Genomic DNA, 144,179 nt, shown 5'->3' on the forward strand with positions numbered 1-144,179 from the left:
GAAATTGACCATCTTGGCATTTTCAGTACCATAACCACAGTCCCAGGACTGGTGAGACACCACTTGGGGGGTTCAGGATTCCCTCAGGCCGGGTCCAGGTGAGGGGTCAAGATGGTGGGAGCCTTTTGTGTCCTTGTGACTCTGAACAAGAGGTCAGCAAACTAGCAATTGGTGTCACTCGGGTAGTCATGGGTTCAGGTGATGATGCAGGGCTCAACAGCAGGGCACCCCTTTCTGAGTGTTCAGGAAGGCTCAAGGCAGCAAAGCAGCCCTTCCAGGTTCAGCAAAGCAAACTTGCAGAGTGCACAGAAGGGCAAAGCAGCAGGCAGTCCCCTGAGAGTCCTTCCAAAGGGCCCAAGAGTGAACTGAAGAGTTGGTGTCTAAGGTTCTATTTTTTTTTATACCTTGGGGCCCTCCTTCGGGAAGGTGGGAGAAGAATCTAGACAGCAGCTTAGAAGTGCATGGAATTTACTGACTCCACTGCACTTGCTCCAAACTGGCTTCAGTGACAATGTGGAGGTGATAGGTCCTTTGAGTAAAGGCAGAGGACACCCTATTCAGTTGCAAGTGGGGCTGTGCTCATCTCTGCCCCATCCTGCCAGTTGGCCCATTAAGTCACACCTAATCCCTCAATTGTATAATATCTGGGAGGAATCCACCAAGTCTAACTGTCAGTTACACTTAGTCATGTGACCCAAGGCAGGCTACAGGCACATACGGGCTAAGGGGAGACACATGCTAACTTTCTAAAAGTGTAATTTTCAAAATTGTATTAAAAAACCCAACTGTATCATTAAATAGGATTTTTCATTACAATTCCAAAGCCACCTGCTCCCAATTGGAAATTATAGCTTATTAAATGTAATAAGGAATCGCCAGTTTTATCCTATGGAAGGGATAGACCTCACAATAGTAAAAAACTATTATGCTTTTGCTGAACGGATTTTTCACTACAGGTACATTTGAAACCTAAACACACATGGACAACCTTTTAATTACAATGCACCCTGCACTATGGGCTACTTAGGGTATCCCTTACTGGTGACATATGTAATAAAACAGGAATTTAAGGTTTGGCCAGAGGGACTTCTTGCCAAGTCATCATGGCATTTTAAAACTACATTCAGGTAGCTGTGGCAGGCATAGAACATGTTTTAAGGTGTCACTAAAGTTGGTGGCACAGTAGGTTTTGCAGGCCCACTGGTAGCATTTAATTTACAGGCCATGGTATATGGTATAATGCTTTACAAGGGATTCATAAGAAACTTAAATATGCCAATTGGGTTAACGTCAATTTAACCATGTTTTAGGAGAGTGAGCAAAAGCACATTAGCACTGGTTAGCAGTGGTAAAGTCCACAGAGTCCAAAGGCCAACAAACATATATCCAGCAAACATGGATGAGGAGAGTAACACATATTTTGGGGAAGACCACCCTAAGTCTTACAGGTCTAACATGCCATAATGTTTGTTCGACTGAAGCTTTTAGCAGTGATGTTTTTGTGTGTTTTCTAATCGGGTAATTTGTACAGAGCAAGAGGTCCATAGGATATGGGCAAACGCCTTGCTCCATTCTCCAAACATACCAGGCCCAGATTTATCAAACTTTGACACAGCAAAATACAACAAGACAACTTGCTGCACTGGGTCAAATGGAGAGGGCTGGAAAGCACCATATCTATAAAGTTATGGTGTACTCCTGCTGTCTCCTTATGCTAGGGTGCTTGTGGCTGACTAGTGCCAATGCAGGCACTCTTACACTGTGGTGCAAGTGTGCCTGCATTTCAAGCACGAATATTTTTGTGCAGCAGGGGGCACTTTCCTCCACAAAAACAATCTTAGAGTTGTTTCCCTATTTCTATTTTTGCTGCAGAATGCAGTACACTCACAAACAGTAAATAACTTGGAAAAGTAAAAAATGTTCTTCTCATTGCACTTCTATAAGGAAGGAGTACAATTATGATGTATTCCAAGGTTTCCCAGTCTTGATAAATGTTGGAATGCACCAAAAATAAATGGATGGATGCATGCTCCACCCATGTAACACCTTCCCAGTGCAGGGTAACGCAAGACAGTGACTTGCACTTCCTTGCTTTATTCCAGATTTATCAAGACATGAAGGGCAACACAAGATGGCCGTGCATGGCTTGGTAAATATGACTTAAGGATTTGGTTGCCCTTGTGTCATCTTGTGTGATGCAAGGACATTGCAATCCTATGATATATCTGGCTCCACATATAGAACATTGCCTTTGTTTTCTAGTGCCCTGCCTACAGTAAATGTAGGTTATGTGGTTCAGCCATGTCAGAGTGTGATTCCCATATAGAATCCTACATGACATTCTTTTCATCCGTGGACTGTATACTGTACTAGTGTGCAGTCATCACCAGGCGCACAACAACATATTTAGCCTTTTGCTTACCTCAAAAGCAATGTATGCAGAGACCAAGAGAATTGCCTGATGCTATACACCTGTGGGTAAATGACATAAGGGATCAGCAATGCCCTTTGCATTTTACCCTTACTTGCAGAACCTACCCTAAATGCAGGGTGCGCTGCATTACCTTTCACCAGGACCTTTGCCAAAAACATATCACTGGAGCACAATCTACTTCAGACCCTGTGCTCAGTGGTTATGACTTCACCACCTGCAGGGCATGGCCATAGCCCATGTCTTGCAGGTACCAAACAAAAGGTAATGCACTGGTATTGGTAGTAGAACTTACAGCACAATATAACCTGGAATCAACATAGAGCTGTACAATGGGGGGGTCATTTACAGTTGATTCCATAAGCCGGGTATCTGTTGGATACAAACTATGAGACAAGAGGAGCTGTTAAGAACTTATTAATGGGGGATAAGATATTTTTTTAAACAGGAGCATCCAAATAATTTCTGAGCAGGACAAGAGTGAGTCCAATCTATGGCAAAATATTAGTCCCGACCCTAAATATATTGCTTGATAAAACATGATTTTGGATATTTGTTTTCCATCTTATTTGGTAGTTTGGGCTAAACTGTTCCAATTGGAGCAGCGGTAAGATTGATTTGCATATAGCTGGGTTTAAACAGAGGTAGCATGGTGTGCAAATTAACAATAGATTTGGATGTGGCCCTGAGTTACTACCAGTGTCAGAGATTAATTCAAGCATTTCATCCTTCACCTTTTAGTATACTTCAGTTTGTCACCCTTAGTGGGACGGGTATGCCCAGACATTGGTCCTGTGCAGACTGTATCACTGGAACCAAGCTGTATCCATCTGATGAGCCCGGAACTAGTGTGAAACTGGTCCTGGGTTGCTTGTGTCCCGGTTCAGGGATTACCTGGCTTATTATTTCAGGCTAGACTATTCCAATGGGAGTAGGGTCCAGACGGATTTTCATGTAGCTGGATCCAAACTGAGGTGGAATGCTGTTCAAAATAACAATCTATTAGGATGTGGCCCCAAGTAATTTCCAGTGGTTGAGATTAATTCAAGCATTCCAGCCATCACTTCTTTTGTATTCTTCAGTTTGTCACCCAGACGTGGGTCCCATGCACACTGTGTCACTGGAACCAAACTGTACCCAGCTGACTTTCCCATAACTTGGGCAAAATCAGTCCCGGGTTGCTTGTGTTCGAGTTTAGGGAGGAACTGGTTTGACAATTTGGGCTAGAATGTTCCAACTGGAGCACAGTCAAGACTGATTTGTATATATAGCCGGGCCCAATCTGAGATGGCATGGTCTCAAAATAATGATGGATTTGGATGCAACCCAATTAATTACCAGTGGTTGAGATTAATTCAAGCATTCCATCCATCATTTTTTTGTTTACTTCAGTGCATCAGAAATATGGCTGATATTATAACAGGTATTTCTTTGGGCATTTCTTCACCCATCTTCATTCATATTTTGGGGGTGATTTTAATATTCAATTGTCAAAACTTTGTCCTAGCATTATGTGTTGTAGCAGGAGAGCATTTTTTACATCTTGATTATTTTCCGGAATTCAAGAGCAGGGAGCGGATTTGTGTAAACTCCATTACTTCTTTTGAAGTTGCGAAGTTTTTGAAATTCACAAAGCATGACCCGCAAATTTCTTTTTTTAGAATAACTCTCTAATTGAAAATGTCATTCTTAAAGGATTTTTATTACAATTATTTTCATTCCGTTTTTTTAACTTTCTGAGCTTTATGGAGTTTTAAAAGTTGGGGGAGTTTTAAAAGCAAGAGGGCATAAGCAAAATAGGTAAACTTTACACACCCTAATGTGAAATTTTTAGTATACTTCATTGCATCAGAAATATGGATGATAGTATAACAGGTGCTTCTATGAGCATTTGTTCACCCATCTCCGTTCATATTTTGGGGTGACTTTAATATTTAATTTGACAAAACTTTGTCCTAGCATTATGTGTTGTAGCAGGAGAGCATTTTTTACATCTTGATTATTTTCCGGAATTCAAGAGCTGGGAGCAGCTTTGTGTAACTCCATTACTTCTTTCGAAGTTGCAGAGTTTGTGAAATTCACAAAACATTCCACACAATTATTTTTTTCAAATAACTCTCTAACGGCCACATGCATCAAGGTATTTAGGAATCGCAAACGGTGCAATTCGGTAAAATCGGCTGTTTGCGATTCCTAAATATCTTTTGACTATGTATCAATCATTTTTGGAAAAACCGCTATTTTTAGCGATTTCCAAAAATGCGATTGCTTCTAAGGAATCGCAAATTTGCGATTCCTTAAAAGCAATGCATGATTGTTTTTAAAATTGCGAATTCGCAATTAGGGGGGGGCAAATTACCACGAGGGTGAACCTCGTGGTAATTTGCGAATATGATTTAAAATGCTCAAATTAGCATTTAAAACACTGTCATGTTACAGACACACATGTCCTTAGGACATGTGTGTGTGAAACATGCACTTTATAATACATTTCAGGGGTGCAGGGGGGGTCCTTTGGACCCCCCCTCCTGCACCCATGGAATGCATTAACATTTTGCGAATTCTAATTTGCGAATTCGCAATTCCCATTGATTCCTATGGGCCTTTTGGCCCATAGGAATCAATGGGAATTGCGAAATCGCAAATTGGAATTCGCATAATATTTGCGATTCAGTATAAATTGCGATTTTTACCGAATCGCAAATTTTATGCATTTTTAATCATGCATCCTGTTTTGCGATTCCTTATTTGCGATTCCCTAAAAATCGCAAATAGGGAATCGCAAAAACGGACTTTGATGCATGTGGCCGTAAATGTTTTTTTTAAAGTTTCTGAGCTTTATGGAGTTTTGAAAGTTGGGGGAGTTTTAAAAGCATGAGGGCATAAGCAAAATAGGTCAACTTTACACACCCCAATGTGAAATCTCTTTGGAGGAGAGATATAATTAATTTATCCTCTGAATACTGTGAAGCAAACCTGTTTATAAACTAGCTAAAAAGTATTATTTTTTGTAGGTGTAAGGGAAAAATATGCAAAAAAGGCTTTGTATGTGTTGATAGGAATCGATGAGTGTTTTACAGGTCCTGGTCGATCTTCTGAATAATGGATAGGTCAACTCCTTTTTGTGTGGCCAACTGTGGGGAAGAAATCTGAAGTTTTTTGGTGTGAATTTATCACATGAATCAGGAGGAGATTGGTGTCATGCAGAATTTACGGCCAGATTCATCAAGCTTAATTGCGCTCGCAAAGGGCCAGATTCTGAGAATCTGGCCCTTTGCGAGTGCAATTTTTGCATTTGGGATTCATCATCCCAATTGCAAAATTTGTTAATAAAGAATTCGCACATTTGCGAGGAATTGCATTTAAGGAATCTCTATTTGAGATTCCTTAAATGCAATTCATGAACCATTTTAAAATTGCGAAATCGCAATTTTGGGCCGCTATTTACCGCGAGGTCAAACCTCGTGGTAAATAGCGAAAACTTAGAAAAAAGCGTTTAAATGCATTTTTCTAAGTTGCATGTTACACACACACATGTCCTTTGGACATGTGTGTGCGCAACACCAATGTAGATTACATTTTAGGGGTGCTACAGGGTGTCCTTTGGACACCCCTGGCACCCTTGAAATCGCATCCTTATTTGCGATTAGAAAGTTGCTAATCGCAAATAAGGAATGTGTAGGAATCGCAATTTATTTAGCGATTCCTACATGAATCCCGTTTTGCAAGTCCTTAATAGCGATTCCTTAATAATCGCTATTAAGGACTTGCAAAACGGGACTATCATGAATCTAGCTGTAAGGGCCATATGTATCATCAAAATATTTTGCATTTCCTAAATAGCGAATTTTAAGGAATCGCTATTTAGGAAATGCAAAATGGTATGTATGAACAAAATAGCATTTATTTTGCGATTCCTTAAGCTTCCTTAATTGCGAATTCGCATTTTGCGAATTCGCAATTAAGGAATGTTTTCCAATGCATTCCTATGGGCAAGGAGGCCCATAGGAATGATTTCCAAATAATTCTCAAATTGCGAATTCGCTAATTGCTAATCGCAATTTGAGAATTTTTGCAAGGGTGCAGGGGTGTCTCAAGGACACCCTGCTGCACCCCTGTAAATTACATGTGTGTGCATATGGCGCACATACATGCCCAATGGGTATGTATGTGCGTCATATGCCACCCTCACAAATGCACAATTGTGCATATTTACAAGAAATCGCAAATTACCACCAACTACAAGTTGGTGGTAATTTGCGATTCCTTAACCAAAATTCGCTAGCCAAAAATGCTACATACATAGCATTTAAGGAATCGCAAAATTGCGATTCCCTAAATACTATGGCAAAATAAGGAATTGCACAAGTTTGCAATTCCTTATTTTGGGAATGTTTCATACATCCCAAAACATGCAAAAAGGCCGTTTGCGATTCGCAAAGGCCGAAATTCTGCAAATTTCGCCCTTTGCGAATCACAAAAGGCTTCATACATATGGCCCTTAGTGCTTAAAAGTGCATCTCATTTTTTCTGTGGGCTGACATCCACTCCGTATAAGGCATGTCCAATACCAAGCATGATTCAGTGAGCATTATTGAGATGGCTTGGTCATCTTTGACTTTTTTAATTGGTATGTCATCAGTAATGGTTTGAGATGATGTTGAAATGTGTTGCGTGTATGAATCTGTTTATAGTGGAGTATGTACTAGGACTGAAATTGGACATATGGTAGGGGAGTTTAAAAAACACGGGCAAGTCCTGTTATATAATTAACAAAGGCTGATTCTGTACATTTGCATGTACTCACACATACAAAGTGGAAAAGCATTTAATTTAGTCTGAGCATAGCATTTTGTACTGAAGGGTGCCCTTCAGATCAAAACTTAAGCTAAACTGACATGCACACATTTGCACTATGGTGCATGGCACTCGGCCGCCAGAAAGTGCTCCATCACTAAGACAAAATAGCAGCGCACCATAGCTTTGGAGACATGGCACTATTCTCCTCTCCCCCTTTCACGCAATGTAAAACCGCAACTTTGGTTGCTGCACTATAGTGAGTGAATACTAGTACATTTACCCGTGGCAGTTTAATGTGGAACCTTTCTGGGAACCTTTGCTCTCAGCTCATGCACTAAACCTCCTAATTTTCAAGCTCTGTCTCCTCTAATTCTATGTATTTTCCATGATTAATGGAATTTCTATGCTACATTTCTTCTGGCATGCTTCACTTGCTCACATAGGATACTTTAATTTGCATAAGGCTTTAAACTCAAAATCTGCGTTTTATTTACAGAAAAGTAATGACAATATATATTGATTTCCTATTGAGCAACTAACTGAAGAGGGTTATAGACAGGGAAGAGCTTGGTTCCAAAGCATTGAATCCATCTGTAATGTCACCCATTTTAGAGGCTTGTGCTCAACTCCCTTGGAGTGTACTCCTGGGGAAAGCCTAAATGGGATCAGACAAAAAGGAGGCCAGACTTTGAAGGGTTAGGGACTTTTCCCAGACAGTGCTATTGGTGATTCCACAGGTATCCCTCTCCCACCCATCCACTCCAGAGGATGAATTGCCAGGTAACCAATCTAACCACGCCAGGCCGACGGTAGTCACCTATCCACGCATAAATGACCTCCTGCCATATTATTATAGCTGGGGGATCCATGGCGGACGGAAAGACCGTCCACTGCATTTCCACCCCTCGACGAGTCAACTGGGCGGAAAAGGGATCTAACATGGTGGCGATGTCTGCAAGACACCGCCATCCATATCAGAATGCAGGCGGAGATGTGCCTTTCCATGGCAGCGTTGCCACCATGGAAAAACATGCAGTCTTTGGCAACGGGGGCCCGTAGTGGGCCCCCAGGTAGTTGGGGGGATGGGGGGTACCTATGGTACACCCCAGCAATGGCATGGACAAAGTGGCAGACACCGCACTGTGCCTGTCACCTTGTGCATGCAAATGCACAGCGTACATTCCCAGCATTGTGGCGGGTGGTGCTGTGAGCACCGCCCTCCACAATGCTCGGAATAGGGGATGCCACCGCCACAGTGGCGGTGTCATCCTGATTGCAGATGTGGGACCGCTGCACCCCTTGCGGATGGTCCCACATTCCGTTATGGTGGCAGGCAAACTTTGTCCGCCCACCATCGTAATAGACCCCTTAGTTGTTTTCCAACCCCCTGAGTAAACCCTTGTTTGCGCAGCTGTCAAAAGTTTGGTTCTATTTAAGGCATCTGCTAATTATCAAATGTGTTAAATACCTCAACCATGTAAAATTTGTACTCGTTTGACCTGCAGATATTAACAGGGGAAAAGTATATGGTATATACTGTATCATGCGGATGTTGGTGCATTGACCCCTTCGCTGCGGCGCTAAGGTGGTGGGGCGGCCGCGTGGCGGCTCCATACTAGTGACGGAACCGCTCCATCACGGCTCGCGGGTGAGCTGTGCTTGTGACGGAACAGTTCCGCCACGAACCCGCCCGCCCATTAAAGCGTCAGCGCAGGCGCGAAATCAGCGCCGCGCAGGCGCGGCGAGCGGTCCGTGACGGAACCGTTCCGTCACAAGCACAGCTCACCCGTGGCTTGTGACGGAGCGGTTCCGTCACAAGCATGCAACGGGTTAAACACCAACATCTGCATGTTGTTTTCCAATTGCTCATAATAGTCTCTATGTATTGCACCTGATAGATAACGTAGCCTGAGGTATTGCTATTTATGAGGTGAAGTAAATAGTACTTTGTCAACAAACCACTTATAATCAGGGCCTCAGTAAATATTAAATATGAAATAACAGCATTTGTAAAGCGCACAGCTACCTCCGGAGAGGTGTCATGGTGCTATGGGACCTCAGGAAGATGAAGCTAGCTATTGCCCAGAGTCACACGGTGCTGGGCTAACCTGCCACCGGTGTCGGGGATCGAACCGTGAACCCGCTGGTACGAAGTCAGGCACCCTGGCTGCTGTGCCACACCTCTTCCACACGCTACCAGCACACGAGGCACAAGGTATTTATTGGGTGCAGTAAACACCCTCTTGCTCCCCATTGGAAAATGAAACTAGTATATGGAATTTGGTGTTTATCAACCAAATTCCATATGTGTCAGGATCCCAGTGCCCAGTATCAAATATATCAGTATCTTCCACGCATATTCACCCGGGGAAATTTCAGCTGTTGTGGACTGCTAAAGTTTCGTATGGTGCAAGGGTGCCTGTGTTGGCGCTATCAAGCTACATTTAGCAACACTGCTAGAGAAAACCCAGGATTTTGAAAATGTCGGGGAAGGACGCTGTCAATTTTGGCGCAGCTACGCGCTCCGACATTTTCTCGTAAATATGCCCCCTAATTAGCAATTGCTTGCTGCTGAAAGTCAGCTTCGGTTATGAAGGCAAAGCATTAATGAAAGCAATGCAGGAAATCACGATGTTGTAAGGGAAACATTTTTGCATCGATCGCCACAGACCTACTGGGTAATCATTTGACAGTCATGTTTTTTTTTTGTTTTATTAACAACAACATGCATTTCATGCTTTTCTCCTTACTATATCAACCGTTCTAAGTCACATGCCTGTGTTTTATTTTTACTATTTTATTGTTTAATACAATTGGAAACTTGCCTACAGATGTTATTCTTGCAACAGGCTCTATCACTCATATGGGTGAATACATTGATAAAAAATGAACAAAAGTTTCTTCATGTACTATATTACATCATATTATTCACTGTACATAAAACACAGCTTTCTTAACACACAGCTCTTGCAACACATTATTGCACAAATTCTAAATGCATCTTCTTTGTTTCATTCTGAGGTCTTCGTTCCTACAAAACAAATATTATATTAAAATCAGAAAGCATACAAGTAACAGAATGATCATGTTTCTTGATTTATGAATTCCCACTTATGTTGCACTGTACCATTTGACTTACTGTGTCAGCTGAAAATGACATACACCATCATTGCACACCCCACAATCCAGGCAGTTATGAGCAGAGCAGGAACAATAAACTGTTTGTATGGGACTTCCCCTACAGAGAAATAAGATTTGGTATGTAATACTGCAGCTCGTGAGGGATCAGAAAAAGTACAGAAAAACATGCAATACATATTTCAATTGGTCAAGGTCGTATTACAAAAGCATGGTACATAATGGGCACTGTGCTTCACTAATTCCCCTAAGCAATAGTGCTGACTTTAGATCACCCTACATTTCCGAGGATACACATGGGGCAGTATTAGAATGAAGCAATTCTCCCCTCTTACACAGCAGTTTCAAATCAGCTTCATTCTCATCCTAAAGAAAGTTTGTAGGCCAACAGCAACCTTTGTTTCATCATTAAAATCAATGACTCCATTCTGGAGTGATACAAAATGGAGAAGCTCCCTCGAAGAATGTGAGGGGACCACTGATGTCCCCATGTACCACAAATATGATTGGCGTTTGGCTGGATGCCCTGCCCCCTGAAGTGTTGGGGGTTCCACGCTGCAGTGGCTGCAGGGGTCTGTTTTACGCCTCCGGAACGGGGTGGATCTTGATCCTCTGTAGCTCCCTAGCTAGACTACGCATCGCTAACTATTTCAAATGAACTCCAAACCTACTTACAACTATATTGCAGTTGTTACTTCATATACCAGGGGTCTCCACCTGGAGTGTCTCTACAATCTATTTACAAGTCTCCCAACATCTATATGTCAGGCAGAATTTTCTTCTCTCAAAATACATTAGAGTTCGCTGTACGCTCACAATATGACACAATATCCACAGAGATACGAGGAACTGTCAACATAGCTCCTGGGTCTAGATGTATTTAGGGTTGTGGGGGGCTTGCTTGCTGCTGCACACTTTTGTGTTGTTCCCACGTGTCTTTTTAATGGTAAGTATATCAACACAATGCTTTGCATCACTTTGTGCTGTATTGTACCACACGGCCGCATTGGAAGACTATAGTAAATAACCTCCTTAGTGTCAGAGGTAATGTCCTGAGTGACAATAGTTTATCATACAATAGGGTGCCAGTATCCCTAATTATACACATCTGTCTTAGGTATTCTCTGTGCAGCTGTATATCACCATTATTCCATCTTGTCATCCATGCGTCACCAGTATTCTCCACATGGCCGCCAATCTCACCATGTTTACCACCAGAACAGAGTCACTTTTTTTTCTACAAAACTCTTTACATTGAAATTAGCACTCATCATACAGATTATACAGGACATGAACACTGCTTTACATTTTACGTTTAGCGAAAGAAGGTACAACATGTGATAGCTGCGTTCGAGACTACAATCAGGGTGCTGCTTGTACGGCCAGTGCACACTTCGTAAGAGAATCATTATTTTAAACACAACACATAAGAAACCTCCCTCCACCTTGAACAACAGGGCCACTGGTCAGGATCCATTGAAGGTACACCAGGCTCCCCAGATTTCGCAAAAAAAAAATTGAATTTGTACATACATACCAATTTGCGATTCAAAATAGCGATTTCTAAAAATTTGCTATTTCAGAATCGCAAATCAGATTGATCATACATATGGCCCCTGATTCCCAGTCTTGAGTGCTGAGGGAATATTCTTGCCCCATGCCTGGGCAATATTGTGCTTCGCCACCCATGTTTCCAGCACCAGCCAGACATTCTGGTGTTTCGACTAGGTTCCCTCATCCCACACCATAAGGTGGAGCCTTTTAGCGTCTAAGAGGATGGGTGAAGACAGAACCTGGGACATTACGCAGTGACACCTGTTATGATGTCTTCTTATCGGTCTCATGAGTATTGCATGTTTTGCATTCTGTATTCTGTTGCTTTATCGAATGTTAGGCTGACGGCACTCAGCAGTTGGCAGTTGCACTGGACTGTCGAGTTGGTCAGATGCCAAGTTGTGCATCAGAATTATACTTACTCAAATCGTCCTGTTTCGAGATTCATTTCTCCACGAAGTTTCACAACAATTTTGGTGACGATCTTGTGCCGTGCTGTGTTTTCCCTGGACTCATCGCACAACCTGGTAATCAGCAATCGCCTCATCTGTGTGCTTCTTGTCAGTTTCCTCCAGTGTTTCCTGGCTTCTGGATTGTGTTTTCGACGTTTCCTGGTTTGGCTGCTGTCTTTCATGGTCTTCAGGTACTGTTTCTGCATTTATCCTATTTGCGCGTCTGTGCTGGTGCGAGTCGCGATCTCTCCTGCGAACTCTTCAACATTTTAGCTGAGCCCTCGTCACTGGAACGCATACCGCGTCATTGGAACGCATAGTGAACGTTTTCACTTGCGTATGCGCAATGTACTTCGTCATTGACGTACCGCCATTTTGGATTCTCATTCAGTCGCATTTTCTCACAGTGCTGTGCTTCAGAAATCCTTCAGCAGCCAGAGGTATTTAATGTTTGGATTTCAAAGGAAAGTTTTGTCTTTTATTTGCAATTTCTACTTTGAACGCTGGTGCAAGTCCCTTCACGGTGATTTGCACACCTTATTTTTTTCGAAGTTTCTTCACGGTAATTTTTATACAACGCTCGTGCAAGTCTCTTCACAGTAATTTGCACACCTCTGTATAAACTCCTGATTTTGGTTTTATTTTCATTTACACTTATTAGCCATTAAGCAATTATTTTTTTCTTCCTACATTTTTGGGTATTTGGTATTTGTAATGTTATTTAGGTATACTATTACATTACCCTGCTACCTTAGTACTGCACACCATCACATCCGTCCTGATTTCTAATGTTGTTACACCTCCTATGTTTCTCCCTCTTCTGGACACTCCTGTCATAGATTGAGAAGATTGGGTAGAAATGCTTGGATAATCATATTGTTACTCTTGATGGTAAGAACTTTCATCCTGAAAGGAATAAAGCATTAGCACTCAGTACTCTGGGTAGTGAAGGTCAGTGAATTTTTAAATACTTACCTGTAGCAATGGGTCCTAATGGTCATCCCATGGACGATGTATATGAAGAAGCGCTCAAGAGACGTGAAACAAGGTTTGCCAAAGAAGTTAATTTAGTTATGGCCAAGTATAGATTTTATACTCAACCCCAAGCTGAGAATGAGAGCATTGATGACTTTGTTTCTAGACCACATGAACTTTCCATAAAGTGTTGGTTCGGAAACATGACTGATTAACTAATTTGGGATCAGCTTATAGTACAATTTCGTCGTCACAGGAAAATACAAGAGAGGCTTTGGGCTTCGAAAGATCCTTCTTTAAAGGATGCTATAGACATGGCTAAAGTAATAGAGGAATTCCAAAAATTCATAAAGGACTTAGAATGTTGAGATAAAAATCCATCTCAGATTGGTAACATTGAACTTGATGTCAAAGAGGATTGTTTTGATGTTAATGCAGTTGCTAAAGGATTTAACAAACATAATATTGCCTCAAATTTTCCTGCCAAGATCAAAGGGAAGGAGTGGTGGCGTTGTGGTAGTCAGTTTCATCTTGGTGATTTCAAGAAATGCTATCAACACAACAAGTGGTCCTGAGCATACGAGAATGAGGAAAACAATTGATATATATAGATCACAATGGAGTTCTATATAGTTCAGGATTCCTTGACCAGCCGGCCAGGGAATATTTATTGGGTCAATAAGTTTATGATCTCAAAAATACAACAAATAACCCAAGAAATAAGGGTTACATTGGGGCACAGTCCTGTGCCATACAAGGAGGAGAAAGGTGAGAGAGTAAAGGTAAGTGAAGAAAATTATCAGGCAAACAGAGTGAGCTTGCAGGTCACTGATATTAGTTATACATTAACAGTGTATCCTGGAGTCATTCATACAAACAATAGTATCGAGGAAATACATGTATGTATTACTCTAAGGTCGACGTTTCGACCCCTAGCTCGGGTATCACGGGATCATCATCAGGACAAGAAAAATAGTTTTGCCTGAACAAAGTTATTTACAACACCTAGTCGGTGGCTTGAAGTAGGATTAGCTTCAGTTGGGAAGGTCCTTTTTGGGTCACCCACGCGATTCGTCCTTCGTAGGTGAACCGTTCCTTAAGATGCGGTTGGATTGGGGATTCTGTATGGGCGCCGGGATTGATATATGGGTGAAGCCCAATCTTTTGGATTGCAAGGTAGTAGAGCACCGAAATAACGGGTCTTGCAATTGGTCAGTCAGGGACATCTGATCCTATGCGTTTATCTTGCATATTTTGGTGAGAGGTATCGGTGATTTACAGAAGTCCGTTTCAGTTAATGAGACTACAGTATAGCTGCTCTCAATGGAGCGTTCCATTGAGAGCAGCTCCAGTGACCGGCGCCTGCGGAGAATTGTTTGCTCCAACCGCGGACCAGTTATTCGTCTGGCCGCACCTCCTAACTCGGCGCTATCCTAAGATTCTGGAGGACGGCGATCCTGCCCTTAAGGCATCCGAGGCCAGCCAGAGAATTGTGCTCCAAGTAGATAGACTATACTGTAGTCTCATTAACTGAAACGGAACGGTTCACCTACGAAGAACAAATCGCGTGGGTGACCCAAAAAGGACCTTCCCAACTGAAGCTAATCCTACTTCAAGCCACCGACTAGGTGTTGTAAATAACTTTGTTCAGGCAAAACTATTTTTCTTGTCCTGATGATGATCCCGTGATACCCGAGCTAGGGATCGAAACGTCGACCTTAGAGTAATTCATACATGTATTTCCTCGATACTATTGTTTGTATGAATGACTCCAGGATACACTGTTAATGTATAACTAATATCAGTGACCTGCAAGCTCACTCTGTTTGCCTGATAATTTTCTTCACTTACCTTTACTCTCTCACCTTTCTCCTCCTTGTATGGCACAGGACTGTGCCCCAATGTAACCCTTATTTCTTGGGTTATTTGTTGTATTTTTGAGATCATAAACTTATTGAACCAATAAATATTCCCTGGCCGGCTGGTCAAGGAATCCTGAACTATATAGAACTCCATTGTGATCTATATATATCAATTGTTTTCCTCATTCTTGTATGCTCAGGACCACTTGTTGTTCTGATAAATACTTGCTACCCATGGTCCCGAGCGATTTAATGGGTTCCCCTTGTCCCTTCTTGATGATTCAAGAAATGCTATGCCTTAGACCAAATTTGTAGGAAATGTGGTCGTAAAGAACACTATTCTAGGATGTGCAAACAAAGTGAGAGTTTAGACAAGAACAAGTCTAAAGTTAATGTCATACAACAATTCTCGGATTCTATACTAAACATTAATACAGTGTTAGTTGTAGAAGAAGTTACTGATTGTATTGTTTGGGAAGTCAATGCTGATGCTCGTAGATTAACAAGACCTTCTGCGGAATTCATTGTGTGCAGGCAGAATGTGTCTCTTATGGTAGACTCAGGCTCCTTGTTCACGATAATTCCTGAAATGTTGTTCACTTCAGTGTGAGAAGGTGTTTCTCTATCCAAAAAAGACATTAGTCCGGTCGGTTATCAAGGTCAGACCATTGATATTCTAGGTTATATGTTTGGCACTATTACTTCTGGCACTAGGAGCGTTGAGGGGAAGGTATATGTTGTACAGTGCTTTGCTTCTTCCTTGGGCCAGCACTCTAGATCTCTCCTTGTGTTCTGGGTTCTGGAGTTCTCCTTTGCCCTGTTGGCAGTTGGAGCTCTGGTTGGACGGGGGGTTGACCTACCTATACCTGTGCTGCATTAAAGCCATTACTTCACTTACCTGCTTGTGGAGTCATCTTTCATTTACAACATTTGGCGACGAGGACTGGTGGAGCGTCCGACCATTGCCTCTCCGTGTGTTGCTGCAGCCAAGGAAACCATTACAGTGCGGTAGAGCTCAAGAGCCCCTCAAGAACCCCGTGTGGACAGCGAGGACGCAGACATCGTCTTCAGTGCTGGCGGTGACTATTTTATCAAAAATAAAAATAGTCCTTCGTGGAGTTTCCTGCCTCTATGGTCATTTTCTTCCTGGCGGTGATTGACGTCATACTCTCCAACGTCTCAGAACCCTGGTGAGTTGCTGTCTAATACGAACACATCACTACAACACAAGCAGCAGCATCATCACGCAGGCGGCAGCGTCATCACCAACTCAGGCGGCAGCGTCTCCAGCGTCACCAATCCCGCTCAACACGACTAGCGTCACGGAAACGCATAGCAACGTGAGTAGCGTTTCTCAAGCGCAGCCTCCTTGCGCGTAGACTCTCACTGTCAAGAACGTCTGACGTGTCAGTTACACGCACGACGTAATCGGCCATTTTAAAAGTATCCTTCTCTAGTGTTGACTGTTTCCAGGGATACGATCAGCGCGGAGCGCGTACAATATCGTTACTTGCCATTGGATCTTCACTACGTGTTGAAGTAAGCACACATTTAAAAACGTATCTGCTCCTTACTGTGTGGTGAACTTTATTCTGCCCTTTACTCCATTTGTGGTCGTTATAGAAGTTCCTCTATCCATGGCTCAATCAATTAATGTCGCCCTTCCTCCTCAATTTTTATCAGAGCCAGGCAATCCACCTATAGCCTGGGAGGACTGGATAGTCATGTTCAATAACTATATTGAAGCCCTAGATGGAGAGGACTATTCACCCAAACGTAAAAAAGCGCTATTAATGACCACTTTGGGTAAAGAAGGACAGCGCCTTTTCAGATATTTACCACAAGTGCTACCTGCAGGGTCACAAGCTGATCTAGATGAATTTAAAGAGGCAGTAACAAGGTTAGAAATTCGTTTTGGCAAGGAAGAGAACCTTATTCTTCAGAGATATAAATTTTATAAAAATAAGCAATTGGCTGATGAAAGCATTGATGAATTTGTAGCAAGACTGCGCGAATTATCGATTAAATGTAACTTTGGCCAGATGGCGGACGAATTAATTAGAGACCAGTTAGTTGTCCAAGCCAACAATAGAAAAGTTCAAGAACGCTTGTGGGCGGCCAAGAATCCAACATTGAAAGATGCCTAGGAACTAGCTAAGGTCGTGGAAGAAAGCGAAAAGTGTATGAAGGAACTGCAGAAAAGTGGTCTTGAGACTAAAGTGGCGGAAGTCTCCAATAAGAATATGCTTAGTGATAACAGCGATGATGAAGCTACAGCCATTGCAATTGTTAGGAAAAAAAGATATGTTCTTCAGAAAAAGAATGTGTTACAGTCATCTTTTAGCAAAAATAGTCAAAAAATGTGCTCTAGGTGTGGTAGTTTTTCTCATTCTTCTGATGGGAAATTTTGTTTTGCAAACAACAAAGAGTGTCTGCGTTGTGGTAAGGTAGGACACTTCGCAAAAATGTGTAGAAATAAGAACAATTCAAGAATTACAGTCATTAATGAATGTGATGATTTGAGACGTGATGTTAACAAAATTTTGGTTTTGTCTGACACGGTTTGTTCGTGTAGCAACCAGAGAGGTAATCCTTTTAAGGATGACTTTGTTATTGATGGGAAAATCATTTCTCTCATGGTTGACACGGGTTCAAAATGGACCATAATTCCTTCTTCTCTATTGAAGAGTGTGTGGGGTGAAAGGGTACTAGAGACGTGTGACATCTTCCCGTCTGGCTACCAAGGTGAAAAGATTGATATGCTAGGCTTCTTTGAAGCTAAGATTGACTTCAAAGGCAGATCAGCCTATGGTAAAATATATATATATCAACGGATGGACCAGCAATCTTAGGTCGTCACCATCAATATGATCTGCACATTGTCGTTGATCCTAGATCTGATAATCCCATTTCGATTGTTGAGACCTCATCCTTGGAGGACATATTGGCCAAATATAGAAACGTTTTTAGGGACCAGTTAGGTGAACTTATAGGCTACTCACATCGCATAATTCTCAAGGAGGGCAGTTTACCTGTTCAACACAAGGTAAGGAGAGTGCCCTTTGCTTTACGGAATGAGGTCAAGCTCACCCTGGAGGAAATGCTCCAAGGGGGAATCATTGAACCCATTGAAGCATCTCCTTGGGTTTCGCCTGTTGTGATCTCGCAGAAACCGGACAACAAGATCAGGTTCTGTGTGGATCTTCGTTCCCTAAATAAGTGTGTTGTAGCCGATGTCTTCCCTCTACCAAACATTGGTGAATTGGTATCAACCCTTAAAGGGGCAAGGTTCGTCAGTAAGTTGGACCTTAAACACGCCTACCATCAAATTTGTCTGGATGATAGCTCAAAGCATTTAACTGCTTTTATCACCAGTGAAGGCACATTCCAATTCACTAGGCTACCCTTTGGGCTAGTCTCAGCCGCTAGCATATTCCAGAGACTTGTCTCTGAAGTTTTTAAGGGTCTTGATAAGGTGCTGTATTTTCAAGACGACATCTTGATTTATGGTGATTCTCTACAAGAACACAATAAAATCTTACAAGATGTGTTACTTAGGGTGGATGAGGCTGGTTTAACATTAAGAAAAGAGAAGTGTGCTTTTCTGTTGAAAGAGATAGAGTATTTAGGATTTTGTTTGTCGGAAGAAGGCATTAAACCTAAGGAAAACTTACTTGAAGCCATTGAGCTAGCACCCTCCCCAGTTGATAAGGATCAACTTCGGTCCTTTATGGGCTTGATCGAGTTTTATTCGAAATTTGTAAGAGATTTCTCATCCAAGACTGCTTCCCTGAGATCCTTACTAAAAAAAGGGGTCAAGTTTTGTTGGACTGCTGAGCACGAATCCTGCTTTAAGTTGATCGAAGGGGAACTTAAATCTGCAAATGTCCACACCCCTTTTGACACTGCTCGGTCCTCCATCCTGATGGTTGACGCCAGTGCCATTGGCCTTGGTGCAGTTCTCTTACAAAGACATGGTAGTGTTGAGAAGACCATAGCATTCGCGTCTAGGCCTCTGTCCACCTCTGAGTCAAACTACTCCGTAATAGAGCGTGAGGCTCTTGCCGCAGTCTGGGGAACAAGTTACTTTCGAACCTACTTGTGGGGTTACAAGTTTGTTCTGCGTACAGACCACAAACCTCTTTTAAATGTTCTAGCTCCTGGTGGGGCTGGTAAGGGTTCTCCAAGGTTGGCGAGACTGGCCTCTCGCTTACAGGACTATCAGTGTGAGATCGAATTTGTTCATGGGTGGAAGAATATCCAAGCAGATTGTCTGTCTAGGCTCCCTATTCCTTCCACTTGTTGTTGTTCTGAGATCACGTCCGATGATCTTGCTGTTGCCGTGATGGAGGATGTTTTGTTGGTGGGCGGTGGTTCTTTTTCCCGTGATGAATGGTCCAAGGGCATGGAAGAAGATCTGACTTTGAAGGCTGTTATCAGTCTTGTTTCTAATGGAACAAGGAGGGAAAGTACTGTTAGTCCTTCAGTCAGACCCTTCTTGAAAATTTTGGATGAACTTTCTTTAGAGGGAAAAGATGTTTTGATGCGAGGTGATCGCTTTGTCCCTCCTAATCTATTAAGAAGGAGGATTCTAGACTTGGCCCATGAGGGACACTTGGGTCAAAGTCTCACTCAACGCCGTGTCAAACAGAACTTTTGGTGGCCCTCTATTGATAATGATGCAGTTGATTGTGTTTTGAAGTGTAGTTTCTGCAGGGAAGGCGAGAAGCGCCTCAAAGTTTTGGGCTCTCAGTCCACACATAAAATTGTCTTTGAGAATACTCCCTGGCATAGTGTCTGCATAGACTTCATAGGTCCCATGAGTGAGCTACCTACTGATCATCGTTTCGCAATTGTTCTAATCGATTGTTTTTCAAAATGGCTGTGTGTACAATTTGTAAAAGAGATCACTACTGATGCCACCATTAAGTTTTTGAAGAGTATTTTTATCAACGAGGGGTATCCTTCTGTCCTCATTTCAGACAATGGGACTCAACTCACGTCCTCGAGAATGACTTCTTTTGTTAATGATTGTGGCATCAGGCATCAGAAGACTAGTCTTTACAACCCACAGGGTAATAGCCTTTGTGAAAGAGTGAATCGCCTCATTAAGGGTGTGATTCAGATGTTTGTAGAGACTGGTTGTTTTTCAGATGAGCGTGTCCAGGAGCTGGTCTGGGCTTACCGCTCCACACCAAATAAGAGTGGTGAAAAGTCTCCTTTTGAACTAATGCGTGGTCGCACACCAGTAACTAAATTGACCCCTGCTTGGTTGAAGGGCTCTGGTGGCGATGTCCCCTTAATTCATGACAGTACCCCCTTGCCCATCTCCGTGGGTGACCTGGTTAAGGTTAAGCCGGGGAGACTCGCTAAGGGTCTTAGCAAGTTTAGGGGTCCCTACAGAGTCAAGAAGGTTTTTCCTCACTTCATTGTCTTGGCCAATGGTGAAAGTTGGAACTATCGGAGGGTAGCACTCTACCAGAAACGTAAAGATTCTTCTTCTGATGACCTGTTTCCTACTCAGCTTGATGGTTGTAATGGTTATTTACTGTCCTCTGGTGGTCCTTCCTCTCCCATCCCCTTGCCAACTGGACGGGGGGAGGTGGGTGGTGGCGATGCCTCCACATCTTTATGTACATATCATAGTGGTTCTGTGGTTGATTCCGCTCCTGCCTCTCTTGTTCCTGCTTCTGTACCTCGTGCTCCTGTTTCTCCTTCCTCTTCTTTGGTTGATGTCGGTTTGAGGAGCTCTCGCTCCCGTCGCCCACCCATGTACTTGAATGACTATGTGCATTAATGTTTCTTTCCTTTTCCTGTGTTTTCTTTCCTTGCAAAGGGGGGAGATATGTTGTACAGTGCTTTGCTTCTTCCTTGGGCCAGCACTCTAGATCTCTCCTTGTGTTCTGGGTTCTGGAGTTCTCCTTCGCCCTGTTGGTAGTTGGAGCTCTGGTTGGACGGGGGCTGACCTACCTATACCTGTGCTGCATTAAAGCCATTACTTCACTTACCTGCTTGTGGAGTCATCTTTCATTTACAACAGTATACATTGCCAAAGATGGTCCACCTATTTCACGTTGGATGTACCAATTTGATTTGCATATTATCATTATTCCTAGGGCACCCAATCTTATCATGGTGGTTGATGATGAAGTGCAGATTGGTGATATTCTCAATGATTCCCATGGAGTTTTTGAAGATAAATTGGGCTGTGTTAAACATTATCTCCACAAAATTATTTTAAAACCCAATGCAACTCCGGTTCGACTTAAGCTTAGGAAAGTACCTTTGTCTGTAAGACAAGGTCTCAAAGACTTGCTGCAGGACTTATTAAAATCTAAAGTTATTGAGCCAGTTGAAGCATCCCCATGGATTTCTCCAGTTGTTTTGACGCTTAAATCTGATTGTTGTTTAAGATTTTGCATTGACCTTAGGTCACTTGACCGTGACATAGTTACTGATACCTTTCCCCTCCCCAATATCAATGAATTGTTGCAATCTGTAGGTGGCGGTAGGTACTTTTCGAAAATAGATCTAAGAAGTGCGTACCATCAAATCAGATTGCACACTGAGTTCAAACCACTTACCGCCTTCATTACAAGAGAGGGCACATTTCAATTCACTCGTATGCCATTTGGCCTGGCCTCTGCTGCAAGTCTTTTCCAACGTATGATGTCTAATATGTTTGAAAGGTTATCAGGCGTAGTCTATTTCCAAGATGACATTCTGGTGTCGGGGAAGACTGTTAATGAACACAATGCTATTTTATGTCAACTATTGTGGAAATTGGAAAACACTGGTTTAACAGTCAACAAAGATAAGTGTGTATTTCTAACAGAACAGATTGAGTACCTAGGCTACACCATTTCTAGTGGTGGTATTTCCCCAAGAGGAATTTGTTAGATGCTATCAAAAAGGCCCCTCCACCTAAAGACAAAGATCAACTCAGGTCCTATTTGGGCCTGGTTGAATATTATTCAAAATTTGTTACAGGGTTTGCGGACATTTATGAGCCTTTGAGAGTTTTATTACGTAAAGGTAATATGTTTGTGTGGGAACGACTGCAGGAAGAATCTTTCCAGCGCATTAAGAATGATATTTGTAATGCTGGGAATTTGTCTCCTTTTGATCCAACGGGCAAATCTTATCTGACTGTGGATGCTAGTCTTACATGAATTGGAGTTGTATTCTCACAGTTACAACGTGGTGTTGAGCAGACCATTGCACTTGCTTCCAGGACTCTTACTCAGGCTAAAATAAACTATTCAGCAATAGAGTGTGAAGCACTTGCTGCAGTGTGGGGTGTTGAGCATTTAAGAGTGTTTTTGAGGGGAATGAAATTTGTTTTGAGAACTCAAGACAAGCCTTTAATGAAGATTTTGTCGGCTGGTGGAGCAGGGAAAGGCTCTGCATGCCTAGCCAGATTTGCAGCTAGATTGCAAGAGTATCTTTATGACATTGTATTTATCCAGGGTTGGAAAAATGTGCAAGCAGACTGTTTATCTCAGATGTCAGTGAATTAGGAGAGTGTTGATGAAACTCTTGCGGACAGCTTGGACACTGAGGAGGCTGTATCTTCAGTGAATGATGTTCGTGAATGCTCTTTGGGAGCTTTTTCTAAAGCTCAGTGGATGAGTGAAATGCAATTGGATTCCACTTTAAAAGAAGTTATATTGTTGATAAGGAAGGGTGCTTCCCAGGAGAGTATGGTGTCTTTTCCGGTTAGACCGTTTTGGAAACTGCTAGATGAATTGTCTGTGTCTGGTACTGATGTAGTAATGAGAGGAGATCGTTTTGTGCCGCCTTGTGGTTTAAGACTACACATTTTTAAACTAGCACATGAAGGACATTTAGGCCAAGGGATGACCATCAGAAGGATTAAGCAAGAGTTTTGGTGGCCGGGAATGGACCATCATATTAAAAGTTGGGTAGAATCCTGTAATTGTTGCAAAGAGAGTGAGAAAAGATTGAAAGTTGGCAGTCAAAGTAATATGGGTCAAATCACTGATCCACGGAAACCATGGTTCAACATTTGTTTGGATTTTATAGGTCCTCTCTCTGTATTACCTGGTGACATGCATTTTGCTGTTGTTGTTGATGTTCACTAACAATGGCTGTGTGTTTAACTCATGAAAGATATCAAACTAAGTCTACTATTGAAGTGTTAGGGGATCTCTTTTTGCAAGAAGGTGTTCCACATATGATTTTGACTGATAATGGCACACTGTTAACTTCTAATGAGATGAGATGTTTTTTTGAAAAGTGGGGAATTGAACATTCTTGTACTTCTCTTTATATTCCCATGCGCAACTGTATTGTAGAAAGGTTGAATAGATTAATAAAAGGCACAATTCAACTTGCCTTAGGCAAAGATTTGTCTCTCAGGCGACTTGTTGAGGAGATGATTTGGTCATATCGCACTACCATTCAAAATGTTACGCAAAGGTCACCTTTTCAACTGATGCGAGGACGCCTTCCAGGTTCCAAATTAGTATCTGCATGGTTGAAGGATTGGGTGCGTTCTGGAGGTGAAAGTTTTCCTGATGATGTTTGTGCTAAGGTGATTGGGTTAAATTGAAGTCTGGCAGAACCAAAGCTGGTTTGAACACATTTAAGGGACCTTTTTGTGTTGTCAGCGTGGTTAAGTTCTTTGTTGTTGTTGAAGGAGGTGAGAGGTGGAATTTACGGAGAGTAGCTTTGTATCAGAAAGAAAGATCTTGTGTCAGACAAGCATCTGAGGAATGGATGATGAATGTTCTGGTGCCATGTTTATTCCTGATACTTTCTCCAAAGATTGTTCTCAACTGTCCAGTGAAACGCTTTCTCATGATTCGCAGGATGGGGCATGAGTGATGTTAGCAATTCCGAGAGTGGTAGCAGTGTTAGTGTAGGGCATAGGGCTCGTAGACCGCCTATGTATCTCAAAGATTATGTTACTTTTTAAATTTTGTTTTATTCATCTTTCTCTTTGTTGTTGTTTTGTTTTGTTTAGTAAGGAAGAGGATGTGTTATGAGGTCTTCTTAGCGGTCTTGTGAGTATTTTATGTTTTGCATTCTGCATTCTGTTGTTTTATCGAATGTCAGGCTAACGGCACTCAACAGTTGGCAGTTTCACTGGACTGTCGAGGTGGTCAGATGCCAGGCTGTGCATTAGAATTAAACTTACCTCAAATCATCCTGTTTCGAGATTCATTTCTCCACGAAGGTTCACAACAACACCCCACCAAAAGGCCTGTATCAGTGTGCACTCCCATGTGAAATAAAAGAAGGTGCCCGCCTGGTTGCATCCCTGGAGGCATAGTGGTGTGTCTGCTCTACCCATTTTGTATCGGAGGGGCCTTGAATATTAAAACCTATATTAAACTGACCAAAATCTGGCTCTGGATACCCTCCACCTAATCAGCGTCATCCAATTCGCCCAGATCAGCGGTCCATGCATCCCCCAGTGTTCCCAGTAGATCAGGGGATATGTTGAGTGTTTTTTTTATATTGTGCAAATCCCTTTTTTCGAGAATGGGATTAAAGAGCAAACGGCTCTCAGTTAGCATCTCACCTCCTCTCAAATGTGGCTCAGCAGCACGTGCCCTAATCATAGATATCTACAGTACTCCGCCTCCAACATATTAAATTCCCAGCAAAGGGTCTCGAAACGTATCATGGCCTGACCCCTCCAATGTCTCCCAGGAGTTCTATCCCAATTAATGCCAGAGAGTCACTGTTGTCCTCTGCCTTTGTACTTGGCTCTCTGTTTTGTTAGAATTGTATCTCCATCTTTGAAACCCCCAGTTCCTCTTTGCAGCTACAATGTTTCCTACAAAGTTTAGCAACTTGGTTTCCTGGACATTATTGTAAGGGTGATTTCAGTTGCATGCATTAATTGGCCTGAATGCTTGGGAGGCTAGCTGCTTAATTTAGAAGTTAGTTTTGTAGCTTTTTTCTAATTGTCATAAAGTATGTGGTGTCTTTGAACATACTCTAGGGACTATTTTTACAATACGTAAGGAGTACTACTAAAGAATTTGCGCCTAGTGTGAGCTTTCTAGCACCCATGGTTTTTGTCGGGTTTATTTTTTATTCTTGTAAGTGGGATTCCAAGCAAAATGCACTGTGGAAAACAAATTGATTACAGATTATAGATTAAAATCACGTCCAGTGTCTTTGATACACTGCTGAGAATATTTGGCCTCCATTTATAGTATGTGAAAGGATTCTTGTCGATGAGTTCAGCTAGTACTCAAAACTTTAAACATGAGCTCAACCTTTGGAAGCTGTAGCACAGTGCAAACAGGCTAACTTTAGTAGAAATGTGTAAAGCATGTATCAGCACCAAAACAGCTTAAAGGCAGGAAAAAAACAACACAATAAATATCCCACTCCAATTTATAAAAAAAATAGAGAAACATTTAATCTGCAAATAGACGGCAAAACAAAAAAAATCGGATGTAGAGAACCACAGATGATTTTTTTCAAACTTTCAGGTGTTTCTTGCACCAAAAGGCGCAAATTATCAATCATGAGTATATAATCGATCTAACCAGATCAAAGTCAAAAGTTAAGGCCAATCTCAATGGAGAGCAGGTCAAACACAGAAACTAGGTTTGGCCTGATGGAAAGTTTACCTTGTGACTTAATCCTTTTCTTGGAGAAAATCTTTGTCAGGAGCTCAGGAAGTAAGCTGGATTGGAAGAAATGCTTGTCATTGTCCGCCGTCTGGAGTGCGGGACTTTGGTGGGAGCCTTGGCTTTGATGTGACATTCAAGGCTTAAGACATCAATGGGTGAAAAGTTCCAAACGGGTAAAGTCCAAAGTATGTTCCCAGGAAGGTTTGTTTGACCACAGCTGCTCCTCAACAGTGGTCTAGGAGGATTCCCTCTGGACCAATGGTCCAGGACCTTGTGGGCACCACTTGTGGGGTTATGACTGCAGGAAGCCACCAGAAGGGCCCAGGGAAAATCCAGTTGAACGGGTCAGCTGGGCTTCTGTAGTTGCAGGATTCTTGCAGCTTTGGGTTCCTGGAACTTAACAGGAGGCTAGCCAACAAGCCCTTGAAGTCCACTCTTCTGTCCTGGATTAAAGTGGGAGTAGGTCCAGGCTTTGGTAGTTCTCTACACAGGTTACGGTAAGGGCATTCCTATCCTATTTCTGAAGTCCAAAGTGTTCAGTAGGTGCAGTTATTGAATCATGGTTCTAGCTATCCCTTACCTGAAGTTATACATAATATGGGGGCATATTACCAAGCAATAGCGATAATTATCGCTATTGCTTGGTTAGAGACAAAAATTTATCGCCGACCTGCGGCGATTTTTATCGCAGATAAACCTTGGTATTACCAAGGTTTATCGCAAATGCGATAAAAATCGGCCGCAATGCATGAATATCGCTGAAAAGTCAGCAATATTCATGCATTACCGAGCTAATGCTCTTAGCCATGTTATCCACCTCCCATTGGATAACATGGCTAAGAACTGCTCAGGGCAGGTGTTAGCTTTTGGAGATATTCGCGCTTACCGCGAATATCTTCAAAAGTTTGTAATAGGAGATAGCGATGTTAGCGACTGTTTCCAGTCGCTAACATCTTGGCACGCCCACTTTGCATGTCATTAGTGATACATTTCTCTGACATGCAAAGTGGGGCCTAAGATGGTCGCTATCTCCTACTAGCTGTCGCTAACTGGTGTTAGCGACAGATAGGTAATAGGGAGATAGTTTTATCTCTGCTTTCTTGGCTTTTAAAGCCAAAAAAGCGGAGATAAACCCCCTTGATATTATGCCCCATGGTGTTTTAATGTAACCCAGGGCTTTTCTGTGGGAGAGCCAACCTTGCTACAGGGAAAAAACAACTCTGGAGAGTTTCCACTTCTGGGACACATAGAACTTAAGTACACATGCCCTACTGATCAAATACAGTGCATCTTGGCCTGGGGCATTTAGGATCTACCTTATGATTGATATATGCATTTTAAAAAGAAAGGTTTAGGCCTGACAAATATTTATTCTAGGAGGTTGAAATTGCAGTTTTAAAACTGCACACTCAGGCTGCCGGGCAGGCCTGAAGACTTACTTTGCCTTTTCACTTTAGTGGTGGTACAATAGGTGCTGCAGTCCAATTGTGGCATTTAACTTTCAGGCTCTTGATACACAGAGTACCATATTCTAGGGACGTATGAGTAAGTTAAATATGCCAATAAGGAATTATCAAATTCTTTATGTTTTAAGGGGTCAGAGCACATACATTGGGTGCTAGGTGGCAGCACCCTAGTGTTCAGAGTTCACACATAAGCAAAAAAAAGTCCAGCACAAAGTTGGGGGATAGCCACACATAAAGAGTGTTTTCTTACACTACATACCCAAGTATGCTAGCAATAGTAAGCAAGCACTATACTTGTAAACCGAAACTCCGGAGTATGTGTGAGATCGGTTAACTTCAGCTGTTGCTATTCTGCCCGAGTACCATAGTGTAGGTTCTAGGTCCAGTGGGTCTCTACCATCATTCTCAGCTGCAGTCAATAGATGGTATTTTGACAAACATAGCCTCGCCTCAACGAGCCACATGATGAGTGCGGTAGTGGGTGAAGCTGGGAAACTAACTAGTGTATTGGAGTCGGCTGAAAGTTGCCTCCGGGATGAGTGGAGAAGTGGCAGGCCTAGGAGTAGCTGCAGCATTAATAGTAAAGAAGACCTGAGCACTGGAAGCAGTAGACAGCAGGTGGTGAACGTCTGGGGGCTGCAGTGATATGGGTTTGCTGTGCACTTGAAATGACATTGAAACCCCCAAGTAACTGAGCAGCTGTAGGCGGTGGCAGGTTTGTAGCCATGGACACTGTAAATGTACAACAAGCAAACCCTTTGGGAGGGGTGCCCAGGCTGTTCTATTCTAGGAGGACTCAGAAGCAGGTTTCTCTTCTTCATTATCTTCATTTCTCAACATTGACCTTTTTTCATCTGTTGGGGAATTACTGTTGGAATTGGACCTGAATGAACTGAATGTGAAAGTAGCATTTAGGCCCCTGGAGGAATAGTCCTGATTGCTGTAGTTTTCAGCCTGCCAGGTGGACTAGGTGGGCTAGGTTTAGTATAGCAGCATGTGCCAAATAAGTGGGTGTTTATGGAAATAGGAGTGTGTTTTCAAACATGCAAGGAGGGAAGGGTGAATGTATTATGAACTTTACATGATCTATGCCTAGACCCTGTCTGTTCAAACTAGGGGATTAGCATATGAAACTGCTGTCCATTGCATCCCACAGACTCTTCCTTGAGTATATGCCTCCAAAGCAAAGCAGAGCAAAAGTGTTGAAGTGTGGAAAACACCAACAGGCAGCTGTTTCTAAATTACCATCAAGTTTCTTTACCCAGATGCAGGATATTAAGGGTCAATATGGACAGCTTGCCTCCACTGCCACAGCCACCCTGACAGATTTAGCGCTCACCCCGCAGTCATCTCAGATGTCACAAATTTGGCGTCAAGAACAGAATACCCACTCTTCAGATCAGAGAGCAGTGTATTAAGACCATGGGGAGACTGCGTAAAGGGTAGTAGAAATGTCTAAAGTCATTGCAAGCAGGGTACTTGGAATCCTGACTCTGCAGGTCAAAGAGAGTTGAAAGAACCTGGGCATTTTTTAAGGAGTTGCCTAATTGTTTCAATGCATCTAATGTATCATTATCAGGCAATGGCTTGGGTGTTAATGTATCTGGGCAGGTTTCAAATCTCGACGTCAATGCGGTTAAGGAACCCTGCCTGACTGCACAATTAAGATATGTGATGTCCTCACCAATAATTCTACCTCTCCTTCCCTCGGTCACCATACCTATGTCAGAAACTGAGGTTGAATTTCCAGTGAATTAAGCTATTCTAGAGGCATGAAGCCAATGATAAGCTAGTGTGCAATGAATCTGGAAATTCAAAGTATGGCTGGCACTCAGTTTGGAGAGTCCATTCCTCCACTAATCCTGGATATGGGGCGGTAATGAATGGTCCCAGCACCCTGATGATTTTGCTCAGAGAAGTTCTGGGTGAAATTAAGTCGTAGAAACACCAGGCAGAATCTGCAAGTGAGTTTAAGCAGCGAGTTGGGGGAATAGAGGGTCAGTTATCACAATTTATAGATCGCTGCGATGAGTTACGACTATAAATCTCAGATTGTGAGGATAAATTAGAGGCTGCTTCATCTAGTCAGTGCAGTTTGAGAAAGAGATTAAGCTCCTGCTTGAAAAGCAGAAAAAGCTCAAGAACCACTCAAGATGCTTGAACCTGCCCTGTTGCCTTGAGGGACCACTAACTTACTGCCTGCAGCATCGCTGGAACTTGCCGCCACCGCCAGAGAGTTCTGCCGCCAGCGCGGCCACTCCGGTACTCCAATTCCCGGCAGCCCCAGCGGCGAGCGCGGTGCGCACATTGTCCACGACAGAACCAAGCGCCAGGAGGGATATATAACGAACACAAGGCTCCCGCATCGCGGGTAGTGCGTGGGCAGCACCGGGAGAAGCCTGGAACAAGGGCGGACCGTCTGTGGCCATCCAGGGTCGGACAAGGCCGGGCTGGGCCACCCCATTTGGCTCCTTTGAAAGCAAACACTGGGACTCCTTTTTAATCCTTTTTTTATTTGGTGTGGTAATTACTCTTACTATATTCAGTCAAAGCTAGGCCTTACAGTTTTTGGTTTTTGTTCATTGCCTATAGAAATTCACGTTAGGCCTTATTATCTTATTATCTTTTATCGCCTTTTAAATAGATTTCAGTGTTTGAAATATAAAATATAATTAGGTACTTACCTAGAGCACGATGGGTAAATCCAATCCCCCAATTTCTCAACCCTTGACAAAGCAAAAAGGGGCAACAATTGACCCATTGCAGAGACTAACAGCTATTGACAAAATGCTCCAAAAGACAATAGGGGTTGTGGCGTCGGCCATAGAGAACACCGAAAGACGACTTTCTTTTACTCCCGCTATCCCCCCTCCTCTGCCTACTGGGGATCTTTCCTTAGCTATGGTTAATTCTCCTGATTCAATATTAATGTCCTCTTTTGTTGATCTACCATGTGCACAGATTGTACCAGATGATAGTGTTTCTATTGATCCTGTAACGTCCCCAGCCCCCCAGGTATGCAAAAAGGTACATAAACCTCACTGCAAATCTAAGAAGTCGAAACCTGTTAAAAAAGTAGTTAAAAGACCTTTACCTACACCCGATTCTCCATTGCCTGAACCAGGCCCAGTTTTTACTTCCCTTGCACCACCGGTCTGGGCTACCCACTTATTAATTGATTTTCGGGCCCAAATGGAACAGCTCATCAACTCTCATTTTAAAATCCTGTTATGTAGCATGGATAAGTTAGTTTCACTGATAAATATCAAAGTTGCAGGGGGCGTACAACTACCAACTTCAGCAGGGAATAATGCAGCGAAAACGGCTGCAGGTAAAACTAAGCAGGCCACTAAAAAGTCTAGCCCTAGTAAAGGGGTTTGTTCTGATAATTTACCACAGGATCTAGTCCCTATGAATACGCAGATAAGTACCTTTACCCCTGCCATGATTGTCCCTGGCCCAGCTACCCAACCCACAAGGCTTCCAGATACATCTAGCGTGATTCCCCGAGTCACCCCTTCTTACTGCAAAAGCCCCTGGCTTACAGCGCTGGAGCCTTGCAGGCCCCTGTACAATCCCGCTTTGAAATCTACTGAAAATGGAACTCAAAATCTCCCTCCTTGCCCCCAGCTACCACCCGAAGCTTCTCCCTATGTGGTGGTTTTAACAGGAGTTCCTTTGCTGGTTAGATAGCGAGGGGAAACCTTCCCAGAGCTGAAGAACAAAACCATATTCTGGCTCAATAGATACAGACCTTTAATGGGTGCAGGCCAGAGGGAAATCCTATTCGCTAGAAGAGTCAGTTGGCTAGGGACTAGGCCAAAAGACATTAGGGGGATTGTGTAATTGTTAATTTTAGGGACCCCGGAGTGCTTGACCACATCTTAGATCATGGAGGTCCCTTTAATGCGGGATCAATCAAGACCCTCCACTTGTGGTATTTTTACTCTCAAGCATCAGTACTGGGGGGTCCTGTCCAAACCTATCTTTACCAAAACGGACAGGAGCTAGAATATAATATGCCTGTAGCTAACAGTTACAGTGTTTTGAGCAATGTAGATTGACTATCCCTCTACTGGGGCTCGATGAGATGGTCCCAAATTTAGCTAAGAGTAATTTAGCTAGGAGTAATTTGGAGATGGGTGTGAGCAATAAGGCGGGGCTACCGGTGTTGGCTATTAGGAAGAAGGCGGCGGGTATGGTAACTTCTCCTCCAAATCCAACTAGTAGCCAGAGAGGAGCTGGAAGGGAGCTGGACATTTACACTAACACAGGTCCCCCCCCCCTCCGAATGAGTCTCATCCTACAACAGTCATCACTGATAGAGCTGAGATTCGTAGATCCCTAATTGGGTCTTGGAATGTAGCCGGGATAGGGTCCAAGCTGGATAACCCAGACTGGGGAGAACTGATGGACAGGCATGACTTGTGTTTGTTTCAAGAGACATGGTCATTGTCTGCCCCTGCTAGGGTGGGCTATGCTACATTTCACTCCTCAGCTGTACAGGGACCTAGGGGAAGGTTGTGCACTTGGGTGGCCTCACAATTGGGGTGTTCAGTTAAGGTAATAGACATTTTGTGCATTGCGCTTACATTTTTGGATGGTTCATCGTTGGTAGTGATCAACAAATATTTACGCCTGACACCTTATCAATTGGCTGTATCTGTGTTAGAGGCCCTTGAGGAACTTTTTCTCCTATTTCCGCCTCCGACCCCTAAAATCATTGGGGGTGATTTTAATTGCCACTTTGAACCGCTTGCTGGGATCCCCTCTGTAATTTCAGATGAGGATTCCATTTGGCACATTTTGGAGTGCTCTAGGTACCCGGTTAAGCCCATATCGCCTTTGGCGCTCCAGATTAATAAGCTAGTAGTAACCCACTATCTCAGGGCCTGTAATGGTAGACTGCTTCATGACATTCCCGGTACAAGTACCTATAACAGACCAGGGAAACGCACGACAATTGATTACATCTTGGTTAATGTGGAATTCTGGGCCCAAACGAGAGCATTCACCGTTACCCCAAGGGTAGATAGCCACCATAACCTTTTGTCTCTAGAATTAAACTGCACACTGGGACAATATAATGATTTGGGGTCATCAGAGACTCATATTAATGCCAATCTAGTCAGAGTGGCAGGTGGCAGACGCATTAGGTGGGCAACGGTCGCGCTAGCCCCAGATAATCTAGCTGAGTTATATAAATTTGTTCCCTGCTTTTTAGCAGAGGTTTGCGATCTTGTGGGCTCCAATTGTGACTTATCTTACGCCCAGGAGTTACAGCATATACACATTAAGCTATTTTCCACTCTAGCAGATTACTTTTATACCACTGATAATGTGCGGCCACGGGTAAAAAATCAGGCCCACTGATATAATAAAAATTGTAGGGCGGCTAAAAAAACACCTGTAAAGGAGGTAAAATCTGGGTCTGTGTCGAGTATCAGATTGGTGAGGCAAATCTATAAAAGAATGAGTACGGAGGATAGGTCAGAGTGGGAAGCCTCTAGGTGGGAAAGTCTAAAAGTAGCCCTGGACGGACGTGATTACAGGGCTTTTTGGAATCTAGTGAGATCAGGAACAGCATAGGGGTAGTCAGCTATTATCCCTAACCTAAGCGAAGAGGTCTGGCTAGCCCATTTTAAACCCCTCTATTCCCTTAATGATCCCACACTCCTAGTAGAGCTAGTTCCCCTAAAGAATTCATTTGATTCAGTTCTCCCGGATGCAGTGGGCTCTGATTGTCCTCCATGTACCATACTTGAAATCCAGGCGGCCCTTAAAAATGTGTCTTCTGGGAAAGCACCGGACCTGGATACGATCCTTGGAGACTTATACCTGAGCGAACAGAAGGTATGGGCCCCCTATATTTGGGTGTATTTTAATGCCATTCTACAGGGTATGGAGATTCCCCAATCCTGGTTGGGTGCAGAAATTATCCCTATTCATAAAAAGGCTTCCCCTCTGGACCCAGCTAACTACCGCCCAATTACTCTCATTGATGTCCTTCAGAAATGATTTGCCCGCCTTTTACTATTGAGGTTGCAGAGCTGGATGGATGAACATCACATCTTAACCTCCCTCCAAGCGGACTTTCGAGCGAAGGTCTCTACTATCGACCAACTGTTTAGACTTCACTTGGTTTACTGGAAGACAGTATCTCTGTGGGCGGGTAGTTTGTACTTGATCTTTGTGGATCTCCGATCCGCATTTGACCTGGTTCAGAGGGATAGGTTCTGGTCAATACTATTAGAGAAGGGTGTCCCGGTGTATTTGTGTTACCTATTTAAACATATGCACGAAGGTACCTACGGAGGGGTGAGGTACGGGTGGAACGGGGAGCTTTCGGCCCCATTTGCAGTGGATATGGGAGTAAGGCAGGGGTGCATGTTGGCTCCCACGTTTTCCTCCCTCTTCCTCAACTGGCTGATTGAACATCTATTGGGTGCAAGGGATTTAGATTCTCCGCCCTGGCAGGCCGCAAGATTCCAGCCCTGATGTTCGCTGACGATACCCTTCTTCTTCTATCAAAATCGTCGATGGGTATCCAGCGAACATTGGAGGCGTTTTGCTCCTTTTGTAGATCAAGGAACCTCGAGATTAACCTCTCCAAAACTAGGTTTATGGTTTATACCGCCAAATCTTCCAATTGTCCCCATCCTCATTTGGGTGGCATGGCTTTGGAACGAGTCTCTACCTTTGAGTACTTCGGTTAACTCTAAACGATAGTATGAACTGGGGGTCCCATAGGAAGGAAGGAAGGGGGACTTATAACCCGCAACTTAGCCCAAGGGCATCAAGGCGCTAAACAGCAACCAAATGTCTTCAGATCACCGAACCCACGTCTACGAGTAGGCCTCATGAAAGGACCAGGTTTTCAGTTCTTTACGGAAGCGTGCCAGAGAGGGTAATCTCACCAACTCAGGAGGAAGAGAGTTCCGGGGCTTGGGGACCATGGTGGTGAAGGCTTTACCTCCCCATTTTGCTTTGGCAAATCTAAGGACTGATAGAAGATTTTTGGAGGATGAACGAAGGGCTCTACTAGAGTGCTTTCACATGTACAATCCAATGCTAGCTCCCCCAGATTATATTGGTTTACTTTTGATGACCATCAGATAAAAGAAAAGATCTTGACTAAAAACATCGAGGAGAAATCTTTTGCAGCGAAAAGTGAGTTTACTTTTCAGCTGTTCTCTGATATGACTTTTTAAATGGCCCAGCGTCGGAGAGAATTTAAACGAATGATATTTCAGATAGCATAGGCCAAGGCTTCTGCAGTCCACATGGCAAAGTTGAAAGTAGTGCTTAAAGGGTGTTGTCATCTGTTTTCTCTGACAGTAGAGGTGGAAGCCTTTCTAGCTGTGATAAACTGTGAGTCCTCATCTGCTTCAGCTGCTAGGAGTCTGGGGATCATTCTTAAGTATAGAACATTTAAAAGGATCACTGAAATAATATCGAGGGACAAAATATCGACTTGCAAAAATATCGTGGACAAAATATCGACAGACAGAATATCGAGTTTGTATCTACAAACAGGTAAGTACAAAAATATCGAGTACAAAATATCGTTTACAATAATATAGTTTTAAAAAATATCGACTTTATTAAAAATAGTGTTAAATTAAATTAATATTAAAATTTAATTACTAAAATGTACTTAAAAATACTTTAATTAACTTATAATAATTAAATAATAAATGAAATTAATAAAAATACATTTTTACAATCATATTTGTTAAAACATATATATATAGTAACATACTAAAATTAACTATTATATTACCGTACAATAGCAGAAGTGTAAAAAATACTATTCCCACTCCAAAGAGTGCAATCGTAGGGAAAGCGTTGGATAGCGTAGGGGTTAAAATTACTATTCCCACTCCAGTGGGTGCAACAGTAGGGAAAGCGTTGGATAGCGTAGGGGTTAAAATTTATATTCCCACTCCAGTGAGTGCAACAGTAGGGAAAGGGTTGGATAGCGTAGGGGTTAAAATTACTATTCCCACTCCAGTGGGTGCAACAGTAGGGAAAGCGTTGGATAGCGTAGAGGTAAAAATTACTATTCCCACTCCAGTGGGTGCAACAGTAGGGAAAGCGTTGGATAGCGTAGGGGTTAAAATTAGTATTCCCACTCCAGTGGGTGCAACAGTAGGGAAAAAGTTGGATAGCGTAGGGGTTAAAATTACTATTCCCACTCCAGAGAATACAACATTAGGGAAAGTAAATACTTCATAAATAATTATAAAATGTATTATTGAATATCAATTAATAATTAATTAAAAATAATTAATATTTGTATACAATTCATTAATTAATATATTATATTTACTAATTAACAATAATTATTTATATTGATCACCTATTAATACTAATTAATACAAATATTTACTATTAATTATTTAATAATGAAAAAGTATTTAACAATTATTTGAAATTAAATAAATATAAATAAATGTAATTAATCAATTATTTATAATTTAATCACTTCCCACCCAATTCCCCTATAAACTCACAACCCGCTACAAAAATAATTTAGTAAAATTTACATATGTACCAATTAATCAATTAATTAAAATTAATTACCAATTAAAATTTAATTAATTAACTAATATAAATGAATTAAGTATTAATTTATATTTACTATCAATAAATACATTTAAATATTTAATTAATTATAATTAAAATACTTCCCACCCTATTCCCCTATAAACCCACAACCCGCTACAGAATTAAATTACGCAATGATTATAAAAACAAAAATCATTAATAAAACTTATTTATAACATAAATACACACTTTTCACACATATTATTCCATAAAAATACACTATAAAAAATTCGATATTATTACAAATTCGATATTTTTTACTATCTATATTTTTAACAGTCGATATTATATCACTTACCTTAAAAATGATATTTTGGTCATCTATATTCTGTCCTGTCGATATTTTGTCCAGTCTATATTTAAAAGTCGATATTATGTCCAGTCGATATTTTGGAGTCGATATTATGTCTGTGCACCCATTTAAAACAATGTATGCTTGAGAGTGGGTTCAAATAAATAGAGAGTATTTGGGCTGGGGGTTGGGGTCTTTGTCAGGAGGCGGACAGTGACAACAACAAGTCATGGTGTTGGCTGCCTTAGAGTGCAGGAGAGGATGCTTGGGGCTGGATGAATGGTGGTTCTTTGTCTTTGGCAGAGGAGATTGATGGGTGTAATGGAGAAAATTAGGTACAGAAGATGGATTTCAGTATAAGATTCTGGAAAATGGACTTATCAACCTGAAGGGCACCCCTCATCAATATAACGATAGTAGGTTGGGTTTGCAAGGTGGAGAATGAAAACTAAAACAGGTTAGATTGGGCTGGCTTTGATTAGAATTGCACAGTTTTGTTCACATATTATGCCCTGTACAAGTTTTCTACTTTCGGTTGCGTATCAGTCGGGTAGGCGGTTGTGATTTGAGAACTACTGGTTATTTCTGCTATATTAGAATGTACTTTAGTCTTGCATACTTCTATATTTATCATATTTATTGAAGGGCAGCCAATTTAAGACTGAGGTCTATTGTTTACAGATTTGCACATAAATGCATTTTTAGGCTAAGCTATGACATATAAGTTATATAAACTTTGTGAAAGGGAGGGCATGGTGAAATGTTTTGTTAAGTTCAAACATGGGTGGGATGTAAATGCTTTTTTTTGGAGGGAGCTACACAGAGGGATAGCAATTTATATTAATATATATATTAACAAGAGTGCCGAAGAAAATAAACATACATTGTCATGTGTCCCAGTTAGGCCTATTAGGACACATTACCATTTTGACATGTTCACAGATCTTTCCTAAAGTTTTCTTCACTTTCCACATTGAAGTTTGACACACATTTGCATTTGTGATACCTTGGGTTTGTTTCCTGGAAACACAAACATTGCTTAGACAAATCAACTTCACAAGGACACTATCATATTGCCTTGGCATTGTGTACAAGGCCTACACATACGTTGTGCACTATGTGTTTGTTATTTATGTCCATATGGAGACACAGCTATCTGTAGAATGCAAACTATGGCAGCTTGATCACAATCTCGGGCCAAGGCAAGGATGCCTTTTTCTATACATAAACATTTGTTTCTGGGTATAGTGAGAGGAGGCACTTCAGCTGATTTTGAGCGGTCTCTACAATCTGAAGCTATCGCCCAGCAGATGACTGGCATCTCTGTGAGGGTTGTCCAGTTTGTGACCAAGGCAGTGTCCTACATTCTTACCCACCAGGTAATGGGGTTGGATCATCCAGTAAGGGATTTCTTGGAAGAACAATCACAAACACCCTAGACAGGTAGATTAGGGTTTTGTTTAATAGGAGTACCCCAGATTGGTACATTAGTTCATATGCTTGCATATATATATATATATATATATACACTGTCTCAGCACAATGGCGGAACCTTTTTTTATGTTCACTGTCCTGACGCTTATTATAACTTTCATCTGTTTCTGTCTATTGATCTTTGCAGTATATATATTCTATACAAGAATCATTTTGGTTCAATAAACATTGAAAACGCTCCTTTGTGTATTCTTTTAATATTTCTCTGAGCAAAAGAGAGCACAAGTGTATGAGCAAAGGATCTAGGTCTGTCACCGCTGTTCCTGAGGGGACAGGTTTGTCATGTTTAGTGGTTGCCAGAACTGTTTGCTCCCTGTCTGGGTTTATGTGGGCCTATGGTGACACTGTGAGGTATCTGGTCTAAGAGACAACATATCCTTCGGGGTGTACACAATCAGTCTGGCACCCTCTCAAAGTCTATTTCATCCATAAATGTGCAGTTTAGACTGATTAGTGGAAACTATACAACAACATGGCATGCTGATACTGAAGGTTAATGGTGTGAAGTGAGCTTGTTGGTAAGCTCCTTATAACTGACATTAGTTAATGTTTATGCCCCAGTTGAGTTTGGCTTATGTCCTTTTTCTAGACTGTTTGAACCATTAGCCACAACTGAAAGAGAAATCATTATGGGAGATGATTTTAACTTTCTACAAAGTCAGGGACTAGTCACAATAGGATGAACAATATGAAGCAACATACACCCAAGATAGCAAAGGCTCTCGAGGAGTTTATAAGAACTTATGGATTAGTGCATCCTTGGGGAATGGTGTTTCCCGTTATATTTGAGTCTACCTGCTTCTCTAGTAGACCTTTATATAATGAGAGAACAGGATCCATACAACAAAGATGGGTCTTTAATAAAAATATACTTGGAGGATGAGAGCTGGATTGGAGCATGTAACGTAGAGATTTAAAGTTTTTTCAAAGTAATAAGGGTACAGCCTCAATTAGAACAGTATGGGGTGCCATGAAAGCTTCTTTGCAACTTTCTTGTGATCTAGAGATATAGCTCGTTTTAAGCATTGAAAGTGGAAAGACATTTTTGAGGTCAGAATCAAAAGAAAAAATGAAATCATTGAAAGAAGCAAAATTCAGTAGTATTTTCATACTAAGAACTATGTACAAAACTCCACTTACCTACAAAGGATATAGGAGGAGAGTGACTTTGTAGGGAAGTATGTGGCATGGCAGGCCCATGAGCAAAGTGCAAATAATACTATTAGCTCTGTGAAATGCCCTAGAATAGGGGCATTATGAACCTCCAATAATGAAATTGATAATACTTTAAAAAAATATTTTAAGAACATATAAGGAATATCTCCTAATGTAGATCTTTTCGAATTGGCTCCATTTCTGGATGGTATTTCTCTCCCAGTATTATCAGAGGTGATCAGAGCTTTATGGATGTCATCCTCTCTTTGCAGGAATTGGAAGAGGTGGTGAAAAACCTATTGGGGCATGTTTTGGGCGGCCAGATGCGCCCCCCTTTGAATTCTATAAAGTGTATACAGAAGTTTTAAATCCTCATCTACTGGAAGTTGCCAATTGCTATGTCTTTTGGTTTCAGGGAATGTGGTTTGCTTTGTTAAAAAGGGCCAAGATGCCGCAGATTTAAATTCTTAATGGCCCATTAAACTTTTAAACTCTTACTATAATATTATAATGATACTGATTGCAAATAAAGTTAATAAATAAGCACCTAAAAATTGATCTATGGGAACCAGAATGGTTTCATTATGAGGCAACAGCTGTACACGAACACAGAATATTTAATTGAATCTTTGGATGTATTTGCTATGAATTGGGTCCCGGCATCAATTTTTTTTTGCTGAAAATGCTTATTATTTTGTGATCTAGGACACTCTATTTTTAATATGGTTTTTCAGCTCAGACCACAGGATTCATTGGAAAGGGGCATTATAATGCTGAAGCCAAACTAATTTTAAATGCAGCCAAGGCTGGTGCATTTAAAGTCCGGCGAAGAACTAGGCAGAGCTGATCTCTTTCTCCGCTCCTTTTCGCTTTTTTTATTGAACCTCTAACTCATACTATTGAGACTGATAAAGGTAATAATGTGACTATTCCCCACGTGGCAAAAATTATACTTTACGGTAATGATATTATGTTAATATAAACCCTCGAAAATGAAGTACAGGAGAAAGTATTTGACCTTTTCTACACATTTAGGGGTAGATTAGGATCGCGGTTTTCCCGCATCCTCCGGGCCGGCGGAAGCCACCGCTGGCCCGGAGGATGCGGGAAAACCGCTGTTTAGCCACTAAAGACCCACCGCCATATTAGGATGGCGGTGGGTCTGGAAATCTGTCCGCAGCTCTTCCGCCGCGGTCGACTTCCGACCGTGGCGGAAAAGCTTTAACATGGCTGGCGGTGTCTATCAGACACCGCCAGCCATATTAGCATTGTGTAAGATGTATGCTTTTCCGCGGCGGCTTTTCCTCCATGGAAAAGCATACGGACCTTTACTTCGGGGGCCAGTTGCGGGCCCTCTGGGTGAAGAGGGGTGGGGATGCACATGGGGGTACCTATGGTATCCCCCTGCGTTTGCGTGAACAAAGCAGCAGGCACCGCGCGGTGCCTGCCGCTTTGTGCATGCAAATGCACAACTTACATTTTTAACATTGCAGCGGGTACTGCTTGAAGCAGCACCCGCCGCAATGTTAAATATACAGGATGTGACCGCCAGGGTGGCGGTCACATCCCAATTTGCGCGGAGGGACCGCCGCTGCCCCTGTGGACGGTCTCTCCTACTCTATGGTGGCGGACGGACTCAGGTCCGTCCGCCATCATAATCGGGCCCTTAATGTTTTAGATGGGTACAAAGTTAATATGTCTAAGACTGAAGCAATTATCAGCAACAGACGGAAAGAAAATTTGTTTCCAGAATTCTGGGGTATGTGCACACCCGACCAAAATGTTACTTGTGGGTTCTTAAACTGAAGGGATCAGAGAATTATATGATATAAATTACAAGTCAAAGTCAAAGGCTTGTTAGCTCGGTGGAAGTTGCACCCTTTAATGCTTCTTGGTAGGGTAACCTTAAAAAACTGGCGGCTCTCCCTTTGTTATCTTTTTATTAGCCGCAGTTCCATGTGTTTTGTATTCTCTGTTCTTTATGCTGTTGACTGTATGTTTTAGATTGTTAGTGGATAAACAGAGCCCAAGACTAACACTAGATACTTTACATAGGAGTATGGAGGAAAGAGGCTTGGCAAAAGATAAAATCCTTTTACTTTGCACAATTGCAAAAACATTTTTTGGGTTTCAGAAAATCTGCACTTTGAGTGGTTATTTTCAGTATGATGTTTTACATATGATGATGATGATGATGATAGAAAATCAAATCCGAGATCCTTTAAGATTAACCAAATCCCCCAAAGAGATAAGATATAAGGGTCTGATTATGAGTTTGGTGGTCATGGAGTGGGCTGCCACGCCAGTGCCCTGCGACAAGACCGCCAAACTGGACTGCCGGCCACCTACCAGATTACAAGTTATCTCGTGGTCTGGCAGGCAAGGCAAGGCCAGTCCTGTGGCGGTCCAACTGCCGTATTCGTGATACGCTGAGTAGCCTTCAGTCAGGCATTCCAGACACCGCCACCATGAGCTCATCATCAGTCCCAAACTCTTTGAAATGTTTTTTTAAAAGAAAGATGCCATTTTTAGAGAGTGTGATGTTCTTTATGTGAACTCAGAAACTTACATGTTTCAGATTGAGTTGGATAGGGGGGCCACCAGGGAGTCTGCCACTGTCCGCAGATGGAAAATGAATGCTATTGTTAAGTTAGCGGATTTTTTTGTGAATGACAAATGGAAAACCTTTGAAGAGATACAGATGTTAATTTGGCACAGCAAAATGTGGCTGCAGTGATCCTATAGAGCTCTTCATGGCATTTTATTACACACTAGCAGCCCGTCCCGACGTTGTCCGGGTATGAATTGCTGCTGGCCAGTAGTATATTGTTTTGTAGGATTTCGTTTTGATAGCATTTCTTATCTGTGACAGGCCTGTGAAAAGCTCAGATTCACAGTGCACTGCTGATGCACTTAAGAGTGCGCGTTCAGTAGTGTGTGAACTCGAGTTTCCCTACTTTATTTTTCCTTGCAAAATTATATAGCACGAACTCGACAACATGGCATTATCACAATTTACATTACAGAAGAACACATTAATTTGTGGTAGGCACGGTGAGACAAAGCGATTTGCCTGGAATCATAGGATGTTGAGCTGATGCAGATATTCAAACCTAGCTCCCCAGCTCTAAAGTTCGCAATTCTAGAACATGTGGCGGGAGGTGTGTCTAAAAGTGTATGTCCGTGCTGGCCATCAATGAGAGAGACCTGTGCATTTTTCAAATGGGTGGTGAAAAAATATGAGTATGTGGCTGGAGATGTGAGTCGCCGTGCCACCAATGTACTTACTGGAGGAGGGTAAACACCCATTATTCCGCAACTTTCTTTCCGCATACCATCACTCCGCATACTTTCGTTACGAAAGTACCATGACTCCGCAATGCCATTATAACGCATGGCATTACATTTTATATGCTTTTACCACGCATACATTTACAACAAAATTCGTTGTAAATGCATGAATGGTAAAAGCATGTTTTCTTTAAATGTTTGGATAAGGTAAGTATGGGAATAGGGGTATATGTTTTGGGGTACTGAGGTATATGTTTTGCGGTGTTTGGGTATTTTAAGGGTTCAGATATAGTTTTGGGTTATGGGGTACAGGTGTAGTTTTAGGGTTTAGGGATAGGTATGGGGTTTGGGGTACAGGGATATTTTTAGGGTTCAGGGCTAGGTTTGGGTTTTGGGGTACAGAATTTGTTTTGGAGTTCAGGGCTAGATTTGGGTTTTGAGGTACAGGGGTCTTTTAGGGTTCAGGTGTAGGTTTGGGTTTTGGGGTACAGGGTTATTTTTAGGGTTCAGGGCTAGGTTTGGATTTTGGGGTACAGGGGTATTTTTAGGGTTCAGGGGTAGGTTTGGGTTTGGGGTACAGGGGTATTTTAAGGGTTCAGGGCTAGGTTTGGGTTTTGGGGTACAGGGGCATTTTAGAGTTCGTGGGTAGGTTTGGGTTTTGCGATACAGGGGTATTTTAAGGGTTCAGGGCTAGGTTTGGGTTTTGGGGTACAGGGGTATTTTAGAGTTCAGGGGTAGGTTTGGGTTTGGGGGTACAGTGGTATTTTTAAGGTCCAGGGCTAGGTTTGGGTTTTGGGGTACAGGGCTAATTTTAGGGTTCAGGGGTAGGTTTGGGTTTTGAGGTACAGGGGTATTTATAGGGTTCAGGGCTAGGTTTGGGTTTTGGGGTACAGGGGTATTTTTAGGGTTTAGGGAAAGGTTTGGGTTTCGAGGTACATGGTATATTTATAGGGTTAAGATGAGTTATGTTTATGGGGTGCCAGGGTATTTAAAGGGAGCAGGGTGGGATTAGCACACGATATGAGACATGGCAATAAGGGCGGAACGTACCACACGCCCCCAACGTTTGTCACACCCCCAGCACACGCCCACAGCACAACCCAACAAACGCCCAAAAGGGACTACTTTGCTGGCACGGTTCTTTTACCTTTTAAATGTATATGGTGGGCGTCTGCATAGCCTATGTCCTTCTGCTGCAACTGCCTTTCCAACACTGTATTGGGTGTTGTGATTGGTGCTGTGGTTCCTAAGATTACCCGCTTCAAAGGTTTGGGCTCTCTCTTTATTATATTAGTATAGATAGACACTAAAAATACAGGATGGAGCTAGTTCAACATTTAATGAGTACTCCCCAGAAGAAGAAAAAATGTGGGTTCTGGAATAGATATTTTCAGTCAATGAAGTGAGCTGATGTTTTTAGCCGGACTTCCAGCAAACAGCTAAGAGAAGAGGCTAAGAGAGTATTAGGTAGGGACATTTGCAGAAAAATGTATCCATTGAATTTTAAAATGTTAAGAGGGGTGACATTTTGCAACGTACAATTCATTTCCAGATAGTTAATTTACAGGACCTCTTCACTAAATAAGAAGTGCCTTAATAAGTGCGTTTGGTGTGATTTATTGGGAGACGGAAATTGGTCACATATTATTTGGCAGTGTAGAAAATTGAACAAATTTGGGAGCAGTAATTTAACATTTTTGGAAAATCAGCTCCAGATTCACATTCCTGAAAATCCCATACTGGCAGTTCTAAGGTATTGCCCTATGTCAGGTGTTGAAATAAGGCATTAGAAATTGATATACATTTAGACATTAGCGGCACGATCACTGCTTCTACAGAAATGTTAGTCTAAGCCGGTTCTGAGCTTTCATGATGGGCTCTTAAAAGCCTTGTAGAAGTGACACATTGAAATCTATGAGATTTCACTACGTCACTTCTAGGATACCGTTGCGTCAAAATCTTGCGCCGCCTCACAGCAGGCGTAAGACTGACGCAGGCCCTTTTGCCCCATGTGAAAGGACGCATTGCTGGAGTTGCGTCACTTTTGTGACACACTCCAGCAATGCGTCACTTTTGTGCTTACAGATACGTCAGAAATACTGACGTATCTGTAACTCCTTGCGACATGATGCGTGATACATTAAATATGACACATCAGGTATGTCACAAGGAGTGTGCACTGAGAAGTGAGGCATCGCTGATTTCACGCAGCGATGCGTCATTTCTCATAAATGAGGCCACTGGGACCTTCCTTTGATTTTGCTGAGAGGGAGCCGACTCAGCCAAAAAAGATTAGAGGAAGGAAAACATTGTTATACTTTCGTGGTTGATTGGGCATTCTGTGGTTCAGGTCCATAATTAAGGAGAGAGTCATTAACAGTCGTTATTGCCCAAAGATGCATAGTGTATTACACAAAATAGGTCAACATTTCCATGTAACAGTGTACTGAAAAGTGCTACACAGATTACGTGAAGATGCTTGAACCATATTCAAAACTCTGGGTTTAATCCATAATCTAACACTATAGGGCAGATTACACTGTGGCCCATATAGGCACTGTATTGTAATGTGCTGCTCTGCTACCTGCCTGACCGCCTCATTATAATGGAGGCCGTCGGAAAGGAAACCAGCTGGTCATTCCGGTTGGCTTCTGGCGGGCTCAAAGAGCCCGTCCGCCAGTCGGAAGCCGGCTAGTATTCTCAAGGGCGGGTCTTTCCACCCTTGAGATTACAGTGCACATATCCAACATGGTTTCCATGCCGGCCTGGCCAACATGGAAACCATGTCGGAAATCGTGTTTGGGGGCCCCCAGCAGGGCTCACTTTGGTGCACGGCCTCCAGTTGGAGGCCAACCTATTGATGCCTGCACCATTTGGCAGGCACCTTGAGGTGCCTGCCACGGGGTGCAGGGATGAACCACACCTTCCATTTCACTGTGGGAGTATGAATTACGGCGGTTTACAGCCGTAATGCTTGCTCCCATAGTGAAATGAAGGGATGCGACCGAACAATGTTCGGTCACATCATAATGAGGCAGTTGGGACCGTCGTTCAGGTGTTGGTCGGTCCCAGGACAGAGTCAGTGTGAGGCGGAAGGAATTCCTTCTGACATCAAAATAAGCCCCTATATCACTACCATCTAGATCAAGACAAAAGTCTCACAATTGTGCATGCAGTTAGCGTTCACACCATTATGAAATTCCAAAACAAAAATATGCCCTTAATTAGGAGAAAATTTTACTTTTGGGATACTTTAAACAACTTTCCATTGAGAGAAAGCCCGTCACCCAACTACTCTTCTGCCACTCACAACATCAGTTACATTTAAAAAAAGCGACTGTTCCATATACAGTCTGTACATCACAACATAGGGCTGTGGTCAAATCTTAACTTAACCCCTTGAATGCTCATGACGAATGTAGGAAGGGGGAGGCTCTAGTTGGCGCAGTGCAACACTAGCGACAAGCAGGGACTCTCGCTTCCTCGTCAGGGCTGAGGGTTACCTTCCAGACAACCTCTGCTTACCCTCTAGGTAGTGTGGCTTAAGCAGTCGTAGGCTAATCTTTGGGGCACATAGGGTTAAACACTCGCAATAGTACACCTTTACAACCAACCCACTACACAACGAGACCAGACTGTATTCTGTAAAAATATATATCTTTATATAGATTTTAAGCAGGCTTGTGAATACAGTCAATATACTTTATGAGAACGGTTGCAGATTACTTCATTCGGGTTACCACAGTTCTTATGCAGTTCTCTTGAGGCCCGTAGGCCGGTGTTACTCAAAGTTCTTGTGGAGCCGGCGGCTTCCAGGGGATCTGTCCCACGTCGCGTTGCCTTCCCGGGGTCGCTGATCGGTGCGGCTCTTCAGCCGAGCAGGTCACTGGTCATCCGGGGCAGCGGTGTTCTGTGGCGGCAGGGTCCTCTCCTCGTCGTCCGCTCCGACCCTGGAGGCGGCGGTTGTGCGGCGGTGACAAGTGGCAGTACGGTCCCCAAGTGCAGGACGTACCCAGCCAAATGTCGGTGCAGCTGTGGGCTCACAGCTGGGCTGTCGGGCAGGCTACCGACTTTGCGGAGTCTCGTAGGGCAACTGTCCGTCTTTGCAGGTGAGTGGCTGCTCGCTATGCAGTCACCTCGTGAGCTCGGACCGGACGGGTCCTCCTTCCCTTTGCTCTCGGGCTCCCGGTGCAGTTGCGGTCATGGTGTTCGGGCCAGCGGCGGCTGGTCCTTACTTTGCTCTCGCTGTTGCTTTGGGCCCCGGTCACGGTGGTCGGGATGACGTTGATGCCTTAGAGGAGATTCCTCTGTCGATACTGCGGCGATGGTCAGCACCCGCAGTCGCTTTCTTCCAAGGGGGTAGCGTCCACTGGTCCTGGGACGCTGGTCAGGGGGCAAGTTCCGTTGCAAGCCCTTGGAGATCTCTTTAGCAGAGTTTGGCACAAGTAGAGCAAAAGTCTTTTCGTAGTCTTTTCTTCTTCCTCTCCTTCCGCAGCAAGGCACCAGACACAGGCAAGAGTCAGCACCCTTCCTTGTCTCTCACGGTCCTTCTCGTAGGGCAGAGTCCTTCTGTGGCCCAAACCGGATCTAATTTTCAAGGAGCAGGGCTCCTTCTTTTATAGGCCAATTCCTTTATTCTCGCAGGCCAGGGGGGCCTTTGCATAGCCACTCTCAGTTCTGGAGTACCCCGGCGGGTGTACTCCGGCTTCTGCTTTCAGTGTGAGGGGCAGGCGCATCAGACGCCCCACAGGGGGTGGAGCCAGCATTGTCCGGACAGGGGTGGCCAGAGTACCTTGTTGATGGGGGCTTCGCCCTTCCTGGGCCAGGTGCCGGCAGAGTCATCCGCCGCTCCCCATGAGGGTGGAGCCAGCATTGTGATGGCCAAGCACAGTGACAGTTCGAGTCAAGAGGCACTCCTACCTCCCACTAAGGTGTAATCTGCGCATTCACCACCTGTCATCCCTCCAGCCCTGTCACTCACACATCCCAGACAGACAGATACACATACCAGCAGAGGCGGCTGAAATGGTTAAGCAAGCAAATGCTAACTTTCTAAAAGTAGCATTTGCAAACCCAGGATACTAAAATAAACTTGACTACAAGAAATATCTCATTATCCTGAGTTCAGGCATACTAAACATGACTCACTACCATGCTCCTTGAGCCTGCGGGGATTATAGGGTGTAATAATCCTCGCAGCTCAGTCTGGCCTAATGGAGCAGGTAGCCTTCAGTAGTGAAATACGGTCTTCGTTGTAAGTCACTACTAGGACATGCCACGCACATCAGGGCTTGTCCTACCTTACACCTACAACGCACCCTGCCCGCAGGCCTACCATAGGGGTGACTAATATGTAGTTAAGGGAAGGGTCGGTGCTGGCAAGTGGGGACACTTGCCCAGCTAGCGTGACAGTACGAGACTGCACGCGGGTTCTGCGGTCGCAGTTCCCAGACACATCTTTACGGCTGCTTCGGTGGGTGGCGCAACCAGCGCTGCAGGCCCACCAGCAGTATTGGCATCTACAAGCCCCGGCACTCTCTCGTGCACTTTACTAGGGACTAACAGTAAATCCAATGCACCAATCATGGATACCAATCGTATGTACAATTTACAGTAGGGAGCACTTGCACTGCGGCACGGATCAGCCGTGGCGCAGTGCCCCGAGTATCGGAAAACCAGCAAAACATCGGAGGCACATCAGCAAAAAGTGGAAGGGAGACTCACGCCAAGGTGCCAGGTCTAACAACGAGCTGAGCTCATCATGAGCCACGGCGCTCCGGTGCTCATGACGAGCTCAGCTCGTCATGAGCCGTGGAATGCTCGCATGTGGGGAGAATTCCCCTGCTGTGTTGAGCGTTCCACGGGAACGGGTGTGGCCATGAAGATCTGAGCTCGTCATGAGCACAGGAGCGCCATGCCTCATGACGAGTTCAGCTTGTCATGAGCATGTGAGGGCTTTGCGTGCCCCCCTCCCCCCAGCACAGCGGGGGAATATCCCCCGCAGCGAAGGGGGTAAGCCACCAACCCAGAAACCAATCGCACAAAGGGCAGCCCACGGCCTCTACATATAAAAACTAAAGACTCTCTAGCAAGAACTCTAAGCTACCCTATTCCCTCTCTAATTATTCTGAACTTGGATGTATGCCAGCTCCAAACATCTCTGCTTACCCCATTATGTTGATACTGTTGTATTTACTCCTTTCCTATTGTGATTCTCATGGTTTGCCTTGCACAAAACAAAACATATCAACAAAAATGTCCATTACATATGTTGCATGTATGCTTGTTGTCATCAGTGTTTATCATGATTACAATTTTTACCAGTATCAAAAGTACTGCCCTGCACTACAGGCAAAGCAGTCTTAATTGGCCTGTCTTCAGGCTGTCAGCATTAGTAGTTGTCACTAGTATCCCTAAATTCAACGTGTCATAACTATTTTCTATGAGCCAGATGACAATGTTAGAATGCAGAGTGGACCGTTGTTAGCTGGCCAACCAAACAGAATAATCCCTTTGCTGACTACAGTTGTTACAGGCCAAAAAAAAGAGCATTCTGTGTCTGATCAGCTGCCAACCTCCATCCTGTGTGCTGTGAGCAAATAGGTAGCCCTCTGGGAGCATCAGCAGCTTCTCACCTCAATGTTTTAGTGGAAAACCAGCTGCTTCTTTCCGCAGCATTCCATTAGTCTCTCCTCGAGCAGCGGCTGACTGACACACAGCTGACTGAGCTCCTCTCCTTGCTTTAGCTGAGAGAGAAGCCCAATCAGCCAACGAAAATTAGAAAAAATGTAAACAAGTGTTTATTAATTTTCTTTGGTTGATTGGGCTTCTCTTCACGTGAATCAAGGTGATGAGCCCAAACAGCCGTCCGTGAATCGGTTGTTACTAGAGAAAAGGCTGCGGTAACGCTGCGAGAAGATAAAGCTGTGTTATTCGCCCAAACATTCAGGTGCGGGGGTGCTCATGCTCCTGCAGCGCTCACTATTTTGGGTGGGGATGGGTAGGGGAACTAAAAGCTGCATTATCCGCACCTGAAGGTAAATAACTGCTATTAAGTCCCCTCCACCCGTCATGCTCCCTTGATGGTTATTTGGGCCTATCACCATGGGGATTGTTCGCAGGTGTGGGCAATACCACTTACTTACAACATTAGGAAGTTGAGTGCTCCACTGAAGACAGAGGAGTGGCTCAGAGGCAATGATGGCTGGTGTTATATCATGCCATAAACCCTCAACAGAATGTCTCTGCACATAGCACTGTCCTGTTACTAGTGTAATAAAACCATCACAACTTTCACTAAGGTACTTCAAAATTGCAGATATTCTCCATAGCCTCTTAAACCTCCTAACCCTCCCCCCCCCCCCCCCCAACACCTCAAGGCATCAGCTCAATGCTACCACGCTCCTCCACATTTACCATAAATTACAACATGCCAGTCTGTTGTAAAAATATGTTATCATTAGCATTATCAAATACAGCAGGTCTAAAAATAGGAATTTGAAAAACTAAAATAAGCAGGTGCCAGAGAAGGGTTGAGCGATAGAGGCATGATCACTATTTATGAAAATAAAAATATTTTTTATGCGGGAGACACTGTAGTACTGGCACCTATAACATACTAATACGGTTGTCTTGCCTTATGCTGGTCTTTGTTTGACTATACCTTATTTATTATGGCTTGCTTTAAAGTCTGAGATATAATTAGCATTATTAAATAGCCCTACAATAGAGGTATAAATGCCGTCAACATGTTAATCATATATGGAGTTATCTTGTATTATCCCGTATGTATATATAAAAAAACAAAAGCTGCTGTAACAGGTGCCTCATGAAATTAGTTTGCCCACCAGGTCCTAGTGCAGTTGTTAAACTGTTTCGACCTCTGAGAGAAGTCTTCGGACTGCAAGTTTGCTAAAGTTTGCCATTAGTACCATGGTTCGGAATTTCTCCATATCAGTGATATGTTGGCATGAAACACAAACTAAGTGTGAAATGCCTTTAGGTCTATTTATACCTACAATACGCACAGGACATTGATAAACAATGTCCTGTACAGGATGAGTCTTCAGTCTACAGAGAGCTCTTGAATTTCGATAGGATGACACATCAGAGATGTAAAAGCAGTCACTTCACTGGAAATCCAGTTGCGATAGGATAGCCTTCTAAATAACGTAAGGGTTTTGTCTATTGTCAAAAACCATCACTTTGTGTGGGCAGATTTCCTGAATATTCAGGTCAAGAAATGTTTGTCACCATCTTACCTTTAGTCTGAAAAACTTGAAAGAAAATTTAGAAATTCACTTGTATAAAAATGTTTTCTATAAAATAAAACATAATGTTCTCGTGTAGATAGAGACCTCGAGCACTGTGGTCGACATTGCCCCTTTGGAAAGTATGGGGAAATTAAAAGTGTATTAATCTTTCAGAGAAATCATGAAAATCTGTTGATATAAAATATTAATGTACAATAAGCATATATGGTCATTTTAAAGCTAGATTTAATAGCATGAAATGTTACAGCACTTTTACCCTAAAAGTGAATTAAATATATGATTAACGAAAATATATTTATTTTATAGCAATATTTAATAGATAGTTTAATAATAAAATCCAACCTATAATATGGGCCTCATTACAATGTTGGTCGGAAAGCATTCCGACCAACTCCTTGTGTGAATTGGTTCTTACCAACTTGGGTTCAGGTCGGCCGACTGACCGATTACAATGTTTCTGAACACTGTTCGGTCGAACTCCGATTGACTTCAATGAGAAACTGTGATCTGACCAACAACACAGGCTCCCATTGAAGAAAGGGGTGGTTGCGGGAAACCTTGCACCTTATGGTGGGGAGCCCATGGTGCTTGTCACACTGTGCATGGTTGTAAAGAGGTGACCCATGGATACCCCCACGGGCCCCAACCGTAGGGCTATGGGTGAAGAGGGGCCTGCTATGTGCCCCTTAAGACAGTTTCCGACATACTTTTCAGGTCATAGAAACTGAGTCTTAAAGGTTGCCCTCATCCAACATCAGAATACGTCTGTCAGAAACGTGGTCCATAGACTTGTACAATTCGTTTCCGACGGACTTGGAGTCTCTAAATGCTGTTCGCGACCAAGTCACACAGACCAAACAGTTACCTTCCATCGTAATTGGTCGATCAAAAATGTTTCAGAGTCAGTCAGAAACATGGGTTCCGACTCGGGTTAGGAAAAGCCGAATGCTGTTTGGAGCCTTTCTGACCGACATCACAATAAGGCCCTAAATGTTTAGTTTTGTTTGATATGCAGTAACATTTACTAAAAAGGATCTATAGAATACTTTTAAAGTATCTTAAATATTACAGCAAAGTTTAACATTTTAATTATTTTTTTTATTATATATACTGTGCCTGGAGTAGTAAAAGGCTTTGGCCAGTTTACAGCTCGGCAAGAATAGCACTGTACTAATCCTATGCTTAGAATCTTTGCTGTAGAAATGGTAAAAGACTTTGTCTATTTCTATCTTGGCATGGATGGCACTGTCCTAATACTACTCTTAAAGACTTTGATAGAAAAGTCGACATTTGAGGTGAGCACATTTAGAGTGTCGTTGGTGTTGAGAGTCCTCTATACAGGAGCTGCTTTCCACCTAAACTTAAGAACTACCCAGATTTCTCTGCTTTTTTGTGCATAATTTATGCATCATTCTATTCCTGAAATCGAATTCTTTTGACTTCTACTGGGTGTTCCCTTGTGTCTGGAGAAAGCTAAACCTCTCTGAAGAGCTCTGAGAGCAAAACATGTGTTAGGGGTTGCTTTTATTCATTTCAGGTTGGCTTTGATGGTATTTACCAACCCAAAGATGTAATACTGTGCCTGCAGTGGTAAAAGGCTTTGGTCATTTTACGGCTTGGCAAGGATAGCACAGTGCTAATCCTATGCTTAAAAAATTCTGCTGCAGAAATGGTAAAAGATGTAATACTGTGCCTGCAGTGGTAAAAGGCTTTGGTCATTTTACGGCTTGGCAAGGATAGCACAGTGCTAATCCTATGCTTAAAAAATTCTGCTGCAGAAATGGTAAAAGACTTTGGGGCATATTACCAACAACTAGCGATAATTATTGCTATGTTGGTTTAGCAGCGATATTTTTATCGCCGAGCTGCGGCGATTTTTATCGCTTAGGAACCTTGCTATTATCAAGGTTTATCTCCTAAGCGATAAAAATCGGCCAAAATGCATGAATATCGCTGAAAATTCAGCGATATTCATGCATTACCGAGCTAATGCTCTTAGCCATGTTATCCACCTACCTTTGGATAACATGGCTAAGAACTGCTATGGGGCAAGTGTTAGCTTTTGGAGATATTCACGCTTAGCGCGAATATCTCCAAAAGTTGGTAATAGGAGATAGCTATGTTAGTGACTGTTTCCAGTCGCTAACATCTTGGCACGCCCACTTTGCATGTCATTAGTGATAAATATCACTGACATGCAAAGCAGGGCCAAAGATGGTCGCTATCTCCTACTAGCTGTCGCTAACTGGTGTTAGCGACAGCTAGGTAATAGGGAGATCATTTTATAAACCCCCTTGATAATATGCCCCTTTGTCCCTTTCTATCTTGGTATGGATAGCACTGTCCTAATCCTGTTGTTGGTGTTGAGAGTGCTCTATACTGTAGCTGCTGCTTTCCACCTCAAGAAAGATTAAAGATTACGCCGACCAGAGGTCACAAGCTCAATTCCACACCAGCGTACTGACAGACAGAGCGGTGCCCCTTTCCTGAGCGGTCGCCAGGTAGAGGTGTGGTGACTTACCTAGTAGTAACAGATAATGTTCTTCATCAAACAGACACAGTAAGAAAACTCTTGTCCCTGTATCCTTTTTGTGTTTTATCACTTATATACTCTCTTCTGCAGCAGCATCATAGGTCCTGATGAAAGCTCAGCCTACTCATAGGCTACAAGGCTGAAGCATGTTGACCGATGTTCACCATTGCAGATTGTAATTTAGACCACTGGTGCATGGCATTTTTAATCCTGGCAAAGAACATCTCACAATAAAGATTTTTTGGGGGTCCTTGAGCTAGTTTTAAAGTCACTCTCTTCACAGTTTTGATTTCTTTTGCGCTGCGCCCTCAGCCATCCTGTCATCTCTTTATTTGTGGATTTAGAATATCCGACTTAACACACAAAACATCCCTGACCTCCTCCCTCTCAGAGAGGGGGTCATAGCCCCCCGGAGGAACTAGGTTTTTCCTCTAGGAGGAGAATCCCAAATGATGAAGCATGTCACCTTTGGTGAGTGAGGGATTTCGTCCTTAAAATGGAAATGCCCAAATTTAGTTTTGTTGGGCGTAGTCACTGGTTCTGTTTCACACTGTACTTTTCATCTTGATAAACCAGCCAGTAGTGTTTTTCAACAATTTCCAAACACTATTGTAGTTCTCCAGATTTTGTACTGTTGATTGTTTTAATATTGGGGAGTAAATCCTGTGTGGTCGTAAAACCTTCCCTAGGACCCCCCGGCTTTGAACAGTTTATTGTTATAGCACCCCCTCTTACACCAAGAGGAAACACCTTTTCCCTCAATGAAATAATGGCGGCGATTCATGGGGTACAAACAGCCCTGGAGGGACGTATTGACACTGTCACAACAGAAATATCCCTGATACGTGCCGTCATCCAAAATATTGGAACCAGAATCCAGGAAGCTGAAGACACAACAGCAACCCTTCTTCAGGACACCAAGCCCTCAAAAACTAGGTTAGCAAACTACAAGTGACCACAGCGAGCCTGGAAGCAAGACTTGAAGATTATGAAGGCAGATCCCGCCGAAACAACGTTTGCATTTTGGGAGTCCCAGAATGGGCTGAAGGGCCCGCTACAGACCTATTCATTTAGGAACTCATCCTCAAGTACCTAAACCCCCGTGCCTCATCAAAATTCTTTTTGGTTGAGCACAGGGACGCAGAGCCCACTCTGGAGGACCACCCAGGCATAATCTGGCTCATCTCTTCCACTTCAGGGAAGTAGATGGAGTGTTGCAAACAGCTCGTGCAGCCCCACCAGTGCGTTAAGAAAATGCCCATATAACCTTCTTACCGAACTTTACCCTGAAGGTACAAAGACAGAGACGCAGATTCCAATCCATAAAACAAGTGCTAAGAAATAAAGGAGTGAAATATTCAATGCTCTTTCTGGTGAAGTTGCACATTGAGGACAAGGGCAAAACATGGTTCTTTGATACACTGGAGGAAGCATGGACGTGGCTTGATGGATGGCACACCGTCGGGCCCCTTCTCCAAGTCACAACGAGGGAGATGGCATGGAGAAATATCAGCCTCATCTGTTAACATTGCAACATAATTGGTGCGAGGAGATGACGAGTTCTCCACAATTCATCAAGGGGACAAAGCTCCAGAATTGATTTTGGTCTTTGAGACATGGAATACGCCTGGCAGGGCATTGTACAAATTGACAGCTTGCCAGGCCCGAACAGAAGGTACTTTTTGGGTCCCTAGAGGGTGATTGATAATGGGCAAAGCTGAAGTCCAGATGAAAGTGAAAGCAAAGTGGCTCCATGATCAACTTAATTATTGTTCTGCCCTAAGAGCATAAAGGTCGGTGATTTTATTTGCTTTCTGGGGTGGGGGCTGGAAATTCAGAAGTCCACAAACCCCTAAAGTTGGAGGGACAACAGGCACTCTGCTAAGTTGGGGGAGGCGGTCAATATTGGCTCCGTCAGGCAGGAATGCATGGAGGGGGGTTTTTCTTAGGGGAAAAAGGCTAGAATGGGATTTAGTTAACTTCTTAGGTTTAGACTGTACAATACTTAAGAGACACTAATGCACAACATTATTACTAAAGGCCAGCATGCAAAAACAGGCAAATCAGATATCCATATCAGGAGGAATAGATCCTCAAAATGAACAAGGTAGATAATCTCAGGGTCCCAAGTCACTTATCCAATAGTCTCTACTCCACATGGCAAATAAAAATATCCCGGAAATCTGTCTAGTGGCTTAGAGCGTTAATGGCCTTGTAGATCAAATTAAACGTGGCATAGTACTCCAATTTCTGAAGAGACACTCCCCAGATGTAGTCTGCCTGTAGGAAACCCACCTCCTAGGCAATGCATGCAAAGCACTAGACCACTGGGGCTACAAAATGGTAGTGCCCGCTGGGTTCATCTCATAGTTCAGAGGCGTTGGGATAAACCTTAAGAAGTGTTTCCCATTTATTGTAGAAAGAACATGGATGGACGGGGTGGGAGATACACAATGTGACGCTTCCAGACCTAGGGACACTCATGTTGGAAGTGCCACTGTGACACCTCTTCCTGGGTGGAAATTTCAACATGACCCTAAGTGATATATTGGACTGGCTAACAGCAGGAAGACACATGTGACGCAAACATGCTTCGTCAAATTCCTCAGTTCCCTGGGTCTGGTCGATATTTGTAGAATGCTTAACCCTACCATGAGAGAATTCACGTTTCACTCTAGCGTTGACGGAAACCTCTCTTGAATTGCCTTCTTGGTTTCATAAGAATCTCAACTTCCTGGCTTTGGAGACATAAGACACCTGTCTCTGGGAATATCTGACCACTTCCTAATCTGGGCGATGTACAGTATTGGAAGGGAGCAATCCAGCAATACAATTGCCATTAACTCCTCATGCTTTAAGATACTGAGGTTTAGAAAAGAACTCACATGGGCGCCAAACCAGTATTTTTGGGAGAATGAACAGTCAGTCGCCTCAGCAGGAACTCTGTGCGAGGCATATAAAACAGTGATAAGAGGCAAGCCCTCTCCTTGATGGTGGGGCATAGGAGAGACAAACGGAAAAAGGTAGAGCAGTTAGAATGGAACAGCCTGGAATTAAAAGCTCAATTGATTAGACTAGACGATGAGGAAATGAGGCACTCACTAAGCCTTAATCAGCAACAATATAAGGACTTGATGACAGAAGCCGCCAATCTGCAAACAAATTGGTGCACCACCGGATGCATAAGCAGGGCGGCAAGGCAGGTAAACTTCTTGCCTGGGTTGATAAACAAGAAAGTGCTAGCCAATGGGTAGCAGCTATCCAACCGACAGAAGGAGAAGGTCTCACTGATCCGCAAGTAATAGTAGAAACATTTGCTGCCAATTATGCGCATATTTATTCCTCTGGGGTGACATCAACCACCAAAGACCCCTTGGATCTTCTTGTGGACAGATTCCTCCCAGCACTTACAACTGTTGATACTCAGCTCTTAGATAGTGACATGACACCTGAGGACGTGACACAAGCAATTACAGTGCTTAAGTTGGGGAAGGGACTGGGTCCTAACGGTATACCAATAGAATAATATAAAACTATGGCCAAACATACAGTGTCCCACCTGCTCAAGATGTATAAGGAGAGTGGCATGCTACCTAAAGACCAATGACTGGCCTTGATTGTAGTAATCCATAAGGAAGCGAAACCGCCCAACCAATGTGGATTGTATCAACACATAGCCTTACTTAATGTAGAGACAAAAATCCTGGCCAATCTGCTTGCCCTCTGCCTTGTCCCAATTATACCCAGACTTGTACAGCGCCTTCATGGGCTCTTGGAGCGTACAAACAGAATCCAAGAAGATGCAGTAGTTCTATCACTTGATGCCAGTATGGCCTTCAATACCATTCAGTGGCCATATCTATTTGCAGTCCTTAAGCATCTGGGTGTGTGACCCCCAGTTCCTGGCCTGGATTTGATTCCTATATAATACTCCGTTGGCACAGCTTATAGTGAATGGTAGAGTGTCACAGATTTTTCTGCTTCATCGGGGAACCAGACAGGGCGGCCCCCTCTCACCCCTACTATTTGCACTTGTCTGAGCCATTGGTGGCCTGGATCTGAGGTGACTCACTGATCCACCGTCTCCGATGTACGGCAGATTGGGGCGACAAAATATCACTATATGCAAACAATTTTCTTCTGTATGTGGCATCGCCCCAATCCGCTATCTCTGAATTTTAAATATCCTTTCCACATAAAGGAGATATTCTGGATTCACGTTTAATTGGTCCAAATTAGTGATCTTCTTACACAGACAGACACCATGAATGCTGAAGGATTGTGAAGCACAAGAGACGATGGAGGGATTCAGATACTTAGGAATCTTTGTCACATCCCACCAGGATTTATTCACCATTAAAAATCTCCACTCCCCACTTAATACGACTGAAGGGTGACATGCATTACTGGCACTTACTCCCCCTCTCCTTACTGGGTAAGGTAGCCCTCTTTAAAATGATGGCATGGCCGTGCTTTTTATATATTTTACAGAACACACCATTTCCTTTACCCGATACCTATTTTAGAGCCATAGAAGGTGAGGTCAGAACCCTGCTGTGGGATGGTAGGGCCCCTAGAATTGCTCTTAAGAAATTAACCTTTGGATGGCACGATGGCAGAATTGCACTTCCAGCGCAATTGACAGTGACCAACCAATGGGAACATGAACCTATGACAGAACCAGACTTCCATATGGATCACTTGGTCTTACAGCCAGGGGAACATTTATGTGCTCTGTATACCAAACCGATAAATTGGCCCATGGAGGAACCCACAGCCCTGACGATTCAAATGTGGCACTCTGCACTCAGTAAGCTGGGATGGAACAAGAAGATTACTTTGGTGATACAATTGTGGGGTTCAGACCTCTTGGGGGACATGGGCAAGAGGCATGGGTTTGATAAATGGGACCTTTTGGACATTTCGATGGTGGGAGACTTATATTCTGGAAAGGGAATAATACCCTTTGTAGACCTACAAAAACATACAACTTCTCCCCCACTGAGGCGTTCCGATATACACAACTTTGGCACACCCTCTGGGCGAGAATACCCAGAGGAAAAACCCAGCTAGAATCATCACCCCTAGAAAATAGACTACTTGAGGAGCATAGTTCCCAAAGGGCGATCTCACTAACATATAAAAAACTTGTGAACAGTGCCCCAGATATGTTAAAATGGCTGCAAGAAAATTGAGAGAGAGATATCACAGACATGCACGGGGATGAGTGGCCCGCAGCCCTGGCTTCCCCTAGTGAGGCAGCTACCAGGTTCGCTACCGCCTAATACAACTCAAATTATTACAAGGGGATTATATCTCTTGCACTGCATTGGTAAAGATGGGGAGGTGACCGGACCCACTCTGTCACAGATGTTGCGGACATGAGGGAATTTATTTTTCATACAATATGGGCTACCCCTTAAATTCAATCTTATTGGGACCTGATAACACAAAATTTGAGCAAGGTGCATTAGGTGGTGCTGCAATTATCCATCAAGGGGTGCCTGCTTAATGTTTGGGATGCAATGGATTTGAGGAGGGGAGAACGGATTGGTGTAACTCTAGGCTTGAGGATTGCAAAAAGAAATATAGCACACAAATGGGGGGCTGAAGTGGCACCATTCCTTAAAGACTGGGAGAGGGCTATGGATTGGTGTAGGGTCACCAAAAAGACTATCTATGAAAACAGAGGTTGACCTCAAATGTGGGGAAGGGTGTGGAACAAATGGAATGAATACAGAGACTTCCCTTGCACTGCCCGGAGTCCCAAATAAGACACTCTATATTGGATGATGATGATGGATAAATGAGGGTCCTGGAGTGAGATTGATGAGCAAACAAAGTATAAGATGAAAAACCAAATAGATTATGCCATGTTGCAAGTTGAATTTGATACATAATGGTGTAACACAAACTATGGTGCAATGTAATGTACTACCTGTTCCTCCTCACTAAAAAGAAGTAAAAATAAAAAAGCTAGTAGCTTCAGGGGCATAGTTTGGGGAAGGGGCAGTGCGCCCCGGGTGGTGATGTTTTTGGGGGCGGCATAGGTGAGCAAGTCAGGTCTGTCACCTTCCACCATACCCTGCCTCCCAGGAACAAGTGGTCCGTCGGCCGCCAACCCAAACTTGCAGGAAAAAGTTGACCGTCGGCTGCCACCCGCGCTTACCTGCAAATATAGGGGTCGCCCTAGTTGGCAGTAGACCTAGCTACGTCACTGACTAGTTGACATAGGTATGAAGGATGTTTGGGAAAACCCAACGAGTAAAACAATTTTCACATCAGAAACATTGAAATACCATTATTGGCTATGGATTTGGCAATGTGAAGCTCATGCAGTGGATAGTATGTCACTGACAGGAAGGGTCTTTGAATTAAAATGCCATTCTTTATTGGAATCTTACTGAGACATTATCGCTGTACCTCTTGATTCAAAGCTCTATTCCTAATTAATGGTTGGAACTTTGCCTTTGAAATGCTTCAGTAGCAAATGGGTCTCAAGTGCAGAAATTGTGTGCCCTGGATGTAATGTTTTTACTGAAACTGTGGTTCATGTTTTGTTTGCCTGCTCTGGCTGTGCAGGTCCTCACTTAAAAGGGATGAAACCCTGTTGCAGGTTACTGAGGACCAGACGCTTTATTACCGCATTCATGGACATATGTACAAGCCCCTATCGCCACAGGAACTTCACTTTTTAGGACTTTCCTGTGGCGATAGTGGCTTCACCTTATTTACAAGGCAGTGTGAAGTCTCTTAAGAAGGCTAACAACAAGCTCCGCCGCTTCCCTTTTAGATATGGTGCTCAGAATCTTAAAATCTGACACTCAGTCATTGGTTGCAAGCTCTTTTGCCATGTTTTTAGGGTGGACGTGGGTCATTATATCTAGGACCTTAATTTCAAGCCCGCCAATCGACCCCTCCCGTGTCCTCTGATTAACTTGGGGGCTACCCTCAGATCTGGGCTATGACTTACATTTAAAATGTTCGATGAGGAAGCACTATACGGATGTATTTGATTTGTTCTCTGACAACTCATTGGACGTTTTGTTTATCACAGAGACCTGGCTGGATTCCTCATCCAACCCCATGGTCGCGTTGGCGACCCCCGCTGTTTTTAACATTTACAGTGTTAATCGCCCAGTTGGCAGAGGCGTTGGCCTGGCTGTTGGATGACTGGGCCTTTTTTAGTGAGCCATCCAGCACTTGGGGAAAGTGTGAAGTGTTGGATTTCAGCATCCAGTTTTCATCCCATTTCACATTAGGTGGGTCCCTCATTTATCGTCCCCCTGGTCTTGCTGACACCTTTCTTAAATCCTGTGGGGACGCTATGGCTGAGCGAGCTTTGTATTTTTCCCATTACCTGGTTTTGGGTGACGTGAATCTTCATCTTGACCAATCTGAGGCCGGTGGCCCAGCTGATTTCCTTGACTCCCTCCAATTGGCCCATCTCTCCCAATGGGTCACCCACCCCACTCATCAAGGGGTCCTTATTCTGGATCCTATTTGCTCCAATTTTCCCATTCAGATGGATAAGCCTTCTCCGGTCCCTTGGTCAGACCATTTTCTCATATGCTTTGCCTGGGAACTCACATGTAGAGGTACTTGTATAGCCCACGACTACCCGGAGGCATCTCGGCGCTTGTACGAATACCGCTGAGGAACCCTTCCTGGCCTATCCCTGTGAAGTGCCCACTCCTGGGCACCCCCAAGGTGAAGCCAGGCATCCTAGCATTGTTGGGGCCATTGTGGAGATTAAGCAAGCTATTGCCCAGAGTTGCAGAGTGGGACCTATGATTAGAATAGGCACTGAGGCGAGAATTAACAGGTCCGAAGAAATTGAGCCCAAGACCCGCCGAGGCGGGAATTGAACCCTGGTACCGGGCCAGACTTCTGTATCAGGGTCTGCCGCTCAAACCATTGAGCCACACTTCTCCACCTGTTAAACGGGTCGGCAGTCATCGCCCCCCACTTTTAACAAAATTGACCCTTACAATTCATCAGCTCTCTAAATGCTTCCCAGCCTTCGCCCCACCATAATCTGGAGGAAAAGGTGGCAGCTTCACAAACTGGATTTCCGACTCAGTAGCTGCTCTCTCTGCATCGCCTCGGCCCAAGCTAGCAAGAGAATCTCCCTCCAAACCATGGTTCTCTTCGGAGCTGAGATCATTGAAACATGAATGTAAAATACTGGAGAGGGCATGGCGCTCTAGCGGCTACTCCTCAATGTCTAAGCATACACTTAGAGTAAAACAAAAAAACTATTATACCGCTATTGCAGCAGCAAAAATTTGCTATTACTCCTCCCGTATTGATCAAGCTAACAACAATTCTAAAGAAATGTTCTCGATTTCGCAAAGTTTTATGCCTCCCAGTGCCCAGACACGTGCTGCCCCAGTTTCGGAGCACTGGTTCAATACTCTTGCCAAGTTCTTTCAGGAAAAAATATGCACCATGCAAGCTTCTTTTTCTTCTTGCACTATGGTGGACACAGCTCCCTTGAATGCCCAGTTCATAGCTGCTCCTGCTAATATGCTGTCAGCCTTTGCTCCCATAAATCTGGCCAGCACTCTTAAAATTTTAAAAGCCTTGAAGTCAGGATCTTCTACAGACCACTGCACTGCCAGATTACTGGCCACCGCAGCAGATACTATTAACCCTAAAGTGAACCAAATTGTCAACAAGTCACTGCAGGAAGCCAATGTCCTTGTTTCTTGGAAACTGGCACAAATTCTCCTTCTCCTTAAGAAACCATCCCTTTACCCGCTAATACCAGGTAACTGTCGCCCAATCTCACTCATGCCAAGTCGGGCTAAGGTTTGTGAGAAGGTCGTTACCAATCTACTGACCAACTTTGTAGAGGCCTCGGGTTTGTTTCACCCGGCCCAATCCAGATTCCAGGCCTCATATAGTATGGAAACAGCTCTCCTGGAGGTGTCAGAGGCTATTCGTGGTTGTCTGGATGCCGGCGGGAGAGCCGCATTGGTTATGCTAGATCTCTCGGCAGCATTTGTCCCGGTGCCCCACTCTCTGCTCCTGGACCCCCTTTCAGAGATTGGTATATCAGGCTCTAAATGGGACTGGATTGGGTCCTTCCTGGAAGGCCAATTGCAGCAGATCTGGCTCACCCCATGTGCCTCCCTGCCCCAGCGGGTGACCACTGGGGTCCCTTGGGGGTCCCTCAGGAGTCTTTCCTAAGCCCCCTTGTCTTTAACATCTATGACACTCCGCTGATTTATCTAGCGGAGTCTTTATGGGCTAAGGTGATGGTGTACGATGAAGACACCCAGCTTTTATTCTCCTGGAGTAGGGATGATGACTCTGTTCTATTGGCTCAACACTGCCTGTCCTCTGTCTTTCGTTGGCTCGCTCAGGCCAGCTAAAATGTAATGAAGAGAAATCTGAGGTCCTCTTATACGGCACATTCCCTGACAACTTTAGAGAGAGGATATGGCCCCATGGCTTCCCTTTGACTAGTGCAATGGGTAATGCGGTAGAAAATGTTGGGGTCTGGTTCAATGAGAACCTGTCCTTTTCAACTCAAGTCAAGAACCTGTCCTGGACCTGCTTTGGCACTTTGAAAGCCTTGAGGAAATTTCTTCCTCTCCTTCCGAAACCTGCCAAAGAGACAGTTGTTCGTGCCTTGATTCTGTCCCATTTGGACTATGTTAACGCCCTTTATGTAGGTCTAACCAGCTACCTCCTGAACAAACTTCAGGTTGTCCAAAACTCGGTGGCCAGATTGTTGTTCGGGTTGTCTAGCAAATGTACTGTGCAAGCTCATTTACGCTCCTTACACTGGCTCCCAGACGAATTACGAATAAAATCCTGGCTATTGTCCACAGGGAACTCTATGGCCCAGGTCCGCCCTATTTGCAGAAGAGGATTGTTTTTTACAACCCTATGAGACAGTTGCGGTCCTCTTCTCAACTTCTGGTACGGACCCCTAGGTGTAAATGTCAAAGGCTCGGGGGGAGTTTCTTTGTGTGAAAAGCCTCCCTAGCCTGGAATGCTTTGCCCTTAGTGCTGCGCAGCATCCAAGATCCTGCAACTTTTAAATAAAAGCTTAAGACCTTCCTTTTTTAGAATTTCTGGTTTCTGTCTGCTTCCTTTGAGCACACGCAGGGACACTCTTGAGTATCCGTGCACGGTATAAATTCCTCTAACATAACATAACGACATAACATCTGAGAAGATTTACCTGAGACATTGGAATTTGCACTAATATAACACTTGTTCTTTATGGTAATTCTCCTATAATAAAGCACACATATTATTTCTATTTTAATTAATATATTATGTAGATGTTTTAATCAACACTACTGAGCATTATTTGAGGACAATCGATTATGCTCAGATTATGAATTCATTCTCCTTGTATGCTGCAATGCTCTCATACAATCAAAAATAGTATGCATGTATTTTATGTTATGTTTTAAATAATTTTAACAATTTGTTATGTAGAATGTTAATATGTAAAATGATTTGATGACATGAATTGTCAAAATAAAGCTGAATTCAATTTGGACTTGCTCTCTGCTTTGCTGCTGAAAGTATATAGTTTTTAGATCGCAATTGTCAACTCTCTTGTTCAACACACAAGATTGTGGCTAAAGCTAGAACTCAGAAAGTTTTGAATATTGTAAGCAATGCAGAATTGTGTCACTCATTTGTGAGATTTTTAGAACTGTATTGAATGTTGGTGGAGAGTGGATAACTTTGATTCATTGAAATGGTTAGTTTTAAAAAAATGGAATGGCAATCTCTTTTTTGTGTTCATGTTAGCAACTAGTTCTAAGTAATTGAAAAAAAAACACTCACCTGCTGAAGTATTTCCAGCTTTGTCTTTCTCACCTGGCAAAAGAGAATATGAAAGCATTTCAGTGGTGAGCTTATTAATTTAAATGCCAATAAAATACATATATTCGTTCATTCAAACAGTTCAACTTGAATGGCAAATATTTTAAACATAGAACACATGTTTAAAAACATCTATTTGCGTCTAAAATGTAAGAAGTAATTGCGGGTGTGCTTTCAGTCAATAGAACTAATATAGTGAAATGTACCTAGAATTACACCAACAGAAACACATAGACACTCACTGGACAGAACCACACGGAAGCCTGAACAATATTTAGTATGGAATCAAAGTTAATTTACAGATATCAAATGTTAGAGGATGACACAGTCATTGATAGTGTGAAAAACCTTTGCACATTCCAACCTATAGTTTATAGATGTATATCAAAAAGCATGGTTACTAGGTAACATTTCTGGGTTGGTCATCCGCTGGACTACAAATTGATAATGAATGAGTTGCCTAGAAAAAAGATTTCCTGACAGGAATTACTAAGTTTTGCTGCTATGCCCATGTTATTTTGTCATTAGGCAGAATGTCAAATCTAGTGAAATAAGACATTAAAGTTCTATCAGTCAGATTTAACCTTGTACCAGATGTTGAACTCCAAGAAAGGAGTATATACTATTTCAATACCAGATTCACAAAACATTGACATTTACCCTTGTAGGGTTCCTCCTATGTAGGAAACTAAAGATCTTTTTTCTGAATTTGTAAAGGGATTTCAGGAGAAAGCCAGGGAATCTATATCAGTTGCAGGTTCCAAAGTAGTATCAGTTTGAGTATTTCTTTTCAATCCAATACACATGTATGTCTGCATGCCAAATTATACACTCTGTATATTTACACATAGTAAAAAGTCCCCTATATGTGTAAATGCACTTAAAAAGTTGTTTTCTTTATGGGAAAATATATTACCCCATGCTAAAATCCATTCTCAAGAACATCCACCAATTTTGGTAGTGTTATCCTGCCATTCCCAGGTGGAAATACATTATTTTGCTGCCCTTGAAAGTGATACATTCATTTCTAACTGTGTCATGCATATGAGCTGGCCAAGAAATACGTATTGCCTACAAAAAGGTGTGTTTGTAGGAGGTCCAGCATTTTCAAAGCATTCCTTCCCAGAAAAGCCCACTGTCAGCGGATGGTGGAATATTTACTCACTCAAAGATAAATGTATACTATGTGTATCAATGTACTAATGTAAAACCACAATTGATGAATAGCAAAATTGTCTTTACACTTATAAGAAAGACTATTATAGTGTGTAAGATAAAAACTTAGTGTAAAAAAAAAACAGTCTCTCAAGTACTTTTGCAAAGTTTGGTATGTGTCTGTCTCTCTTTGCTCTGTTAAGTTACATATACATTTCCTTCTGTCGGTATATTATACAATGTAATTTTGGGCATGTGATGTTTATTGTCATTTGTTTATTTTTGTGAATAAGTTAAAAATCTAATGTATAAAAAACTCTCTGAATCAGTGAGTGGGTATGTGGGTGTGTAAGTACTGGTATGGTTCTGTGTATTGCTTTGTGAATGGCTGTGTGGGAGTGGGTATATGATAGGTTCTGTGGGGATGTAACTGGATGATTTAGTGATTTTGTGACTCACTGATGATGTCATCCTCAGTGATGACATTTGACATTTGAGATGTAATGAGTGATGTCACTGACCATGTCATAAGTGATGTAATATGTGAGGTAATAAGCAGTGCATTGAGGGGGAGCAAGGTATAGTTAGCACAGCTAACTGCTGAATTTCACTGGTGTTGTAAGAGTGAAACCTAACCCTAACTATAATATCCCTATAAACCTTTTACGTAAATTTCTAAGGTTTTTTAAATTGTATTTCCTAACTATAATATCCCTGTAACCTTTGCTTTTTTCTGTGAATTTCTAAGGATTATTAAATGCTAATTCCTAACTATAACGTCCCTGTAACCTTTGGTTTTCTGTGAATTTCTATGTTTTTTTTAAAGTAGTAATGGCCTTTGCAGAGTGGTGGAGAAAGTAGGTGGGCCTCTGACCAGCTATCAGGAATCCCGCTGTGTAGAACTCACTGAAAGTATGAGGAGGACTTCTTGTCCCCCAAGGTCAATTAGCATCCAAGAGGACTTCATTCCCCAACCAGCAGTGCGTCAGGAGATGAGTTTGCAGAGTGGTGGAGAAGGGGTGTTGCCTCCAAAGACCTCTTAGCTATACAGCTGTGTGGGACTTACTGGAGGTAACAGGAGGGGTTGTCTGCCCCCAAGAACCCATAGCAGCCAAAGGGACTTCATCCCCCAACTAGTAGTGTGCTGAGTTGCAGTGATGTCTAAACTCCCTATGGGAATATGCATCGGTAAACATGATTTGGGGTCCCCCTTTATCTGGGCCCCCACTTGTAGAAATCCCGGAATCGTTCAAGACAGCAGCTGCAGTGAGGAGCAAATTAGTTTTGCAACTTTTGTGCAGATTTGTCAAACTGTGCCAAAGTTATTAGCAAAAGAAAACATGGTAGTCCTATGGAAGCCAAGTCCTAACAATAACTACCTCTAGAGAACATCTAAGACATTATCAAATTTGGTAAAGCTTCGAAAGATAGTCATTATACATTTCACAAAATTGCTTCTGGTATACCAACACAAATATCTTTGCACATGCAACTCCAAAACCACTGAATGGGTAGTCATCAAATGAAAATAGTGCTATTTTCTTTCAGCCATTTTGTGCCTTTTTTAGGTTTGGTAAAAGCTAGCTCAGCCCTTTACAGATATGTAATGTTTGAGGTTCTACTGCGGATGTCAAAGTGTGTATATTTTAAAAAAATTGTGTGTACATTCAACCAGAAGTGGGTAAAAAATTGCATCTGTGGAATGATTAGTGACAATGTACATTCACAAACCCAACATAAAAGTAAACATTAAAGGAAACACGTAATTGGGGTGGGTGTTCCCTGATGTTTGCATGGGCAAAGAAAACACGTAACTGGAGTGGGTGTGCCCTTATGTTATCATGGGTAAAGAGAATTTTGGCTAACAATTAGGATTCATGCAAAACATCTCACTCGGACAAATCAAGTTTCAATTTAATAAAATATTGAATCCGAACCATCAAATAACCATAATATGATGGTAAAATATAGTGACTACAAAACTAATGTAGACAAAAATATCCAAGGCAAGTATGATGTTTTAAAACATTACTCTAATATTGAAGTTTAAAATATCACTTAAATTATTTGTACTTTAGTATGTATTAGATTATTTTCTTTTTTTAAATGGTAATGTATATATTTTTTTAAAATATCATTGTAATGTATGTATATATATATATATATATATATATATATATATATATATATATATATATATATATATTCTCAACACACAGTTCCCATCCGTGGAGCTGCTACGCAAATGAGGACACTCCAGCCCAGTTTTTCGATCTCCGCTTATAGATTTATTTCCTGCGCACACACACAGCTAACAAGCAAACGCGTTTCGGCGTTGCCGCCTTCGTCAGTGCTCGCCAACGGAATCATTTCTTAGTGTTTAAATAAAGTTAACATTCAAAAAACATCACGTGTTAAAAAATAGTAAACATAAAAGAGGCACACTAAATTCATTTACATTCGGCAGCCATCTTTGAATGGTTAATTCACCATCCGCATTCTAATGTTTTGCTAAGGATGTTTCCTCATTTACTAGAGTTGCGTTATTTTATATAGCATGTTAAGACTTATATACATTTTCATAATCTCATTTTGGAACACTTTATCCATATTGCTCTTATTGTATATCTGCGGTATGTTTCCCCGTGTTCCTATGCCTAGTTGAGGATACAGTCTCAATATTCCAGCCCTGGATGGGCATACTAACCCATTCTTAATGCAGAATGCGTTAGAGAACATTTGTGCCTCAGGGTATCCTAGTAATTATAGTGCCCTGGATGGGCTTGTAATAGATTCCATCTATCTTGGAAAGATACCCTCAAATAAGGTGATTGGGGCAGCGTGCAGTGTCATAGTTTCTAGATGAATTTTACAAAGAGTATTCAGCTCGGGGGGTTCTGTGCAATTAGTGAAGTTGGGCCAATCCTATAGATGTGCCCACATCTCCTCTTCGTTGTACCGGGTACTCTGAAAAATCTATTTCTAATATTAGAAAAGACATATGAGAAAGAGATACGAAAGTGGTGGGAGGCCACAAGTCTTCAGAAGTACCTGGAAGTGGGGAGAGTCCCGAGAGGACTAAGAATTTTTATAGTCCCCTCCTACGAGAGCCCGAACAAAGAACTTCTTGAGGAATGGTCAGAGTTTATGAAAGGAACAACTCATCAAATGCTAAAAATCCTCGTGAAACACGCATGGGCTGACAGAGTCAAACTCCAAGAAGAAATCAAGGAGATTGAGAAAAAAATAAGCGAGGATAAGGATGCTAAAAAAAGCGAAGACCTGCGTAAGCAAATGAAACAGCGACTAATAGACTATGAAAACACCATAAAGAGAAGGAAACAGGAGAAGTATATACGAGACGAAAAAGACTACGCGAATGGTCGTATTTTAACATTCGCGAAAAAATATGACGCAGCACGTCTGAATCTACAACAAGCCAGGAGACAAGCACAAACTCCTACTGAACTGAGCACTGAAGAATCGGAAATATCCGAGAACGAATCTGCGCAACAGCGCAGACAACAGGATTCTAGAACCACTGAAAGGAATAGCGCCTCGACAGAAGAGGTTCCATTAACCTCAGAAGATTCGGTTTTTTACGAATACGAGGTGATGCGAGGTCTGAGACAGAGACCTACACCACGAACCCACCCACCTGCAGCCGCAAGAGGAAGACAAGGAGGGGCAAAAAAGGCAGAAGTGGGCCGTTCCACCCCTATTGTGACCCGCAGCAGACGAGGGGGCAGATGGCAATAGAGAACGGAGATATAAGGGTTGAAACCGAACAAACAATTGTCAACCTTTCGGATAGAGTGCTGACAGAAGAGGAAAGCAATATACTTCTCCTGGGACTAACCTTCTGTCCTACGCCAGCATTTGATTATACGCAAATACGTATTGACCTCTTCAAGTTCATACGAAAAGTAAAACTGATGAAGATATTTAAACTACACCCTAGAGGGCCGACAGTGACAACCACCACAGAAGAGGCGAATATGGATACTTTGGTGGGAACAGACATTGAAGCACTGATCACGGCACAGGGACTACTCGAAGGAGCGGGATCTCAGGATGACCCAAGGGAAGCCTTGACACAATTCCTGGAGGAAGGGGGAATTACACAGAAAGGCTGCAAGAGCAGTATGAAGATCAAGTCAAGAATCAATCCGAGAGGAACACATGATTCAATAGACACCTTCCAAGAAGTGGTGATCGAGAGCTTGAAGAACTTACAAAAAAAGAAATTTAACGGTGCCAAAAGGAACTTCAACAAATCAGAGTGGGATATGATGAATGATCTCCGGGATGATGATAGAATCGTAATTAAACCCAGTGACAAAGGGGGAAATATCGTATTACTCAACAAACAGCAATATGAGGATGAGGCCTTCAGCCAATTGAAGAAACCTGAACACTATGCTCCAATCAAAAGAGAACAATATGCTGAGAGCATAACAAGATTCCATTCACTGATTGCGGATTGGAAAGATAAGGGCATCTTAGATCCTAAGGACTGGGCAAATTTGAAGAACGAACATCCTCAACTGGCCACCTTTTATCACTTGCCAAAAGTGCATAAGAGCAAGGTCTGGCCACCAGGAAGGCCAATAGTGTCAGCGATAGACAGCCTACTGGAGCAGACATCAATTTATATTGATACCTTTTTGGCGCCGTTAGTGAAGGACTTAAGTTCTTACCTGAGGGACACACAGGATTTTCTAAGAATGATACAAGGTGTGATGTGGGAAGAGGACTTATTACTGATCACATTAGACATTACAAGCCTCTACACATCAATCAGGCACAATGATGGACTAGAAGCATTGACTTTTTTCTTGCAACGAAGGGAACTTAAGTACAGGACGCATAACCATATGATTATTGCACTTACAGAATTTTGCTTAAAAAACAACATTTTTCTGTTCTCAGGCCAGTTATACTTACAACTGCAGGGGACCGCGATGGGCACGTGCTTCGCCCCCAGTTACGCAAATTTATTTGTGGGCTGGTGGGAGGAGCACGTGGCCTGGGCGGGGCCCAACGAAAAGTGGGTGGAGAAAATCTCTTTGTGGACCCGCTACATTGATGATCTCTTCATCGTGTGGCGGGGATCACATGAGGAGGCCGAGGAATATATTAGAAGCCTCAATGAGAACAATCTCAATTTGAGATTTACTAGCAATATCAGCAAAGAGGAGGTCTTCTATCTAGACCTAAGGGTCTATATACAGGACAACAAAATAGAAACATCCCTGTATAGGAAGCCGACCGCCGGCAACACGATTCTACATGCCGGAAGTTGCCACCCACGCTCGGTAGTCAACAACATACCATTGGGGGAGTTCTTACGCATCAAGCGGAACTGCTCCACAGATCAGGAGTACAAAAAAGCCAAGAAAGAGTCCAGAGAAAGATTTGAGAGAAGAGGCTACTTCAGAGGGATTCTGGATGAGGCAGAGAGAAGAAGTGACGCACGACCGAGGGAGGAACTCCTGGTAGATAAAGTAAAGACAGGAGATACATCGTTGAGGTTAATAACCAACTTCAATGATAAGTCATCGGAGGTATTCCAAATCCTACGCAGGAATTGGAATATATTGAAATCAGACAGCACAGTGGGGAAGTCACTATCTGACTACCCACTGATTACCTACCGTAGAAGTCACTCATTGAAGGACCATCTAGTAAGTAGCCACTTCGAGAGCAAAAAGAAGAAGAGAGCTCCTGCACTGGGTTTCTACCCATGCATGAAGTGCAAGGCCTGCAAAAATTCACAGAAAGTGAAAGAGTATGAGGTACCGGGAAGGGGGCAAAAGAAGAAGAAAATTTTAAAACTTTTAAACTGCAATTCTGAGTTCACGGTTTATTGCTTGGTATGCCCATGTGGAAAGAAATACGTGGGCAGCACCATCAAGCAAACCAAGTTGAGGGTCCTCGAGCACATGAGGGCCATCAACCTGAAGGATCAGGCATACCCAGTGGCTCGCCACTATGAAAAAGAACACCAAAGCAACAACAATCTGCTATCCTTTTTCATACTGGATCAGCTGGTGAGGACAGAAAGAGGAGGAGACTGGGTTAGGAAGCTGAGAATGTTGGAATCTCGCTACATTATTATGCTGCAGACTAAGACCCCGACAGGCCTGAACAACGAAGAGGAGATGTGGGCACATCTATAGGATTGGCCCAACTTCACTAATTGCACAGAACCCCCCGAGCTGAATACTCTTTGTAAAATTCATCTAGAAACTATGACACTGCACGCTGCCCCAATCACCTTATTTGAGGGTATCTTTCCAAGATAGATGGAATCTATTACAAGCCCATCCAGGGCACTATAATTACTAGGATACCCTGAGGCACAAATGTTCTCTAACGCATTCTGCATTAAGAATGGGTTAGTATGCCCATCCAGGGCTGGAATATTGAGACTGTATCCTCAACTAGGCATAGGAACACGGGGAAACATACCGCAGATATACAATAAGAGCAATATGGATAAAGTGTTCCAAAATGAGATTATGAAAATGTATATAAGTCTTAACATGCTATATAAAATAACGCAACTCTAGTAAATGAGGAAACATCCTTAGCAAAACATTAGAATGCGGATGGTGAATTAACCATTCAAAGATGGCTGCCGAATGTAAATGAATTTAGTGTGCCTCTTTTATGTTTACTATTTTTTAACACGTGATGTTTTTTGAATGTTAACTTTATTTAAACACTAAGAAATGATTCCGTTGGCGAGCACTGACGAAGGCGGCAACGCCGAAACGCGTTTGCTTGTTAGCTGTGTGTGTGCGCGCAGGAAATAAATCTATAAGCGGAGATCGAAAAACTGGGCTGGAGTGTCCTCATTTGCGTAGCAGCTCCACGGATGGGAACTGTGTGTTGAGAATATATTACGCGCCCCACCGCGCGTTGAGGAGGCACCCGGAGTAAAGTGGAGCGGTTGGAGGTGGTTGGAGTTGTGGATATATATATATATATATATATATATTTTTTTTTTTTGGCTGGACAACATCATGATCTGGTCGAGATATATCGACGACTTGTTTGTCGTTTGGCGCGGCGACATCTCCTCTGCTGAGGAGTATCTGGCAGTGTTGAACAACAATGAGTTGAACCTCAGATTTACTAGTACAATGAGTAGGACATCTGTACATTATCTCGACCTTGAGGTCTTTGTCAAGGAGAGTTCCTTACAAACCAGGCTCTACCGCAAGCCTACGGCTGGCAATACCGTGTTACACGCGGCGAGCCACCACCCGAAAAGCATGATTAAGAATATCCCATTCGGAGAATTACTACGCTTAAAAAGAAACTGCTCAGACTCCAGCGATTTCAAGCAAGCACGGGAAGGGGCGATAGCCAGGTTTAGAGAGAGAGGGTACTCAAGGTCACTCCTCACAGAAGCAACTAGGCGAGTAGACCTCATTGACAGAAAAGACCTCATACAGACCATCCCGAGGGAGAAGGTAGAAGACTGTACAACAAGGATGATCACCAGTTTCAGTATGAGATCAAATGAGCTGGTGCAGATATTTAATCGAAACTGGCACATCCTAGGTACAGATCCAGTAATGAAGAGAATAATACCGACAAGACCGTCTATTACTTATAGACGCTGCCAGTCCCTCAGTGACCAACTTGGTGGCCAGCGGCCATGGGCACTCCTCCCTGTCCCACGGCCAAAGTTAGAAACTTAGGTGTCACCTTTGACAACCAGCTCAACTTTATGGCCCATGCGAATAAGGTGGCTGCCAATGCTCACTTTAAGCTGCGAATGGTAAGAAAAATCACGCCTTACTTGCCAGAATCAGCAGCAAAAACACTGGTTTCTTCATTAGTGTTGTCTTCATTGGACTATTGTAATGGTCTGCTGCTCAATGCCCAGAACAGAGTCATAAAAAGACTACAGACAGTGCAGAATGCCGCTGCCCGAGTGCTTTCAAAAAAACCCAGATTTGCTCCCATCTCGGACACGCTAAAACAATATCACTGGTTGTCCATTCACAACCGGGTCAAATTTAAAGCGCTGTGTATTGTCTTTAAATCGCTCCAGGAACTAGGACCCAGATTCCTTAGAGAGCAACTGATCCCCTACAACCCCCCGAGAACGCTCAGATCCACCTCTCTTAATCAATTGGTGATACAACGCAGTCGAACAGTTTCCTGGGGCGATCGCCGCTTTTCAACTGCGGCCCCTAGACTCTGGAACACTCTGCCTATCCACATAAGAACTAGTTCCACTCTTCTACAGTTCAGAAAAAACCTGAAGACTTGGCTGTTCAATCAGTGATTTCCATCTCCGCATTTCTGTTCCAGGGTGAAACCTCAATGCAATTTCAGCGCCGAGACGCCTAAGGGTATTTGTACGCGCTCTATAAATGGCATTAAATAAATAAATAAATAAATAAAAAGCCATTATGCAGATCCCCCCAGAACCCTTAAAACTAAACCCATCAATGGTTTTTTCCCATGCATGCAATGCAAAGCATGCAAATACAGTAAAAAAAGAACCAAATACGAGGGGAGAATGAATGACCCACGACCAATGAGAGAGATAAAGAAATTTCTAAATTGCAACTCTGAGTTTGTAATTTACTGCCTGGTATGTCCATGCGGCAAAAGATACATTGGGAGTACCATCAACCAAGCCAAGAAACGCATCCTGGAACACATGCGTGCCATCGCCAATAAGGATAAGAACTATCCGGTGGCACGCCATTTCTAGACCCACCATGGAAGTAATAGGGACCTATTATCCTTCTACCTAATAGATCAGTTGGAGAGAAGAGAATGATGTGGGGACAGGATCAGGTTACTGAGAGCGATGGAATCCAGGTATATTATTGACCTTCAGAGCATGCAACCGAAAGGGCTTAACAATGACAAAGAACTTTGGGTTCATCTAGAATAGACAGTACTCACCCCCAAGTCGGTTCAGGAAGGGAAATTTAAACTGCAAAAAGAATAACCCAATATGTAAAACTAACATGGGTAACTTTCCAGTTGGCAGCAACTAATCTGGCACCAATGGATGATTATGACATGGATTCTTGCCCATACAGGGCAGCATTACTTGTGCAATGCTGCAGGGTAGAAAAAGTAAAAAAACAACTGTCCATTGAACCCATCCAGGGCACAATTTTGTATATAAATGAATGATTTTGTAAATATATTTGATTCTTCTTGTACATAGGAGAAGGAGAGTACATTGTGAAATGTTGATGCAAAATATGCATATTGATACACTCAATGGACATTGTCAGCTACATACCCTGTCACTTGGCTTTTGTTTCAAGGAATTTTTTCTTTTATTTATGTTTTCGCACTAGCACTTTTTTCCAAACGTCATTTATTCCCCTGTATACACTGTAAATAGTGTTATATGTGATATGCTGAATTGCACGTTCAAACATGGCCGCCGTAAACACCCTGGCGAGTATCAGTCCACTGCCTATGTTGTGTGAAGTGGTTGGGGATATAATGACGTAGCGCACAAAGAATGGCTGACACTGAGGAAGCCAAAAAGGTGAAACGCGTTTGTCGAGGGGGCAGGGGGTCTGCCAAATAAACCATCTTGGTCAAAACGCTGATTTGGAGTGCCGTCCTTTTTTGACTTCTGGACAATCTTGGAGGTTTGTGAAAACATATATATTTATATATATATATATATACATTATATATCTACTCAGTAGTTTAGTTGGTACCCAAGCCACTTCTGACGGCAGGCTTGCGGCTGGGTAGCAGACCCCAAATATTCCACACTCCTTCCGTGACCAAGTCGCTACGGTCGAACAACCAAAGAACTACCAGTTCTGCGGCCACTTTTCAATCAACTTGTTTATTTGGCAACACAAAATCCCCTTAAACAATCCACATTAAAAGGATTGCCAATGTCCCCGCAAGCACCCCGCAAGTAAAAGGCACCTCCCGTACCACAGTAAGCTGCCCAAATGAGGTAGCTGTGGACCCGCAGTTTGTCCGCGGTAGTGCAAACCCGCGAGCGGGCCGGCCGCTAACAAATGGAAGAAAAAGTTGCCACCTAGGTGGGAATGCACTTACAGGTGGGAATTAATGCCAACGCCTGTGTATAATCACTGTGGGTATTTACTGGTGCTTGCAGCTTGCCGTCATGTCACATGGTCTGCCACTGAAGAGGGCATTGGCCCGAAACGCGTCTGGCAGGAAAAGGACTTTGTTCGCAGCTCGCGCCCTTGCATTGGCATTAATTCCTACCTGTAAGTGCATTCCCACCTAGGTGGCAACTTTATCTTCCATATATATATATATATATATATACATATAAATAAAACGATAGGTTCTAGGGACAATATAGTTAGCTGGACAATTCACTGGTACAAAACCATAGAAATTCCCCCGTTATAGTTAGTTCAGCTAGTTAAGCTAGCTGAACTACCTATAACAGGGGAATTTTTATGGTTTGTACCAGTATTGCCCAACTAACTTTAACGTCCCTGAAACCTATGTTTTTTTCAGTGAATTTCTAAAGTATTTTTAAATGCTAATTTCTAACTATAATGTGCCTGAAGCCTATGGTTTTTTCAGTGACTTTGAAGGTTTTATTAAATGCTAATTTCTAACTATAACATCTGTAAAACCTATGTTTTTTTAGTGAATATATATATCGGCTCGCAGAGGGAGAGCTATGGGCCGTCAGGATTGATAGCAGAGACAGAACTACTAGCTAACCGGATGGCTCACAGTGGTAGAGCTGTCGGCCCGACGACTCGCTGGCGCACAGCTGTGAGCTGATGCACTGGTTTCCAAAGGCATAGCCGAGAGCCGCAATTGATTCTGACCATGATATAACACACATACATCATCCTCTAAAATATTAACAACACAATGTTGTGTAATCACACTTATTTACTATGGAATAATGAAAAATGCTGCTGCTTCTTAAAATGTATTTCATACATTATGACCATGTCACAACGTATAGTTTGCTGTAAAAACATACTGTTTCCTCCCTCACAGGGCCGTTTTGATACCTAGATTTGGCCTTCCATTCTGACCTTGAAGGCAGACTTCCACAAGCTTAGCCGAATAAGAGCCTTATTGTCCCAGAAAGAACTTTCTTTCACTTCTGACCCTGAGACTTCTGTCCTGCAGGTGGTCAACACGACAACACAAGTTCATAATCTTTTAAACACTAATCTCCCACAACATTTTCCTGAACTAATTCATTCTTTTTTCAATGCTTCGCATACAACAAGGCTAGTGTGTTTTTTTAGCTTCTGAGATCTGGCCTTGTAACGTGTTTTCAATCTATTTTTGGTGTGATCTCTGCTTTCATTTATTCTATTTTCTCGAGTGTTTTTGGCAGGTTGCCACTTTGACTAGCTTTGGCTGCAAGAGTTTTCCTCTTGATCTGCATGCTCAGAAATGGCTGCTCCACTTGTGCTCGTTCACAACCCAGCCCTACTACAGCTACTTTGCAACCACATGCTTGACTACTATTGTATCTTGCAGCTGGCCACTCTCAGCATGGCTTACAATTTGTCTTTCCGCTATCCCTGGTATACTTGCATCCAGCGAGTTTTCTCATGCATGTGCTGTCCCTTCCAATGGGCGTTGGATCTATGCCTCACATACACAGCATTGCCTGAACTGGATTTTCCTTTACTGATGAACCCTTTGGTGAATCATGAGAGTGAATATTCGGGTATTGGTTTTATGGCATATGCTGCTGCACTTGGTGTACTAGCTCAGTAGGATGTATGTATGGCTGCACAAGATTTTCTCCAACGGAGTTACATTGAGTAACGCACAAGTTGCCCTGCTATGGTGCTGGAAGCACCGATAATCAATTAGCATGTTTGCTTCTTCAAATTGCTGAATTAGATGGCGTCTACTTTTGCAGACAAAAATAATGATTTCCTGTTGGAAACTGTTGCAGCGTACTGCTCTTACACACTGATGGAATAATTTGGCCTTGCCACATATGTTTGTCGTGGGAGTTACAAGGTGCCAACGAACATTCCTAAGTTAGCATGAGTTCGGACCTTTCATCACATCCATTTTTTCACCGCTTTTTCCACACAACTGTAAATGCATTGCTTTTTGTAAACCCTTCTGTTTCCACTGCTTCGCTTGAGAACTGTCTGCCTTTCACTATTTCTCCTGTGCACTGAGTTCTCGTCTGTTCACCGTATTCAATTGCAGAAAATAACATTGCTGGTTATTCAGCTTTGGCCCGTCGCACGCACATATAAACATAACATAGAACAAACCTCCGCTTCTGAAATTTGGAGTGCTTTTAATATTGCACAGGATGCAAATAAAACACACTTAGACAACAATCTTTCCTGAGAAAGAGGTGTGCTTGTCCGGAGATGTAAATCCAATCATATGAGACTTGAGGTAGGGGGTTCCACTGTCCGAGCCCAGAGGTCTTCCACTGATATAATAAACATGGCTTGTAGTACGGGGAGGGTTGTAAGTGCTTTTTGGCTTAATCCACTGACATTAAAATATACTTTCCACATTCGTACTTTATGCAATTGTAACTATGCTAATTATATTGTGTACATGCATTTCTTTGCTCACCTTAGCATGTGTAGAACTAATTTACAGAGCTCATTAGTTGAAATAAACATTTTAAACTATACAAAGACTCTAAATACTCACATTGTGAACAGGTATCACTGTCTAAGCGAAAGACTGTCTTGTTCCCTCAAATTCTGAGAGAACATCAGTCGCATTGTTCTAGGATATCTGATCATTGATAGCTCCACTGTAGTGCGGAGAACAAATCATCCAGAGGTCTTCCACTAATATAATAAACATAGTTTGTAGCATACAGATGGTGTTAAGCGCTATTTGCCTTAATCCACTGCCATTACAATATCTTTTCCCAATTCGTACTATATGCAATTGTAACTATGCTGATTGTATTGTTTACATGCATTTCTTTGCTCACCTTACAGAGCTCGTTAGTTGAAATAAACATTTTAAACTAGACAAAGTCTCTGGTTACTCACATTCTGAACAGGTATGAGTGTCTAACCTAAAGAGTGTCTTGTTCCCAAGAATTCTGAGAGGACATGAGTCGCATTGTTCTAGAATATCTAATCATTGGTAGCTCCGCTGCAGTACGGAAAACGAATTACCTACTATAGCTAGCCGGATTGGGGTTTCTGTCCGCTGAGGCGTGTTTTTGGTCCACCACAACATACCAAGGTTCTGGTTTCCGGTGACATGGGGAGCGAGCTGTGAGCAGGTGATGTGGGGAGAGGGACCTTAAAAGGGGTATCTCACACAGACAGAGCTGCGTTATATTTTGAGTGTTGCCTAACATAGGTAGAACTACGGCCCTGATGGCTTGTAGAGGAAGAGATGCCAGCTCACAACCTGAATCACAAAATGGCTAGCAACACTTCCTAGTTTCAACTGTTCACAGCCAATCAACCTCAAGCTCGTGCTCATAACCCCTAAGCCAATCACATGTCACAATACCCAAATATCGATATCTGTCAAATTAGACTTTTCTCAAAAACTACTGAATGGATTTACACCATTTAAACAAGAGCTTACTTTCTGGACCAAGACCTTTTTCCCTTCCAAATTGTGCATAATGCCGTTCAGCAGTTTAACCTGTAGCCTTGTCCAAAGTTTCCTATGGAAAATGCATTGAGAAAACCCATTTTGGGACCCCCCCTTTTTTCTCAGCCCCCCTTTGACCAATCACCCCCAAACTTTCAATATAGGAGCTGATAAAAAAAGAGAAACTTTTTGGATAATTTCGTAAAGATTTGTCAAACAACATCAACATGGTCAGTGACATCACTGATGACATGAATGATGTAATATGTAACATCATCAGCAGTGGATTGCGGGCGCGCGAGTTATAGTGAGTCCAACTGACTATAACGTGGGAATTTCAATGGTTTTGTATGAGTGAAATGTTCAGTAACTATAACTGGTGTGAAACCTATGATTTTTTCAGTGAATTTCAAAGGTTTTTTAAATGCTGATTCCTAACTATAACGAGTGTTAAACCTATGGTTTTTCCAGTGAATTACAAAGGTTTTTTAAAAGCTAATTCCTAACTATAACAAGTTTGTAACCTACGGTTTTTTAAGTGAATTATTATGTTTTTTAATAGCTCTTTTTTATAGCTATTAATTATTTTAATTTTAATAAAATTATTTAAAAAATGTTTATTTTTCTAACATTAATTTTTCAATGTATTTTTTATCTTGTTACCCCGGAGCGCTCAGGGTACGCGCACCCGTAAACGCACCCGTACATGTAGCAAGAGCGCTATTCCCACGTACGAAAAAATATATAATTATGTATTTAAAGTAAATATTAATGCAAGACATTCAGTAGCATACTCATAAAAGTAGTATTTTTTATTTTTATAGACTGTATTTTGACTCTAAGCACATTTCCGAAAATCAAGTAAAACGTCATTGTAACGCGCCGCATAAGCGCCCCCGGAAGCGCCTCCGTAAGCGCCTACATACGTGCCACATAAACACTCCGGGAAGCGCGTAGCGTAAGTGCATCAAGCCATGTGGCCTTAAAACAACACTTTTTATTGGTTTATAACAGTTTTTTTTCCAAATATTGAAAGCCCCCACCCATTTCCCTCACTACTACTTTGAACTTGGAGAGAGCAAAAGCATGCACCCTAATTTTCAGTGGAGAATTTTAAGAAACCACCAATCATTTCTGCTTTTTCAAGTGCACTGAATCTCAACCACTTTTTTTCATAACTCCTACTTTAAAACTGCCATTTCATTTCCACAACTCATCTGAATACAACCACATCTACCTTCAAGATACCTAAAGTCTGGATTGTGGGTCATAGCTTTGTTCACTGGAGTGAAAGATATGCAGCAAACAGTAGTATTCACAACCTTGATTTACCAAATGTGGAAATTATGTGGATTGGCCAGAGAGGTATGAGATGTCACCAATTCATACCATTGGTAAAATCCTTTATGCATCTACCACACCCTGACCTCTTAATTGCGCACTGTGGTGGCAATGACCTGGGCACTTTGAATGGGGTAGGAAATGCTTTTAAAGGACTCCATTGGGCAATTGATGTCACTTTTTCCAAAAACTGCCTTGGTATATTCTAATATATGCCAAAGGCAAACATGGAACTGGTCCAACCAATTTTGTCCACAGATTGAGAAAGCAAGGAAACATGTGAATAAATCTGTTTCTGCTTTTCTGAGAGACTACGGTATGAGTTACATATACCACAATAACTTGTGTTGCAAAGTGCAAGGCATCTATAGAGATGGTGTACATTTTACAGATGAGGGGAACAGAATCCTCCTCTTGAATTTTAGACTCTGCATCAGTACCTACTTGTAGGTACTTAAATCACCCACATAACACAACAGCTCATTTCAGAGCTACCCTACCTCTAAGCACTCTAAATTATTTTTTACTCTAATTTTTTGCACTGTTTTTCCCTGTGGTGAGCTCAGGGTAAACGTAACGCCTGTGTAAGCGCACCCTGAGCTTACTCCGCGAAATTTTCAACAACAAAAAATAATAGTGTTTTTGCCCTTCAGGGTCCTCCTAGGCCCCGCTAAGAATACCTAGGGTGTCAGGGGGTCTCTATCCTACCTCCTTTGGGTAGGTTGAAGATTATGTGAGTTTGAAAGTGTTGATATGTATAACCAATTAAAATGTTAGTTAGAATTAGTATTTGTGTGTGAAGAAATTTGATTGGTTAGGGACGGGTATAAGTGTGAAGAATGAGAGGGAATGACGGCCATTTTGTGATAGCAGGGTCTGAGGTAGATTTGTGAGTAGTTTTTGGTTTTCAGTTTCTGGTGCGAGAATTTTCAACAGCATTCTAAAAGGTTAGTTGTTAATTTGTAAGGGGTACTATGTTGTACACGTTAAGTTAATAAGAATAATGTTTTTTAATATAAAAATGTCTTACTCTCACTGTCTTTCTCTCTCTCTCTTTTTATACTACCTTAACAGCAATGATGGATCTTAATGAGGAGTCATTTGTCATTGTTTTTGAAATTTGTTCCACTAATATAGACAATTTGAATGATCCAGTTGATGTGAATACATATAATGAAGACCTTATTGAAGAAGGAGATGGCATGGGGGATTTTTACGATGAATCTTTGGATTCAGAACTAATTGAATATTTGGAGTTCATTGAGTTCCAGGATTCTTCTTTGGAGACTACCAATGACGAAATATCTGACGAATTAATGTTAGAAGTTCTTTCAAATTACGAAAATTCAGAACAATACATTTATATTTTGTAATTAAAAATTATTAAAAATGTTTCTTTTTTAAAAATACTACTTGTAGGTACTTAATTCACCCAGATAACACAACAGCTCTTTTCAGAGCTACCCTACCTCTAAACACTCTAAATTCATTATTTAAACTACATATTTCTCTCTGTTTTTCCTCGTGGTACGCGTACCTGTACGCGCACCCGGAGCGGACTCCGCGAAAAAAACAAACGTTTTTTTGCCCTTCATGGTTCTTCTAGGCCCCCCTCAGAAAACCTAGGGGGTCAGGGGTGTCTACCCTGCCCCCTTTTAATCATTCCCCCTTTTTTTCACCTCTTGTGTCTCTATTCTACCGAGACACAAGATGGCGGACTCTCCGGACTGTTTGGAATGTTGACAGACACCCGAGAGCCAATCATCTTTCTGCTCGCGTACTTCCGTGGCGCGCCGGGTGCACTCCCCGGTATGCATACCGGTAAGCGCTCGAAGCGCGCATATAGATATACATGTGTTTTTAAATGTACTTTTCATAAAAACCACTGTAGCAATTTTCAACAAATATAGAAAAGGCACTTCTGCGTACCAGTCCCTAAGATTTTACCAAGTTTGCTGTAATTCTGTTCAGCGGTTCAGGCTGTAGCCGTGTCTAAACGTCCTATGGAAAATAACATGGGGAAAACATGTTTTGGGACCCCCCTTTTTTCACGGCCCCCACATGACTAATCCCACCGAAACTTCCAGGGAAGGAGCGGAGCGGAGCTGGCTAAATTTTGGAAAATTTCACATTCATTCCTCAACAGGAAATTTTGGGCTTGAATATTCATTTTAGTTTTTGTCATAGGTTTTAATGTAAATGTTTACAATTATTTTTATTTATTTACTGAATTTCAACTTCAGGTTGTTGAGTTTATTAACATATTTGGTAATTTGGTAGATGTTTTTATTAGATTTTAATTTAATGATAATAAATGTGTTAATTATGTGATATATTATAATTGTTAATAAGTTGTTAAATTGTTTAAAACATTTTTTGTAACTTTTTTTTATTTTAACTTTGGATTGTGGGTGTTGTGAATTATTGGCTGGGTTTCGCCAACTATATAATAATAATTTTTAATTGATTTAGATGTTATTTTATTATGCAAATCGCTTTTTATGTTTGAATATATGTTTGAATATAAAATATTTTCATAATTAATTGATTAATTGATTTAATTTTACATTTAGGATTTGACTTTTTTGCAGGATTGTTTTTTGTTTAAACTAGTTAGCCATTTAAATGGATTCACATACTACTTATGATAATTTTTAAAGTGCTAATAAACTATTTGTATTTGAATTAATATACCAATTTGAAAACAGTTCTTAATATAATTTTTAAAACCATTTTAGTAGTGTTTTTGTTTTATGGGTGACTTTCAGATATACTTTTTATTCATGTGTCATTTATTTTTTTAATTATTTAAAGTTACAAATATTTAAAACTAATGATGAAATATAACAAAGAAATGCTACTATTTTTTTTAAACATGTGCATTCCATCAATTCTTGGTATACTGATGTCAGAATTGTAACTTGGGATCCTAAAATCTGTGCACTTTCCCCAATGTTTGGCGGAAAACTAAATCTAGCCCTCTTCCTCCCATTTATTATTTTACCCAGGCTTTGTTATACTGGATTAAGAATATTACATTGGACCCTACTCCAAATGTATAGACTTAGTACAGTATTCGTTAGACTGGAGTCAAAATTGTAAATGTAACTACTGTCCCAATGTATGCACTTTCCCCAATGTTTGTTAGACTGACACGTAGTGAAGCTGACTCTAATGTATGCATTGACTCCCAATGTTTGTTATACATGAATTAAAATAGCAAATCCGAATCCCCCAACACACAATTCATGCACTTTCTTCAACATTTGATGTACTTGAAATAGAATAGAAATTCAGATCCTTCCACTATCTATGCTCATTTCTCATGTTTTGTTAAACTGGAGTTAGAATAGTAAATCACCACCCTCCCCTCAAATTGTTCCAATTTTCAAAATGTTGGTTAGACTGAAGTATTATCAGTGTATTTGGCCACCCCATAAATGCATTTATAAGAAGAAAACAAAGAAGAAAAGAAAAACCGAATAGGAATAAGATAATAACATAATACAATAGATGGGCACATGGAAAAGAAGAAAATATAAATATGTCTATGCCTAACGCTTGAGCCAATTAGACATAGGCAACCAGAGCTTCTCCCCTTTCTCTCTAGCCCGCCTTACTCTCCTCTTCACCACTGCCATTTCCCAATTCTATATAGACAATAATTTTTTAAGCCAAACATAATCACTCGTAGTGGTTACATCTAGCCATACTGTGGCTATACATAGGCGATATACAGCCATGGCAACAAATGCAAGTTTCTTATAGTTTTCATCCATTTATTGGTTGGTAATACCGAAATGACAGTCAATGGGGTAAGTATCAGAGAAAGACCCAAAATTACCCTCAGCCTAAGTTCAATTTTAGATAGTAATTGAGAGAGTTTTGAGCAGGTCGCGAACATATGGGTGCTATCCGCAGCCACCTCTCCACAACGCGGACAGCTAATACCAGTGGTACCCCCCCCCTATGTATTCGGGCCGGGGTAACATACAAATTACACCAAGTTTTGAAGCACTGTACTTGCAAATTGGCAGATATACATGACGTTTGACTATAGTAAAGAGAGTCTTCACAGTCCCCCTGGCCAGCCTGTACCCGTGCTTGCCATCGTTCAAAATGTTTAGCTAAGTCATCCCCCATTCTTTCCGTAATGACTTTATAAATAGCAGCTGTTTGTGGTATTGTATTTCTGAACATTTCTAACAAAACCCTAACTTGTAGAAATTTAAAGAAATCCATGGTCCCAATCCCAAACCGTTCCTTGAGTACATCGAAAGAAAGTATACAGTCCCCGGACAAAAGATCCCCAATACAATAGATCCCTTTCTCCCTCCACCTGCGAAAGTAGCCATCATTAAAATATCCAAACAAAGAGTGGTATTACTGCCAAAAGGGGAATACCTCTGCACCCAGGGGATTCCAGTCTTTTTTCCTGTCTGCAGTCCAGACGTTATATAGGCTGATCAGCAACTTGAACTTGATCCTCTTAAAATAAGCAAAATCAATCTGTCGCAATAACAAACCCCTGGCCTATACCCCACAAAGAAGTTGAAAAAATTGAGCATCCAAAGTCATCTGAATTAGCACCATTTATCTGTTCGGCAGAGTACTTCAAAGTGGTGGCCCAATAATAGATCTGAAAATTAGGAATGGACCAGCCCCCCCATCTCTCGGCAAAGTCATATATCATAAAGCCCGTCTTGGGCGCTGCCCTGCCCATAAAAACCAAGAAATGACTTCATCAAATTTCCTTAATCAAGCTTTACTAAATTCCAGAGGGATAGCCCTAAAATAATAAAGAATTTTGGGAAAAAAAATAATTTTAATGACGTTACTTCGCCCCATAAGTGTCAAGTGTAGATCACTCATTCTCTTAGTATCAGTTTTCATTTTTCTTAAGAGTGGCACGAGATTTAGATCCACAATTGTGGCTGGGTCGGAACTAATCTCGACCCCGAGATATCTTGCTCTAGGTACAATCCGTGGATCGGCCATATCTACCTTCTCATTAATCACTATTTGAGTTTTGCTTTCATTCATATGGTAGCCAGAGATTTCCGATATCAGAATGTAATGGCCCCAAGCTCAGCTAGAGTCTCCTGTGGAGCTGGAGTAACTATTGCTAGGTCGTCAGCATATCCTAACAGTTTTACCTCCCCTCCTGGAGCACATACGGGTTGAATTGCCCGGCTCTCTTGTATTAATCTGATTAGGGGGTCAATATAGATTGCAAATAGCAAAGAAGAGCAGGGGCAGCCTTGCCTGGTACCCCACTCTATGCTGATCTCTCCAGAATAGACTCCTTTTAGTGCTATCTTGGCTACAGCATCTAAATACATGCCTTTTATAGACCGAATATAACCTTCCCCAATTCCATAGTGTTTCATAACTGCCCATAAAAAGGGCCAGGAGAACCTATCGAAAGCTTTTTCAGCGTCAAGTAGAATTAACGCCATAGGGTCTCCTGTCACCTTGGTGTAATCAAATAAAGTTATGACTCTACGGATGTGGTCTATAGGTTCTCGACCCGAAACAAAACCATGTTGATTATATGATACTACTTTTTTTAATGACAGAGGCCAGTCTATTCGCAAAAATGTTAGAATACATTTTGACGCCGTTATTATCAAAGCAATTGGCCGGTAAGCTCCTAGGTCAGTAGCTGGCTTGCCTTTCTTTAAAAAAAAAACAATTTTAACAAATCTCCGTCAATCAGGTGGAGATTCCCCCGCCTGAATCAAACTAAATAGTTCCAACAAGACTGGGGCGAGCTGCATGGCGAATTTTTTAAAGAATTCTCCTGGCAAAAAATCAAGCCCAACAGCTTTACCGGATGGAATTGATTCTAGAGCCTTACCAACCTCAGCTAAGGTGATTGGTGCTTCCAGGATATCCAAATCTATGGAGGACAAATGTTCAAGTGGAACTCGATCAAGGAATCCCACAATCTCATCCTGCAGAGTTAAAGTATCAATCCTTTCCTCTGAGTATAATCTCTGGTAGAATTTTTCAAAAGCAAGAATAGCATCAGAATCTTTTACAAAACCAATATCTGGATCATTGATTCCCATGATCTGGGCTTGAGCATCCTTTTCGCTAACACGTAGAGCAAGGGTATGTCCTGTTATCTCATTGCTTTCGTAAATTTGCATGCGTCAGGCAAGATACCTGGCAGCTGCCTTACTAGCTGAGATCTTGGTTATAGCAGCTCCAGAAGTTGCAATCTGCGTTTGTGCTGCCTCAATATCCCCTTTATCCAGAATCACCTGGCCCAGGTTTACTTCTGGCTCTGCTCAATTCCGCATATACATTATTAATCTTATTCTTCTCTTGTTTTTGAGCCTGCCATCCGAACTGTGTCGTCTCCCCTCTAACCCTGGCTTTTAGCGCGTCCCAAACAAATTGCGGACTAATGCTCCCACGATTTTCCGCAAAAAACCTAGTGATCCAGATGCCTATATGTTCCACATATTGGTTATCACTCAGAAGAGTCCGATTAAAAGTCCATCTGGGCCTGTTCTTTAAACACTTGAATGAGAGTTCCAGAACCAACAGATTATGATCGGACATAACATTGGAATATTTCTGAATGTTGCAATCCGCCACCAAATTATGAGAAATGAAAAAATGGTCTAGCCTGGAATGTGATTGATGCGGACAGAGTAATATGTAAACCCATCTTCCCCGCTTCTTAGTGCAGCCCACACATCTAATAGCCCATGGAGCTCTCTCATTTGGCATAAAGACCTAAAGACCTTCAGTTTCCGCCCATGGTAACCGGCTTCGGATAAATTCTGTACAGCCCAGCCCAAATTTATATTAAAATCGCCACAAATAATCAGTGGGAGCGGCCAGCCCGCCAATTCTGGGTTCAGCCAGTCATATACCTCAGTAGCATCCAACACCGGGCCATAAACAGAGTAAAGGGTGAAAACATTATTATCTATAACAGATTGAGTTATGGCTCATCTACCATATTTGTCTGAGATCCAGCGTGGGAAGTTAGTAAAACCCCTGCGGTCAAATATAGCAACCCCCCTAGTCTTGGCCTCCTGTTTTGAACATCTCACCAATTGAAACCCATCTAATTTCAAAATTTGACTTTTACTAGCTTGGATATGAGTCTCCTGGAGACAGATAATATCGGCCCGGAGAATTCGAATGTCCTCTTTAATCCTGCCCCGCTTGACTGGGTCATTCAAACCACATATATTGATTGTGGCTATCCAGACACCCCCCATTGCTTATATATATATTGTAGCAACAATAAACACAGCGAAGACCTATACAAAGCACATAAGTTCTGATAGCTACTTTCCACATGCCCATTGTCATACCCCCCTTACTAAGGATCCGCCCACCCCCACCCCGGTCCCCCCATCACATCGGCAAAAAAAGACACCAGACCCTTGTGATGCCTCCCACGTTGTGCACCCCTGCTGCTCCCTGACCCAAAAAAAAGAGAATAATAACAAAAAAATAAGGCAAATGCCTTGGCTGGGCCTATATCAAGAAAAATACAGCCCCCAGATCCCCACTCCATTAACACTTGAAGTCTCCATCCAATAGAATACATCAAGAATCACAGTGGAGTACAAGAGGTCAAAGTGAGGAAGATGGATAGACAAAAAACAAATAAATAGCTTCAAACAAGATAAAATAGTCACCATACGTCAGAGAAAAAAGTACTCCGTAGAAGTAGAGGTGGGGGGAAACAAGAACACATTGGCCCCATGGCCCTCTTTCCCTATCTTACAAATCCCTATAACCCATCCAGTGCTCCCCTTGCTCCCCTTTATTATTATTATTATTAAATTTATAGAGCGTGCAGCTACCCAAAGGATTCCCGGCGCTATGGACACCGAAGGATGAAGAGATTCAACAGTGATGGTAGAAGGGCTACTGATTAAACAGCTAGGTTTTTAAGTAATTGCAGAATTTAAGATAGTTGTGTTCTATACGTAAGTGGTAGGGGCGAGAGTTCCACAGGGAAGGGGCAAGATACGAGAAGTAGCGTCCGTCCATTCTAGCTCGCTTTATCCTGGGTACTTGGAATTTGGGTTGATTGGAGGAGCGGAGGTGGGGGGATTGGTGATACTGGTGTACTAAGGTTTTTAGATATTGGGGAGCCGTGCCAAAGTTGATTCTGTGCATGTAGCATAGGGCTTTAAACTTGGTACGGCTGTCGATCCGGAGCCAGTGTAAGTTACGCAGTGAGGCTGAGGTGGAGGATTTATTTGGAAGTTTACAGAGTAACCTCATTGCCGTATTTTGTACCACCTGAAGTTTACTCATTACTTCCCTGCTAGCACCGAGGTATAGAACGTTCCCGTAGTCCAGTCTGGATGTTATCAGGGCTTGGACTACGGTTTTTTGTGTGGATGGAGGGAGCATCCATAGGATCTTCCTAAGCCATTTAAGGATGATGAAACAAGTGGAGGCAACTTTGACCACTTGTTGTTTCATGGTCAGTTGGTCATCGATAATGATGCCAAGGTTGCGGACAGTTTTAGAGGGAGATGGTGGTGGGCCCATCTGAGGAGGCCAGTGAGGGGGACCCCACAGAGCAGTGTTGTTGCCAAAGAGAAGGAGTTCGGTCTTTTCACCATTCAGTTTAAGTTTATTGTCAGGCATTGAGTTAGCGACATCAGTGAGTCCAGATCGGAGTGAGGATACCTTGGAGTTGGGGTTCGATGAAAGTGAATAGATGAGTTGGGTGTCATCAGCATAGGAGTATATAGTTAGCCCGGCTTGCTCGGCTATTGCTGCTAGGGGTCTGACATACAAGTTAAAAAGCAAGGGGCTTAGTATGGAGCCGTGAGGGACTCCATATTGTGACTTATGTATTTTGGAGGTGGAGGTGGGTGAAAAGACTTGAAAAGTTCTATTGGCTAAGAAACTAGATAACCACTCAAGTGCGGAGCCAGTAATACCGCATGAGTGAAGCGAATTGAGAAGAATGGAATGGGAAACCTTGTCAAACGTGGTAGTTAGGTCTAACAGAATAAGTGCGACGGTTTCCCCTTTGTCGACCTGAGTACGTATAATTTCCATGACACCCAGTAGCGTTGATTCTGTGGAGAAACCTGCCCTGAACCCAGACTGGGATTTATGAAGGAGGTTTCTTGACTCTGAGAATTTAGTGAGTTGGTTGTTAATATGTTTCTCCAGGATTTTAGAGAAGACTGAGAGAAGGGAGATAGGGCGGAAATTAGCTGGTATTTCTGGGTCAGAATTAGCTTTTTTTAACAGTGGCATGATCATGGCATGTTTCCATGCTGCAGGAAGCTTTGTTTCATTTAAGGACATATTGAGTAGTTCCAAAATTAGATTGAGGGTGGGGGTGTCTAATACTTGGAATACATGGGGGTGGATAGGATCCATAGGGGACCCGGATTTAATGCTACTGATAATGTTACGAAGTGTGGCAATATTGAGTGGGATCCATGTCACTAAAAGCGAGTCACTGTTAATGGAGGTGGGTTCCTGTGGGACCGATTTAGGAGAGCTTGCAAGTTCAGGAAGTGTCGGTTTATGGGTAAGATTGTCATAATCAGAATAAATATTGTCGATTTTGCTGACAAAGAATTCCGCCAAAACGTTACATTGTGTAGAGTCCAAAGATGGGGCTTTGGGCTGACAGGTGGCACCAGAGAGATCCTTTTTTAGTTTTAAAAAGTGCTTTGGGGTGGTTTTATGCATTCAGAATCGTTACATTGACATGCTCAGCCCTAGCAGTATTACAAAGTGATTGATATTAATTTAGGGGTGCTTAATATAATAGCTTAATGCTGGGATCATAGAAGATGCGCCACCGTCTCTCCAGGTCTTTACATTTGGTTTTTTCCATTTTGAGTGCTTCAGTGAACCAAGGGGCCGGTGGGTAGTGGTGGTTGTAATTCTTCTTACTCGGGGGGAGACATGCATAGGTGGCGGAGCTGAGCCATCTATAGATGACCGCTTCATCCTCTATATTGGTGATGGTAGTTACTGGCCTGGAATTTCCTAAACACCGGTTGAATTTGTTTATGTCCAGATTTTTCCAGTTTCTAGCCACCCTGGGTCCAGTTGGGAAAACCTGGGTTTTAGAGGATGGTTGGATTTTTATTTGGAATTCTACCAGAAAGTGAGCTGACCATGGGATGGGAATGTGGGGTTTACATGAGATAGAATCAAGATTTGAGAAGATGGGGTCTAATAAGTTTCCTGGTTTGTGTGTGGGGCCAACATTGTGAAGGGTGACATTCAAAGCAGCTAGATCTGCGATAAGATTAGCACTGGTGGGACAGGATGGCTCGTTTAGATGGATATTGAGGTCCCCAAAAATCAGAAAATTGGTGGTGTGCAGAAGAGGAGCAATGTGCTCAGGGAGTGAGGAAGCCCATGAGCTATCAGGTCCTAGGGGGGTGGTAGATAAGAGTTCCAGAGAGGGTAAAATTGGGTGACAGCAAGAGTTTAAAGAGTCCGGCTTCACAGTTCTGGATATCTAAGTCATCCCATTTACATTTGTTGGATTTTTTGAAAATCATTTCTATCCCTCCTCCCCCTTTACCCATCCTGTTTCTTCCAAGGTATGTGTAGTTGTCGGGAAGTGCTGTCGCAATATCAGGACCAGAGCTATCATTTAGCCAGGTCTCTGTGAGGAAAAGTGCGGCTGGTTGAGAGGTTGCGAGCAGATCAAAAATGTCTCTTTTGTGCCTAGGAAGTGAGCGGCAGTCAAGAATGAAAAAGGAGAGTTCAGGGATCGGGATTATACTCTTGTCGGTATGAGACATTAGAGATGAATCTGAGGTATCTATCTTGAGGGTGGAAGGGAGGGATAGAAGAGAGAGGTTAAAACCTGGGCATTTGCAAAGGCCTTGATAACAGCTAACGGGCGTGGCCTGAGTGCACTGCGTGGACTGGAGGGATAGAAGGGCTTCTCTAGAGTATTTCTGCGGTTCTGAAAACAATTGGGCATGAGGTCTGGCCCCCGGCCTCGTCCAGTCGCGGATGGGCGCAGACGTGCTTCCCATCAGCGTGCCCGCTGCGCGCGTCCGCTGCACGACTGGAAGTGTATTGAAATAAAGGACGAAGGGGTGTCAGCTGCTGGCTGCTGATTGGCTGCTAGGCAGGAAGTAGTTAATCACTTCCTCCGGTGGCTAGGTTCACGTCCCTCCACACAATCCAAACTTTTGGCGGTGGACCGGGGAACTCGAACTCTGTGTAATTAATTATTTAAGGTGAGTCCGGCGATTTTAAAATAAGACAATGATAACAGAAAAAGAACGAACAATTGTTGAAAAAGTTTCAGAGCCTTTACCCAAGCTCTCTGAGGATCGGGAGTCACAGTATCTGTTCTTTCATTCAGCGCGTCAACAGCGCGACTGGCTGAGCAGTGTTATAAAGGTAAGGGGTGCCAGCTGCTGGCCGTTTATTGACTGCTAGGCAGGAAGTAGGTAATCACTTCCTCCGGCGGCTAGGTTCACGTCCCTCCACACAATCCAAACTTTTGGCGGTGGACTGGGGGAACTCGAACTCTGTGCAATTAATTATTCAAGGTGAGTGCGACAATTTTAAAATATGACAAAGATACCAGAAAAAGAACAGCCATTCCTCAAACACCCAGTCCTATTCACCCGATAGCTCTTTCAGATAATCCCCACCTTGGATCTCAGACGTAAACACCCTTGTCCGTCCCTGAAAGATCACTTTCAAGCGAGCAGGGTGTGACATTCACCAAAGGAGCACGTAACACAGGGTGGTGAATGAACTTCAAGGTTTATTAGAAGTACGAACTCCTGTGACCTCAGCCACAGCCTTCCTCGCAGCTGCCGCCTCCGAGTGTCCCCGGCGCTCGCCTTGGAACGCTGGTCGCGGTGACATTCTAAGTGATGTCACCGCGAGCAGCAACCATCACACGCGTAGCCGCCGGGGGTAGACAGAGGAGGGAGATACCACACATCCCCCTTCCCTGCAGAAATAGAAAACATAGGATAGAACAATAAACAAGAGGAATCAAATTGGAGAGAAACATACTTTAGGCAGAATGGCAATAGTTACATCATTACATATTGGTCAAAGTGTCTAGGAGGCCTGATCACTCTCCTGTTGGGCCTGCGACCCGGGAGGGGGATACCAGACGGCCTCTTGCTGGCGGGGCTGCTATCTAGTCTTCTACCACTCTTCCCCCCCCTTTCACCATCTTGGACTACAACAGGAGGGTGGTATTTTACAACTCTCCCTAGATTCCATATCTTTCCTTCTTGTGTCTTGACCGCATTCTTGAATAGTTTTGTGATTTTTGTGGGACTGCTGTACTCTGACCAACTCGCCTTCCCTGTGGGAGCTCTGATTTTGATGTTGTCTCCAACCTTAAAACCGACCTCCTGTGCGGCCTTGCGTTGGTCGTAACCTTCTTTCCTCACCCTCATGGCTTGTTCATGTCTCCTCTCACCTTCCTTTTCTTTAGTACGGTCAGACCACCCCTTGTGCCATTCCATCCACCCCGGGGCAAGTTTTGTGTTTGGTGTCCTAGCGCGGAGCAATTCGAAAGGAGTGACGCCTGTTGTCTGATGAGGCGTGAACCTGTACGCTTCCAAACGCCTCCATACCTCTTCTTTCCAACTTATACCACTTGCTTTGGCCAGCTGGATGCTCTCTTTGATGGTTTTGTTAAAGCGTTCGACCATGCCATTGGTTTCTGGGTGGTATAATGCGCATCGCTTGTGCTTGATGCCTCTTTCTTCCAGGAAGTCCTCCATCTCTTTTGAGCATAGTTGCACTCCGTTGTCAGTGAGGATGTTGCTGGGAAGCCCCTCACGAATAAATACTTCTTGCAAGAACCCGATGACGGTCTTGGTCGTGACTTCGCTGACGATTTTAATCTCTGGCCACCGAGAATACAGATCCACGAGCACCAAAATATAGGGTGTCCGCAGTTCCCCAGACATCGGGCCCAAGATGTCTAAAGCCAACTCGTCCCATGGTCCGGACGGGGGTGGCCTACACACCATGGGTGGTGTCTGTTGTTTCAGGACCTTGTCGCTATTGCAGCACGGGATGCACTCCCTGATCCTTCTTTCTGTGATCAGGTCCATGTTCGGCCACCAATAGCTCTCTCTGAGCCTTTGCTTGGTCTTGGTGATTCCTAAGTGCCCCTCGTGAGCTATCTCGATCAGGTTGTCTCTCACAGTAGCTGGTGGTATGAGTCTTGTTCCCCTGAACAGGCATCCGTCAACAATGGTCAACTCGTCCTTGACAGCCTGGAAAGGCCGCAGGTCTTCATCACGTTTGTCCCCGTGCTTCCACCCCTCTTTCACTCTTCTGCATACCTCTTCTATGATTTTGTCCTCTTCCTGTGCCTTTCTCCACGTTTCTTCACCCAACGCCCTCTGGATGGTGCAGACATTCTCGACCATGAATCCTTCCTCGTCTTCATCGGTTTTGTCTTGCTTCTCGCTTGCTTCCACATCATTGACCAGTCTGGACAGGCAGTCGGCTGCAAGGTTCTGTGTTCCTGGGACATACTCGACTTTGAATGTGTACTCTTGGAGACTGACCACCCAACGTCTTATCCTACTGGAGATGGCATCCAAACCCTTCTTGCTGAACACTTCTACTAGCGGTTTGTGGTCGGTTCGGAGGGTGAACTGCGTACCCCACAGGAAGTCTCTAAATTTTCCCACTGCCCAGGATACCGCCAATGCCTCTTTTTCAATAACTGAGTAGTTGTTCTCAGAATTTTGGAGTGACCTTGAGGCAAAGGCCACGGTTTCTTCCCCTTCTACACCTTCCTGGGTAAGAACCGCTCCCAACCCTTTTGCGCTAGCATCAGTGGTGAGGATTGTTGTCCGGCCGGGCATGTACGACTTCAAACTTGGGGCTTCCGCAAGAGCTCTCTTTACATCTTCGAATTCCCTCTGGCATTCTTGGCTCCATTTGAATTCACATTCTTTCTTCAGCAACAGCCTGATGGCGTAAGTCCTGCCTGCTAAGTTCCTAATGAATTTTCCATAAAACTCCAACATCCCCATGAATGATTTGATCTCGTCCTTGCTTTTGGGGGGTGAAAGGTTCACAATGGTGTTCTGCAGCTCGGTCTTGGGACGTATGCCTTCTGCAGTAATCTTGTGACCCAGGAAATCCAACTCGGCACAGCCAAAAACACATTTGTTCTTCTTCACAGTAAGGCCCTGGGACAAAAACCTCCTCAGCACACATCTCAGTCTCTCATCGTGATCTGCTTGGTTCTTAGCGAAGACCAACACGTCATCCTGGTAACACATGACGCCAGGGATGCCCTTCAGGATGTTGCCCATGATTCTTTGGAAAACGGCAGCCGCCGAGACTAGACCGAAAGGCATCCTTTTGAACTTGTAGGCACCCATGGGTGTCACAAAAGCAGTAAGTTCCTGAGATTCTTCGTGAAGTTTTATCTGGAAATAGGCCGAGGTGAGATCGAGGGTGGAAAACACCTTTGCACCCTCCAGCATGCTCATCATTTGGGTGATGTTCGGCAAGGGGTACCGGTCAACGACGACCTCTTTGTTGAGTGCCCTCAAATCAATGCAGAGCCGGACTGACCCATCCTTTTTCTTCGCTGCCACGATGGGCGCCAACCATTCGGTCGCTTCCACAGGTTCGATAACTCCAGCCTTGCACAGTCTCTCCAGTTCCAATCTGACTTCTTCCTGAATGGCTATGGGGAGTCTTCTGACTTTTGCCACAACAGGCTTGGCATCCTCCTTCAATTTGATTTTGTGACTGTAATTCCTCAAACACCCAAGCTCTTCCTTAAACACCTCCTCGAATTCTCTTGTGATGTTAGCCTCACCCTCCTGTATCTCCTGTATCAAAATCTGGGGATTGCTGTTGGGATTGAGGTACACTCCTAACCCCTTTTGAGCACGCCACCCCAAAATGTTGTCCCCTACTGTGGACACATATACTTTGGACACTGTAGACCTGTTTCTGTACTGAATTTTGCTCAGGAAGTATCCTTTCATGGAGATGGGGCGCCCTGCATACCCTCCTGGTCTAAGGTCCAACTTCCTCAAAACTATCTTGCCCTTGGACACACGTGAGAACTCCTTGGCATTAATGATAGTTATTCTAGAACACGAGTCAAACAATGCATCTAGGTCAACATTCCCAACTTTTATAGTGTCTTTAGGACTATCAACTTGTTCTTCTTCAATCTGTGCTGTAACTTCTTTGCATAAGGGGTTACTGGGGCCTGGCGCCTTCAACTCTGTTACTTGCACGACACACTCGTCGCTCACCACATTTGTTCTGTCTCTATTCTGTCTACTGGCCCCCTGCCCACTCTTGCAAAATTGCTTGAAATGGCCCTTCTTGCCACACTTATTGCACGTGAACCTGAGGGCGGGACACTCTTTGTCGTTGGCTAGGTGACCCTGTTTACCGCACCTATAGCAGGTACCTTTGTATGACCCACCCGGTCTACTTTCCTTCTGCTCTTTGCCCACTGTCTTTTGACCCCTTACTACCGACAGTCTCACATTCGGCCACCACCTCACTTACATTGGCCTTGTCATCGTTCTTCTTCTCCCCTGCGTCTTGCTTAATCTCCTGGACACACTGCAACATATGCTCTACCTGCTTGGCTATAATGAGAACTTCTCTCAGTGGCGGGTCATCTTTAAGCCAAAGCTCCTCTCGCACTCGCTCCATCCTGCAGGTCAAAACGAACTGGTCCCTGATTCTCTCTTCACTCGCTCCCCCAAACTTACACGTGGCAGCTAACTTCCTTAACCCAGACACAAAATCTTCTATAGATTCACCATCTTTTTGTGCCCTCTTACCAAAATGGTACCTCTCCATAATCGTGCTGGTCTTGGGGAGGTAGTGTAAATCTAACTTCTTTAGACTAATCTCAAATTCATTGAGACCCCTAGCTTCCTGTGCCCCTAATTCTGGGAGGTGATCTAGAACTTCTTCTCCCTCTGCGCCCAAGTAATATGCCAACAATGCAACCTTCCTTTCTAGTCCTAGGTTGGGCCCACATACAGTAGCGTAGTTAAGGAATACTTTTTTCCATTTTTTCCACAGGATGGTGGGATCACCTGGGCTTGTTAAGAAAAAAGGTGGGGGGGTCACACTTTGCATGTTTGCTGCACAATAGACAGAGAGAAACTTTACTCAAAACTGTGTAAATGAAACCCACCCTTAACAAATTCAATGTTCAATTACAAGGTTTTTTTTTTCTTAAAAGAAAACCCAAAAAAAAAAAATTATCACTTAAGTTTTCGTGGTGCGGTCTCTCAACACATCCAGGACATCTCTCTTAAGGGCGATACAGTTCCCCCAAAGTATTTTCTCCTTCAACTGCTCCACAGGGCACAGTTAGTAAAAACTCTCACAAGTGCAGGGGAAAACCCGGAGGGAAACACAGGTAGAGCACAAACTTCCTCGTGCAGGTTACCCTTGAAGCTTCCAGTGCTGGTAGATCACAGAGGAGGCAGACGACTGCTACATTACTGAGGCGTCCATCACCACGCTACGCCCTCAAACCAATGTGACCTGGCATAGGCTACCAGAGATGGCAAATCAAAAACCAAAACCCAGAATCAAAGGTGCACAAGGACGAACACTTCAACACAGAACCTGTGTACAATCCAGGTAGTTCCCAAAGTAGTGCTCCTGTGGAGTAAAACACACCACGTTGTCTTCCCTAGGCTTTCTCAGCTTCCCACGCTGCGCTGGCCGATCAACCTCCAGTCATACAGGGATGTGGCGATAATCTGTATAAGAGCACTCTCACACTGTACTCCTATGCTCTATTTTATACTCTCTCTACGCGCTCCAATAGGTGTCTCCGTCACGATCTTAAAACAACCTAAGCGCTCTTTCCTTCTTCATAGCGCCGGTAGGTCAACTTCTTTCAACAGCCAAGCGCCTTGTTAAGTAGGGAAGATAATCCCTCCGCTCCGCTAATTTTCGCACCTCGCGCTGCCCTGAGGAGAGAGGATCTTTCAAAGTGCGGGACAGTCCTCACACCTCTGCGTCGTCTACACGATACTGCTCAGTCATTAGAGAAAGGGGCGCACGGTGTAAATTTCTGGCGGGGCTGGGAGCAACACGCCAGGCTTACGCTTACAGTTCAGCACTGGCGGCGCTACGATCGTCCGCTGACAGGCTCTGACAGAACAGGGAGATTCCTCACCTAGTGAGCCGCTGAAGTCAGGGCTCGCCACACGAACGCGGCGGAATGCTTTGCACACCTCACCTCAAGTATTCTCGTCACGCGTTCTTCCCCTGGCATCTACGGTCACACTGTCCTCCTTCAAGCCGTCTGCACGTCCTTCCCTTGAGTCTTTTCTCACAACGCCGGCACTTCGCGTCTGGGTTTCAATTCGACTCGTTTCTTTTCCAGTTTCAACGTCAGCAGCTGTTGTTTCCTTTCCTTCCCACGGCTGTGTTCCTCAAGTCAGTTACTGCTTCGCTGACTTTTCTTCTTCCGACCGCATACTTCTCAGCGTGTTGAGGTCACAGGCTCTTGACCCTCGTCGCCAGTGTGACATTCACCAAAGAAGCACGTAACACAGGGTGGTGAATGAACTTCAAGGTTTATTAGAAGTACGAACTCCTGTGACCTCAGCCACAGCCTTCCTCGCAGCTGCCGCCTCCGAGTGTCCCCGGCGCTCGCCTTGGAAGGCTGGTCGCGGTGACATTCTAAGTGATGTCACCGCGAGCAGCAACCATCACACGCGTAGCCGCCGGGGGTAGACAGAGGAGGGAGATACCACACAGGGTTCATCAAATAAATTTCACAACCAAGTTTCTGGAATGATGGAATCATCTGCCTCAGACGCCACCGTCTCTCCACCGTGGTATGGCAGAAGTTTGGCCTCACAAAGAAAGTCTGCCCTTTCTTGGTGTCTGGTCTAGCCTTTTCAAAGACTGCCTGTCGCAAAAGAAAGTTCCCCAAAAAAATAAGAATGACTCATGGCCTCTGATCTTGCCCAGAATTTTTCTTGAGCGTTAGGGAGAACCGATGAACACGCTGGATCTCAACTTCCCAGTTCTAGGATGATAACTCCGGGAAAGCAGACTTGAAAAGCTTGATTACAAAGCTGCGTATGTCCCCCCCTCGGCATTCTCTTCAATACCCAACAGGCGCAGATCGTTTCGCCGCTGTCTATTCTCCGACTCCTCAAGCTTCCACAAAACGTCCATCATTCTGGCATTGTTAGCAGATGTCTACTATTCGGAGCTCTCAAAGCCAGCTTCAAGGCCCCCCACCCGTTCCTCCAGCGCCGTTGTACGAGCCATGACTTCAGTACAGGCTTTTGTAGTCTTTCTGATTGCCCCCTGAATTTTTTTTGTCGCCATTTGGGCCGTTTCATGTTCTTGGCGGGCCTCCAATTGCATCGCTTTAAGAGTTGCATATATAAGAGCCATTAAAGGTCCCTGCCCATTCTTAGTTCCAGATCCCTGTGTGTTCTCTTGAAATCCATGCCCTTCTTCTTCCCCTTCATGGCCGAGATTAATGTTAGAATAGTCCAACTGTAGATGTTGATCCGAATCAGATTGGGCATGGGTGGTTTTTTGGCGCCCACCCCCCGTCTAGCATAGGTGCCAGCCTGTCTGAGTGTTTCTGCGGTATTGGGTGCACTGTCAGTATCACAGGCATCTGCTGACCCTTCCCCTCAGATGACTCTATGTCCAGATCACTTTCCGTGGCAGATTCTGATTCCTCTGCCATGGAGAAAATATTATCTCCATCCGGGGTACCGGGTATTGTGCCCCCTCCATCCTGCGCCTCTGAGAGAGAGTTCAGCTCTGGTTCTAGGCATCTTGAGTCAAGGCCAGCATTCTCCCCTGTCTGACTTAAGGCTTGAGTCGAGAGAATAGATAAAGCAGGACTATTGTTCTCTGACCCTAGTACATCAGTTAGCCCCATTGATGCCATGGCAGGGGGCACTGGCGACATAGCTTGGACACCTTCACATAAAGAAATAGCGCTGGCAGGGTTTGACGAAATACTCGGTATTTGAATAGAGTCAGATCCAGAGCCAGGGGTCTCTGTCACACTTGTGGCTTCTGCACCCCCCACCCCCCCTTGCATAAAAACAGTGGCATTTGTAATTATTTTCTTACTCCTCAATAGAAAAGGCGTACGTTCGGCGATACCCTTGGGCTGTGGTAGGGGCTTTTGATTTACCGGTTTTCCTGAAAACATGCCAGGGACCGTCAGAGTTTTCCTCTTGGTTCCTGGATCTGGAGTGTGATCCGTGCCAGGTTTTCCAGCATCCGTTATGCTGCCATCCTTGCTGCTGGGATGCAAATCCTTGGCCCCTTCCTTAGCCACATCCTTAACCCCCATCCTTAACCCCACGAGGGGGGCCATTTGTTGCTGTCTGAAGAAACTCGAGTGGAAAGCTGTAACACACTGCCTCCACCCGACTTCGCTCCATAAAGTACATAAGCGGAGTTCCGCCAATGGTGTCCTGGCAATCCACAATGCAACCATCCACCCTGCACAGCCGCAAAATTCTCTTGAAGCCTCAACCACTGCGGAGCCGCAAAACCGTCAGGGGAGGGAGACAGCCGCCACCAAACAGAGAAGGAAAGCTAAAAATCCAATCCGGCTAAAATCCGCTCCGCTCCAGCCGCCACTCTGAGGATGCAGCACGCCCAGGAGAGCCGCGGGGTGAGCCTCGGGCGAGCCGCAGGAGCCACTGGAGAGCCGCGGGAGCTGTTGGAGAGCCATGGGAAAGCCGCGAGTGCGTTCACAAGGTAGGGCAGACCGTTTTCCCTCTTCCTGGTTCAGGTAGCCGGTTGCTGTCAGTTACAGGCAGGTCAGCCAAGGCATTAAACTAGCAGGTCAGGGAGCAGTCCTTCGTGCTACCTCACGCGGTCGCCATCTTGCCCCTCACGCGCCCGCCATCTTGCCGATGGCCATTCCTTTCCAATGTACACACATCCCATGACACGCACTACACCTCACTGTGAAATATTTGGTTTCACTTTGCACCCAATATTGTTGCACGCATTTCATTGCTGGCAAACAATGGTTCAATAAACTGCTTGTGAAAATGAAAACAAACATGAATAATAAGACACAAAGATATTTTGAAAAAATATTTTTTTTAACTAAATTGTGCTAAGGGATAAAGATAAAGCTGTACTGCAAAAAGGAAACTCTCATTAGGAAAGTGATGTAAGAGATAATACCAGTTACCATTAAAAAATGATAGATTGAAAAAATCGGATTCTTTAAACACATGTAAGAAACGCATTGCTCCCCTCTAGGCACATGTGTAGAGGAAGTGAACATTTTAAATCATTTACAACAAATATATACATATAATAAATAGAAGTAAATGAATATTATTTGCAAGTAATAAGAAACATTCCCGTTTGAACCAAAAACTATTTTGAATGAATAAGAAAATGAACAAAGAGGATGCATGTGTCATCCAAAATCCACATAAGTATGAAACAAGGGAAATTAGTATGATAGGATTTTTGTTTTTATAACATAACCTGCAAATGGGTCAACTCATTGAAATAAATACACAGACAAGTATATAAACTCTTTAATTTATTGACATGTAGTTCAGCATGGTTATTTGCAAACCACTACTACAACGGTTGTCTTTTTCCCAAACATTAACCTATGATTACATCCACATAAAGATCACATAGCATATTCAAGTATTGGATGTACAGAAGAAGGATCACAAACAAGTGAAGCAAATCAGCACAAGGGCTTGCATTAGGATTTACTTGCTAGAACTTTGCTTCAAGGGGGCATCCCACATTGGGGCAAGAGAGTTCCCACAAAAACACCCATGTTTTTTTTATGAAAATTAAAAATTATAAAGAAAGGTAGACAAGGATTTTCACCCAACATTCACACTGCCTCAAGGCAGGTGTAACGTTGGAGTAAACATTTCTTTTCTCCAAACTGTTTCAACTTTGAATTTGTGCTGTGCAGCACACATACAAGTTTGGAGATTTTTAAACTAAACCTAAGCACAGTGTTTTGTACTGGAAGACTAGTCCTCTAGTGCAAAGCATATGCTAGACATCAGTCAAACACTTGCATTTTCATACAAGGGTATGCAAGTGTCGTCAGGCTGCCTAAAGTGTGCCAACGTAGCGGAAAGAGAAACAGTACCATATCTGTATAGATATGGTTCAGCTTTTTCCCTTCAGACGTGATGCAGTGCAGCAACTGTGGACATTCATAACACTCTTAGGTAAGTAAGAAATTCTAGAAGTTGACTAATGTATTAATATGTACTTCACTTTACAAACTAAAATGTAATTTCTAAATGAAGGTGCTACCTTGGCTCTATGTCCAAAACCAACAATACAATGTTAACATTAACCCTGATCCCATATGTATTCTTTGCAATATCACACACAATTCAAAGTGAAAGTTACACACTACAGAGCCAATGCCTACACCACCGTTTTTTATCAAACATTCAACATCATACATGACCACACCCACCATAATATGCAAATAGACTTACCTTCAAAGGTGTATCCACCCACCACCAAATTAAAACACACCCACCACCCCACATTATATACCTGCACACATCCATCAAAATGTGTCCATATAAACAACAGTATTTGGAACCAATAGGATTGTGCAAAGATGTTAGCCAACCACAACACTGTATGTGGGCCTGAGGGGTTGGCAAACCTTAGTTGAGAGACATCTAAGTTGCCAAACATCCCTCAGGTACAGTTAAAATGTCTGAGGAAAAGGTGGATTTGCAGTTATTTGTGAAAGTTGTGAGCTAAGGGAATAGTACAGAGATCTGGTGAAAGCAAATATTCCAGATTCAGGTGCTGCTGACACAGAAAGATTGTTTTATACAACATTAATGTTTAAATGTAAGAGGCTCAACGAGAACAGTTGTATATTTGTTGGTCATTGGAGATACATCAATGCACATACAGCCACCATGGTACAATGACACACCTACTATAAAATGTTAGCATACCCAACATCTTGACACCGTCATATGTCAACAGCCATTCCTTCATGAATCCACATTCTCACCAGAGCAAGCGTTCACAACAACCATAACAAACTCACATATCCACCATCATGTGCAACACATAAGCATCATAAAACCATAAAACTATCATTTAATATATTCTAGTCTGTTACTCCAAGAAAGTATTCACACAATCACAAGCTTAGTGAAGTTATAAAAACCATCACATAACACACTGATACAATTATATGCCAGAAAAACTACCATCACAAATCCAAACACACACCATTGTACATAAACACAACTAGCCTCATGTGCCTGCACCGCCACCATTTAACAATATGGCAATAAACCAACCGTCCTGCACATACAACCACCATTTAACAATGTCTACTGTATCACTTAAAAAGATTACTCACACCAAAAGATTACTTATAGTTTTTATGGAAAAACAGCTTTTAACATATTGGTCAACCTTCTTAGCTTCCTTTCAACTTTAGTTGTGTAGGGGGTAAATAGATAGATAAATAGATAGCTGGATAGGTAGATAGCTGGATAGATAGATAGATAGATAGATAGATAGATAGATAGATAGATAGATAGATAGATAGATAGATAGATAGATAGATAGATAGATAGATAGATAGATAGATAGATAGATAGATTTGTATCTTTAGCTTTCCCTCTCACAAGTTCTTTTTTTAAACATCTTTCTCTTTTCTCTTTCTTATGTCTTGGCAAAACAAAATCATGGAACTACATATACCAACACATAAAAAAATGTACAATAAGTGCCGAACTGTATTATTATCCATGTCTATAAATGACTTCTATCTCTTGATTAACATTTCTGAAATGAGCATCCGTTGCCTTGTGAAATGGCAAAAAAGAAATACTTTCACACTTTCCTGTGTCACAAAGTCAGCATGTGTGTAAAGAGCTAATGTTTATCAAGCAAAAATGTACTCATATCATCGCAGTGGGAAACCAAAGTGCACTGAACATCGATCTGAAAAAGTTTACGGAAAAGTTCAGTTCGCACATTCTCTGAATTTGGAAAACTAATAACAAACGTGCTTCAGCGTGCATAGTGTAGGTTGGCCTCACCCTATGCAAAACCAAATCGAAATTAAGTGATTTATAAAAACAACTTTTCAGAATACAAGAAAATGGGACTTTATAAAATGCTGTATGCAAAATGTGAGTATTTGTTTCCATCTGATATTTTCACGTTCAAGATAGAATAAAACAGTGCAGGGATACAAGCAAGAACTTTTGACGTTTTTGTAGGGACCTATTATTGTACGTGCCACTTTTGCGTCACTTTTCCCATGTTGAAAGTGACGCAAAAGTGGCGCAAGGGCCTTGTAAACCTGCCCCTCAGTATATTGTTGCCAGAGCAGAAAATACTAATAAAGGCTAATACTGCATTTACATATAAATAAGAAATGCTGCCCGTTCCTACCTGGCTCTGCCATGCCTCTGCTTGTTGAGTCTATTGTAAAGGACTGAGTCTAGCCCCTCCTTGTCGGCCTCCTTTGAGCGCCTGGCTTCTTTAAATAGAGTCCATCCTGGAATGCTTTGCAGCTGCCTTCTCAGTAATGCCAATGTATTCCAGCGTCTCACTGTTTTTTTTTTTTTAAAGGGCAGGATTGTGGTACCGTGTGCAGCTTATGTTCTAGGTATTCCAAAAATACACCATGAAAACAAGCACTGTCAAAACCAACAGGTCTTGCATTTGAAACCTATTGACTTTGACAATGACTTTTCATTGTGCGCTACAAAAAAATAGAAAAAAGGCACAATGGTGTGGTGGCTGCTGATGGCCACGTCATTCCATAGGCACATGCATACATCATCGCGCATGCAGGCTCCCTCAAAATGATGCCTGTGCCATTTTTTATTTACAGATCCGAGAAGGATCAATAAATTGCAACAACAAAAAAAATGTAGTATGGGAATAGTGTTTTTATGGGTTGGGCCTGCTGTAATTTGCTGTCTGGTTCTCCAAAAGTAATAAATAGAAAAAAGGGCAGGGGTGATGGGAGGGGTCAATACCAGAGTGGGTGGGAGGAGCAAAAAAATACAAATGAAGCTAGGTGGATGAAGGAGAGGAAAAGCATCCCATAAGGGAGAGAGCAACATAGCGGCAGAAGCATTTTAGGGATACAGAAGCACATAGCATACGGCAAGGGAGTTTGGCTTGGAGAAGCAAATGGAAAAGCGAGAAGCATAGAGTGCAATGGGAAAAGCACTGGAGGGAGAGAGCTGGAAAACACATGCACTCTCACAGAGTGCGTAAATAAAAAGGAACACTTGGGCTAGATTTTCAAAGAAGTCACACAGCGCAGCCCCGAAAGAGGCTGGGCTGCGTTGCAGGACAGGGAGGGAGCAGGAGAGCGCAATATCTTCAGAGATATGGCTCTCTCCTCCCCTTACCTTAGCACAAGTGCTGATTTCAGCCTGCCGTGCGCCACGCACACACCTTAGCGCCTAGCGCTAAGGTGCATGCCTGAATCTAGCATAGGTATTGTACAGGAAGTGTACCCTTCCGGTACAAAATATTATGCCTAGACAAGTTTCAAAGCTATTCCCAATTTGTGTGCTGCACAGTACCGCACGGGTGCAAAGTCAGAAAGGCACAAAGAAATGAAAATATTTCTCCTGTTAGTGCCTCTTTTGAGTTGGCGTCAACTTTTGGCACAAACCCTGTCTGCAGTTCTTTGTAGATACGGTTTTGCATCAAAAGGCATGGGTGGTTGAATGGGAACGCCCATGTACCACCCATGTAATGCCGCCTTCAATATTTACAGATAGGGAAGACAGGACAGTCAATATGAAAATCAGAACTTATTCCATAGGAGGGTCCTCTAAAGGGCAGTCTGCCAAGGAGAGGACATCTGCTGCCACCTGTTAACTGTTGTGTGATTGATTGTGATCTTCATGGGTCAACAGTTCTTGGAAAATATTTGATTTTCCATTATGCTTTAACATCATTCCATATAAGCTTAATATGAATTGATAACGTAATTAGCATATTTTCCTACCAGGCCAAATCCCCTGCAGCAATGTAGGCCAATGCTTCATACACATATATCTCTGGTGGTGATAGCTGTGATGGAACAAGGTGTTTTATAGGTAAACTTGTGCGTGCAAAATTCAAAAATATAATACATGCTCCCATTAAAGATTAAGGGCATGGCCTATCTAGAAAAAAATAATTTAAAGGATAGAAATTACAAATACAGCCAGATCTTAATACAATGATCAGGATTTTTTACAAGATCAATTATCATTTCAATTGCCCACGTGCCCGGATAAGGAATGGATCTAAAGTGAATTATGCAACGGACTGTGATATATCATGCCCAGCCCAGATCATAGCCGAGTTGCCAGAACAGACCATTATAATTACCTATTGCACGCTAGCCCAGATAAAAAAGTTTGGTACCTTCTAAGATCCACTGTAATAGTTATATGACCAAGACGCTGTCTCTACAACACAGCCACTCTAACAGACCTGGCCCAATTGAAACATCTTGAAAGTGCAAATACAATGGGTTCAGATGTGTTAGATTCTAAAAGGTGCCATGCCACCAGACATGAATAGATTATGACCTAGAGGGAGGATACACGTAGATCTAAGGATTTTATATTTGCGGAAAATTAATGTAAATAGTGCCTCAGTTTCTGACATGTTGGGGCAAAAAGGACAGTCCTCCAAAGCTTCCCCCTCCTTGTCTCACTGAATTGTAGTGTACTAACTTGGAAACAAATGTACAACGTTTTTGCCACAGAGGGAGTGATTCTGTCAAGAAATAATTTGAATTGCGGGGTACATTTATGACTTAAAAATATATAGGTATAGGTATGGCATATCCTCATGCCATACCTTCTGGAGGACATGTTATAGTTTCTTTATCCAAGTTGGCTGAGTTACACCTCAACCTGCTGGGTCTTTCCACATGCTCTCAAGTTTTAGCTCACTGCACAGATTTTTCACGGCTTTACGCCAGGGTGTATTACAGCATTTGTCTAGCAGGGTTATTTCCTTCTATGCAGCTTTATAAGGGGCCAACTCATTGGTTGTCCAAATTCTAATCCAATAGTTCAGAATTTTCCATGATGTTCAATTGAGAAATCCGCTGCGAACCCCAGATTTCTGCCCCAAACAGTGTACCTCCCATGGCCGCAGCTCTGTACACCTCAAGGTTTGGAGGCATGGCCCTAATGATTGATGCTCTGTATTTCCTCACAATGATCTCTGGGATAGTATGGCATTACATTTTGACAACTCTAGTTCCCAAGAGCGTTTACCCATGAACCTAACTCCCAGATAATCAAAGTCCTTGACCTTGACAATGCATAAGCCATCAACAGTCATTTTGATCCTAAAATGGTTTAGCAATTCCTGCAGACCCATAGGTGTACAAGAGAGCAACAAAGTGATATCATCAAAAAGCAATAAAAGGGGTACAGGTGCTACCTATTTTAGGGACGTCATACTGACACTCATTCTCAGCTCCTATCAAGCAATTCATAAACCGAGAGAACTGCATGAGGGCCAAAACACCTTGTCTTACACCTCGTTTAACCCCTTCGATGCTCCCGTCGGCCATTAGCTGTCGCGAGCACTACCTGGATGGTGCTGCAAATGGCCAATGGCCGATGCGGCCCCACCCACTCCTCAGAACGCCTGCACTGCGCCGAAATAACGGCCGCGGTAACCGGGTTAATACGAATCCTAGGAGAGAAATCACCTTGCATATTCCACCTGACCTGAGAAAACATGTCTTGTGTGTAATCTAACATGTCTCTGGAATTTCCTTCCCGTTTGTTATAGCCTTACTCAACGTATTCAGATAGGGTACCCAAATATCTGACTCTGAGTGGAATAAATCCACTGGTATGCTATTGGGGCTTTTTTCTTCTTCATGCCTACAAGAGCAGCCTTTGTTTCCTCTAGTGCGAATACTGTTGGGAAAGCACTTAGGGGCATATTAGCAAGAACCTCCTTAAAATTATCGCCATTTTAGTGGCAGAAAACTGCAGCTAAAACGGCAATAATGGGCTTGCTAATATGCGTTATAGAATTCCAATAGAAGCCCAGGTTAGATGTGCAGGATCTCAAAATCCGTTTTTCGTCAACGGAACTCTAGCTTGCCAAAACACCACACACCAACTCACTCTGGTCTCTCATTATGAGAGGTGTGGATACATTTGAATCCGGCACACACCCCTGTTTGCACAGAGATTGGAATTACAAATTATGCAACCTTTTTTGCACCCAGGGATGCAGTCATCATCTCCTGTTAAATCATGGCAGATCTAACCTCCTGGAATTTAACAGGGGATAAATGCATTTTAATTATTGGGGGAACAGAATTTGTGTGGCACTTACCAAAATACACATTATTTCAACCCTATTGGAGACAATCTCTTAATATAGTGTATATAATAGCATCTAATGAATTTCGACCCTGCAGAGTCACATTTCATTGGCAGAGATACATATCAACTCGTTGTCGGAGCCAATCACAATGAGGGCCTTATTAGTCATTCCATTATCTCTAAGGCCATTTTTTTAAAACAATTATTAGTTTATGAAAAAATGTTAGCATTTACGGCCACATGCATCATTGTAGCTGTTTGCGATTTCTTAATTGCGAAAATTAAGGAATCGCAATTAAGAAATCGCAAACGGTTAAGCACCAAGAAATCGCAATTTCTTTGTGATTTCTTAAAATTCTTTAAATTGCGATTCACAATTTGCGAATCGCAATTTAGGAATCCCTTCCCATTGATTCCTATGGGCCTAGAGGCCCATAGGAATGAATGGGAAGTCATTCTCAATTTGCGATTAGCAATTTGCGAATCGCAAATTGAGAATGCAATTTCAAGCGTACGGGGGGGGTCCTTTGGACCCCCCCTGCACCCCTGAAATATAACTTTAAGTGCATTTTTAACACACACATGCCCCAAGGGCATGTGTGTGTGTAAAAAGAAACTTTCAAAATTGCACTTTTGTGCATTTTTGAAAGTTTTCGCAAATTACCATGAAGGTCAACTTCATGGTAATTTACCTCTCCCTATTTGCGAATTCACAAATTTAAAATGTTCTTGCATTGCATTTAAGAAATCGCAAATTGCGATTTCTTAAATGCAATCGCAATTTTAGAAATCGCAACATGATTGCGATTTCTAAAATTGCGAAAAACATGGTGCATCCTAATTTTGTCAATTGCATTCGCAAACGGCCGAAATTTGCGATTTGCACCGTTTGCGAATGCAAATGACAATGATGCATGTGCCCGCTAATTCCTTGTGACTTAATGCGAATATGGTCATAACATCAGCAGAATGGTGCGGTGGGATTGTTTAACATGATGTAACTCAATATAAATCATCAACATTTGATGAAACAATGTACGACAATATGTCAGGGGAAAAAGAATGTGAGTTATTGAATGTCAGGACCGTAAAAACTCATGTGGTTTAGGTAGAGCCTACGACCCACAAAAACCAAATGTGACTCTCAGGTAGACCTATGATCTATGACTGTTTGTGGATTCAACCAGTTTAATTATTAGAGAATCTTCCCCTATGATTGAGATGCTGAATGACTGCTTTTTTTATTCAAACGAAATTGTGTTGGTTTACTTTGATGTGTATTCATGCTATACTAAAATTCACCAGAAAGCAAGATAAGATGCAGCACAGCAAACGATGCAATTGTAACTTACTTTACTAAAAAGGTCCCCTCCGGAAATGACAAATAATTGACCATTCTGCACAAAGTAGGGGCCTCGTTTACTGTATTTCTAGGCACATTGGCAGAGCAAGCCTTCCTGCAGCTCTGCTGTGCATCAAATTAAGAGGGCAGGAATGCGCCATAACATACAGTGCATTCTAGTTCTCTCCGGTGCTGGTGCACAAAAAGCAGCTGTGCGCAAACGCAGACACCCTTGCGCCGTGATGCAAGGGTGCCTGCGCTGCCAGGATGATAGTTGCGGTGCAGGAAGGGACACCATACTGTACAAAAACAATAATTAATGGTGTTTTTCTCCTTCTATGTGTGCTGCTGATTGCAGGACACATAGAAAGAGCAAAAAACAAGGAGACATTAAAGTATTTCTCCTTGTTGCCCCACTCCTAGGCCTCCCCTGGGGAGGTGTAGGATTCTTCTGCATTCCCAGGTTTACGATACTTTGTAAATCCGGAAATGTGTCAGGTTCCATAGATTTTGCGTGGGAACACGCACAGCAACACTCATGGAACACCCCTTTCACACAGAATAATGCGTGAAAGGGGCACATATTTTCAAAGCGATGAAAAGTCACGCAGGGTGACTTTACTTGGTCTTGTAAATTTGGGCACACACACCTCACCGCTGGCGTGTCAATAAAAGTGACGGACTGGCAGTGGAATGGGCTTGTAAATAAGCCCCTATATGTGATGAAACGAGGAAATGACATTGAGTTTTTACTACAGAAGAAGCTCACAGTATTGCCTTTTTATGTCTCGATTAGAAAACAGTGCAAGCTATATGTTTTCAAAAAAACATATTGTCAGCTTACAGTGGGCTTAAAGCCCACCCATTGCTCACCACTGGTTGGCTTTAGGATCACTGTGATATGCTTGCTTATTTGTTAACATGCGTGGGCTTGGGTCGGGACTTGCGTTCGTCCCTCCCCTGATGCATGGTTGCATTACGTGTCCTACTTCTGCTCACTTTTCATCACTACTTTTTTCTTTTTGGTTACACACTCCAACCGACTGCATGGGTCTTATTTATGAAGGCCTTGCCCCGCCAGAACATCACTTTTCCCCCTGTTAAATGTGACGCAGCAGCGGCACAAGGCCTTCATAAATAAGGCCCCATTGGCCAGATGTACGACCATTTTATTTTGTGTCTCGCAATTTGCAACTAATTGCAAGTTGCAAATTGTGAGGCGCAAAATAAAATGTACAACAGTGTGTTTAACACTGTTTGAGATTCCCAATGGGGTCGCAAATTGCAAGGCTCATTAATTTTAATGAGTCTCTTGCAATTTGCAAGCCCATTGGGAATGGCAGACCCTCCCAGGGATGGTGGCCTGCTGGGCTCAGCAGACCACCAAGTCTGGGACTGCTTTTCAATAAAGCAGTTAAAGCAAACGGGATGCATTTAAAAAAAAAAAAAAAAAAATTTGAAGGACAGGCAGTTGTCCCTGGGACCACTGCCTGCCCTTAAAAAAATGTTCTGCATGCATTTGGAAAGGGGACGGAGTCCCCTGGGGACCCGTTCCCATTTGCAAATGCATTACCACCTACTTGAAGTAGGTGGTAAATGCGAGTCGCGAAACATTAGTACATGGTTTTGAGACTCGCTATTTGGAAGGGAAAGCCCCTTCCAAACAGCGAGTCGCAAAACATATTCAGCGAGTTGCAAATAAATTGCAACTCCCTAAATAGGCTTTGTACTCTTTTTGAGTAGCCGTGCGCTCTACAAAAGCCATTATAACATAACATAACATAACATAACATGGCCCATGATGTATTGCATGCGCAAACTGGTTCGCAAACCCATTGACGCTTGCAAAAACAGGCCGTACATCTCGCCCCATGTGTTTTCCAGCAGTCTCCCTCTTCTATTTCTCTTCCCCCTCTGCCGTGCTCTGTGCTGCTCTCCCGCACATGTGCTTCTCCCCACCCCTACTGTAATGCACTAGCCCTCATCAGTTTTTCTCCTCACCGGGGCCAGTTCTAGGATTTTCGAGACCCCAGGCGTAGCGGAATGTGCGAGGCCCCTCTAATTTACATAAGTGACACCTTCAGGTCTCTGGGAGCTGCTTTGAGCAGACTCCTACTGGGCTCCAGCTTCCCTCTCTGCCACCTAAAGGCACCTCTTTCACAGCTCAAATTGGACCAATGGTTTGAGAATAGCTTTGGGCCTGAGAGTTAAAATAGTGCAGACTGTAAAGTGCTGTCAATGGGTATCCCGCAGTGTCTCTCAATGGGCAGCCAGGCAGGTGGCCTAACTGCCGGACACACCTGCAATTAGGCCTCCTTGCAACTCGCAAGGATGAAGAATCTCCCTCCCCTAGGCCTCCCCACACCATCCCTGAGAGGCCCAGCGAGGGGGTCACCTCCTGTAAGCCCAATTGTAAACCGACACCTTTCTTCAAAAGGATCGGCAGGGGCAAAAGAGGATTGTTGGTGTGTTGCAATGGTGCGGGTCGGGTCGGACTAGGAACAGCAACCAGCCCTGGCAGGTAGCTTCTCGACTGGCCCTGGACTGGGAGGGGGAGGGTCAGGGGAGAGTTATAGCTGGGAATCACCGCTCCTGCTTTTCTTACAGAGGGCCGATATTGCAGCACTGCTGCAAAACCAGCACCGTGTAAGAAAGGTGGCCCCCTGAGGCCACAAAACTGGCCTCCAACCCTCCGGCCCAACCGGCAAATGCCCATGGCTCGCTAAGGCCAGTCCCGCTCGCTAAGGCCAGTCCGGCTCTGGTGCGGGGCCCCATGCTGGTGGGCTGAGAGCGAGGCCCTGGGCAGCTGCCCATACTACCCATGCCTAGCGCCGGCCCTGCTCCTCATGTTCCTTTCTCATCCTTGTCCTGCTCTAATCCAGCTCCACAGTGTTCTCTCTCTCTCGCCTATTTTTTTTATTTACAGATCAAACTTGTGTCCGTAAATAAAGAGAAAAAAGCAGAGGAATCATTTTGCAGCCATGCCCACGTGTAATGTGTGAGCCTACAAAATGACGTGGTGGCACGCATCACCTGCTTTTTTTATTCCTTTTTGGCCACGCTGACAATATCAAGGATGCTGTACAACAGAGCCAACGGGTCCCAAAGGTCATACCTATTGGCCTTGCCAATGATTGTTGACTACATTAGAACAGGTCTATATGAACACAAATACATTCTGGTTCAGACAAGACAATGGAAGTCAAATGGGGCTCTGTACTCTTCAGAAATGCTTCCTATGCAAACCTTTTACATTTGTAGATTAGAAAAAAATATCTGATATATTTTAGCAGATTTTTGCAGAGAATCAGTTCCTTTAGTTCATGCTACATCCATTCACTTCATGCTAAGATCATGTAAATTGCTCATATGTTAGTTTTCTTCCCCTTCAATTCTTTTCCTCAATATTAAAAGAACCCCTTTTACAAAGCCCTTCTCTACTTCTTTGTTGTGACACTAGACTGCAAACATTTTTATAAGGCCAAGGTGGACTGATGTCTCTCACATATTTCGCCATCTTCATACATCCTCCGCCATCCGTATGAACTTCATTTACTCTGAACACAGGAAGGATTCTGTTTCCCAGTCTCCTGGCAGAAATGCAAGCGTTGAATGTCATGATAAAGCATAGACTTACGGCCCGACTATTATTAGAGGGATGAAGCTTTTAGCTAACATGATCCTAAGCTTGTTAGGTCAGGAACTAATTTCAGAAACGTTTAGTGTGCTTATTGTATTAGTGATCAACCACCACAGAGCATGGGGCTCAGATCCCACTTAACACTAATTTAATTCACAAGCTAAATTGGTTGTTGGCATCTCTGTGATTATTAATACCGACCAGCCACTATTTATACACAACTAACAAAAATATCTCTGTTTGGTTCTAAGCAGCACTGCAATGAGAGTCCGCCATGTGAAAGTGCAGCTACTTGTAGAAATCAAGGGGCATATTATCAAGGGGGTTTATCTCCGCTTTTTTAGCTTTAAAAGCCAAAAAAGCGGAGATAAAATGATCTCCCTATTACCTAGCTGTCGGTAACACCAGTTAGCGACAGCTAGTAGGAGATAGCGACCATCTTGGGCCCCACTTTGCATGTCAGTGAAATTTATCACTAATGATATGCAAAGTGGGCGTGCCAAGATGTTAACGACTGAAAACAGTCACTAACATCGCTATCACCTATTACCAACTTTTGGAGATATTCGCGCTAAGCGCGAATATATCCAAAAGCTAACACCTGCCCTGAGCAGTTCTTAGCCATGTTATCCAATGGGAGGTGGATAACATGGCTAAGAGCATTAGCTCGGTAATGCATGAATATCACTGACTTTTCAGCGATATTCATGCATTACGGCGATTTTTATCGCATTTGCGATAAACCTTGGTAATACCAAGGTTTATTTGCAGTAAAAATCGCCGCAGTGCAGCGGTAAATTTTTGTCTCTAACCAAGCAATAGCGATAATTATCGCTATTGCTTGGTAAAATGCCCCCCAGTTAGGTAGTGAGGGTTACTCCTGTCATTTTACCATTCTGAATTCTGATATGATTAATTCCATATCAATCACTTTCGGTTCCATGCCTTGTCTTGACAATGGCCTACAACGCCACACCTGCAACATGTTAACCATAGCTCAATAAATGTTAATTCGCAAAAAAAGCAAACTTGACTTAATAGAGATGCTGTTCAAAAGGGCTAACTGGTGCCAACATAGGAAGGAATCCCTGGCATCAATTGGGGAAAGCATTACTGGTCCCTGCTCTGTTTACTATATTTTAACAAGTACATTTGGAGGAGGATGACAGTCCATGAAATGTCTGTATCATGTTTTTGATACCTTGTTCGGACGGGAATGCCCCAAGAATTGTACGCATGTCTATTCTCCTGCCCTTAGTGCCCGACAGCGTGTATCAGGTATCCTGATTTTTTATTTATTTTTGGCCCTGGCGCTATGCTAATTCAAGGATCGGCACAGAGGCCAGGCCTGTCCCAGACTGTGAGATATCATGGACTTGTCCTGTGGCATCGGAAGGTGAACTAAGCATGCCTTCATTTGTGATAGAAGACTGCTATTTGGTACATAGCACAGTGGTGGCAGCATAAGGAGCAACCGTGTGACCATACCTTTTTATGTAGGTCACCAGAGTGGAGGCCTTCCAATCGACCCACATAAAGGTCCACCTCTCTGCACTTGCCCAGTCCTTGTATTAACATTGCGTGTGCTAAACACGCTGTGTGCGTGAGTGAGTCTAAATAATGGAGTCCAGTGGGATCCATTTTGGATGTCCATGTCCTGGCCTTTTGCTAAATGGGGGGTGAGGACTGTACTCCCAGACAGTGGAAAGGTATGAACAGATTCAAACAGCTTGAGGTAGGAGAGCTAGGCACTGGCGTGAGGGGAATGGAGACAGCTCATTTGGATAATCTATGAGGTCATTTGGTTAGTTAGCAAGGAGCTGCTGATTAGTACTTTTGAGCACTGCCATTTCCTAGATGGCAGGGGAGAGGGATTGGGCTGCAGATTTGGTTGTGAACGGTGAGGAAGCCTTTAAGTGAGGCCTGCTCTACTGCCTTTCCCTAATTATTCCTTCATTTGAGCTGATGATAATCAGGGGAGGAACCTAACACTTCTTTCTGTCACGGGTATGAGTGTTCCTCTACACAGAAACTACCTCTGATTAATAGACTGCAAAAGACACTTGAGAGAAGAGCCTCCCCAAACCAGTTCTACAGTTTGAGACACTGGATTTACATTTCCTGTCTAAAAGCTGCTTATACAAATGTGATCCAATCACACTCTGTTCCAATTCGAGTGCTCTATTACCAAGGGAGCTAGTGCTTCACAGTGTACCGGTCTGATGTCTATCTGACAGCCAGTCTCTCAGAGGTGAGTGGGCATCACCTGAAGTCTGTTTATCTTGCTTGAGGTGCTCTGTACCTGCCTTTGAACCCTAGAAGTCTGCCTGCCTTGCTGAGAGAGTGAAGGAGACTTCTTGGTTCTTCAGGAGAAGAGATTGTCCCAGAAGTATCAAGCTCTCTTATGGCTGTGGGGTGCCCGAAAGAAATAGACCAAACTAGAATGATCCAGCTCCAGGAGGATACTGATTATTGAGGTCTCCCCAGAACCTCCTCTTCATTCCTGACAGACACCATGAAACCCACTGATTGCATGAATACCGAAGACCTGGTTGGGACTGTAATTGTGTGGTTGATTAAAGACCTCTGCAGGCCTGCATTTGTCGCAGTGCTGAAGGTTTCTGCAAGACTTCATCTGCCATTTTGCTGAAGGAACATGTGTGGTTATATCTGCAAAATCGCTGAAGCCCCCAAGCAGGACTGCATCTGCTGATGTATTGACGACAAAGTCAGGGGTTACCCCTACCCTCCAATCAGCCCGTACGTGTCTTCCAATTGGTGATCACAGAGCAATCCCCTGGCACTACACCTCTCTACAGTCCGGCCAGGACCACATCTTCTGAACTGTTTATAATCAGGCAACTTTCTGCAAATGAGCCACTCCCTACAGGCCGTCATGAAAGAAGGGCTGGGGGGGTCGTCTCGGAACAACTTGATCCTGCACCCAGCACTGTTGAACTCCACCGGAGATTGCCAGTGTGCTGAAATTCTCAGGAGAGACTGAGAGGGCAGATGGAGAGTAAGACAGTCCTCAAAAGGACTTGAGACTGAGTGCATTATAAACTATGGATGATTACACTACACCTGAGCATGTTTGTCACTACTCCTGAGCCTCACCAGAGAGAGGGGGTGAATCCATAGCCAATCAGAGAGAGCCTGGGACGGGGGCACATAGGGACTGGATTCGGTGTAAATAGTGAAAGAGATAGTGCCTAGATATACTGTCTCGTATGAGAGTATTGAAGTGTGTAGTGTTTAGTACAATTTGTGATTAAAGTACTTTTCTTTCTTGCAGAGCTGGGCACTGGGCGGTACATTCACTCTGTTGGGTCAGTTGGTTAATTGTTGAGCTCTGAGCTTGAGCACTCCCACACTAGCTTCATGAGAAACATGTGACTGCTCTCCCTCACTACCCTGAGAGTCAAGTGTGTAATGAGTTATATTTCTCTCAGTGTTCAGGGCCAAAGTAGAATGAGCCTCAGGGCACCAGAAGCATATGACCTCAACCCTCACAGTTAAGATCCAGTCACCGGAAAGCATGTTCTGCCATACCACTTATTTGTTTAAAAACTGGACCACTTTTACGACTTTGAAAAAAAAGTATGTAATCCATGCTGTGCTAATTTTTCTGCTTTTTTAATACCTTGGCAAAGTCATTCATAATTTACTAATACAAATTAAAAAGAGATTGTTGTCAATAAAATATCTCAGTGAATTAAGAATTAATAAAAAGTGTCTTTGAGCAAGGTGTTACTGTAAGCTGCAGTAATGTTGGACCCTGATCCTCTCTTCAAGGTCATCCCCAAATGTTTTGCCTTCACCTCTCCTGTTTCTGAGAATTTCTTTTTGTTGGCTTTATGAATCTGTGCCCTTTAGCACTGACAACCAGTGCTCCCGCAATAAAACTTGGTAAACGTGACATAAACCTGAATGGCATATTTAATTGACTTCTAAGTCCATAGTAAAGTGATACCATATGTACCCAGTGCATGTACATGTAATGCTACTAGTGGGCCTGCAGCACCAATTGTGCCACCCACTTAAGTAGCCTTTTTAAACTTGTCTCAGGCCTTAGATTGCTGCCTGTGTGTGCAGATTTAAACTACCAATATGACATGGCAAATATACCCCTTGACAGGCCTAAAAATCCCTCTGTAACACATTTAAATCACCCCTAGGGAAGGCTCTAAGAGACTATAGGGGAAGGTGCAATGTATTTAAAACGTTAGGCATGTACTTTTAAGCTTTACATGTCCATGCAGTGAAAAACTCGCAAATGTGTGTTTTTTTTACTGTGAGGAGTTCTACCGCTCCCATAGGACAACAATGGGTTACTTTATTAGATTTAATAAGTGATAACCTTTGATTGGGAGCAGGTAGAAATGCCATGTTTACCCTCAAATGAATCATCATTTAAATGGTAAAGTCAAATCTTAAGTCACAAATCTGAAAATGCCACTTTTAGAAGTTGGTATTTGCTTATCCTAACCATTTGATGCTTGTAGCCTGTTCCCGGTAACTTGACCAGGTGTAGTTGGACGTAGGCCAATGTGTATTCCTCCAAGATAGCCACACTATAGAGGAACCGGCTGTTGGTTGGATGGGCCATCCTCACTGGATGGGAGGGGCAGAGCTGTCATCTGTCACTCCCATTTGAAAGACACTGCCTGAGCCCAAGCACAAGAAACTTCACACTAACCATTTGTGTCCCCAGTAGAGCTTGGCCAGTGAGAAAGGAAATCCCAGAACCAGATTTGTCGGGGAGTCTGGAAGTTTCTCCCATTTCTAACTATCACCAGGTATAAATATTGGATCCTCAGACCAACTCCTCAGATCACGGCTGGACCTGTGGAAGACTCAGAAGAAGGACTGCTTTGCTGCCCTGCTTCTGAAAGGACAAGCCTGCTACCCTGTTGCAAGAAGGACTACATTGCTAATGTAGTCTGGGGAAGAAAGACTGGACCTGCTCCTTCAACCTAGAATCCCCAGACTGACTCCAAAAGTTAGCTACCTGCATCCTATTCTGAGCTACAGGGACATAACAAGCTCCCGAGACCTCTCCTGCATCTGCTCAGCTGCCCATACTCAACTGGACCTGCCTGTGCACTGATGCTGGGCTCTGCGAGTTTGAGTCCTGATTGCCAAGAGGTGCCCCCAGGTCCTAGACCATTGACACTCATCAGATTGTACACCTCCTGGCCCAACTGTGGGTTTCCTCAGAAACATAACAAAGCAACTTAGTGCAGGATCAGGGGTGTGGAATTTATTAAAATATCTACTAGTCCATGGGGCAAGTTGCTTCATAAATCTACTTGTCCTGTAACAAAATCCACTTGTCCCTTTGGTGCCATGTGGTTCGGCAACAAATTATGGCAGTAATCTCATTATATAAGAGCTCTTATATAGCCTCTCTGATTATGTCAGGGCTCATACCATAGTAGTTTTTGAATACTATCAATCCCTTTATGTTGCCACGTTTCTGAAGATCTACATACTGGGATTGAAGGAAGTGGTAAGCAATAGTTCCAGGGTTGTAATGCCCTTTAAGTCTGTGCAAATCTACTAACTTGCATGTTTTAAGGATTTTCAACAACTCTTCTCTAATCTTTTCCCATACTGAGAAATGTTGGAAATTTACTCCCGACAATGGCAGACGTAAACCTTCTTCCAAACACTCGGGTTTTCGCATGAGCAAATCTACACATGCATATTTGCTCATGATAAACTGCAGTTTTAAAATATTTTCCAGGAGTACATTTCTTGCCCTACTTCTATAAATTCTTGTAAATTCATGAAAGCCATACAGCTACACTTAATGCAAGGACATATACCAAGGGTGCACTTTTGAGACTTTCTTTAATATTTGGGCCCTAATTTGGTCTGTCATTAACCACAACCTTTTGTGTTTGTTAAAATTCTCTCTCCCTCTCTCTGTATCGGCTGGCTTCACTGTGAGTGACGGCATTAAGATCTTTCACAAGGAGTATATTGGTACACAAAGTAGTTGTGTTCAGTGGCAGTAACTAATGTGCCAGTGTGTGCTTTATTTAGACAAATTTATTTTTGCTTTAGCCAATGCTTGTTATGGTGAGGGCCCGGCAGCTCTCACATCAAGAAGGCTTTACAAAAACCATGCCAAAACGTATTGGCAAAACTAAAAAGCTGTTCACTAATTTCAGACCTACTGGCTTTGCCAATGCTTGTTTATTTTTGTTTCCCATAATCTTATATCTTACTAGCAGCCCGCCCCAGCGTTGCCTGGGGTAGAAGGGGGCTGGGGGCTGCATTTCAGGTTTGCGTGCTCTCCCGCCCAGGCCCCCGCCCGCCACGACATTGTCTGTGTCCCGGACAATGTTGTGGCGGGCGGGGGCCGGGGCGGGAGATCACGCAAACCTGAAATGCTGGCTTCCCCTACCCCCGCCTACCCTGACATTCCCCAGCAGCCCGTGCTCCGCCTGCCCGCCCCGACCCTGGCTGCCCCGGATGCTTACCTTGCCTCCGCTGCTCACACCGCCAGTCCATATTTCTCCGCTATGCCACTCACCACCTGTCCGCCGCCGCTCCTCCCCGCGCCATATCCGCCTCTCCGCTCCGCCGCTGGCCTCACTTCACCGCTCCTCCCCTGCGCGCCATGTCCGCCGCTCCTGGAACGCTGCTCCTCCCCTGCTCCTGACGTGACGACGCACAGTCGCGGCCGGCGCTACTTTGGGGGAACTACTTTTTGTAAAAATGTAACTTTTTATATAACGTTTATTTTTTTAATTTTTAAAGCCTATGACCATCTACACACCCTGCCGATTTCAACGGTGTATCGGGTGTGTAGATTGGCGCTGTGGTTCCCGAGTTTACCTTGCCTAAAGGTGCAAGTTCTCTCTTTATAATAGTAGTATAGATTACATTCTTAAGGAAAACCCGATGAGCGCGTTTTCGTCTCCCTCCCCCTTCCTGACAGGGAGCGCACCTGCCTTTAACTCAAGCGTCTGTTTGGGCAGTAAAGTGAAAATGGTTCTTATGGTCGTCACGAGTAGATGGCGTGAACTAATGTTTAATTGTGCATGTGTACTAAGAGAGCGTCCTTAAACCGTGGATCAAAACCATGCGTTAATGCACTCAATAAGACACCATGCATGAACACAGCGCTCATGTTTTCCCGTATTGCTGTTGCTGGTGAACTCCGCTCCTCGCCTCACGCAGACGCTCCTCCCGGCGCTCATGTCCTGACGCTACTCCCCTCACGCATACGTCGCGGCCGGCGCTACTTGCAAGGGACTACTTTGTTTTTATTTGTAAATATTTTAAACAACGTTTTTTTTTTTTTTTTTATGTAGCCTATGTCCTTCTGCTTGCCCTGAGGTTTTCTAAGATGTGTTGGGTGTTCAAATTGGAGTTGTAGTTTTCAAATTTACCTGGCTCAAAGGTGCAAGTTCTCTCTTTATAATAGTAGTATAGATTGTACTTTTTTTTGTTTTGTAACCTGTCTTGTAGCCTGCACACTTGTCACTGTTTCTTACGTAATGTTTATTGTTGTGCCTGAGTGTAGTAGCTTATGTTGCAGTATTAGACCTCTTATTGTACTTTGTTTTGTGTTGTAACCTGTGACTTGTTTCCTCCTGTCAGTGTTACCTTATCTTTTTTTTTTGGTCAGAATTATCACTTTTTTGTGTATCTTAACGTCTGCTTTTGACATGTAATGTGCTCCTTATGTTACTTGCACACACCACTTTTCCCTTGTAACACAGTATGCTACCACTCACATTTTGTTTGCTGTGTGCTATATTGCAGTATTGTACCTCTAATTGTAGTTTGCTTGGTGTGCACACTTGGTCTGACGCCTTTGGGTAAGGTCGGCGCTATGTAAAGAGGCCTTCGGCTAAGAATGTGTAGCATATATTGCAGTATTATACCTTTATTGTATTTTTTTTGTTTTGTAACCTGTCATGTAACCTGCACACTTGTCACTGTTTCTTACGTAACGTTTATTGTTGTGCCTGAGTGTAGTAGCTTATGTTGCAGTATTAGACCTCTTATTGTACTTTGTTTTGTGTTGTAACCTGTTTTATAACCTGTGACTTGTTTCCTCCTGTCAGTGTTACCGTATGTATTTATTTTGGTCAGAATTATCACTTTTTTTGTGTTTCTTAACATCTGCTTTTGACATGTAATGTGCTCCTTATGTTACTTGCACACACCACTTTTCCCTTGTAACACAGTATGCTACCACTCACATTTTGTTTGCTGTGTGCTACATTGCACTATTGTACCTCTAATTGTAGTTTGTTTGGTGTGCACACTTGGTCTGACGCCTTTGGTTAAGGTAGAAACGGGTCCGCGCTACCTAACCTGCACACTTGCTGTGCCTTTGTAATTGTATTTTGTTTGGTCTGCACTATCGAAAGACGCGCTGCTTAGGAACGGCTCTGCGCTATCTAAAGACGCGTTTGTGACATTTCCGCGCTCTTCCCAAGTTCTAAATGAATTATTGATGGCGTTTGAATTGCCTAAAGACGCGTTCGTGACATTTCCGCGCTCTTTCTAAGTTCGAAATGAAGCATTGCTCGCGTTTCTATTTCCGAAGAAATGCCGCCTTGTTTATTTCCTGTTTGGCCCCTTTATGACATCATTGGCCAATGGTTATCGTCTTGTGTTTTTTTGACATTGAATTCGTGTGTGTGTTTGAGTAGATGCGTTCAGATTGGTCAACAATGCGATTCAGCCTGCCCCCCTGTGTGACGTCATGTTAATGTTTTCATGTACTGAAGGCACGGCAGCTTTTGATTGTAATGGTACGAATGGTACGAAAGCGTCAAGGGTAACTTCAAGGAATGTGTTTCTGTCACAATATTTTGTTATAGTGCGCTGATCCTGCGCCGTTTTAAAAAATGTACTGATTTATGGTTTTGTCTGATTTTAAAATCGTGTGAAAGCGTATTTCGGTCTGGGTTTGCATGTAATGCCTGGGTCTGCATAATGCGTTATAAATTTGGTGAAAAAGTGCATAATTTGTGCATTTGTAGTGTATGTGTGCAATGTAAGCTCTTATTCACATAATTCGGCATTTGTGCTGTATGTGTGCAATGTAAAGTGTTGTTAGCAGTTGGCATGTCCCTGTAAACGCCCACACACGACCACGCTCCCAAGGGACTACTTTTACAGTTTTTACGTTTTTCTTTCTTAATGTATATGGTGTACATATCTATAGCCTATGTCCTTCTGCTATATCTCCCCTTTCAAATGGTGTATTGTGTGTAGTGATTGGTGCATTACTTTTCTAGTTTACCTGGCTCAAAGGTTTGTGTTCTCTCTTTATAATAGTAGTATAGATTGAAACTGGTTACACTGATTTTCCAATACGAATATGTTTGCAAAATACTAGCATGAATCAACACATTTTACTAAATGATGCTGCAAAGAAACGGTACCTGAAATTTCACAGTAGTTTCGCAAAAAAAATGTTTTCCTACTTTCATTTTTTTAGGAACATTTTATATTGAAAGCAAAGAGTCCTTAATCTTGCTCTCAAGCTTCTGCAAATATTTGCATTTAATCAGAGAGCATTCTGGGAGCATTATGCATAGCCTCATTGTGCTAAACTTTGAAACCGTGAGTACACATTTTTATACTGTAACCACTATCAGTAGTGCGATCACCCTAATAATAAAGGCTTTCAATTAATGAAACATGAACACAAGTTTGAACAGCATTAACATAGGCACACAAATAATAACTTAACTTCAGGCATTGCCCTTCCTTGGCCCTTAATGTGCTACTGCAAACTGGCAGCCAAAGGGTTTGTGCTGTAGGGGGTTGGGCCTACTTGTCCCAAGGACAAAATGCACATTAAAACTTGTTGCCCATGACCCCAAACAGTATGTCCTGGGCGTCGGGCTATAGGAATTCCACATCCCTGAGGGTGATGCAGAACCTTGCATTGCAGCACCTCACAGTCCCTGAATGATGGCCTCATCGGAGCCAATGCAGTGTGATACAACTCGATGCAGAGCCTCACATCGTAGCCCTCGCAGCTCCTCTCAGAACCCATCCCAGCACAATGCAACTCGATGCTGGACCTTGCATCACAGCCCTTGCAGCTCCTCATCAGTACTGACAAAGCCTGATGCAACCTGACACAGGATCTCACATTCTAGACCTTGCTGCTACTCATCAGAATCAACGCAACACAACCTGATGCAGGTCCTCACAACGCAGCCCTCACAGCTCTTCATCGAAACAGACACAGCAGGATGCAACACTCCTCATCAAGGACATAAGATAAACTAGATAACTAGATTCCTGTATCCAGCCTGTGCTCTATAGTATTTGGCCTGAAACCTGTGACTTTGTCCTGGTGTGGGACAACAGATAACAACAGTTGGCGCTTTGTACTTTTATGCGTTATACTTACCTTAATTAATATTAATATTTGCCATTTGTAGAGCGCCTGTTTACACCGCCGGCTAGTACCTGAACAGATATCCGTCCTTGAGGGTTAGAGACAGGGAGAGACAGAGCTCTGCCTCTGACCTGTAGACAAAAGGGTACAGGAAGGTCTAGAGACTAGCAGGTGGAAAGAGCAAGGTCTTCAGTCTTCTGCAAAAGGTAATTTCAACTGGCTCTGTTCTCATTTCAGCTGGTAGAGTGTTCCATTGTTTGCTGCTATGAATCTAAAAGAACGACCACCCATCCTAGCCTTTCTGATTCTGGTAATCGCCGCTAGTGCTTTATCCTTAGATCTTAGGTTTCTGTTGGGTATGTGAGTTGCTGGTTCATAGTGCACCCTCCAGTTTAGTGATCTGAAAGATAGTATATAGAGTTAGTAATAGCATAATACATACAACTGCACACATATATTTTTGGTTTATTCATTTGTACACTCAGGATACTGTATTACATCAAGTTCTACAGTAAGGAGGTGTCTCTGCACTGTTTTTTCCCAAAGTAGTATATCCCACTCATTCACACTGCATAGCTGTGAGTTCTCAATATTGCGTATCTAGACTGTTGCACCCCATTGATTCGCACAGCCCAGAGGTGAGTGTTTTTCTTGGGAAGTCAGAGGCTGATTTAGAAGCTCCTTGCGCCACTTTTCCTATGTTAAAAGTGACACAAAAGTGGCGCAAGGGACTTGTACATCTGCCTCTCAAACTGTTCTAACCTCTCTATTCTCACTGCCCGGAGGTGATTGTACATTCCTATGCAGTGAAGCTGCTGCACACTACCCACTCTCTCCTTCCACAGATGACTTGTTGTTACGGAAACAAGCTTCTTTGCTCACCTTGTGCCATTGGCCTGATTCAAAGAGGGTGCACCACATATCGAAGCAGCTTTCTCTGACGTTGTTACGATGGCCATGCATCATTGCAGAATCCTCGAACGTTGAGCTTGTGAGATGTTGGGGGGGACGCCAATTTGTGAAATACAACCTGTAAGATAAAAAGGAAGTTAACATTGTGTGTTATTTTTTATCAAAGGAGAGAGGAAGTGAGAGAGTGACTGCAAAGAATATTCGCAGCTAACCTTTCTGTCACCTGTGTGTTTTTCACCAAGTGCCGGGACATAAAGCACCCTGAAGCTCTACATATAAAAGATAGTAAAAGAAAGATGTTATGATTGGTGTTTGTTACTATCTTAATGTGAAGTTGAATATCATTGCACTCTTTTCACATTTTCCCTCTCGCATTTAAAAACATGTATTTGTATAGTTCAGATTACGGACGTTTGACTGATTATAAAAATGTTCCTGCTATTGGAAAAAAACTTTTTTAATGCAAAAAAATTTGGTATATAGGACTGCGTTCGTCTAAATCACTGCGTCAATTTTTGTATCCAGTCTGCTGCAGCCCATCGACTCCCTCTGATGCACACCCAGGCCTCGCTTGTCACCTTTTCGTGGACAGGATACCTCCTACACCATGCAGTCTCACTCTGCCAGCAAGAAGTCTGACATATGGTGCAGAGTCTTGATATTGGTATGGCTAACGACATACTCGTGCTCCCATTATCATCTTGCAGGTTCCTCACCCGCTCAGTCCTTCCGGTACCACTAACTCAGTGATCAAAGAGGCCACGCACCTAGTGGTGGACTGTTGAACTCGGTGGTTTGGGCCTATATGAGGCATTCGAACCACTGAATGGGCCATCACAGCGCTTGTGATGGAAGCAACTCTAAAATGGCGTACAGCACGTGCACCCAGTCTTTTGTATTGGTACGGTCACGTGTGTAGTGACGGATGCGCTGGATGGGTGTGGTTTGGGTGTATACCTGCCATAAGGGAGTGTGTGTGTGCCGTTCTGACAACTAGACCTGGAACTAAGAAATCACTACAGTGGAAATCTGGGCAATGTTTTGTTCTTGTGTTTTCCTGGAAGCGTAAGTGGAGTGGGCTGGCCTGATGTATGCTAGTGCTGCGCGAGGCTCTGAACCATGATTCCGGAGCTATGGTCATAGGCCCGTCGTGAGCTATATGAGAAATAAAGTGATTCGGGTGTCCATCTTGTAGTGCTGACGTCACCCGGGTCTTAAAAATAAATGTGTCATTATATCTGTGAAGTCCCACAACTTGCCCAAAAGGGAAGGTACGGGGTATCACTGACTCTATATTCGTTCATAGTTGCATACATAAAAGATGGTGTACATGACGCATTTCTGCGATTATGAAAGTTTATTGTACATTCAGTAGAGTGTTGTAGATGTAGTAATACAGGGCTGTGAAAGGTTTAAGTTGTAGTTTTTGGCACATGAAGGGCAGCTAATATATATACGTATGTGGTTATTCAGGTAGACCGTAGAAGTTGATGCTGGAAATCAGTGTTCGAGTCTCAGAGTTGCGTCAACATCCTGTTATCGTAGAGTAATGACGTAATGTACGCCTGCCTGAAAATGTATCGTAAATACGGTGCTCATGTAAATAGCTGATATAGTGTTGGGTTGATTTTGCACTATATAAATATGCTTAAAAAAAAGGGAGGAATAGCCCACACTTACTGTCACAGGTAAGATGGTTGCATACGCTATTTATAGCACAATATAATGTGGTAGGGCAGAGGAGCAGCATTTTACAAACACAATAAATACACAGAAACAGATAGATAGTTGAAGTGGGTACGGGCACGAGTGCTCAACTCCATTTTAATAGTCAAGTCAAGTCAAAGAATTTATATAGCGCACTACATACCCAAAGGGTCTCAAGGCGCTTAGGGAGGGGAGGAGGATTACTTGTCAAATATCCACGTTTTAAGTTGCTTTCTGAATGCTAGGTGGTTCTGGGTAAGGCGAAGGTAAGTGGGGAGTGAGTTCCATGTTTTAGCAGCCAGGTAAGAGAAGGATCTGCCTCCCATGGTGGTCTTGTTGATGCGAGGAACAGTGGCGAGGGCTTGGCTGGAGGAACGTAGTTGGCGGGAGGGGGTGTAGAAGGACAGTCGTGAGTTGAGGCATTCTGGTCCGATGTCGTAGAGAGATTTGTGTGCGTGGGTTAGCAGTCGGAAAGTGATCCTCTTATTGACGGGTAGCCAGTGGAGGTCTTTCAGGTGATCAGAGATGTGTTTGTTGCGCGGGATGTCTAATATGACCCTGTCTGAGGCGTTTTGGATTCGTTGGAGTTTCTTCTGGAGTTTAGCGGTAGTACCTGCGTAGAGGGTGTTTCCGTAGTCCAGTCGGCTCGTGACCAGAGCATGGGTGACTGTTTTTCTGGTTTCGGTGGGGATCCAGCGAAATGTTTTTTTGAGCATGCGAAGAATGTTGAAGCAGGATGAGGATACGGCGCTGACTTGTCTGTTCATTGAAAGTGAAGAGTCCAGGATAACGCCTAGGTTCCGTGCGTGGTCTGTCGGGATGGGAGCTTTTCCAAGGGCTTCCGGCCACCAAGAGTCGTCCCATGCAGAGGGGGATGTACCTAAGATGAGGACTTCTGTTTTATCTGAGTTCAGTTTCAGACGGCTGTGTTTCATCCATTCGGCAACTTCTTTCATTCCTTCGTGTAGGTTAGTTTTGGCGGTGCTGGGGTCATTGGTGAGAGAAAGGATCAGTTGAGTGTCATCCGCGTAAGAGATGATGTTGAGGTTGTGTTGGCGGGCGATGGCTGCGAGGGGGCTCATGTAAACGTTGAAGAGGGTGGGACTGAGTGAGGACCCTTGAGGTACGCCGCAGATGACTTCAGTAGCCTCTGACTTGAATGGTGGAAGGCGGACTCTCTGGGTTCTTCCGGTGAGGAACGAGGTGATCCATTCAAGTGCTTTTCCTTGTATTCCGATGTTTCTGAGGTGTTGTAAAAGGGTGCTGTGGCAGACTGTGTCGAAGGCTGCAGAGAGGTCGAGGAGGATGAGGGCGACTGTGTCTCCATTGTCCAGTAGAGTTCGAATGTCGTCTGTTGCTGCGATGAGGGCGGTCTCAGTGCTGTGTTTTGCTCGGAAGCCAGATTGTGAGGAGTCGAGGGATTTGTTGGCTTCGAGGAAAGCGGCGAGCTGGTTGTTGACAGCTTTCTCGATTACTTTGGCCGGGAATGGAAGGAGCGAAATGGGGCAGTAATTTTTGAGTTCGGTGGGGTCCGCTGTGGGTTTTTTCAGAAGGGCGGTGAGTTCAGCGTGTTTCTAGCTTTCCGGGAAGGTGGCGGAGTTGAAGGAGCAGTTGATGACGTCTCGGAGGTGCGGTGCTATGACGGAGTCTGCTTTGTTGAAGATGTGGTGAGGACATGGGTCTGTGGGGGATCCTGAGTGGATGGAGTTCATCAGGCGGATGGTGTCCTCAGTGGAGATTGGGTTCCAGTCATTAAGGGTGTTCAAGGGGGGAGAATGTTCAGTATATGGTTGGGTGGGTTGGTCTCCGGGTTGGTTGTCGAAGCTGTTGTGGATGTCTGCAATTTTGTTGTGGAAGAATGAGGCTAGGGAGTCGCAGAGGGCTTGAGAGGGGGTGATGTCGTTGGAGTTGGCCGAGGGATTGGTAAATTCCTTGACGATGTTGAAAAGTTCCTTGCTGTTGTGGGCGTTGTTGTCAAGTCGATCCTTGAATGCTGTTTTCTTGGCCTTTCGGATTAGTTGGTGGTGTGTGCGGGTGGCGTTTTTGAAGGCGTCCTTGGTGCTGGTGGTTGGGTCTTTTTTCCAGGCCTTCTCGAGGTAACAAGAATAGATATAATATACAGATATTTAATCATAAATGGTTTATGACTTCTGCTGTACAAAGGTAGGAGCATTGTATGTGAAATAATTATCGTGTGCTCACTCTGCGATGATGCGTGGTCTTTGCGGGCTGTACTGAAATCATTCACTGTTGCATACTGGACTATATGAACTTTGAGGATCGGGGAAAATCCTAGCATCGGTGGTTATCAATTGCTGTGCAAACTACGTTTACTGATTGCTCCCCATAACAAATTAAACGATTACACTTCACGCAGTGCAATCTAACTTTCACAAATTGGGGACGTATGTTTGGTGTCGATGTTGAAGGGATATCCCAGAGGTACTTGGTATTGCCGGTGGTGGAGGTACATTTTGGCGCAATCTTCTGCATTCTTTGTTATCATAGTTCACAGAATGCAGCGATTGAAGGTGCTTGCGCATACTAGCAGTGCAACAGCACTATTTTTTTCTCTGCATCAAATAACTTGAGGCTGAATTTAATGCTGTCTGTAGTGAAGATGAAAAGGTAAACTCAAGTTCTGAACCCAACTGTGCACAGTGTACATGGAAGCCTGTAGTCAGTACAGTTATAGAACAATGATTTTTTTCACTTATTTTAACAAAATCTGAATACATACAGTATAATTGTGTCTGCATTAAATAAATCAAGGTTGAATTCCCTACTGTCTATAGTTTAGATGCAAAGGAAAAGTTGTAAACCCTGCTGTCCACAGTGTACATCTCAGGGTGGAGTGCATCATCTGCAATAATAGTGGAAGAGAAAGATCGAACATGTATGCAGCGTGCATTTTATTATTCAACTAAATCTATAAGTGATATACAAAAAAAAAATGGAAGGAGGCATACTAAAGGGATATTGTGTAGGGTGTGATAGGTTTTATTTTTTGTTTGGTTTCCACTGCGTTAGTGGTACCTGAAACAACAAGGTTCTGTGGAACCTGCGATGATGTGTGGTCTGAGCAGGCCGTACTGATAGTAATATTTTTTGTATTGTGAATTCTGGCTTAGTGGCGATTTTGTGTCGGTTTGAGGGATGTTACTTGATTTGGTACGCACTTTATACATAATGAATGAAGAATCAGTTCAATTCTGCCTGAATACGGCCATGTGGCGATGAATTATGGTGCACTGAGTTAGTAGTTCCTTTGGGACTGAGCGTGTACGTAACCTGTGATGATGCGTGGTCCGGATAGGCCGCAATGGGGATAATGTTTTTTGACTACAGAATTTTGCCTTAATAAAGCCTCGTGGTGATTATTTAGGGTGTACTGAGTTAGTGGTACGTCTTGTGTTTAGCGTGTGCTCACCCTGAGATGATGCATTGTCTGAAGAGGCTGTACTCAAAGCATTGGCTGTTGCATACTGGACTGTATGTACTTTGAGGGGGAAAAACAAGTGCCATTGATGGTTATGAATTCTTCAGCAACAAAATTATCAGAATCAGATGAGTCTTCCAGTGGTGAAGATATTTTTGCCTTCAAAAAATAAATTCAGGGTTCCAATGAAGAAAAAATGAGTTTCAAATTGTGAACTCTGCTATCCAGTGTAGACTATCATTAAGTCTAGCTTTGCACTTGCAGCGTGAAATTTATTATTCAAGTAAATCTATAAGTGATATAAAAAAAAGTTGGTAAAGGAAGCATAATAAAGGGATATTTTATAGGTTTTCATAAATGTTATACTTAGTTTGGCATTGTAGTTTGCAAATAATAAATCAATAGAGTAATTAATTGTGAGCTCTGATGACCGCAGTGTAGGCAGGAGGCAGAGGTTAGCAAGAGCCCACAACCACGTGGCATTGATTAGAGCTGCACAGTATTAGTAATTTAGTGTGTGTGCAGGCAGCGATGATAAGTGATGCAAAGAGTTAGTGGCACCTGAAGCAACAAAATTATGTGGAGCCTGCGATGATGCGTGCTCCGAGCAGGACGCACTGGTAGCAAAGTCCTTAAAATCAAGTTCTCGAATAAATATTGGTTGTCCTTTCACGGGAGTAAGTTGCAGTACATCTCCAAAAACTATAATATATTTTCTTCCAAATAAGAAATCGACTCAATACGGTCACATGGCAATGATTTTTGGTGCACTGAGTTAGTAGTATCTTTGGCGCTTAGCCTGTACGTACCCTGCGATAATGTGTGGTCGGGGGGAGGCACAGTAATTGAAGTAATGTCTTTTGTCGATTGAATTCTGATTGAATTCCATTTAAAAGTGATAGTATGCCTCATTGCGGACATAAAACTGTTCACTCTTCTTTGCGATGATTTATGGTGCACTCAGTTAGTAGTATCTTTGGCGCTGAGTTTGTTCGTACCCTGCGATAATGAGTGGTAAAGGGGGGCCGCATTCGAACCAATTTTGCTTGAATACGGTTGCGTGGCGATGAATTATGGTGCAGTGAGTTACTGGTAGCTTTGTTTTTTTAGGGAATGTATATAGTGTGCCTTCTTTGATTTCCTGCGCCTCCCGTGTTTGCCTGTGAACAAGGAGCATCACAGCTCCGAAACGCGTAAGGCTGAACTAATTTACCCGCGGGAAGGAAAGCCGCTGAGCCGTGATTAAGATTGGAATTCGAGTGCGCTTCGAAGCGCTGGTTCTTTAAAGAAAAAAAATATATATATATATATATAACCTCCACAGTGGTTCCTACGCGGGAGTTTGCGCAGCGCTCATGTATATGCGGTGTCCTGCGGCAGAACCAAGCCGCTATTTATTACCAAACTTCTCCAACCAGGGAAAACAACGTGCTTACCGGTGAGCCGATTCCTTTTTCTTCTTCACGCATGAGTGGATAAGGGTGTAGCGGCATTACAAAACAGAACGTCCGTAGTACCAAGAGTTCCCAGGTGAAAGGGAATTCTGCACTAAGGTTGCCAAGTATCATATGAGCAACCGCAATTAAAAACAGCGCCCATTAACAGCATTAACAGCATGTTTTCTGACACAGAGCGCATTAATGCAGCAAAGGATATGTTTAAGCGTAAGGGGACGCCTACGCAGGTGATGACCAAAACGACGCCCGAAGAAGTACCACAGGATCGCAAACTGAAAGAGACATTTGTGAAGTTGGAAAGACTACACGAGCGCGAAGTGCGCAAGTGATGGGAGGCCACAAGCTTAACAAATTATATAGAAGAGAAGAGAGTACCCAGGGGTCTGAGAGTCCATACGGTACCTTCCTATGAACACCCGGATCCCCAACTGCTCACGGACTGGTTCGAGCATACTGCCTCCTATTGCGAAGGCGCACTCAAAATTCTTGTAAAGTATGCCTGGAGCGATAGGGGGAAAGCGTTGGCAGAAATTGACTCGATTAATGAGGAGTTAGAAAAGGAAGCAGATACTGGGAAAAAAGCACTAATATCCCAGATAAAAGATCAGATGAAGGCAAGACTTGCAAAAGATGAACAAAAAATAAGAACGCGCAAGCAAGAAAAACGGTGTTTACTTGTTACAACGCATTTTTTACAACGCACTACTGTTACAACGCATCCATTACAACGCGGATACTGTTACAACTCATGTTTTTACAACGCATTTTTTACAACGCAGGTACCTTTACAACGCATACCATTACAACGTAAGTATTGGTAAGTATATAGTTATATTTTAAATGTTATATGTTTGGGGTTAAGGGGTATTTTTAGGGGTTAGGGTCAGTTTTGGGTTTTAGGGTAAAGGGGTATTTTTAGGGGTTAGGGTCAGTTTTGGGTTTTAGGGTAAAGGGGTATTTTTAGGGTTCAGGGTCAGTTTTGGGTTTTAGGGTAAAGGGGTATTTTTAGGGTTCAGGGTCAGTTTTGGGTTTTAGGGTAAAGGGGTATTTTTAGGGTTCAGGGTCAGTTTTCAGTTTTTGAGTAAAGGGGTATTTTTAGGGTTCAGGGTCAGTTTTGGGTTTTAGGGTAAAGGGGTATTTTTAGGGGTTAGGGTCAGTTTTGGGTTTTAGGGTAAAGGGGTATTTTTAGGGTTCAGGGTCAGTTTTGGGTTTTAGGGTAAAGGGGTATTTTTAGGGTTCAGGGTCAGTTTTGGGTTTTAGGGTAAAGGGGTATTTTTAGGGTTCAGGGTCAGTTTTGGGTTTTAGGGTAAAGGGGTATTTTTAGGGTTCAGGGTTAGTTTTGGGTTTTAGGGTAAAGGGGTATTTTTAGGGTTCAGGGTCAGTTTTGGGTTTTAGGGTAAAGGGGTATTTTTAGGGTTCAGGGTCAGTTTTGGGTTTTAGGGTAAAGGGGTATTTTTAGGGTTCAGGGTCAGTTTTGGGTTGTAGGGTAAAGGGGTATTTTTAGGGTTCAGGGTCAGTTTTGGGTTTTAGGGTAAAGGGGTATTTTTAGGGTTCAGGGTTAGTTTTGGGTTTTAGGGTAAAGGGGTATTTTTAGGGTTCAGGGTCAGTTTTGGGTTTTAGGGTAAAGGGGTATTTTTAGGGTTCAGGGTCAGTTTTGGGTTTTAGGGTAAAGGGGTATTTTTAGGGTTCAGGGTCAGTTTTGGGTTTTAGGGTAAAGGGGTATTTTTAGGGTTCAGGGTCAGTTTTGGGTTTTAGGGTAAAGGGGTATTTTTAGGGTTCAGGGTCAGTTTTTAGTTTTTGGGTAAAGGGGTATTTTTAGGGTTCAGGGTCAGTTTTTACTTTTTGGGGTACAGGGTAAAAATAAATTAAATTTAATTTTAATTTAAATTATTTATTAGCAAATAAATTAAATTAAATTACTTTGCATTATTTTTGGGGTTGAGGGTCAGTTTTGAGTTTTTGGGGTACAGGGGTACAGGGTAAAAATAAAGTTATATTTTTTTTTTATTTACAATAATTATTTTTAATAATATTAAAAAAAATTACTTTATTTTTTTGGGGGTGTTTAGGGTCAGTTTTGAGTTTTTGGGGTACAGGTGTACATGGTAAAAATAAAGTAACATTAATTTAAATTTAAATTAATTTACGGAAATTAAATTATTTAAAATTACATTAAATTATACTTTTAAAATTAAGTTACTATTATATTATTCTTATTAATATATACTTACCAATACTTACGTTGTAATGGTCTGCGTTGTAAAGGTACCTGCGTTGTAAAAAAATGCGTTGTAAATACATGCGTTGTTACATGATCCGCGTTGTAAAAACCGCGTTGTAACAGTATGCGGAGTAAAAGTCCGCATTGTAACATCATATATCCAAGAAAAACATGAGCGCGATGCCAACGATTATCTAACGGGACCCGTATTGACATACGCAAAGAAATATGATGCCCCCCGGAAGGCTCTTCAGAAAGGAACCACGACTACCACCGCAGGTGGTACGCCGGAAACAGAACCTGCCACTTCAGAATCAGATCTCACTGAGAACGAATCTGGGGATGAACAACGAAGACAGAATGACTCGGAAACACAAGATACACTGTTCGCCACACAAGGGGCCCGACCCAAGAAGACTCCTTTTCAGGAGGAATATGAAGTCATCAAAAAGTCCTGGCTAAGGGGCGGCAAAAACAAACCGCCAGATGTGGATGCAGATGCCACATCGACATTAACCAGAGGAGGAGGACGAGGAGGGCAGGCGGCGGGAAGAGGAGGCAGAGGAAATGCAAGAACCTCCTGATGGTCGAACCGCCAGGCGAACAAGAAGCAATAAGCGTAAACTACCGAGACACCAGTGACCAGGCCAGTCTGACAGTAGTCAACCTAACATCTAAGAAATTGACTGATGCAGAAATTGAAGTTCTGAGCCTTGGTCTTACATTCTGTCCAACTAATGACCTCGAGTATACACAGACAAGAATTGACTTGTTCCGTTTTACTAGGAAGTTGAAGCTCCACAAACACTTTAAACTGCGCCCCCATCTCAAAAGCAGTACCAAAAAAGGCACCAAAGTGAATGAAATGGATTCACTCAGCAGCAGAGATTTACCAGCTATTGAGGTACTCAAAGACTTGCGACTAGAACAAGAATCTGAACGAGAACTTGAGAACCTGACCATCGCACAACGAGCTATCCTCCAAAGGGTTGAGCAAGAAAGAGAGGAAAGCATGTTCAAACCCGTATCAACCTTTGTTCCACAAACACCATGGGACGCAGTGGATGTCTTCACGGAGGCCATAAAAGAGACCTTGTAATGTATAGAAAAGCGTAACAGTCAACCTCCGTGAGGAACATCACTGAATGTCAACGCCAAGCACTGAGGGGTCTGATCAACGATAAATCTTTGGTGATCAAGCCCTCGGACAAAGGGGGAAACGTGGTTTTGATGAGCAGAGATCAATACAAAGCAGAAGCATTGAGACAACTTGCAAACAGAAATTTCTATATGGAATGCACAAATGCAGTGTACCAAACCAGTATCACTAAATATGAGACACTAATACAAAAGTGGTACAACCTCAATATGCTTGGTAAAGATGAAAATCTCTTCTTAAGAAACCACACCCCCATGATACCTACTTTTTACCATCTCCCCAAATTACATAAGAACATGGAACATCCCCCTGGCCGTCCAATAATATCTTCCATTGGTAGCTTGACTGAGAACATGCCACGTTTTGTTGATAACATCTTGTTCACCTTGGTGATAAAGTTAAAATCTTACATAAGGGACACCAAAGACTTTTTGACTAAAATCCAGGAGCTAACATGGGACCCTGGATATCTGCTTATGGTTTTAGACATTACTAGTCTATACACTTGTATAGACCATAGGCAGGGTCTTGAAGCTGTCAAGCATGCTCTGGAGCAACGCCAAATGAAGTTCGCTAGACACAATGAAATGATCATAGAGTTCATTGAATTCTGTCTGACACATAACATTTTTCTCTTCGAGGATCAGTTATACATACAAACATCAGGGACGGCGATGGGCACCTGCTTCGCCCCCAGCTACGCGAACTTGTTCGTCGGCTGGTGGGAAGAGCGGCTGTCCAGGAGCTGCACAGTGGGCACAGACACAGGGCATGTGGTATGCTGGTATAGTTATATCGACAATTTGTTTATCGTCTGGAATGGAGGGATGGATACAGCGGAAGAATTTATCAGAGTTCTTAACATCAATGATCTCAACCTACACTTCTCTGGTTCGGTTAGTCCGGTGGCAGCGGAGTATCTGGACCTGAGGGTATACGTTGAGGGGAACCATCTTCATACCACCCTGTATCGAAAAGATACTGCTGGCAATTCGATACTTTTTGCCAGCAGTAATCATCCTACCCAGTTGAAAAACAGCATCCCCTATGGAGAACTATTAATACTCCGTAGGAACTGCTCTAAGGACTCCGATTTCGAGGCGGCTGCCTCGGAATGTCTAGCGAGATTTTCCATAAGGGGTTATGGGAACACCTTACTGAAAAACACCCTTAAGAAGGTGAGGAAGGTACAGAGAGCTACACTTTTGGCCACAGATGATCCTATTGTGGGAAGAAACAGAAAAGCCAACAAAAAGAATGGGAAATTCAGACTTATCACCCCCTACTCATCGGGTGTTAAGGATTTGAGAGCAATGCTGAATAAGAACCGGCATATACTGAAAACTGACAGTGTACTTAAGGATGATTTACCCACTCATCCTCTAATCACGTTCAGCGGGGCGAGATCACTAGGTGACATGTTGGTCTTGAGCCACTTAGAGAAACCAACTCCTAAAACCAATTCCTTGAAGCAACTAGCGGGGTTCTTTCCTTGTGGTCACTGCAAGGCTTGTACTGGTAGCAGACGAGTGCTATCATACATTATACCTGATACCGGTAACCAAGTGCCCATTAAGCAGTTTATTACATGCAGTTCCCAGTTTGTAGTCGATTGCCTAATCTGCCCGTGTGGCTTACGCTACATTGGCAGTACCATCAAGGAACTCAAACTGAGGATCCTGGAACATCAGCGGGCAATCGAGAAAGTAGACATTGCATATCCGGTTGCCCGGCACTTTGCAGAAGAACATAATAAAGACCGCACCAAACTCCGATTCTTTGGATTGGACATTGTTCCACCCAATGTAAGAGGAGGTGATCGGTTAAGGAGACTCCGTAGATTGGAATCGAGATATATTGTAGATCTCTCTACTAAATATCCAAGAGGACTAAACAGTGATGAGGAACTGTCATGTCATCTGGGAAAATAACATCACATTCATGACACACTCCTTTATAAGGTCCTGCTTGTAAACTGTCTCTCAAATAACAAACTGTATATATTGTATATATCGTATTTCTGGAACACTGAAGCTTTTTCCATTTGATGTTGGGATGAACTGAGTTAATTTACCTGCGTATAATAATTTTCCCTCCCCTTTACCCTTTTCTTAATCCTTTCCAGTCTCCCTTCCCCTTCCTACCCTTACTCCAATTCCTTCCCTTTCTTTTTCCTTCTTATCCCTCCGCTTATCTTTTCCCACTGCACTATATTTACCACTCATATGGTGCGTGCGGAGTGACGTGTAATGGCAGAATTGTAATTATGTAGATATGTATATATATATATATATATATGTGTATGTACAGACAGAACCTGCCAATAAAGGATAACGATTTGATTAGAAACAATTTTTCTATTTGGGTTTCAAAGAAGTGAAGTTAAAGTTAATTTTGATAAGCCTGATGATGAACTGTGATATCCCTTTGAGACCTTGGCTATTCTGGACAATTTGAAAACGCGTGTTACACATCAGGTCATATCCTTTTGGATGATTTTCCTCTTGATGGAGTAATTTTTGATGAATTTTTGATTAACCTTTCATGAATTGCTGTGAAATTTTGCCAGTATGCCTGCAGCAATTACCAGTGAACAAGGGCCACACGGGGCCTGAAACGCATTTGGTGAACATCGTGCTGTTGTGTTTTAACTGATGCCCCGACTATCTGCACAATTAAAAGGAGAAAATAACGCTTGTGTGTGGCGCCTCAATTTCAGGGCAGCTTCAAATAGATATATAGCGGCCCGGCTCGGGTCACGAGGTGCCCCGATGTGGAAGAGCAGCTCCAGCTGTGAGGGGTCCACTATGTTTGGTGAAGGAAAGATGGGAGTTACCTCTCAAAAAGCCTAAGCTAGATATTGTGGACTATGTACTTGGTCACCGCTCCAGGATGCCTGAATACATGGAGAGAGCATTCAAAAACCTGGAGGCCAGTCAAGAATTACAGAAAGCTTGGCATTACCAAAAGGCTGTTCTGGTTGAGTTCCAGCCAGGGCAGATGGTGTGGGTGTTGGAGCCAGTGGCCCCAGCAGCACTCCAGGACAAATGGACTGGGCCCTACCCTATTGTTGAGAAAAAGGGAGAAGTCACCTATGTGGTTGACTTTGGAACCCCTAGGAGCCCCCACAGGGTGCTCCATGTGAACAGATTGAAAGCATTTGTTAACAGGGAGGACATGAGCCTGCTCATGGCCACAGAATGGGAACAGGAGGAAGAGAGTGACCCTCTCCCAGACCTGCTTTCCCAGAACCCTGATGATGGTTCAGTTGAAGGAGTAGCCTTGGCAGACAGCCTTACTGAGCAGCAACAGGTGGACTGCAGTCAGGTGTTGCAGGCCCACAGACATATGTTTTCTCTCACACCCAGTCAAACTAACTGGTGCACTCATGAGGTGGACACTGGTGACAGTCTGCCTGTGAAGAATAAGATCTACAGGCAACCTGACCATGTCCGGGATTGTATAAAGGCTGAGGTGCAAAAGATGCTTGAACTTGGAGTGATTGAGCCATCAGAGAGCCCATGGGCCAGCCCAGTAGTCCTGGTGCCAAAACCTCATACCAAAGATGGAAAGAGAGAAATTAGGTTTTGTGTGGACTACAGAGGTCTCAATGCTGTCACAAGGACAGATGCTCATCCCATTCCAAGGGCAGATGAGCTCATTGATAAGTTGGCTTCTGCCAAATTTCTGAGCACATTTGATTTGACTGCTGGCTATTGGCAAATCAGGTTAGCTGAGGAGTCTAAAGCCAAAACAGCATTCTCTACCCCTAGTAGACATTATCAGTTTGTGGTGATGCCCTTTGGTTTGAGGAATGCACCTACCACCTTCCAAAGGTTGGTGAATCAAGTCCTTGCTGGGTTGGATGACTTTTGTGCAGCATATCTAGATGATATTTCTGTCTTTAGCTCCACCTGGGAGGATCACCTGATCCACCCGAAGAAGGTTCTGGAGGCCCTGCAAAAGGTAGACCTGATTATCAAGGCTACTAAGTGCCAGATAGGGCAGAGCAAGGTTGTGTACCTGGGCCACCTAGTAGGTGGGGGTCATGTTCAACCACTGGAGAGCAAGATCCAGACCATACAGGACTGGGCTCCTCCAACGACCCAGACACAAGTCAGAGCCTTCTTGGGCCTGACTGGGTATTACAGAAAGTTTGTGAAGAACTATGGGTCCATTGTGACACCATTAAATGACTTGACATCCAAGAAGATGCCAAAAAAGGTTCAGTGGACAGTTAGCTGTCAAAAGGCATTTGGGGCCAGATGTAGGTAATTCCTATTTACCGACTCTTAAATACCGAATTTTACTGATTCGGTATTTAAGAGTCGGTAAATAGGAAGGGGGAGATGTAGGTAATTCTAATTTTAGAATTACCGAATCGGTGGGATTCGGTATTTACCGATTCGGTAAATACCGAATCGGTATTGCCCATTGATTCCTATGGGCCATGAAACCCATAGGAATCAATGGGCAATACTGATTCGGTATTTACCAAATCAGTAAATACCGAATCCTGCAAGGGTGCAGGGGGTGTCACTTTGACACCCTCTAGCACCCCAATTCCGGGCTTGTGTGCCATGTGGCACACATACATGCCCTAAGGGCATGTCTGTGTGTCACATTGCACAGGTGTGCATGCACAGATGTGCATGCACACCTGAATTCGGTATTTTACCACCCAATAGGATTGGGTGGTAAAATACCGACTCTTAAGGGCCTGTGGCACTCTTAGGAGTGCCACCTAAATATGGATTTACCAAATCGGTAAATATACCGATTCGGTATTTTACCGATTCTGTGATTTACAGAATCGGTAAAATATAGGCCCCCTACATATGGAAACCCTAATACCGGTCGGTACCGGCCGAATTCGGCCGTTACCGACCGGTATTAGGGCTCCTACATCTGGCCCTTGATGACCTGAAGAAGGCCATGTGCTCTGCACCTATCCTGAAGAGTCCTGACTACTCCAAACAGTTCATTGTACAGACAGATGCTTCTGAGTTGGGGGTGGGAGCTGTGCTTTCACAACTTAATATAGATGGTCAAGACCAGCCCATTGCTTTCATTAGCAGAGGGCTGACCCCCAGGGAGAAACGTTGGTCAGCTATTGAGAGGGAGGCCTTTGCTGTGGTTTGGGCCCTGAAGAAGTTGAGGCCATACTTGTTTGGAACTCACTTCCAAATTCAGACAGACCATAAGCCCCTCGTGTGGCTAAGTCAGATGAAGGGCGAAAATCCCAAACTGCTCAGGTGGTCCATTTCCCTACAGGGGATGGACTTTACAGTGGAGCACCGCCCAGGGACTGACCATGGTAATGCAGATGGTCTCTCCAGGTACTTCCACTTAGAACATGAAGACTTATCTGGTCAAGGTTAAGTTTAAAGTCCCTGCGTTTGGGGGGGGGGATGTTGTGTAGGAGAGTAGGGTCTGCTATCCTATGGTCACCCCACATTTTTGCTTTTTGCTTCACTGGTTTTCGACTTAATGTGGCTGTGGGCCTGCTAATCAGACCCACAGCCTGCTGTTCTCTCTCTAGATTCACATACATGTACTATAGGTACATAACCCAAGCACTATAGGTGCTCAGGGCATAGGTGCCAACAAGGCCTACCAGGGGCTGCAGCATATCTTTTGCCACCCCTGGCTGGTACTTAAATCGACACAACCGGACGATCACTCAGCTGGAGTAAGGTGGTGTAATCACCCCTTGCTTAGATATAGTATTCTTATATCTAAACCTATATCTGGACACATATATACCTATAAGTCACTCCTATGGCAGGCCTTAACAATCCTGGAGGCAGAGTGCTTGGTTTTATGTGAGATGGAGCTCTAGCATGAGCTGAGCCTGTCTGCAGCTGTCGGGACCAATTCCCTAAGCTGTTCCGGGATAATGCCATACCATATACTATTAAGTGCATTATAATCCATCGCAGTTATGTGCCAACTTTGGTTTTACATTATCAAAACATGTCGTGTTTGGTGTCATACGTTTTGGAATACTACCCCCTCGCCAGTCCTGGCGACTGGGGTAGCATTCCACCCTTCTAGAGGGAGAAGACATGTTACTTTACTGAAACGTGGTTGATTTTTAAAAGAGCCTCAGCATCACAAAATGGACGCTTCTGCCACAGACACGAGTCTGACCTCCTGCTGCTGACCGAAACTCAGCCGAGGAGGCCTGGACAAAGGCTTTCCTGTCACGGGGAGGTGTCACACCACCCCAGACAGGAGATAGTGGATTGTAGCAGGGAGGTTTGAAAGAAACCAGACAGTGCCTGGGGAGCACAAGGCTTCCCCTTGCATAATCCAGTCAAACCGGTTCTGGGGCTCACCAGCCCCAGTCCCAGCACGACCCTGGACAAAGGGAAAGGGGTGTAACCACCCCCTTTCTGGGTCCCACTCATAGGAGGGACCTAGCAGGTAATCCAGCCCACCAGATTGGTATAAGAGTGGGAGCAATGCCCAAGCATTCAGATTATCCTGACTGAAACTTATGAAACAAACCTCTGGACCCTTTGACATCCTACTCGACGTAGAAGACTGAAGAATATCCCTTGTGGTCAAGAAGTGACCACCCTGTGCAAACAGGCACCATCCATCACCTCAACATTTGCGTTGTTGCAGTTCCTGCCGGAACTCGAGCAACAGAGATCAACAAGACCCAGCGTTCCTGCCTTCTAACAGCCCGATCCACTGTTCCTGCAAAGCTGAGACCCGTGGAGGCGGCCTGAAGCGTGGGGCCAACCATCTTGGAAAGACCACGAGGCGCTGACCGTGCAGCTCCTGAGGCATCCTTGAAGCTGTGCATTGGGGTTTGAAAAGCCCCAGCCCTGAGCCATTCCTGCCCCGAAGCTCACCCCTCTACACTCTTCGAGTGCTGCGTGGGGCCCTTCTGCAACTATTGGCTCAATGCGTTGGTCCGGTCATTTGCCCGTTGGCTTGTGGCCCCAGAATCGACAAACCTTTAAATTTACACTGCTGGTCTGGTTGCTCTAGACTGGCCCTCACTCCCCTGAAAAGGAGCAACCCCACTGACTTTCCGAGTCCGAGCAAGAAGTGATCTTTGAATCCTGCGTTGGTTGCCTTTGCCAAGGCTTGTTAGCTCCAATCCGGAAGCCAACACCGCCGACAGTGAGAACCTTTGTGGGACAGCTTGTGATCCACTCCTGGACGTCGCAGATGCCCTAGAGTCCACATGGCAGCGGAGACAAGCTTCACAACAACCGCCTGATTGCACCCGACACTGCCTGGTTCCTTCCTGGTTCCACCCTGGTCACTGCTGAGTGACCCAGACTCTGTCCCCTCTGCTTTCAGGTACTCTACATCTTCAATCCACCCTTGGATCACACCGGACCCTTCTCCTCCCGACGCCTGCAGCATCTTCATCTTCAGGCACCATCGACCTGCGTGGCGAAACCCGACACTATTTCACACCTGTGCACCCGCTTCCTGTGGGTGAGGTAACTCAGCAACGCCGGTGTTCCTACACTGGTACCCACCTCTAGTGTATGTGTTTAAAGTTTTGTCCTTCTAGGTCAGTGGGAAGGTTCCTAAAACAGTAACTTCGTAACCATTGACTTTGCAGTGGTGCATGTGTGTGCTTTAAGCGCTGCACCCGAGTCCCGCTGGCTTTTCCCGACTTCAGCATTGCCAGTCCCAATTGGTCCCAGCGATTCCCTAGGCCCTAGGCCTAACCACTGTTCAATTGGTATCTCTTATACCACTTTTTTAATATATGGTTTGTGTGGCCCCCCGGCCTCATCCATAATTGTGCAACTTTCATATGTTTAACTGTGCTTTTGTTTAAACGCTTGTGCCTCTAGACTCATAAAGAGTATAGAGGATTATTCTAGTAATAAATACATATATTTTTATAATATATAACTTGTGTGGTGTCCTTTCATTTGATATTACAGGATTGTGAGTGGTAAAACAGCTCGCTTAACACGACCTCTTAAGTTAAGCCTTTAAGACTGCTTAGTTCATGCTACCATTAGGATAGCTTGTCTAATAAGGTTGACGTACAACCAGACACCATAAGGGTTGTTTGGACTGATACAAGGTGCCCCCAGAATTGGACACATCATATATCAGGCCAACTTCTCACACCGTTTGATAAAAGTAATTAGTAACTGGGTGCATCCGGATCAGTCCGGATTCATTCCACACCGCAATACAGCACTCAATCTGAGGCGCTTGCACGGGGTACTTGCGAGGGTAGCGTCACTGCGTGAACCCGCCATTTCGGTTTCTCTGGATGCCACGATGGCCTTCGATACGGTGGAATGGCCGTACCTCTGGGCCGCACTTGCGAAATTTGGATTCGGTCCTGGTTTCATTGGTTGGGTGAAACTTTTGTATGAAAAGCCAATGGCACAGGTGGTAGTGAATGGTCGAGTGTCTAAGCCCTTTGTTCTCGGGAGGGGTACACGCAGGGCTGTCCATTGTCTCCGCTTCTTTTCGCCCTTGCCTTGGAACCCCTGGCTGCCTGGCTGCGATGGGAGCCCTCGATGAAGGGTATTCGATGGACCCTGGACCTCGAGGATCGCATATCGCTCTATGCTGATGACATTTTGTTGTACCTCACATCCCCTCGTAAGTCGTTGAATGTGTTGTTTGATGTGCTCACCTCGTTCGGAAGGAAATCCGGCCTTGTGATCAATTGGACCAAGTCCTGTGTGTATGTGATTTCAGGTGATACCCCCCTGCCGCGTTGTTGTCCTATCCAGGTGTCACTGTCGGGATTTAAGTACTTGGGCATTTTTATATCTTTGGATCCGGTGGCTCGATATAACCGAAATTTGCTCCCTCCTCTTCAGAGGTTAAAATCGGACGTTGTGGGCTGGCTCAGGCTACCACTCTCACCACTTGGGTGCGCAGCTCTTTTTAAAATGATTTCCTTACTGCGTTTTCTATATGCGCTCCAGAATACGTTTGATATTATTCCCGCCAGTTATTTTCGTGAGGTGGAGAGTTTGCAGAGACGATTGATCTGGGATGGACGCTCGCGTATTGCCCTCGCCAAACTCACGCTTCCTTGCTATGAAGGAGGTATCGCACTTCCGAGTATCAAGCGATATTATTGGGCCTCTCAGTTGGGAGCGATTAATCATGGAATGTATGGACCAACTCCCAATCCCGCATTTGAGATGGATAAGCATCTGTTGCCGGGTGGAGATTATAACAGAGCTCTTTATTCCAAGGCAGAGGGGAGGGAACTGTCGGGACCGACTAAGATAGCAGTTCGAGTATGGCATGATGCGAATGCGGCAATGGGATGGAAGGATAGACTGACCCGTGCTTCTCCGCTTTATGCGTCTAAGAGACTGGGATGCCTGTGGAAAACAAAAGGATTTGAAAAGTGGGATATGATTGGTATTAGTAGGGTGAGTGGTTTATGGGTCAAGGGTAAATTCAAGACTTTCGATACACTGAAGGTAGAGTATGAGCCGAGTGATAGAGAATTATTCTCCTATGCACAGATTACCCACGCGCTGAATTTGGTTTTTCCCAAGGGTATTGACATCCCCGAATCCTCCCCATTGGAAGATCGGGTGCTTGACGGCCACGTGCCAGACAGCACTATATCCTTGATATATAAGAAATTCATTAATAATCGCACGGATCTGTTGGCACAGCTCAGAGAGGTCTGGACCAAAGATGGTTTGGAGTTGGACGATGAGGATTGGCAGTTAGCGTTATCCTTGCCGAAGGAGTTTGCCATCCCGGCCCGCCTCCGACTCGTTCAACTTAAAATTCTACATCGGATATATGTCACTGGCCCGCGCCTGATTCATATGGGTTATTCAGTGGATGGGTTATGTAAGCGTGGTTGTGGACTGGTTGGAACCTTCCTCCATATAATATGGGAGTGCCCGAGGGTGGCGGTGTTCTAGAGTCGTGTGCATGCAGTGATGGAAAGAGTCACGGGGGTGTGATTGTTACCTGAAGTGTCTGTTGAATGTCTGGCAACCGAATGACTATGATGTTGCACAGATGCAGCGGGTGACCCTCGGTAATATGATTGCTAAAAGAGACATTGCACAGCTGTGGGGTTCCCAGCGGCCGCCCACGGTCTTGGCATGGAAGGAGAATATGGACTGGTGTATGTTCAGGGGTAAACCCAGAAATTGGAATAAAATTTGGAGCCAATGGAACTCCTTCCGTGGAAATATATGCACGCCTCCATTCGTTGAAACCCCAGAGGTTCCCCTTTCCCCTGACCCGGCATTCCAAGTTTGGTTTAGCCTTTATGAACATAGACCTTGTTTCCTCACTCACACCCCCCCTGGAATTAATGATGTCTGTTTTGTATTGTACTGCAGTTTCCTTCCCCCTTGAACACATGTCCGACTGTATTGTTTTATTGCCTTGTATTTCAATTTCTTTTCTAATAAAATAAAATTATACCAAAAAAAAAAAAGAATGGATACATTTGAGGAATCTATGTTGGCATTTCCCAGTAGACTGCAGGAGGCGGAGACTAGGATCTCCATCCTTGAGGACAAGGTAAACTTGGTTGTGGGTGAAGCTAGGGAGGCAGCTAAGAAGAAGGTCTCGCTAGAGCACAAACTTGAAGAGCTTGAAAATCACTCGAGAAGATCGAATCTAAGAATAGTAGGGGTTCCGGAGGGAACAGAAGGCTCCGATACTATCCAGTGG

At 43.4% G+C, this 144,179-nt stretch overlaps 1 protein-coding gene across 2 annotated transcripts; it reads right to left on the reverse strand.

The window, feature by feature from the left end:
• Positions 1-10,010: 10,010 nt before the first annotated feature.
• STRIT1 (small transmembrane regulator of ion transport 1) lies at positions 10,011-103,436 on the reverse strand. 2 transcript variants are annotated; one of them, XM_086944900.1, is made up of 4 exons: positions 103,316-103,436; positions 63,764-63,796; positions 10,371-10,469; positions 10,011-10,262 (listed from the first exon to the last, which is right to left on the reverse strand). In XM_086944900.1, exons 1-3 carry the CDS (start codon positions 103,326-103,328, stop codon positions 10,375-10,377), a joined length of 141 nt encoding a protein of 46 aa, XP_086801026.1. In that variant the 5' UTR covers positions 103,329-103,436; the 3' UTR covers positions 10,011-10,262; positions 10,371-10,374. The 2 variants fall into 2 exon arrangements, with proteins under 2 accessions (XP_086801026.1, XP_086801025.1); XM_086944899.1 differs by lacking the exons at positions 63,764-63,796; positions 103,316-103,436 and adding an exon at positions 12,346-12,663.
• Between the last annotated feature and the right edge of the window lie 40,743 nt (positions 103,437-144,179).

Source organism: Lissotriton vulgaris, chromosome 11, assembly GCF_964263255.1.
Source record: "Lissotriton vulgaris chromosome 11, aLisVul1.2, whole genome shotgun sequence".
In the NCBI taxonomy this organism is placed as follows: Eukaryota; Metazoa; Chordata; class Amphibia; order Caudata; family Salamandridae; genus Lissotriton; species Lissotriton vulgaris.

Excerpts from the sequence above, each read along its gene's own strand:
- STRIT1 (XM_086944899.1), bottom strand. The coding sequence starts at position 12,581 with ATGCAGAAACAGTACCTGAAGACCATGAAAGACAGCAGCCAAACCAGG. Across the intron at positions 10,470-12,345 it reads CTCGAAACAGGACGATTTGA|GGGAAGTCCCATACAAACAG; the intron begins GTAAGTATAATT and ends ATTTCTCTGTAG. Across the intron at positions 10,263-10,370 it reads TGTCATTTTCAGCTGACACA|GAACGAAGACCTCAGAATGA; the intron begins GTAAGTCAAATG and ends TTTGTTTTGTAG.